This window comes from Capricornis sumatraensis, chromosome 14, assembly GCF_032405125.1.
Source record: "Capricornis sumatraensis isolate serow.1 chromosome 14, serow.2, whole genome shotgun sequence".
NCBI classification, from domain to species: domain Eukaryota; kingdom Metazoa; phylum Chordata; class Mammalia; order Artiodactyla; family Bovidae; genus Capricornis; species Capricornis sumatraensis.
The window spans coordinates 66,221,069-66,365,247 of record NC_091082.1 but is presented as its reverse complement, the minus strand read 5'-3'; the positions used below and the strand labels follow the sequence as shown (position 1 = coordinate 66,365,247).

Below are 144,179 nucleotides of genomic sequence, written 5' to 3'. Positions count from 1 at the left end.
TGGTCCTGTGATGCAGCTGCAGGATGGAGATGGGGAGTGGGGGATGGAAGAGAATTCAGAGAAAATCATTTTTGTTTTCTCTTTTCTCACAGAGGTTTTCTCTGCCAGTCTGAGGCCTTGCATCTGATTCTTGGGAAGTGAGAGATTGCAAGCAGGAACCCAGAATGTAGATTTCATACACCCTTTGTGATGCATTGGGAATACCCTAAAGTACACTTTTAGGATGAAGAGTGTAGATCGAGGTCCCCTGGGATCTGGGAGATGAGGGAAGTCTCCCTTCTTCATGGACCAGACTGCAGTTCAGAATGATGCTGGCACAGGAAGACTTGGGGTGGGACTGTGCCCAGGAAATGGCTCTGTTACTCGGGGGAGGGTCAGATGTGGGGCATGGTGGCCAACGTTGCTGCCAGGAGTGGAGAGGGGAGGATACACAGGGCTGGCTGCAACAGGTGATGAAGGGACTTTGTGGTATCCTGGGTCCTTTCAGAAAAACCTGGGAAAGTTTTGGCAACGTATGGCCTTACAACAATAATTCAAGACATACATGTATACACACAGGCTTCTCAGGTGGCTCAGTGGTAAAGAATCCACCTGCCAATGCAGGAGACCCATGTTCAATTCCTGGGCTAGAAGAGCCCTTGGAAGAGGAAATGACAACCCACTCTAGTATTCTTGCCTGATAAATCCCACCTACAGAGAAGTCTGGCAGGCTACAGTCCATGGGGTCACAAAGAGCTGGACATGACTGAGCAACTGACATGCATGCAAATGCATGCACACACAAGCACGTGCGCGCGCGCGTGCACACACACACACACACACACACACACACCTTCCTACCTTGAGAGGAAGGAAAAAAACATGTTGGAAACATAGATGGGAAGTGAGTTCTGGGTGATAGAGGGTATTAGAAATGGACAGGAGCAACATAAGGTCAGAGAGGTGGATTGGTTCTGGAATATAAATCTCAGATGGGTAAAATTATTTTGATAGGCCATTGGCATTACTTGAAATTTTGTGAGCAGGGTAGAAGGGGGATCAGAACTCAGCTTTAGGAGAATGAATAAGGAGGTGATGTAATAGATGTTTTAGAGTGGAAAGAACCTAACATGTGACGAGCTTGGTGAGGAGCCTTTGGGTAATACTGGGATATCCCATTTAGCACAGGGCATAGGTTTCTGAAAACAGGAGTGCTAATTGGATTGGTGCTGTAAAGACTCTATATAGCAAAATAGCGATTCAAACAATGGGTCATGGAGTATGAGAACCACTGGAGAGAAGAGGGAGCTGAGGAGAAATAGGTGACCTGGGGGTCTTGGTAATGGGGAGGGGCTGGTATGATGGGAGAAACTGGGCAGCTGGAAGGAAGGAGGGACTGTGTGTGGTTATGAAGCACACTCCTGGGAGTGAAAGAGTTGCAGGTGACAATAAGGAACTGGAGAGAGAAGCGCTTTGGAGGTTAGAGAGTCAAATAACTCAAGAATCAGGGTGTTTGGGACTGATCACGATGGTGGCAGGTCCTGTCAAAGTACAGATACTGAAGATTTCAGGGAATGAAGAACAGTGTCCTTGAGGGCAATAGGTCATAAAGCTGAAGATGGTGCTGTGTGCCTCAGGGAGAGGGTGCTGGGCTTTTTTTTCCATCTTTTTAAAAAATTTTATTTTTATTGGAGCATGCTGCTGCTGCTAAGTCACTTCAGTCGTGTCCGACTTGGTGCGACCCCATAGACGGCAGCCCACCAGGCTCCCACATCCCTGGGATTCTCCAGGCAAGAACACTGGAGTGGGTTGCCATTTCCTGCTCCAATGCATGAAAGTGAAAAGTGAAAGAAGTCGCTCAGTCGTGTCTGACTCTTCACGACCCCATGGACTGCAGCCTACCAGGCTCCTCCATCCATGGGATTTTCCAGGCAAGAGTACTGGAGTGGGCTGCTATTGCCTTCTCCAAATAGTTCTTTGCAAAGTTGCATTAGTTTCTACTGTACAGCAAAGTATCAGCTATGCTTATAGATACACATCAGGTCAGTCGCTCAGTCGTGTCTGACTCTTTGCGACCCCATGGACTGCAGCACGCCAGGCCTCTCTGTCCATCACCAACTCCCGGAGTTTACTCAAATTCATGTCCATTGAGTTGGTGATGCCATTCAACCATCTCATCCTCTGTCATCCCCTCTCCTCCTTCCCTCAATCTTTCCCAGCGCTAGGGTCTTTTCCAATGAGTTGGCTCTTTGTATCAGTCGGCCAAAGTATTGGATACACATATCCCCTCTTTTTTTGAACTTCCTTCTGGTTTAGATCACCACAGAGCACTGAATAGAGTTCCCCGAGCTATATAGTAGGTTCTCATTAGTTGTTTATTTTATACACAGTAGTGTTGTTCAGTTGCCAAGTCCTGTCCGACTCTTTGCGATCCCATAGACTGCAGCAAGCCAGGATTCCATCCTTCACTGTCTCCCAGAGTTCGCTCAAATTTATGTCTACTGAGTTGGTGATGCCATCCAACCTTCTCATCCTCTGTTGCCCCATTCTCCTCCTTCCCTCAATCTTTCCCAGCGCTAAGGTCTTTTCCAATAAGTTGGCTCTTGCATCAGTTGGCCAAAGTATTTGGAGCTTCAGCTTCCAATCAGTATCAATCCTTCAATGAATATTCAGGGTTGAATATTCAGTAGTGTATGTATGTCAGTCCCAATTTCCCAATTTATCCCACCACCCCTTCCCGCCTTGATGTCCATAGTTTTTTTCTTTATGTCTGTGTCTATATTTCTGTTTTGCAAATAGTATCACCTGTACCGTTTTTCTAGATTGTACATACTTGTGTTAATATATGGTATTTGTAGAGACATGGATGGGCCTAGAGACTGTCTTATGGAGTGAAGTCAGAAAGGGCTGTTCATGTAAGAAGGTGGAATAATGTCTGAGAGGTGCAGGCAGGATGATTCTAGACCTGACTCCCACTCCTGAATGACAGGGGTGTTGGGTGATTGGGGAGCTTACACTTGTGATGTTACAGGGGAAGTAGGGTCCCTAGGGGACAGCCGTGCCAGGATAAGGGAATAAAGGGACATTCAGTGGAGAAGATAAGGATGTGAGGAATTTGTTAATCAGGGAATGGAGATTCCAGACAACAGGGGCAAGGACTGAGGAGAAATGTGAGTGTTAGAATTTGGATCAGGGTGAAGAAACACCAAGCTATTGGGGAACAGGGGAAACAAAGAGGATAAACCACTAGACAGGCCTCAGGTTAGGGAGGCAGAGTCATGAGGCTGCACGTTTGCAAGATGGAGGTCCTGAGAGTCTGCTAAGGGTGTGGTGCTGGGGGCCCCCAGGGGTCATCTGCAGCCTGATAGGGGCCTGGGCTCTGGGTGGCACTGGAAGGGAGGGGTGTCCTACAGGCTTGCATGCTCTGAGTGCAGAGACAAAGTTGGATGGGCAACATGCTTTGAGCAGTTGAGCCTGGATACCCAGCTCTGACAAGGCAATTTTGCTAAAAAACAATCTGTCACCTCCACCATAAACCCACTCACATGGCTCCACCTCCCCTTCATCCCAAAGTAAAAGTGCTGGACATAGTTTACAACCCCCTCCCCCAAACTGTGCCTTCTGGCTCCCCCTTGAGACTTCCTTTACAAATCATGCTCCAGCCATCTTGAGATGCTCATAATTTCCTCAACATATTCTGCAGCTTTTGATTAGAATTCTTTCCTTCCTATGCATCTTCCTCTGACCTCTGTAGGCCAGTGGCCTCACTGTGGCCTCCAGCTCAGGAATCTGCTCCTCCAGGAGGCCTTTCCTGACCACCTAAGTTTGGATCAGATGCCTCATCTCTCATAGAACCTCTGCTATTATCAATACCCTCTTATTACCTCATGTCGTGATCTCCTTTCTATAGAAAACCTTCACTAACAGCACTTGCCTCTAAGAACCTTTCTAGGCAGACTCATATCTTATTCACCATCACATCCTCAGCATCTTTCATGATACCTTACAATAAAAGACTGCCCATTAAGTATTCAGAGAGTGATTGAGATAACAGGAGCTGAATTAGGTCAGTGCTGGAGGGAAGAAAATGAAGGCATGGATTCTAGAGTCATAGAATTAGAGAACTGGCAAGAATTGGCAAATTTATAATGTGTGTGCATGTGTATACATACACTTGTGAGTTTAGTGGGGAAGAAAGGAAGGTCTCAAAGTCTGACTTGGGGTTTTGAACCTAGGTCAGAGGTAAGATTGGAGTATCATTAACAGAAACAGAGGGGAGAAGTGGAGACGCAATGTTGGAAACAAAACTGTCACCTTCAGGATTGAGGCTCAGGTAAGATACACAGATATACAGAGACAACTGAAAGTGGCCACCTTGGGTGGAAGGTGATAAATTCAAATTAATGAAAATCAAGAGAGGAGAGAGAGAGAAGTAAGTGACTGGCTAGGTTGTAATGGAAGAACAGTCACTGGAGATTCATGCTCTTCTCTTCAGGCATTTAGTAGAAAGGACAACAGCAACAATAACATCATCATCATACTATTATCACCCTCCTCACTACATGAATACTACAGATTGAGGCTTATTTAAAAAAAAAATTACTTATTTGGTCACGCTGGCTCTTAGTTGTGGCATGTGTGATCTAGTTCCCTGACCAGGGATTGAACCCAGGGCCCCTGCATTGAAAGCATGAAGTCTTAGTCACTGGACCACCAGGGAAGCCACCCTAGGCATATATATATATAACATGGAATCTAAAAAAAAGATACAAATAAACTTACTTATGAAACAGAAAGAGACTCAGAGACATAGAAAACAGACTTATTGTTACCCAAATGGGGAAAATTTAGCAGTTTGGGATTAATATATACACACTCAGTTCAGTTCAGTTCAGTCGCTCAGTCATGTCCGACTCTTTGCGACCCCATGAATTGCAGCACGCCAGGCCTCCCTGTCCATCACCCACTCCCGGAGTTCACTCAGATTCACATCCATCGAGTCAGTGATGCCATCCAGCCATCTCATCCTGTCGTCCCCTTCTTCTCCTGCCCCTAATCCCTTCCAGCATCAAAGTCTTTTCCAATGAGTCAACTCTTCGCATGAGGTGGCCAAAGTACTGGAGTTTCAGCTTTAGCATTATTCCTTCCAAAGGAATCCCAGGGTTGATCTCCTTCAGAATGGACTGGTTGGAATTCCTTGCAGTCCAAGGGACTCTCAAGAGTCTTCTCCAACACCACAGTTCAAAAGCATCTATAAAATGCTTCCCTGGTGGTGCAGTGGTAAAGAATCTGCTGTCAATACAGGAGAAGTGGATTCAGTCCCTGGGTTGGGAAGCTCCCCTGGAGGGGGAAATGGCAACTCACTGCAATATTCTTGCCTGGGAAATCCCATGAACAAAGGAGCCTGGTGGGCTATCGTTCATGGGGTTGCAAAGAGTCATACATGACTTAGCAACTAAACAATATCATGTATGAAATAGTCGACAAGGACCTACTTATAGCACAGGGAGCTATGTTCAATATTTTGCGATAACCTAGAAGGGGAAAGAATCTGGAAAATAAACAAATATATAAAACTAGGACTTACTTGGTGGCTCAGATGGTAGAGAGTCTGCCTGCCAATGCAGGAGACTCAGGTTTGATCCCTGGATTGGAAAGATCTCCTGGAGAAGAGAATGGCAATCCACTCCAGCATCCTTGCCTGGAGAATCTGATTGGACAGAGGAGCCTGGGCAGGCTACTATGGTCCACGGGGTTGCATAGATTCAGACATAACTGAGCGACTAACACTTTATGTATATAACTGAATCACTGTGCTGTATACCTGAAACTAATTTGACATTGTTAATCGTCTATAACGCAATTAAAAAAAAATTAGTAATCTTTGTTACCTCTTCTCAACCTCCTCAAAATTTTATGAAGTATGTAGGGTAGATATTATTTTCATTTTGTGTGTGAGAATGAGACATGGTGATTATGCTGTCAAGAGGGGCAAAATAGACTTCAGAGTGGGGCTCTTAGTTTCCAGCTATTCATTCCCCTGACTACCCTGCTTCCCTCGGAGATGGAGGGATTAGATTTCTCAAGGGTGTAGTAGACCTCCACTTTATTCTAGTTTTTAGCACACTGGTGTTGGAAGTAACACCCGTGTGTCTGTGGCTCTCAGGTCTCCTCTGCAGCCCATGTCAGAGAGAGAAGTCACTCTGGCAGTCTGCCACTCTGATGGCACGTGGCCATTTGTAACTGCAAGGTTGCAACTTGGCCAGCAGCCTCACAATTTCATCCTTGAGTTCCTTCAGACCCTTGGGTGGGTGCCATCTACTCCTGGTGATTTATTTGTTTCTAAATTTGTCAATTAGATCTAAAGCATCTACTGCTTTACCACTGCATTTTCTTTCCCCTCAATCCCTATGTTCTGAAAGATAATTTGTGACCAAGAATTTCTTTAGCATATTTCTCAGTAAGTACTTTATAAGTATAGTTGGAGTTTAAGTAGGACCAAGACTGAATTTATATTGGCTAAAGACTCAGAATATTTATCTGTTGAAATTTATATCCGATAGAAAGTAGGGAGAAATATTCCTCTTCTCTCATCAAGAGTTGTGGTTGAGGTTGGGATTGCATAGAAAAACAGTGATCTCTTACTCATGGTTGATATTTACCACCTTTCCCTCCCCTCCCCCTAGCATCTCCTTATCCCTGTTATTCTCATCCTCCTAAAGAAACTGTTATTGAAAATGTCTACAAATGGTCTCCTGAATATCAAACCTAAATAGCTGGCATCTCTTTTGTTCTACTTGGATTTTTGGAAATGTTGAACGCATATTTCCAGGCCCAGATCCTAGGATTAATTCTTGATTCTTTTTTAACTCTTGTTTTCCTTATATTGTTGATGATCACATGTATATTTTCTTTTTTAATTTGTTAATATGGTTAGTTGCATCGACTGATTTCTTTTTTTGAATGTTGAATCAACATCGCATTACAGGGATAAATTCTTCTTGGCCATAGTTTACTATCCTTTGTATATACTGTTGAGTTGTTAAAATTTTGTTTAGAAATCTCAGGAGAAATATCATCTGTTTTCATGAGAGATTTTGTTTGGTCATTTTATATGTGGGCTTTCTTTGTTTTGGGTATCAGGATAACATTGGTCTCATAGCCTCAGTTGAGAAGTATTTCCTCTGAAATTTTGAGGAATTTGGTTTAGAATCAAACCAAATTATTTCTTTAGCGTTTATTAGAATTCACCAGTGGAGCCATCTGGACCCGGGTGTTTTCTCTTTGGGAAGGCTTTTAAGTACAAATTCAATTTCTTTAATAGAGATAGGTCTAGTAAAGGGTACATTTTATTGTTATTATTATTTTTAAGAGATTATACAGATTTTTTTTTTCAAAATTGATTGCAGTTGATTTACAATGTTAGTTTCTGGTATACTGTTGAGTGGTTAAGATTATATATAGATAGGTATATAGACATGTGCTTGTGCTTAGTCACTTCAGTCTTGTCTGACTTTGCGACCTTATGGACTGCAGCCCATCAGGCTCCTCTGTCCATGGGATTCTCTAGGCAAGAATACTGGAGTGGGTTGCCATGCCCTCTTGCAGGGGATCTTCTCGACTCAGGGACTGAACTTATGTCTCCTGCATTGCAGGTGGATTCTTTACCACTGAGACACCAGAGAAGCCGTGTATACATATATGTATATATTTCCAGATTCTTTCCCATGATAGGTTATTGTAAGATATTGAATATAGTTCTCTGTTCTATACTGTAGGTCCTTGTTGGCTATTTAATATATAGTAATGGTGATTGCAGCCATGAAATTAAAAGATGCTTACTCCTTGGAAGAAAAGTTATGACCAACCTAGATAGCATATTCAAAAGCAGAGACATTACTTTGCCAACAAAGATCCATCTAGTCAAGGCTATGATTTTACCAGTGGTCATGTATGGACATAAGAGTTGGACTGTGAAGAAAGCTGAGTGCCAAAGAATTGATGCTTTTGAACTGTGGTGTTGGAGAAGACTCTTGAGAGTCCCTTGGACTGCAAGGAGAGCCAACCAGTCCATTCTGAAGGAGATCAGCCCTGGGATTTCTTTGGAAGGAATGATGCTAAAGCTGAAACTGCAGTACTTTGGCCACCTCATGTGAAGAGTTGACTCATTTGGAAAGACCCTGATGCTGGAAGGGATTGGGGGCAGGAGGAGAAGGGGATGACAGAGGATGAGATGGCTGGATGGCATCACGGACTCGATGGATGTGAGTCTGGGTGAACTCCAGGAGTTGGTGATGAACAGGGAGGCCTGGCGTGCTGCGATTCATGGGGTCACAAAGAGTCGGACATGACTGAGCGATTGAACTGAACTGAACTGAATGTGTATATATTTATCCCAAACTCCTAATTTATCCCTTCTCCACCCCTTTGCTTTTTGGTAACTGTAAGTTTGTTTTCTATGTCTCTGCATCTGTTTCACAAATAAGTTCATATGCATCATATTTTAGGTTCCACATATAAGTGATGTAATATGGAATTTGCCTTTCTCTGGCTTACTTCACTTAGTGTGATGATCTCTAGGTTCATCCATGCTATTGCAAATAGCATTCCTTCATTCCTTTTTATGACTGAAACAGTTCCGCATCTTCTTTATCCACTCATCTGTCGATGGACATTTAGGTTGTTTCCATGTCTTGGCTAGGGCTTCCTTGGTGGCTCAGTAGTAAAGAATCTGCCTACCAGTGCAAGAGACATGGGTTCCATCCCAGGGTCAAGAAGATCTCTTGGAGAAGGAAGTGGTAACCTACTCCGGTATTCTTGCCTGGGAAATCCCATGGGCAGAGGAGCCTGGGGGGCTACAGTCCATGGGGTCACAAAAGAGTCAGACATGACTTCATGACTGAACAATACCAGCTACAACAACATATCTTGGCTATTATAAATAGTGTTGCTGTGAACATTGGGGTGCATTTTTCTTTTGAATTAGAGTTTTTGTCTTTTCCAGATATGTACCTAGGAGTGGAATTGCTGGATCTTATGGCTGGATCATAAGGAGCCTCCATACTGTACTCCATAGTGCCTGTACCTATTTACATTCCCACCAACAGTGTAGGAGAATTCCCCTTTCTTTACACTCTCTCCAGGATTTATTTGCAGACTTTATTATGATGGCCATTCTGACTGGTATGAGGTGACCCTTCATTGTAGCTTTGATTTGCATTTCTCTGATAATTACCGATGTTGAGGGTCTTTTTTTATGCCTGTTGGTCATCAAGGCTGCATATTTATTGTTGAGTAAGGTTGATAGTTTGTGTCTTTCAAGATGTTTGTCTATTTCTTCTATGTTGTTGATTTTCTATGTATAAAATTATGCTTATTATCCTTTTATTACCTATAGAACCTGTAATAATGTCTCCTCTTAGACCTGATATTGGTATTCATGTTTTTGGTTTTTTTCATTCCCTCTGCTCAGTGTTACTGGAGGGTTATCAATTTTATTACTTTTTTCAAAGAACCAGCTTCTGGTTTCATATTTTTTATATTTTCTATTTCCTTGATTCCTATTTTGACCTTCATTATTCCTTGCTTGTGCTTATTTTGGGCTTAACTTGTTCTTCTCTTTCTAGTTTACTAAGTTTAAAACTGATGTAATTGATTTTTGACTTTTCTTCCCTTCTAACATAGGTCTTTAGTGCTATAGATATCCCCTTAAGTACTATGTTAGCAGTATCCCATGATTCTGGTTTGCTGTGTTTTCATTTTAATTCAGCTCAAAATTCTTTCTAATTTTCCTTTTGACTTCTTATTTGGCACATGTGTTTTTTTTTAGAACTGTGTTATATAGTGTAGAAATATTCGGGGGGATATTTTCCATATAACTTTCTATTATTGATTTGTTACTCCATTGTGGCCACAGACATACTTTGTATAATTTGAATCCTTTAAAATTTATTGAGATGTATTTTGTAGCACAGAATGCTTTTTTAAAATCAGAGGGATTAAACTTTTGGGGATCACATTTATGATGGTCAGCCAGCAATGCCGTGGTTAGCAATTTACCACTTTTCAGCAGCGACATCCAAGCAGCCCTCAGCTTATAAAACTCCCTTACTTCCTCTCTTCATCCTCCCAACCCTTTATATGCCTCAACTCAGAGAGGTTTTTCCCAGGGCCAGCCTGAAATTCACTTGCTTTATTTGATAGAATGGAAGGGAGGAGTGTGGAGTTAGGCTGAATAAAGTTAGAAGAAAGGACACAAGGGCAAATAAAGAAGTAGCCCAAGGAAAACTGAACTGTGACTGTAAGAGGCATTTCATTCTATAGCTCACAAACTGACTCAAGGCAATTCCAAAAAATATTTTGAGCAATGGCAGCATTACTGGTTGAAGAGTTGTAGCCTTGGAGATCTCTTTGAATGACAGTACTCATTTGGATGTGTGAGGTCCCCGAGTGCTTTAGAAAAACATTAATCATTATTTTTTGCTAAACATGTAATTATTTTAGTGAACATTCCACACTGAATGCAGTACAAGCATGAAACAATTTTCCTCTCTGATTATTGCTTTCCACCGAATTTCGTCCAACCTTCCTTCCTTAGAATGTATCATAGATGTTTCCTCAGAGCTTTGTGGTCATTTTCAATTATTAAAAGTCCAGTACAAAGAATCCACCGGCCAATGCAAGAGATACTGATTCGATCCCTGTGTTGGGAAGCTCCTCTGGAGAAGGAAATGGCAACCCACTCTAGTATTCTTGTCTGGGAAATCCCATGGACAGAGGAGCCTGGTGGGCTACACAGTTCAGCGGTTGCAAAGAGTCAGGCACGACTGAGCAAGTAAACAACAACAGACTTATTTAAATTCCTGTCCCATTTCCTAGACTGACCATGGTGGAGGGATCTACTGTGAGGATGAGACCGAGACCCTCCTTTGTAGTCTTTCTATCCTCAAGCCTCTTGGAAAGAGGGACTGAGATGAACAAACAGACACATAGCACATATTCAACTATTGCTTATCATCCTGCTCAGTCAAGTGAGGTGTGTGTGGGTGGTGACAGTGAAGCGGGGGGAACCCAGAGAATCCTGTAGAGGAACTGGAATAGCCTGCCTACAGGGAAGCTTGGCAACCTGCTTCCCAGGTGAACATCTGCTTCTCCAGTGGTGTTGATGATCTGCATGTGGTAGAATTAACCAAGGTGACCTGCAAGGTTTTTCCTTTTGACCTGCAGGGATCTCTCATATTCTTAAATACAACAGTGGATGTTTAGTCAGCTGAACTTGTATTTGTTTCTGTGCCTTGCAGTCTCCCTCTCATTCATTTTTTGCTTGCTCAAAATAGTCATCAGTAAGCAGACATTCAACAGGGGAAGAAAGGGCACTTTCTTTTTTTTTTTTTTACTGAGTAGTTTAAAAAAATTATTTAATTTTTGGCTGCACAGTTTCTTTGTTGCTGTGTGAAGGCATTCTCTCATTGCAGAGAGCAGGGGCTACTCTTTGTTGCAGTGTGTGGGCTGCTCATTGCAGAGCACAGGCTCTAGGGTACGGGCTCAGAAATTGCAGCAGCCGGGCTTAGTTGCTCCCAGGTATGTGCGATCTTCCCTGACCAGGGATCGAACCCATGTCCCCTACATTGGCAGGGAGATTCTCAACCATGGGACCAGCAGGGAAGTCCCTACTTTTCCTTTTTTGCTGGTATCCTCAGTCTCTAAAAATACTTCCCTTTGAGTCCCTATATTTGTCATGGAAGATGATAAGGGAAAGGGGAGACCATGTACTCTCTCCTTTAATGTAACAGTCTGTATGGGCTGAGTTCTGTCATGGCAACAAACTCCCCCAAGTCTTAGGAGTTAAACACAACCAAGAAAAATCTCTCAAGTTACTAGTCCATCCTAGTTGGTAGGGAGGCTCTGATCATCACTGCCAACACAGAAGGTACCATTTGAATGGTGTCAGGGAGAGAGAGAGCTCTGGAAGGTCTCACACTGGCTGTTTGCTATTCTGGCTGAGAATGACTCGCGGTCTATAACCAGTCATATGGTCCTATCTTAACAAAAGGGTCAGGATGTGCAGCTCTACTGTGTGCCCGAAAGGGAAAAGAACCAGGAAATTCCGCTGACAGCGCTAGTCACCACCATGTTGGTCTCCATGGAATGTCATCCAGTGCTTCTCTCTCTCCACTCACATATCCCCAGTCTCCGCTCTCATAGACAGCGGGGAAGCAGGGGTGGCACACAGGTGGATGAGGCTTTGGCTAAGGCAGGAAGATTCTTATTCCGCCTCTTGTCATATACACATATATGGACATATGAATGACACCTGCTGTAGCAAGTAAAGTTCAAGACTACTTGTAGGGATGGAAAACCTGAGGTTTGTAGATTCACCCCAACACAGGGCTATTTGAATACAGCCTCCATTATACATTATAGTTATTTAAGAACATTGTATGAAAAACAATGTGGCAGAGACTAAATGGATAAGCTTCAATGTAGACAAGATCTGGTTTATACATGTTAAGACCCAGGTACATTCCATATGCTTCCCTGGTGGCTCAGTGGTAAAGAATCTGCCTGCCAATGCAGGAGACACAGGTTCAGTCCCTGGGTCAGGAAGATCCTCTGGAGAAGGAAATGGCAACCCACTTCAGTGTTCTTGCCTGGGAAATCCCGTGGACAAAAGAACCTGGCAATTTCAGTCCATGGAGTTGCAAAGAGTCAGACATGATTTAGTGACATGTTATTTAGTCGGGCGTGACTAAATAACAACAAAATGTTCCATATAAGCTAAGAGTCAATGTGAATCCAAGGGCTATGTTGGAACTATAAAACGTGGTGAAATGGTAGTTTAAGAAAGCTGAAATTCTTTATACTTTACAAATACCTGGCTGGTAAATACGATGATTGCAGTGTCTAGACTTGTGACAGGGATTTCTATCGAGAAAAGTGGATAAGAGCAAAAGTTAGCAAGCAACGGCTGAAAAATCCTTAAGCCTTTCAATTTTTTACCACCTAAATATGGTGCTTTTGCAGCTTTTAATCTGTTGTTGTTAACATGGAGCCATTATGTCATTTCTCCCTGCCAGGCATCTCCTTATCTTTTGATATCTTTGTTCCAGGATGTTTTCTATGTGAAAAATGGGCCCATTTCTTGAATCTCCCCAGACCAGTGTAGCCCACAGTCATTTCTCCCCTGTCTGAACCACTGCCATCAGCATCACTGCCACATAGCTGTTCCTTCTCTGAGCCCCAGTGGCTGAACTGGGTGGTAATTCGAGAGCAGGGGCCCACATTGTGGTTGAAACCCTACCTTGTAAGGACCTTACTGATGTTAGAACAAGTGAAGGACAAAAGAGGCTCTGTTAGAGGTGTTTGGGAGCTAACAGGATTGTGTGAAAGACCATTGTTCTGCTCTCTTAGGCGTATTTTTACTATAAATGAGACATTTCAGTAACATTTTCATTTTTGGTTGTAGAGGGAGAATGATATGTTGATTTTGGAATCTGGGTCTTAGACACACAGATTTCAGCTTCTGGGCTGCACAAGTCAGCTCAGGAAAGATAGGTGTGGGGGAGAAGAAACCGAACAAGCCTTAATCCCTTCCAATTCCTACATTACAGTGTTTCAGCAAATATTTTGCAAAAGGATTTTCTGGATGAACTTCAAACTGAAAGAGGTTCACTTTTGTGGCTCAAAGAGCCGTGCAAATGATTCTTTTTTCTTTAAAGGAAATGAACATTGTTTCGAGCTGACATTTAAACCTCTATTCTCTTACTAGTGTGTCACATTGCTTCATATGTTTTGGTCAGACACACTTCCCAGAAGAAAAGGATATTTATAGGATTGTAGGAATGTGGAGTCCTGGTATCTGTCATTTTCTGCTTGTATAAAAATTCTAATAATAGGGCTCAGAACCCTGACCAGCTTCTGCCTCTCTTATGGATTTGCTAGCTCCCATGGAAAGAGCAATTTAAAAGATGAATAGAGTTTCAATAAGAATAACTCTACCTAGAGATCTTTTCAACTCTGTCTCCTCTTTTTGCCTGGAGTCTGAGACACTAAACCCAAGGGTTGTTTGAGACAGTTTGGGATTTTTATTCCATTTTATTGCTCACAAAAATACATTGGCTTTTTTCAGACTACATTCAGAAAATTTCAGGCTACCTAGCCAGATTTATAAAAAGTGCTTTATTATTCTTATTGTTGTTTAAAAAATATTTTTGGCTGTGTCATGTGGCATGTGGAATCTTAATTCCCTGACCAGGGATTGAACCAGTGGCCCCTGCATTGGAAGTGCAAAAGTCTTAACCCCTGGACCACCAGGCAAGTCCCATAACCAGACGTTTGGATCTGTAAGTGCAGTCTTCATAGCAAGGAGTCCTTTAGTCCACCTGTTATAATCTCAGGAGTCTAAATCAGCAGTCAGCAGACCACAGACTGTGGACGACACCAGCCCACCAACTTTTGGTGACTAAACCAGGAACATAGCCCTACTTGTTCTTTACATACTGCTTTCAGTCGCCTTCTTGCTATAATGGCAGAGTTGGATAGTTGCAACAGAAAATATTTTGGCTCAGAATCTTCAGGAGGAGACTGCTGAATTAATTATTCTCCTGACTTCGTGAGTGTTATTACATGAGTCTGAGAAGGGCTGTCTTAGGTTTTATTTTATCCCCATCTCCAACCTCCATTCCCTGCTTTCCCAGAGGCAATTATCTCCTTTTAAAATGTGTATCATTTTGTTTAAGCATGTTCGTAGAAACTGTTTGTTTTTGTTTTGTGTGCATGTACTTTTGGTTTTTGAAAAGCATGTATATTTTGTACTCTCATTATATTTATGACTTTTCCACTATGCTGTAAGATCTCTTCTTGTTGGTGTGTGTATATGTATCGTTGCCTCTAGCACACAGTGAGTATCCTCCACATTTAACTTACTCCCTGACCCAGTGATGGATGACCAAGTTCAGGCCACTGTGCACAGCCTACTAGGTTGTCACCTGCACAACTCCACAAGCTGCCACTGACATAGCCTGCAAATAATTTACAGTGAACATCTTGAACACATCCTTTGGACCTGTGTTAAAATTCTTTTTGGCTATATAATCTAGGAACAGATTTGTCAGGTCATAAGATACGTGCATTTAGTTTTGTACGTAATGCAAGACTGTTTCCTCTGAAAATACCACTGGTCTCTATTCCCCCCAGCAATATAAAGGAATTCCAATATACATGTATTCTCTGCCCCAATACTTGGCATCATCCAGTTTTCTAATGTTTGCCAGTCTAATTGCTAGAGTGAAACCTCAGTGTTGTTTTAATTTGCATGCTTCTGACTACTGATGAGTTTGAGTATCTCTTGATATGCTTCTCAGGTTTTTGATTTCCTCTTTTACAAATTGTCTATTTATATTAGTTGCCCATTTTTCTAATGGAGATGCTCTCTTCTTGAATTTACTTTGCAGTTCTACTTTCTAGACATTAATTCCTTAGAGTTTTAAGTATTGAGGATGTCTGTCTTCTAGCTTAGTTCCTGATGTCATTCAGTGCATGTGTTGACATACGGCAGAAACAAACACAATATTGTAAAGCAATTATCCTTCAATTAAAAATAAATGAATTTTAAAAAGAAATAATTTTGTTGCCATATAATTCACTGAGTTATTGTTTTAGGATTTAAACTTGGAAAATTTATTTAGACAGTTCTATACGCTTACAGACCACCTGACCTGCCTCTTGAGAAACCTATATGCAGGTCATTAAGCAACAGTTAGAACTGGACATGGAACAACAGACTGGTCCCAAATAGGAAAAGGAGCACGTCAAGGCTGTATATTGTCACTCTGCTTATTTAACTTATAGGCAGAGTACATCATGAGAAACGCTGGGCTGGAAGAAGCATAAGCTGGAATCAAGATTGCCAGGAGCAATATCAATAACCTCAGATATACAGATGACACCACCCTTATGGCAGAAAGTGAAGAGGAACTAAAAAGTCTCTTGATGAAAGTGAAAGTGGAGAGTGAAAAAGTTGGCTTAAAGCTCAACATTCAGAAAACGAAGATCATGGCATCTGGTTCCATCACTTCATGGGAAATAGAAGGGGAAACAGTGTCAGACTTTATCTTTTTGGGCTCCAAAATCACTGCAGATGGTGATTGCAGCCATGAAACTAAAAGACGCTTACTCCTTGGAAGAAAAGTTATGACCAACCTAGATAGCATATTCAAAAGCAGAGACATTTTTTTGCCAACAAAAGTCCGTCTAGTCAAGGCTATGGTTTTTCTTGTGGTCATGTATGGATGTGAGAGTTGGACTGTGAAGAAAGCTGAATGCCAAAGAATTGATGCTTTTGAACTGTGGTGTTGGAGAAGACTGTTGAGAGTCCCCTGGACTGCAAGGAGTTCCAACCAGTCCATCCTAAAGGAGACCAGTCCTGGGTGTTCATTGGAAGGAATGATGCTAAAGCTGAAACTGCAGTACTTTGGCCACCTCATGTGAAGAGTTGACTCATTGGAAAAGACCCTGATGCTGGGAGGGATTGGGGGTAGGAGGATAAGGGGACGACAGAGGATGAGATGGCTGGATGGCATCACCGACTCAATGCACATGAGTTTGCGTGAACTCCAGGTGTTGGTGATGGACAGGGAGGCCTGGCATGCTGTGATTCATGGGGTTGCAAAGAGTCGGACATGACTGAGTGACTGAACTGAACTGATACTCGTACATCAAGAAAACATTCTTCTGTATTTCTCGTATGTGATATTAATTAGGGATTCCATTTTATTTCTCTCTAGCAAATCAATTTCAGCCAAATGACTAATTCTTTCTTCACTGATTTATAGAACTATTTTAGTGTGTATTATAGTCCTATAAGGACTTCCCCGATGGCTCAGCAGTAAAGAATCTGCCTGCATGCAGGACACATGGGTTTGATTCCTGGGTCAGGGAGATCCCTTGGAGAAGGAAATGGCAACCCACTTCAGTATTCTTGCCTGGGAAATCCCATGCACAGAGAAGGCTGGTGGGCTACAGTCCATGGGGTCACAAAAGAGTTGGATACAACTTAGAGACTAAACAACAAAACATGGTCCTATAATGTCACAGATCTCTGAGGTTTCTCTTCAGTTCCTTGATCTATTTACCTGTTTTTATTTTAATGCCAGAATTACTAAAAAAATCTGTCATCTTATAATGATATTTTGCAGGATAAGTCCTTTCTATTTAGTCTTCTCTTTTAACAACGATTTGTACATTAATATAGATAGTTTTCCTTATACATGTTGTTGTTCAGTTGCCAAGTTGTGTCTGACTCTTCATAACCCCATGGACTGCAGCATGCCAGGCTTCCCTGTCCCTCACCATCTCCAGGAGTTTGCCCAAGTTCATGTCCATTCAATCGATGATGCCATACAACACCTAATCCTTTGTCTCCCTATTCTTCTTCTACCTTCAACATTTTCCAGCATCAGGGTCTTTTCTAGTGATTCAGCTGTTCACATCAGGTGGCTAGTGTATTGGAACTTCAGCATCAGTCCTTCCAAAGAGTATTCCAGGTTGATTTCCTTTAAGATTAACTGGTTTGATCTTGATTTCCAAGGCATTCTCAGTGTCTTCTCCAGCACCACAGTTCAAAAGCATCAATTCTGCATCACACAGTCAAAGGCTTTAGTGTAGTCAATGAAACAGAGGTGGATGTTTTTCGGGCATTCCCCTGCTTTCTCTATGATCCAGTGAATTTTGGCAGTTATCTCTGGTTCCTCTGCTATTTTCTAAACCCAGCTTGAACATCTGAGTTCTCAGTTCATGTAGTGCTGAAGCCTAGCTTGGAGAGTTTTGAGCATAACCTTACTGGCATGGGAGATTAGTGCAGTTATTTGGTGGTTTGAACATTCTTTAGTACTGCCCTTCTTAGGAATTAGGGTATGTTTATTATATTTCATGGAAATTTGAGTTAAGGTTTTATTTTGATTGCTTTAATTTAAATATTAATTTGGAAGTAATCCACATTTTAGACTATTAAATCATTCTATCCAAGAGCATGGGATCTCTTCATTTATTTATTACATGCACATTATCCTCCTCTATGTCTTTTATTTGTGTTTTATGTTATTTTTATAGAGGTCTTGTATATTTTCAGTGATGTTGACTTTTAGTTACTTTGTAGCTGTTGATATTGCAATCGGTATTTTTCACTGTTTAAAATGACATTTTCAGTTGGGTTTTACTAGTCTAGGGACATTTCTTTGACTTTTGTAGGTTGATCTAAGATCTGGCAGCTGTTTATTGTGCTGATTTTTCTAGGTAGATTATCACATTTACATAGAAGACAATTTATCATTTTCCAATCCTTATTCCTCTCATTTTCTTTCACTTTCTTTGCAACACTGACCTCTTATACTAAGCTAAATTAGTAGAGATGATAGAATACATCACCATAGGAGTAACACCTTATCAACTGCTTTTTCTGAATCAATGGATATTATTATACAATTATTGTTTGTTGATATTTTATAATTTATATATAGCTATATATATTTAATTACAATATAGTGGATTTACAATGTTAGTTTCAGGTATACAGCAGAGTGATTCAGTTATACATATCTATGTATTTTTAGATTCTTTTCATTATAAGTTATTATAGGATATTGAATGTAGTTCCTTGTGCTAATCAGTAGGTTCTTGTTATTTATCGATTTTTGATATAGTAGTGCGGATCTGTTAACCCAAACTCCTAATTTATTTACCCCTTTCCCCTTTGAAAACCAAGTTTATTTTCTATGTCTGTGAGTCTATATTATAAATAAGATCATTTGCATCATTTTTAAAGATTCCACAAATAAGTAATACCATGTGATAATTGTATTTCTCAGTCTGGCTTACTTTGCTTAGTATGATAATCTCTGGGTCCACCCATGTTGCTGTACCTGTCATTATTTCATTCTTTTTTGTGGCTGAGTAGTATTCTATTGTGTGTGTGTATATAATACACACACACACACACACACATATATATATATATATATATATATACACACACACACACACAAACACCACATCTTCCATGTCTTGGCTATTGTAAATAGTGCTGCTATGAACATTGGGGTGCATGTATCTTTTTGAATTAGAGCTTTCCAGATATATGCCCTGGAGTGAGATTGCAAGATCATATGGTAACTCTATTTCTACTTTATTGACTATGCCAAAGCCTTTGACTGTGTGGATCACAATAAACTGTGGGAAATTCTGAAAGAGATGGGAATACCAGACCACCTAACCTGCCTCTTGAGAAATTTGTATGCAGGTCAGGAAGCAACAGTTAGAACTGGACATGGAACAACAGACTGGTCCCAAATAGGAAAAGGAGTACGTCAAGGCTGTATATTGTCACTCTGCTTATTTAACTTCTATGCAGAGTACATCATGAGAAATGCTGCACTAGAAGAAACACAAGCTGGAATCAAGATTGCCAGGAGAAATATCAATAACCTCAGAGATGCAGATGACACCACCCTTATGGCAGAAAGTGAAGAGGAACTAAAAAGCCTCTTGATGAAAGTGAAAGAGGAGAGCGAAGAAGTTGGCTTAAAGCTCAACATTCAGAAAACGAAGATCATGGCATCCGGTCCCATCATTTCATGGGAAATAGATGGAGAAACAGTGGTAATAGTGTCAGACTTTATTTTTTGGGCTCCAGAATCACTGGAGATGGTGACTGCAGCCATGAAATTAAAAGACTCTTACTCCTTGGAAGAAAAGTTATGACCAACCTAGATAGTATATTCAAAAGCAGAGACATTACTTTGTCGACTAAGGTCTGTCTAGTCAAGGCTATGGTTTTTCTTGTGGTCATGTATGGATGTGAGAGTTGGACTGTGAAGAAGGCTGAGCACCAAAGAATTGATGCTTTTGAACTGTGGTGTTGGAGAAGACTCTTGAGAGTCCCTTGGATTGCAAGGAGAGCCAACCAGTCCATTCTGAAGGAGATCAACCCTGGGATTTCTTTGGAAGGAATGATGCTAAAGCTGAAGCTCCAGTACTTTGGCCACCTCATGCGAAGAGCTGACTCATTGGAAAAGACTCTGATGCTGGGAGGGATTGGGGGCAGGAGGAGAAGGGGACGACAGAGGATGAGATGGCTGGATGGCATCACGGACTCGATGGATGTGAGTCTGAGTGAACTCCGGGAGCTGGTGATGGACAGGGAGGCCTGGCGTGCTGCGATTCATGGGGTCGCAAAGAGTCGGACACGACTGAGCGACGGAACTGAACTGATGGTAACTCTATGTTTAGTTTTTAAAGGAACCTCCTTCTGTTGCTCTGTATTTTTCTTCATTCTGATCATGATAAATTATGTTGTTAGATTTTTGATGCATCCCTGGTTAATTTCACTTGAGCTTGATACACATATATCATTGTTGATTCTGCTAGCTTCTATTTTGTATCTTTGTATTGAAATTTATAGGTGAAATGACTCTAGAATTGTCTTTGCTTATGTTTATATAGTTTCAGAATCAAAATTACGTTTTTCCATAAGATGAACTAGGTGAAGTTTCCCTCTTTTTTTATTTTTTTCAGAAGCAGTGCTTAAAACTGGAATTCATTATCCCTTGAGAATTTTATAGAACTCTTCCATAAACTATCATGCTAGTTTTGGGATAGGAAAGTCATTGAATTTCTTTTATAGCTCTTAACTGGTTTCTTTAAGGTCCCCAAATCTTGTTGCTATAATTTTGACAGTTACAAATTTTTAGTCTTCTATTCATTTCATCAGTGTTTTCAAATATACTCACCAACAGCTGTTTCTTAATGTCTTCCTTCCTTACTCCCATCCATCCATCCTAATTTCATGAGCAGGGCATGCAACTTTCCTCTTTTTTTCCCTTGATCAGTATTGCAAGAGATTTATATTTTATTTTCATTATGAGACAAGCAAATTGTCATTTGAATTTGTTAATCTTTTGTTGTGTGTGTCCTCTATTTCTCTGATTTTTGCCCTATTATTATTTCCTTAGTTTTCATTTCCTTGGGCTTGCTCTAAGGCTCTTTCTCCAACTTATTTAGTTACATGTGTAGCTAATTTACTTCTAACTTTTATTATTTCCTGATCACTTATTTAAATGTATAAATTTTTCTCTAAGCATGACCTTACTAGCGTCCTGAAGAATTTGACAAGTGGTATTTTAATTATCATTCAGTCGTGAATATTTCTGTTTCCTTTACCACTTCCTGTTTAACCCAAGAATTATTTGATAAAATGTGATTTCATTTATATAAAAATGTAAGTTATCCTTTTGCAGATAATTTCTGTTTCCTTGTTGTTGAAGTCTGATATTGTTCTTCAGTAATATATTGAGATTACTTTAATGATCTGATATGTGGCCTATTTTTGTAACTAGGGTGTGATAAAAGCTATATTCTTTATTTATTGTTCCCATATATATTCTATATACACTTAGTGTGTGTGTGCTCAGTTGCTAAGTTGTGTCTGACTCTTTGTGATCCCAGAGGCTGTAGCCCTCCAGGCTTCTCTGTGCATGGGATTTCCCAGGCAAGAATTTTTCTATCCCTGACTCTTCCCTCTAATAACACACAGTACATCAGCATGCACTTTTGTTCGTATCTTTGTCTCCCTACCTTCTTGGCTGTTAATTAGAATTGACAACAGGTTTCTGTGATGTGTAAATATTCATCACAATTCAGGACACAAGCATCTGATGACATTGTTCCTTTTTCTCCTTTAAAGGAAGTTTGTTTCCTTTAAAACAAAAAGTTTGTCTACTGTCATCCCCAAACTAATGTCATTAACGGAAAGTTTTTCTGCTAAGATAATCAGTATCAATTGATTCATTTATTGAACTCCTATAAGGCGTGATAGCACATAAAAAAGAAAATGACGCATGTACATCTGAAGAACGGTACCTCTATGCTGTTATTTAACTGTGACAGATAAAGAAGTTTGTGGCAGTCTATATGACTTGGCTTGGGGCTTCCCAGGTGGTAACAGTGGTTAAAGAACCCACCTGCCAAGGCAGGAGAGGTAAGAGACACAGGTTCGATCCCTGTGTTGGGGAGATCCCCTGGAGGAGGGCATGTCAACACACTCCAGTATTCTTGCCTGGGAAATCCCATGGGCAGAGGAAACTGGTGGGCTACAGTCCATAGGGTCTCAAAGAGTCGAACACAACTAAGTGACTTAGCATGCAGATGTCTCGACATATGTAAAGCATGGGTATGAAGACATAGAAAACACAGACCGAGCTTTTAATTCCTCTTTCTCTTGTCCATAGGGTCTTCCTTTGCTTACTCAATAACGGTCAGATAGAAATCTTTAAAATTCCTCATCATGACATCTAATTATGGTTGAGATTTAAAATCAAGTGACTGCTATCTATTTTAATAAATACAGTGTCTGTGAAAGATGTCTAAGATAAGTTTATTCTTGTAGCCTCAGGATCCTGATAGATACAGGGATTCTACACCACATATTGGGTTTTATAGCTCAGACTTTTCTGGGATTTCTAACACAGGTTGGAACTCTCACTCATACTCAGTGGAGTAGCTCCCTGGAGTTTTTTTTAGTAACAAGGTGCTAATTTAGTAATAGCCCTGAGCATTTGTGCATATCCTGTTATAGATGTTTTATAAGCATTAACCATTTAATCCTTTACAACTGGAAAGGTCAATGTATAATCCCAATAATTCACTTGGGGAAACTGAGGATCTTCAATAACTCACCAAAGTCAGGTAACTAGCACAGGACAGAGCTGGCGTTTGAACTTGTCTGTGCTGACTCTGGTGCTTTTCTTCCTTCCACTGTACTGCAGCTGCTCCAATACGACTTAAAACTGGAAAACTCCTACACACCTCTGAATCTCTTTCTTTTATTTCAACCTTTTGTAAGGGGCTCACTTACACACCTTACCAAGCGCACGCATACATGGCTATAAAGGGTCAGCACCCATCAAAATCATTTCACTTGTGATCTGAAATCCTATTGAAACACCGATCTCCTGAGAGAGGTAACACTGGAGGGTTATGGCATTTCTTGGTTTCTTGATTACAATAATTTGGCCTGTATTTCCTTATTTGTTTTTCTTTCCCTAGTGCTGAGGTAGAGGGCAGGGCTGGGGGTAGGAGCTAGGCAGGGGAGGCAGGTCTGGCTTTACTTTTATTGGCTGTGAGGACCATGAAGAGCTTAAGGGGAGAAGGCTTCCTTGCTAACGTTTGTTACCAGCACTGCCGCTTGGGAGGGGGTGGGTGGGATGCAGGGAGGCCTGGGTTTGGACAGCCTTGATGGGCGAGGAGAAGATGCTGGGGCAAATGATGAGAAGAGGCCTCTCTGTTTCTGTTTATTATGAATAATTTCAAAAAGATAAAGGCAAGAGACGGAGACTGTAATGGTGAAAAGGAGACAGCACAGCCCGGAGCCCAGGCTCAGCTTCCCAGGGTGTCTCCATCTGTCCCAGGGAGGCTGGTGCCTGCTGCCACTGACTCTTGCTCCTGAAGCCAATCTCTCTCTTAAGAGGCTCCGAATCTCCCAAGAACCAAGGAGCGCAGTACATATTCCTGAAAGTCACAGTGACAGGTGGGAATGTAGCCAAAGCCCCACACCATCCATTTATCATTCCATGTAACGGGCTGCTGTTTTGCAAGGTTCCTGTGGGCCATCTCTCCCAGCCAGTTCCTTAGTATCCCCACCTTCTTCAGGAAGCTGACAGTTTTACCTTGACCGACCTTGGGGTGGGGTTGTGAACAGTTTCCAAGAAGTGGATCAACTGTGTCAGAGACTCTGCCTAGTGTTTTATTTTGTGCTACACATACAGAGTAAACTGATTTCATTTCCACGATAACTCTACTGAACGTTAGATATAATTTTCCCTATTTTACAGGATCTGAGGTCTAGGAAGTTGAGTTCCCTAAGACTCCTCAGGATGAGTAAGTGGTAAGAGTGGGATTCAAACTCATCTTTGGCTCCTTGTCTTCTCTCTGGTGACATGGATCTCTCTCAGCTGTGCTGTTCACCCCATTGAGAGGACAGCGCCTCCCTAGCCCTTTAGAAATGTGAACAATAATGATAATGATGAACAAGGATGGTGATCATCCCAGCAAGAATGAATAAACCTTCCATTGAAAGCTCTTGGAATTTGTTTGAATTTCCTCTTGTCTGAGCTACAGAAATTAATGAGCTGCTAGATCTGGACCTGGTGTGCCTTGATAAAAGGACTTATTTTTAGTGCTTTAGCATTTAAAAGGATCTGTTATAATTTCATGCTTATAATAACACTAAATAAGGGCCTGTATTTGTCTAGCATAATTGGAAGAAGCAAAGGAAAGGGAAACAGTTACTTCCAAACAAACGGCATGACTGCTTCTTGCGAGAAATTGGAAGATAGAGAAATCCCTCAATGAAACAAACACCAGCGCTTTAATTATCCTCCATGGAGAGCATTTCCCACAGACCAGAGATGGCCTTTAGGAACACAAAGTCCCACCCAGCTAGGCTGGGAGTGTGTGGGTGGCTATGGGGGTTAGAAGGCGGGGCAGGGCTGTTTCAGTTAAGGAGTGATGCTGTCCGTGAACAGCTTACTTGAGTTGCCTTAGGACCGGAGAGGAGGCACAGGAGTGCGGGTCCTTCCCTTTTTTGACTGTCTCGGGGGTGATTTATTGACCTGTCCTCTTGTTGTTAACCTCACAGTCTTCGAGGCCTCTGAGAACACGGTGGCTGAAATACAGGAGGACGGGAGAGGGTTAAAGCCTAGGATGTAGCAGATGGACTACTCTCCCAGACTTCCAGATCAGCCCAGGGTCACTAAGTCCCATCCCTCCCTTGCTCTCTCTGCCCGGAGCCCTTTTGTTGAGCACCCTCCTTACACGCAGTACCTGGGGCCCCGCCCCTCTCGTGGCCACACCCCTTTCGTGGCCACACCTCTCCCCATAATCTGCACCCAGTCCTTCATCTGCCAGTCTCTTTCTCCCACAGTAAAATTTTTTGCTCTCTTTGTGCATTTGCATTTCTGCTGACTGCTAAGATCAGTTTAATTTCATGGGTGTCATTTCCTTCAAGAAATCCCTCTCTGAGCAGCAGCCCATCGAATCCCCGATAAAACATATTTTCCTACGGTAATGATTTTATGGGCCCATAAGTCATGAATTTATTATGATCTCAGCTCCTGCTGCTGATTGCTGTAAAATGCAAAGTAATTAACAGCGAGCGGTAGCAGTTATTCCCACCTGGTAACGTGTTCCTTCGTTCGCTGATGGGTTTGATTAAAGTAATGACTAAAGAGTAAAGCCCCGCTGTAAAATATTAGCATGATTAATATTGTATCCTAAATAAGAAACAAAACTAACGGGCACGGTCGGAGAAATTAAAAAAAAAAAAAGTATACACACAGTCCTTCCTCTTACACCCTCTCCCCCTCCCTTAAGCAATTGTTCTGGCTCATTTAGGGTAAGTCTTGCTTCCATTAAATAATGTATGGCTTCCAAGGCTAGGGGCTGGGTAACAGAGCATGTTACACACTTTCCATAACATCTTAAGTGCTGGTGTTCATTTTTTCCCCTTTCCTCTTTGATGTGCAGAATGGAGATTAGATGGCAATGTACTTCGGACTACAGCCTAGATATCAGTGACAGGGTCCCCTTCATTTCTGCGTGAGGCATGGGTCTTCATGGGCCATTTGGGACAAGAGCAAAAGGAGCTTTGGTGACTTTGCTTCTCTCCTTGACTAGCTGGAGCCTGGAGGAAGCTCTGTGGGAGTTGAGGGAAAGGATTACTCTGGCGATCCCCAACCAGAGAGCTACAACTGAAGCTGATGACTTTCAACTTTACTTTTCATAATGTTAGAGAAAACCTCCAGTGTTGGACTGTTCTGTGGAGAAACATATATACCTCCTCGGGGCCTGAACACTTCATTATCCTTATTCATGGTGCTATAAAGAGGTACAACTTTCTTGAAGCCTCACTTTTCCTGAAGATCGAATTGGAGGTTCTCTTGACTGTGTGGTTGGAGGCAGTTCTGTGTGTGGAACTCCAGAGCATCTATACCTCTCAACTCTGAGGAGAATTGAGGGACTGTCAACAAGGCACAGCCCTCCTGAAATAGCTGTGGGCAGGTAGAGGTTGACCGTGGGCTGAGGGTGAGCTGGAGGAGATGGCCTGCTGAGGGAAGTCTTAAAGAAAGGGGAGAGATATGCCCTTGCCTTCCTCCAGTTGCTCTGAGATTAATTTCACACCTACCTCTGTGGGCTGGGGGAGAGAGAGACAGAGAAATATAGGAATATGTGTGCAGTAGGAGGACTCTCAAGCATTTGACTCAGGAAAAATTTAGGAGCATCTTTCTTATGAGAGAATTGCTTGGTCAAGTGTTGAAAGATGGTCTATGAGGAGACAAGAGCCCATTTTTTAAAAGTCATTGTGTGTGCATGCTAAGTCTCTTCAGTTGTGTCCAACTCTTTGCCTCCCCTATGGACTGTAGCCTGCCAGGCTCCTCTGTCCTTGGGGGTTCTCCAGGCAAGGATACTGGAGTGGGTTGCCATGTCCTCCTCCAGGGGATCTTCCCAACCCAGGGATCGAACCTGTGTCTCTTATGTCTCCTCCATTGGCAGGTGGATTCTTTACCACCTGAGAAGTCCCTGGATGCCTGTTATATGCCAGGCATGGGACTATAGTCTCTGTCATTAAGAAACTCCCAGGTTAAAAACCCAACTAAGAAGATGATAAAGAAAACCTCATGGGCAAAACATGAGTAAAAGAAGAAATGGGGACTTTGGGACTCGTGGTCCTCATAGCCTTGTATGTCTGAGGGGCTGGAGAGAGAAAGCCACACTGTTACACAGGAGACAGAGGCAGATGACATAGGTGGTCCCCTTTGTGAATTTGGAAGGGAAGAGACTGTCTCTTATGGGAGCAGCAGACATATTTTTTCTCACCCATAGCCACAGAGAGCGTGGAGAATAGTGCCATCAGTTCACACCTCTCCTTGATTTAGGGAATTTCCTTGGTGGCTCAGATGGTAAAGAATCTGACAGAAGAGCCTGGAGGGCTACAGTCCATGGGGTCGCATAGAGTCGGACACAACTAAGTGACTTTCACTTCACTTCTTGGTTTAGAAGAGCTCAAAGCACTTCAAAGTACAAGATCCTTGTTGGGAGAGAAGTGAAGGACAGATGTATGTAGAGGCTTCTTAACGATTTGGGGCCCTAATTCTGAAGAAGGAAATGATTTGTTCAAAGCTGCTCTTAGTAAGGGGCTGGTGTGAGGTCAGACCCCATGTCTTCCCCATTAACCAGTCATGCCCATTTGCTTAATGGATTATGCTTCAGATGCCAGGTTTCCGGAGGCCATGCTGACAGGCCACCCAACTGGGTTTGAGCAGACTACAAACAATGACACTTTTCACAGCTCTGTTGGGAGTCCCTGGAATAATATCACATGGGCTGCCTGGGAAAGAATCTGACAGAAAGGCATCAGGTGTGTGTGTGTGTGTGTGTGTGTGTGTGTGTGTGTGTGTGTGTGTTTTCCTACACTAAAAATGACAGCTGCTTCCAAAGTGCAAGGTATTTTCCTAATCAAGGATGAAGCCGCGATGAGGTGAGGTTGGGGGTTAGGTGAGAGTAAATCGATCTCTAAAAATACTTTTTCCTCTTCTCTTCCCTTCTTAATAAATTAAGGAGAAACCCCTTGTTGCATGATATTTCAGAAATAATACAATAGACATGTGCCTTTCTGCCTTTACTCCTGGAGCCCTTGCTTCTCAGGGGTAGAGGAAGGAAGAGTTATGGGGATCGAGGTGCTGGCAACTAGGAAGATAAATGCAAAGCCCTCCCTCTCTCCACCGCTGAGCAGGTCAGAAAATGATTGCGTTGGGTGTGAAGGATTTATGCCTGCCGTGAGTCAGTCAGAGTGTCGGGGTAAATCAAGGCTGACATTTTTAGCATCTGGGAAAAAAAAGCAATTGCATTTTATGTCTACATTTTGCTCGGCTAATCAAGGTGCGGAAGAGACAGTCTGCCTGGGGAAACTTTTCCCCTTTTTATTATTTAGGTAGGGTTTGGTTCGCCCCATAGAAACACGGAGCAAATCTATAAAGGCCTCAGTTTAGAGTCAGGAAGAAAGGAAAAGGCCCTCCCTGTCACATTTGATTTGGAGAGAGAAGTTGGCAAAATGTATCAACAGCTGAGGAAGGGGATTTGGGGAGGAGCTGGACATGGGGGGTTTCTGAGCAATCTTACGAACAAAGAAGTGAAGAGTCATCTTTGCAAAGTTTTTCTCTCGCTGAGTCTCCAACAGGACCTAGGATATACTAGAACATTAGAAAACAACTAGCTTCATGTTTTTAACTAAATTAGCCAGCTGCTAATTGACCATTTGTTAGTCCTTGAACTGAAGCAACCAGCAAAATAACTAAGTCGATGAGATGGAGCTGTTGAAGCAGTTGATGTGCATTGACATAGTTCAAAATCAAGCAACAGTTAATGTGTGCAAGGGGAAAAGAAAAACGAACAAATTCACTAGTCATATTTCTTTTTAGCTTTCTGTTTTCAAGGCTAATTATCGGTTTATCTAAGTGCTTTGCCTTCATAAATGAGAATGTATTTGGATTTCAAAAGTCTTCTATTTTGCACCAGGGACTAGATTCAGTAAATATACTTTCATATGTTAGTGGATAGTAATCATGATAGCTAACTTTTCTTGAGAGGGAGGGGATTTCTTATTAAATCTCCAACGCCTCAGGAGAGGGTTACAATCTCTGTTTTACAGAAGGGGAAACTGAAGCTTGGAGAGGTTGACTCCTATATTTGAGGTTGTATCTGGCTCTTCCTAGCTGGTAATAGCTAAAACGTTCTTTGCACAGAGGCCATTCTGCCTCCACAACCCTCATCCCTAACTTCTATGTGTGCTGCATCAGAGTTGATCTCAGCAGAGATGCACAGTTTTACTAACAATGTTGGGATCAAGAGCTTTTATGAAAACACACTTCATTAATAACTAGATTTTCCTTTTCATGGCCCTGAAAAAACTTGGAAACCAGCCACAGGTCCTGAAAGTGTGAGATGATGATGATGGTAATAGCTAAAATGTGTTACTTACCTGGGCTTCCCTGGTAGATCACTTGTAAAGAATTTGCCTGCCAATGCAGGGGATGTGGGTTCAATCCTTGGGTTGGGAAAATCCAACCCAAGGGAGAAGGAAATGGCAAACCATCCCAGTATTCTTGCCTGGAAATCCTTATGGACAGAGGGGCCTGGTGGGCTACAGTCCATAGGGTCGCAAAGAATCAAACATGACTTAGCAACTGAACAACAACAAATTGCTTACTTGTCATATGCCAGACACCATGTTAAGCTCCTTATACTTACTTACTCACAGTATCCATAGTCTTAAAAAGTGAGCCAGTTATGAACCCAAGCTTCAGATGAAGAAATGGAGGGCCCAAGAAGTTCAGAAGTTCAGAAAATTTCCATGTTTTTAACTAAGAAGCCACGATAGAAAGTCAAGAAAATGAGATGTTGTCAGAGCCCAGTATTGCTAGTAATGGCTTGACCAGGCCAGGACATGTTTGGGTGGGACAAGAGTATTGCAATAGTTTGTTCATTACCTTCTTCTTGTGTATGTGTGTCCTCAAATAATTACTTTGTGGTGTCTGATTTAAGAGACTTCCAAGTTTTCTTACAAGCAATTAGTACTCTTGGGACTTCTCTTGTGGCTCAGATGGTAAAGAATCTGCCTGCAATGTGAGAGACCAGGGTTTGATCACTGGGTCAGGAAGATCATCTGGAGAAGGGAATGGCTACTCGCTCCAGTAGTCTGAGTTTTCTTGCAAACAATTAAAACTCTTCCTCTATTAGCACATATTTAGTTTAAAAAGAAAGGGTCAATAAAACTGGAAGATAAAAAAAAAAAAAAAAGACAAAGAAGAAAATACTTGTCCGTCTTAAAGGAAATCAGTCCTGAATATTCATTGGAAGGACTGATGCTGAAGCTGAAACTCCAGTACTTTGGCCACCTGATTTGAAGAGCTGACTCATTTGAAAAGACCCGGATGCTGGGAAAGATCAAATATGGAAGGAGAAGTGGACGACAAAGGATGAGATGATTTGATGGCATCACCGACTCAATGGACATGAGTTTGAGGAAGCTCTGGGAGTTGGTGATGGACAGGGGGACCTGGCATGCTGCAGTCCATGGGATCGCAAAGAGTAGGACATGACTGAGTGACTGAACTGAACTGAAGAATCTTTTATCTGAGATTTCAATCACTGCTTCCCTTCTTAGGGCCCTAGGGCCCCTCCCTAGATGTCCTAGAAGAGGGTATAGGGACCTTAAAGTTATCTTCAGTGTATAAAAAAGTCAAACTAAAATTGATTTACAGATAATAAGGCATCTTAGTGTAAGTCAAACAGCATGCTCATGGAGTTATATTTGCTCAGTGAGGTAATGCTGATTACTGCATACTGATTGTTCTTTGATGAATAAAGATAGGGGAATATTCTTTAATAAAGGTTGTCAATTAGACAAAAAATATATTAAAAAATAAGAAACCTCATAAGGAAAAGAATAAAAGGTCCTTGGTGACAGAAAGCCTAGAAGCCCCTGATATGAAGAAGGTTATTTTTTCTTTTTGTTCTTTGTGGCTCAACTATTTGTGGGAAATGTTAGCAAAATAGCTTTCAAAGCCCAATGAGATAATTTATGTAAAGTGTTATGCAAATACTAGCTTTTTTGTTATTAATATTAACAGTAATAGTCATGATAATGATCTTGCTGTGGAGCAGGTGAAATTGCATCAAGAACCTTAATTTTAAAACTTTTCCTGAGTAGAGATTTGTTCTCTTCTACACCAGATCTTGTGGTAGTGTAGGTGTACCCTGTATGGTGTGTGCTGTGTGCTCCCGTGTGTGTCCACTGCGTGTGTCACACTGTAGGTGCATGTGCAGTGTGTACACACACATGCCATGGTTTTGTGAAAATACTGTAGCCCCCACCTCCTGCGTCTTGTTGTGCAGCTGCACATTACAAAATTCCTTGCTCAGAAAACTTGTTTGAAAGGGTGATGAAGCATTTGGGTTGTGCTGTGGGTTTTCACTCCCCAATTTTTGCCATTAATTAGACAAACCTCCCCACCAAATCCTCCTAAGGAGACTGAAGGGTCTGGGAGAAGCTGGACCTGAGAATCTGGCCGTCTTTATCTTGGGCCTGTGCCTCTGAACACAAGGTGGTTTGAATGTCACAATGAAGCTGTGAAATTCGTGTCTCAGGTACGCCTCCAACACATACCAGTATGGACTTGACTTAATGCTTCCTTTTTAACTAGTTGTGTTGATGCGCTGTGGAGACAGTCTGAGTCACACTATTAATTGGGCAGAGATTAGCACATAATCAAATCACATCTGCTTAAAAAAATAGTCAGAGCCATCTTTATTAAACTAGAATAGAGTGTAAATTGATCTATAGCAATTTGACTCTGCACTCCCAGTTAAGAAAAGGAGTCTGTCTCTGCACTTCCTTCATCTTATTTCAGAGAAAGCCGTGGTGGTCCCCACATGGCTCTCTGAGGTTTAGTCTGCCCACACCTTCTCTGCCTGCCTCATCAGCTCCTTCTACGGCTGCCTCGCTCTGGCTCCAATTCAGGCTCATATTTACCATCAGCAGGCAAAGGGGCTTCCTGAACACCCCGGTTTACTCTGTGTGTCCACTTCTTACTCTAGATCTCTCCTCCGCTTCTCTCTTTTAAAATTTAATTGTTAATTCTTGGCCACGCTGTGTGGGATCTTCATTCCCAGACCAGGGATCAGGCCTGCATTGGAAGCAGGAAGTCTTGACTACTGGACCACCAGGGAGGTCCTTGCTTGTCTCCTTTGCATGAAGTTAGCTGTCTTCTCTTGATCTGGCGTGGGCACTACTGGTCTCTTTCCAGTATCTAAAGCCATAGGTCATCCCTCCCCATCACCTGCATGCACACACGAGCAGGTGTGTTCTAACCTGTGAGGGCCCACTTACCAATCATTGTTGTTTATTTTTTGTTCTGAAGCTCATTATTTATTACTCACTTTTACATACACTAGGCCTCTTCAATGTCATTTTTCACAGTGTACCAAAGATTTTTCCAGGGACTTAAAATAATTCCACCCCCCATCTTATTATTTCTATTATTTAGATTGACCAATGTGGCTGGCAATGGCACCCCACTCCAGTACTCTTGCCTGGAAAATCCCATGGATGCAGGAGCCTGGTAGGCTGCAGTCCGTGGGGTTGCAAAGAGTCGGACATGACTGAGCAACTTCACTTTCACTTTTCACTTCCATGCACTGGAGAAGGAAATGGCAACCCACTCCAGTGTTCTTGCCTGGAGAATCCCAGGGATGGGGGAGCCCGGTGGGCTGCCATCTATGGGTTGTGGGAGCTGGAATAAAATGGTGGCTGAAAAGACATTCCAAGTGACCACTGCTATCCACTTCACAGCATGGCAAAAGTGGAAAGGTTTTAGGCTTTTGAGTGTGACATGTATGCAAATTCCAACTCCTGATATTTTACCTAAGTGACCTCTAAGTCTCAGTTTCCTAACCCATAAATTAGGAATGATGATGCCTACCTCACAGGTGGTTGTTAGGGAAAAAATTAGATGATATATTTAAAGCAGATCACAGAACACACTGTGGGTCCACAGATGTCATGGGCTAAAGTAGATTATCAGTGAGGTGATATCCTTGAAGTGAAAGTGTTACTTTCAGTCTCAGTCATGTCCAACTCTTTTTGACTCCATGAACTATAGCCTACCAATTTCCTCTGTCCATGGAATTCTCCAGGCAAGAATATTGGAGTGGATAGCCATTCCTTTCTCCAGGGGATCTTCCCAACCCAGGGATCAAACCTGGGTCTCCCACATTGCAGGCAGATTCTTTACTGTCTGAACTACCAGGGAAGCCCCTGGGGTCAGTGTAAAACTTAAATTATTAACACAGCCATTCCTCAAATGAATTCTGAACACTGAAAATAAATGAGCATAGAACTGCCAGAAATAAAGTTCCTAAGGAAAGCATATCATTTACTGCAAGCTGAGCCCTGCACTTCCTGGGATGCTTGGGGTTTGTTGCTTCTTTGGTGGCAGGGAGGCAGAAGACAATGAGCTGTCCCAGCTCAGTTCTCAGCCTTAGGGCAGTGCCTTGGGTGGTAAAAAGATACAACTCAAATCTTTAGAAATGGAGAGAAGGAACAGGAGAGAAGTCTCTACAAAGAACTGAGAGTCAGAAAGAGACTTAGGAGAGCCCCAGCAGGGTAACTTAAGAGAAAATCAGGTGCCAAGGTCTGAAGGTTGAAACATGGGGGGAAAAGGATGCAGGCTTTGAGATACTAGAAGAAAGATTCAAAATACCTGTACCTGTTAGAATTCTGTTTGGATTTTGGTCTTAATCAATAAGACAATACAGATACATGAAGAGTCTTGAACTTCTGATGCCAGTTACAGAGGTATAGTGTTGTGTGTGTGTGTGTTTATATACATGCAAAGGATGAAAATCTTCCTCGTAACAAACACTGGTTCCTCCAAGTGTGCCCTGGGTCCCATTTCTTTCTTGCTTCCATCTTCAGGTTTTTGGTTTTTTTCCTCTCTCTAGCATCATCAGTTTTTCCTTTTCTTACTGCTTCGTACGTATTTTCCAAGTTAAATCAAAATGAAGTCCTCTTTTGATTGCTTATTTTCTCTAACCAAAGCCTCAATTATCTGCTACCCTTTAAGATCAAATTTCTTCTAAAGGTTGTTAAATTGTGCTTTAATTACGTCCATTCATTTTTCAGTTCCCTCCTCTATCCTGAGGGTGGCTCAAGGTCACTGCCAAGTTTCTCATTGTGCCATCCAAGTGTCAGCTTTTCAGTCTTCATCTTCATCAGTCTCCAGGCCACCTTCTCCAGGGCTGGTCACACTCTTCTTGGCATAGTTCTCTCTTTCCTTCCATGACATCACATGTTTCCTGGTTGTCCTTTCCCCCTCTAGTTCCTCCCTTCAGTATAGGCTCTCTGAGTGTGGCTTTGCTCTAGGGCTTGGTTTTTCCTCTTCTCTCCATGTACTTACTTCCTATGTGATCTCTTCTATCCTTATAGCCCTAAATTCCCTCTATATGCTAATGATATGTATATTTATGTCTCCAGTCCAAAAATCTCTTCTGAGACTCAGACTCATCTACCCGGCTACCTGACATCTCTACCTGGATATCTCAGTTTAGTTCAGTCCCTCAATTGTGTCCAGTTCTTTGCAACTCCATGGACTGCAGTACACCAGGCCTTCCTGTCCATCACCAACTCCCAGAGTTTACTCAAACTCATGTCCATTGAGTGGGTGATGCCATCCAACCATCTCATCCTCTGTTGTCTCCTTCTCCTCCTGCCCTCAATCTTTCTCAGCATCAGTGTCTTTTCCAATGAGTCAGTTCTTCGCATCAGGTGGCAAAAGTGTTGGAGTTTTAGCTTCAACATCAAACATTCCAATGAATATTTAAGACTGATTTCCTTTAGGATGGACTGGTTGGATCTCCTTGTAGTCCAAGGGACTCTCAAGAGTCTCCTCCAACACCACAGTTCAAAAGCATCAATTCTTCAGCACTCAGCTTTCTTTATAGTCCAACTCTCACATCCATACATGACTACTGGAAAAACCATAGACTTGAATAGATGGACTTTCATGGCAAAGTAATGTCTCTGCTTTTTAATATACTGTCTAGGTTGGTCATAGCTTTTATTCCAAGTAGCCAGCGTCTTTTAATTTCATGGCTGCAATCACCATCTGCAGTGATTTTGGAGCCCCCCCCCCCAAAATAAAGTCCGATACTATTACCACTGTTTCCCCATCTATTTCCCATGAAATGATGGGACCGGATGCCATGATCTTCGTTTACTGAATGTTGAGCTTTAGGCCAACTTTTTCACTCTCCACTTTCACTTTCATCAAGAGGCTTTTTAGTTCCTCTTCACTTTCTGCCGTAAGGGTGGTGTCATCTGCATCTCTGAGGTTATTGATATTTCTCCCAGCAATCTTGATTCCAGCTTGTGTTTCTTCCAGTCCAGCGTTTCTCATGATGTACTCTACATAGAAGTTAAATAAGCAAAGTGACAATATACAGCCTTGACGTACTCCTTTCCCTATTTAGAACCAGTCTGTTGTTCCATGTCCAGTTCTAACTGCTGCTTCCTGACCTGCATACAGATTTCTCAAGAGGCAGGTTAGGTGGTTTGGTATTCCCATCTCTTTCAGAATTTTCCACAGTTTGTGGTGATCCACACAGTCAAAGGCTTTGGCATAGTCAATGAAGCAGAAATAGATGTTTTTCTGGAACTCTCTTGCTTTTTCAATGATCCAGTGGATGTTGGCAATTTGATCTCTGGTTCCTCTGCTTTTTCTAAAACCAGCTTGAACATCAGGAATTTCACGGTTCATGTGTTGCTGAAGCCTGGCTTGGAGAATTTTGAGCATTACTTTACTAGCATGTGAGATGAGTACAATTGTGCGGTAGTTTGAGCATTCTTTAGCATTGCCTTTCTTTGGGATTGGAATGAAAACTGACCTTTTCCAGTCCTGTGGCCACTGCTGAGTTTTCCAAATTTGCTGGCATATTGAGTGTAGCACTTTGACAGCATCATCTTTCAGGATTTGAAACAGCTCAACTGGAATTCCATCACCTCCACTAGCTTTGTTTGTAGCAATGCTTTCCAAGGCCCACTTGACTTCACATTCCAGGATGTCTGGCTCTAGATTAGTGATCACACCATCGTGATTATCTGGGTTGTGAAGATCTTTTTTGTACAGTTCTTCCATGTATTCTTGCCACCTCTTCTTAATATCGTCTGCTTCTGTTAGGTCCATACCATTTCTGTCCTTTATCGAGCCCATCTTTGCATGAAATGTTCCCTTCGTGTTTCTAATTTTCTTGAAGAGATCTCTAGTATTTCCCATTCTGTTGTTTTCCTCTATTTCTTTGCATTGATTGCTGAGGAAGGCTTTCTTATCTCTTCTTGCTATTCTTTGGGACTCTGCACTCAGATGCTTATATCTTTCCTTTTCTCCTTTGCTTTTCACCTCTCTTCTTTTCACAGCTATTTGTAAGACCTCCCCAGACAGCCATTTTGCTTTTTTGCATTTCTTTTCCATGGGGATGGTCTTGATCCCTGTCTCCTGTACAATGTCACAAACCTCATTCCATAGTTCATCAAGCACTCTATCTATCAGATCTAGGCCCTTAAATCTATTTCTCACTTCCACTGTATAATCATAAGGGATTTGATTTAGGTCATAGCTGAATGGTCTAGCGGTTTTCCCTACTTTCTTCAATTTGAGTCTGAATTTGGTAATAAGGAGTTCATGATCTGAGCCACAGTCAGCTCCTGGTCTTGTTTTTGTTGACTGTATAGAGCTTCTCCATCTTTGGCTGCATAGAATATAATCAATCTGATTTTGGTGTTCACCATTTGGTGATGTCCATGTGTATGAAGCAGGGCAAAGACTAATAGAGTTTTGCCAAGAAAATGCACTCATCATAGCAAACACCCTCTTCCAATAACACAAGAGAAGACTCTACACATGGACATCACCAGATGGTCAACACCAAAATCAGATTGATTATATTCTTTGCATCAGTGATTTTGGAGCCCCCCAAAATAAATTCTGTCACTGTTTCCATTGTTTCCCCATATCTCACAGTTCAGTCCAGTCGCTCAGTCGTGTCCAACTCTTGGCAACCCCATGAGTCACAGCACGCCAGGCCTCCCTGTCCATCACCAAATCCCAGAGTTCACTCAGACTCGTGTCCATCGAGTCAGTGATGCCATCCAGCCATCTTATCCTCAGTCGTCCCCTTCTCCTCCTGCCCCCAATCCCTCCCAGCATCGAAGTCTTTTCCAATGAGTCAACTCTTCACAAGAGGTGGCCAAAGTACTGAAGTTTCAGCTTTAGCATCATTCCTTCCAAAGAAATCCCAGGGTTGATCTCCTTCAGAATGGACTGGTTGGATCTCCTTGGAGTCCAAGGGACTCTCAAGAGTCTTCTCCAACACCACAGTTCAAAAGCATCAATTCTTCGGTGCTCAGCCTTCTTCACAGTCCAACTCTCACATCCATACACAGACATCTCAAAAGAAAGATGTGAAAATGGAATTTTGCAGTTTCCTTGCACACTTGTTCCCTTTTCAGAATATCATCTCCCCATAAATGATGTCACCATCAGTGTAATTGTTCAAGCCTACAGCCCTCAAATTATGAACAGGTACTGCCATATCTATTGCATTCATTTGTTCAGTTGGCATTTACAGTTGATTCTCATTATTTGAGGCAGTTATATGCCATGAAGTTGCTGAGAATACCAGTATAGTGAATACTGAAGCATTGCTCCTAGGGAGATTATGGGTTTAGGTTCCTCTGAGCATCTGGTCAAACATTCTTGCCAACTGCTGAATACATTCCACGTGTGTTTCTGTTCAAAGACAACTTCTTTTATGTATATTGTTGATTTATCAACAGCACTATCATTCTTGCCTGAATGAAGTGTATCTAACACATGTATTTTCTCTGTAAGGTATACGACAGCCTTCTTGCACTGAGGAACACTAGAAAGCATTTGAGCAGTATACTTGGGGACCATATTAAGCTCAAAAGTACCAATGAAAAGCACACAAATGCAAGAAAGTGGCACAGAGTAGACAAGGAAAAAGATACCTCTATACAGCGTGAGAGCTGAAACAAGAATGTGGAACATTTTTTATGGGCCATCAGCTAGGAACACACGTGTCAGGCAAGTCAAAATTTTCTCCTGTCTGTGAATATCTGTGAATGAGGGCAAAAGTGCCACAAGTATCAATTTGGGGGGTTCATTTAGAGAGTAGATGAATTTGCACATGTGGAATCTGCAAATAATGGAGTCCAGTATATTCATATTTATGTATTACATGCTATATTATTGAAGATAGACTGCTAAGACCAAAACACACATGGTCTCTTCCATGGAAGGTATTCATTCTGACTCTGGAGTATGTGTTTTGAACCCATCTGCTTTTCTCCACTTCCTCCCTCAACTACTCTAGTTCTTACCACCGATATTTCTCAGTTGGGCCACTACTTATTAAGTAACCTCCTTCAGTTTTGCCTCTTCCAATCCCTTCTCCCAGCATGACCAGAGTCATCCTTTCAAACATGAATTACGCCACTGTTTGCATTTTACCCATTAATGACTTCCTACTCACCTATCTACTGTGGCAGCAGTCTAGCTTACCTCTACAGTGTTATCTCAAACCACAGCCTCCCTTTACTCATGTTCCCACCACAATGACATCCTTTCAGATACTGTGTGGCCAGGTTCTTTCCTGCCTCTGAGACTCTGCCCATATCTTTCTCTGTCTGTGCCCAGATCACTCAGTGCACTTTGGTTCATCCTCAGGTTGAATACAAACTCTGTCCTCGCAGAAAAACCTTCTTTGAACATAAGGTCTGCCTTGTTATTCTTCATACAGATATACCTTGTTTTTTTTTTTTTAAACTCCTTATAACATACTTATAGTTTTCTTTCTTACTAGTTTACTGTGTCATCCCTACTAAACCAATTCCATGAGGACATATACCATGTTTGCTCTGCTTAGTACTCATTCCTTGTATCTAGCACAGTGCCTGATTCTATTAATCACATAATCAATATTATGAATGAATGAATTTAGTGAATTACTAAATGAATAGCTTAGAATGTCAAAGGACCACTGTATATAGGCTTGTACCAGCTGAGGTAGAGAAGTCCTGGTATTGTCTTCATCCAAATTTCTCTTGCTATTTCCAGTCCTCCTAGGCAGCTATATTCTATATTCTAATTCCTTACTTTGGATTTATAATTTAGCATTTTTGTTAGCTCCAGTAGTCCATCCTTGAATAAGCAGAACCAGATATTTGCCATAGCAGCCTACCTTCTTGGAGCAGGTTCCCAGTGCTAACTGCACCACCATGGTCCTAGAGAGTATTCCTGATGCTCTCCTAGCCAATCAGTGCCCCTGTGGTCCTTGCATACTCACCAATATATCTGGTTTACATTAGGTACTCTCTCAAGGTGACCAAATCTTCTGAACCATCACCTGAATCTAAACTTCCCTGTTGATCATCTGTGACCTTAAAATACTGTGAACTGCACAAAGGAGAACTGATCCCAAAGGTCAGAAATTTCAGAAAGTCCTTTTTGGACCCAATATAAGGAAGAACTTCAAAAGCTGGCTGATTGAGTAGGTAGTGAGCACTCGGTCCTTTGAGTTGTATCTGATGAGTCAATAATCTTAGAGACTTCAGATTCGGGTCTGTGGACCACCCATGTCAGAATCATCTGTGGGTGGTTGCAGGGCAGTGGGGTTGAGTAGTGTGTGGGACAAGTTGCACATCCACACCTGGTGGCCCTGGCCTGTTTGTTAATAATCATTTTCTGGATCCAACTCCAAACTTTGACACAGGTGCTCTGGAGGAGGCAACTTGGAGAGATCTCTGAAGCTTGAGCATTCTGGCCTAGATAGTCTCCAAGGCTATCTTCAGGTTGTGGCCTTGTAATCTCATCTATTCAACATCCATTCAACAACTGCTGATGGAAAGCTTCTGAGTGTCAGTCACGGTTCTTGGCTCTAGATATTTGGATGATTAATTTTATGTGTCAGCCTAGTTAGGCTATGGTACCTAGTTATTTGCTGAAATACTTATCTAGATATTCCTGTGGATGTATTTTGCAGATGTGGTTAACATCTATAATCAGTTTAAGTAAAGATAATGTGGGTGGGCCTCATCTAGTAAGTTAAAATCTTTAATTGCAAAATAGCCTTTTTGCAGAAGAAATTCTGCTTCAAGGCTAAAGACAAGAGACCAAAGACATCAAGACAAAACCCTTGCTTGAGCTTCCAGTCTGCTGGTCTGCCTTACAGATTGTGGACTTGTCAGGCCTCACAACTGCATTGGCCAGTACCTTAAAATAAATCTCAAATATATGTAGGGTTGGCCAAAATGTTTATTCGTTTTGTTCCATAAGATGGCTCCAGTAGCACTTAGTTGTCTTTAACTTCATTCAAAACCATTTTGTTAGACTGTATTGTGACAGCTGTCCTATCAGCTTGCATTTTAAAAATGTTATCAAAATTGGTGAAGTTTTGTGTAACATATTAATGAAGATGGAAGAAAAAAGTAACATTTTTAGCATATTCTGCTTTATTACTTCAAGAAAGGTAAAATGCAACTGAAATGCCAAAAAAAAGTGTAGTATGTGGAGAAATGTGTTGTGACTGATAAAATGTATCAAAAAGTGGTTTGCAAAGTTTTGTGCTAGAGATTTCTTGCTGGATGTTGCTACCAATGCTTGGGTAGACCAGTTGAAGTTGATAGTGATCAAACTGAGACATTAAGTGAGAACAATAAATCATTATACCTCTCGGGAGATAGCTGACATACTCAAAATGTCCAAGTCAAGCATTGAAAATCATTTGTCCCAGCTTGGTTATGTTCCTCACTTCGATGTTTGGGTTCCACATCAGTTCAGTCACTCAGTTGTGTCTGACTCTGTGACCCCATGGACTGCAGCATGCGAGGCCTCCCTGTCCATCACCAACTCCCAGGTTCCACATAAGTTAAGCTAAAAAAACCTTCTTGACCTTATTTCTACATATGATTATCTACTTAAATATAGTGAAAATGTTCCATTTAAAACAAATTATGATGGGGAATGAAAAGTGAATACTGTACAGTAATGTGGAATGGAAGAGATTGTGGGGCAAGAAACATAAAGCACCACCAACTATGCCAAAGCTGTTCTTCATCCAAAGAAACTGATATTGTGTATATGATGGATTGGAAGGGAGTCCTCTATTATGAGCTCCTTTTGGAAAACCAAATGATTAATTCCAACAAGTACTGCTCCCAGTTAGACCAACTAAAAGCAGCACTTGATAAACATTCAGAATTAGTCAACAGAAAATGCATAATCTTCTATCAGAATACTGCAAGACCACATTTTTCTTTGACCAGGCAAAAACTGTTACAGTTTAAAAAAACAAAAAACAAAAAACTGTTACAACTTGACTGGAAAGTTCTGATTCATACTATGTATTCACCAGATGCTGCACCTTCAAATTTCCATTTATTTCAATATTTATAAAATTCTCTTAATGGAAAAATATTTCCGTTCCCTAAAAGACTATAAAAAGCACCAGTAAGAGACTGCAAAAGGCATCTTTTGCTCAAAAAGATAAACTTAGGGGAAGATGGAGTTATGCAGTTGCCTGAAAGATGGCAGAAGGCAGTGGAACAAAATGGTAAATATGTTGTTCAATAAAGTTCTTGGTGAAAATGAAAAATATATCTTTTAATTTTTACTTAAGAACCAAAGGAACTTTTTGGCTAACCAAAAACTTCACAATAAAAATATATCTTCTTTCTTTCTTTCTCTCTTTCTCTCTCTCTACTTGATCCAGACTAGAACAAAGAATGAAACAAAGTCTCTTATCTCATCAAGCTTAAATATTAGGTTACCTAGAACAAAGAATGCAACAAAGTCTCTTATCTCATCAAGCTTAAATATTAGGTTACCTAGAACAAAGAATGCAACAAAGTCTCTTATCTCATCAAGCTTAAATATTAGGTTCCACAGAGGACTATTATGTTTTCAGCGGTTTAAAATTTATTTAAACTTCTTTATGACTCAGCATTTATGGAGAAAGAAATGGCAACCCATTCCAGTACTCTTGCCTGGAAAATCCCATGGATGGAGGAGCCTGGTAGGCTGCAGTCCATGAGATGGCGAAGAGTGGGACACAACTGAGCGACTTCACTTTCACTTTTCACTTTCATGCATTGGAGAAGGAAATGGCAACCCACTCCAGTGTTCTTGCCTGGAGAATCCCAGGCACGGGGGAGCCTGGTGGGCTGCCGTCTATGGGGTCGCACAGAGTCGGACACGACTGAAGCGACTTAGCAGCAGCAGCAGCGTAACTCAGCATGTAGTCTATTTTGATAAACTTACCCCATGCTTGGAAAGACTGTATTGTGATGTATTATGCAGCTGTAGAGCTTCCCTGGTGGTTCAGATGGTAAAGCGTCTGCCTGCAATGCGGGAGTCCCGGTTCGATCCCTGGGCTGGGAAGATTTCCTGGAAAAGGAAATGGCAACCTGCTCCAGTATTCTTGCCTGGAGAATCCCACAGACAGAGGAGCATGGTAGGCTACAGTCCATGGGGTCACAAAGAGTTGGACACGACTGAGTGGCTTCACTTATGCACCTGTAAGGTCAAGGGGGTTGAATGTCTGGTTTACATCATCTATGTCTCTCCTAATTTTTTGTCTAAGAGTTTTATTAATTGTTGAGAGATGTGTGTTAACATCTCCTCTATGTGGTGGAATTGTCTATTTCTCCTTTAATTCTATACACTTTTGGTTTTTGTGTTATGTAGCCCTGCTATTAGGCACAGGCCACACTGATGATTATTAAATCTTTTTGATGATACAGACAAATTGCTCCATTTGTTATTTTGAAATGTCCTGTATCTTTAATGTTACATTTTTGTCTTGAAATCTATTTTATCAGATACCAAAATAGCCACTCTGGACTTCTTTTTACTATTTGCTTGTATATTTTTTCCTTCCATTTACCTTCAACCTATCTATAAGATTTATTTCTATTTCATGTGGAATCTCTTATAGACAGCATGTAGTTGAGTGTTGATTATTTTAATTATTCTTTCAATTTCTGATTAATATTGAAAGATTTAGTCCATTAAATTTAATGTAATCATTAATATTGTTTGGATTTGGGGCTGCCTTTTATTATTTTTCTTTTTCTACACTGTTTTTTGTTCCTTTGTTTCTCCTTTCATTCTTTCTTTTGAGTTAAATAAGTTTTAGAACTCCACATTAACTTATCTACTAAAGTCAATGTTAAAAACATTTTTTTGTGGTGGTTCTAGGAACTATAATGAAAATTCTTAACTTTTCGCAATTAAGTAAGAATTATTATTGTACCAATTCAAGTAAAGAGAGGAAAACTTGCAACAGTATGGGTGCATTTACCTCCCACTACCATGCCTTTATGCTATGGTTGCTCGTATGTATTAAATCTATATAAACCCTAAAAGGCTATGTTATAGTTATATAAGTCTGTATATTATTTTTTAGTTAAAAGGAAAATAATATTATATATATACATATATATTTGCTATTTCCAGTGTTGTTTATTCCTTCCTAAGGATCTATCTGTTATTATTTTAGACCAAAGAGTTTCCTTTACAATGTGTTATAGTGTAAAATTGCTGGTGATGAGTCCTCATTTAAAAAAAAAAATTCAGAAAATGCCTTAATTTTGCCTCATTCTTGAAGTATAATTTTGCTCACCATGGAAATCTGGTTAACAGGCTTTCTTTTGGCCCTTTAAAAATATTGTTTCATTATCTTTTGACTTTAAAGTTTTCAATAGGAAGGCTATGTAATTCTTATTTTTTGTTCTTTATATAATATATTGTTTCTCTCTGTCTGCTTGCAAGGTTTTGCATCGGTTTTTACAATGTGATTTTGATATACATAGACATGGTTTTCTTTATAATTATTTTACTTAGGGTCTTGAGATTCTTAAATCTGTTTGTCATCACATCTGGGGAAAATTCGGTCAGTATTTCTTCAGGCATCATCTTTTGCCGCATTATCTTACCCTTCTTACTCTGGCAATCCAGTTATGTCCAGTCATACATTAGATGTGCTGACACTTTCCTCAGCTCTGATTTTTTATTGTTTCCCCATACTCTTCAGATTAGATAATTTCTATTGCTCTATCTTCATCTTTCCTTTCCTCTGTAATCTCATTCTGCTATTAAAGCCATCCTGTGAATTTTTAGATTTGAGAATCTGTTTTTAACCTGGTCCAAAATTTAAAATTAAAAAAAAAATTTCTCTGCTGAGATTTCCCTTCTCTTGTTCTTTGTGAGCAGATTTTACTTTATAACATTGAACATAATTATAAAACTCCTTAAAAATCCTTCTCTGAAATGGACTCCTTCTATTCTGTTGATGGTAAAGTGAATTGGTGCAGCCACTATGGAAAACAGTATGGACTTTCATTAAAAAAACTAAAAGTAGAATTACTGTATGATCCAGGAATCCCATTCCTGGACGTATATATGGAAAAGATGAAAATTCTGATTTGAAGAGACAGGTACTCCAATGTTCATAGCAGCACTATTTCTAATAGCCAAGGCACAGAAGTAACATAAATGTCCACTGAAGATGAATGGATAAAGATGTGCAATCAAGGTGTGTGTGTGTGTGTGTGTGTGTGTGTGTGTGTGTGTGTGTGTGTACATATGATGAACTATTACTCAGCCATTAACAAGTGAATGACGCCATTGCAGCGGCATAGATGAACCTAGAAATTATCATATTAAGTGAACTAATCAGAGAAAATATATACTATACTGTATGTGGAATCTAAAAACAATGATACAGATGACTTCATTTACCAAAAAGAAACAGACAAACAGACTCACAAACTTAGAAAATGAATTTATGGTTACCAAAGGGGAACGGGGGTGAGGAAAGATAAATTAGGAGTTTGGGATTAGCAGAAACAAACTACTGTTAGAAAATGAATAAATAAAAAGGACCTATCATTTGAAATGGAAAAGAATCAAAAAAATAATATATATATATGTTTGAATATGAAAAAGAATTCATGATACACACACACACATATGTATTTGAGTCACTTGCTGTACACCAGAACACAATATTGTAAATAAAATGGACATCACCAAAAATAAATCCTTCTCTGCCAATGCCAACATCTGTGCCAATGTGTTAGTCTCTGATTTAACTTCTTTTCCTGCTTTTCAAATTTTCATGGTCCTGAGAACATCAAATAATTTTTATTTTACCCTCAACATTGTGGCCTTTTTGTTGTGGACACTCCAGATTCAGTTATATACCTCTGAAGAATGTTGACTTTCTGTTTTGCCAGGCAATTAATTTGGCTGGATTTAAACTGAAAATTCTGTCTGTTGGCCAATAGTCAAGTCTGGTTTTTATCCTTAGCTGAACTGCTTTTGAGTCTGTCTGGCACTGCATAATTCTTTGGTGAGCCAGAGATCTTGGTAAGGTAGAGTTGATGTACAAGATTTGGCACTCCATCTTTCTGGCCATTTTCTTTCTGAGATTCCCTCTTTCCAGTGGCTTTAGTTGCACCAAACTCTGTCTTCTGTGTCTTCCGGCCAGAAACATTGTTCTTATGTTTTGATTGGTTTAAACTACCTTATTTAATTCTGGCTTTTTTAAAAAATTTAATTGGAGTATAGTTGATTTGCAGTGTTGTGTTAGTTTCAGTCATATAGCACGGTGGTTTATATATATATATATTTGGTTTTATATGTGTATATATATATGCGTGTGTGTGTATAGACACACACATATACATATATATTCTTTTTCAGATTCTTTTCCTTTATAGTTTATTACAAGATATTAAGTATGATTCCCTGTGCTGTACAGTAGGCCCTTTTTGGTTATCTGGTTTATAATAGTAGTGTGTATATGTTAATCCCAAACTCCTAATTTATCCCTCCCTCTGCCCTTTTTCCTTTGGTAACCATGTTTGTTTTCTGTGTCTGTGGGTCTATTTTTGTTTCATAAATAAGTCATGTGTATAATTTTGCTTAGATTACACATATAAGTAATATCATATGTTGCCTTTGTCTGGCTTACTTCACTCAGTATGATAATCTCTAGGTTCATCATGTTGCTGCAAATATTTCACTCTTTTTTATGTCTGAGTAATAGCATATTCAAAAGCAGAGACATTACTTTGCCGACTAAGGTCGATCTAATCAAGGCTATGGTTTTTCCAGTAGTCATGTATGGATGTGAGAGTTGGACTGTGAAGAAGGCTGAGCGCCAAAGAATTGATGTTTTTGAACTGTGGTGTTGGAGAAGACTCTTGAGAGTCCCTTGGACTGCAAGGAGATCCAACCAGTCCATTCTGAAGGAGATCAGCCCTGGGATTTCTTTGGAGGGAATGATGCTAAAGCTGAAACTCCAGTACTTTGGCCACCTCATGCAAAGAGTTGACTCATTGGAAAAGACTCTGATGCTGGGAGGGATTGAGGGCAGGAGGAGAAGGGGATGACAGAGGATGAGATGGCTGGATGGGATCACTGACTAGATGGACGTGAGTCTGAGTGAACTCCGGGAGCTGGTGATGGACAGGGAGGCCTGGCGTGCTGCGATTCATGGGGTCACAAAGAGTTGGACACGACTGAGCGACTGAACTGAACTGAACTGAATATTCCATTATATGTATGTACCACACCTTCTTTGTCCATTCATCCGTTGATGGACATTTAGATTGCTTCCATGTTGTGACTATTATAAATATGTGTTGTAATGAATATTGGGATGCAAGTATTTTTCTGAATTATATTTTCTCTAGCTATATCTAGTTCATTCTTAAAGTTGTAAAAATGGGAAACTCACTTCATGTAACTTCCTTCTTCAAAGTCTTGTTGTCCCTCTGAGTCTGACTGCTTTGCTTTTTCACTATCTAGTCTTCAGGTTATTTCTTTTTTCTTTTTGGATTTTATCCAGAGTTTATAGTTGTTATTTGAGGGAAACTTGGTATGAATGGCACATAGTGTTACCTGGCCATAGTGGAAGTAACACTCTGAAAATTACCTTGACTTTTGGACAGACATAGCTGCAGGCCCTTGTGAAGTGTGTGCCCCTTAGAACAGATGGAAACAAAAGGATGGAGCCAAAGCTGTGGTGGGTCCATCTCAGAGGCATTGTCTAGTAACATGTTGCTGACCTTGGTGTCAGGTATTTAATATAAATTAATCAAGAGGGAAGCCTCTCTGCCATCTCTGTGTGGTAGTAGTCGAGGTTAGAAGAAAGAAAATGCTTGGGCTTGGTAGACAGAATGACAAGGATCAACTCTGCGTACAACTCACATGGTCTGTGACAGTGGGTACAAATTACCTAAAATTCCTCATTGGAAAAATAGATGTAATGATTCCTCTCCTGCCCGGCTGGTTGTGTAGGTTCAACAGGATAAAGTACTTAGGGGCCCACTCACAAGGTCCTCAAACCGTTTCCTCCTCTTCGAACTTTGGGAAATGGTCTGCCTTTGCCTTGAAGTATACATCTCCTCATGTGATCTTGGGGAGAATTGAAGTTAGGTCTGCCTCCCAGGTATATATATATAAGGGATAGCAGGATTTCACTGGGTTCCAGAGTGAATTTTTATTAAAATTGTGCTGCTTTTAACTGTGTCTGACTCTTTGAGACCCCATGGACTATAGCCCACCAGGCTCCCTTGTTGCTGGGGTTTTGCAGGTAAGAATACTAGAATGGTTGCTACTTCCTCCTCCAGGGGATCTTCTTGATCCAGAGATCAAACCCACATCTCCTGGATCTCCTGGATCTCCTGCACTGGCAGGCAGATTCTTTACTACATTAAAGAGAACCAGACAGTAGATGAGCATTGTCTTGGAAGTCAGTGATCTGGTTTGAATCCCAGCTTTGTCAATTCCACACAATGTAACTTGGGCCAATTGATCTCTCTGAGCTTCAGTTGTTTAAAACATTCTTCATAGAGTTTTATGAAGGTTATATGAGACCACATACATAAGGCTCCTATATCATCCATCAGGGCCTTGTGCAGAAGAAGTATTCAGTAGATGCTAGTTATTGCCATTATCACTGTTGTTTGTTTTCTAAAAATGGGGGCCAATGTAAAACCATTGGGTTATTTATGTATTTGTCTTCGGCTGCACTGGGTCTTCATTGCTGTGTGTGGGCTTTCTCTAGCTATGGGGAGTAGGGCCTACTCTCTAGCTGTGGTGTGTAGAATTCTCATTGCAGTAGATTTTCTTGTTGCAGAGCTTGGGCTCTCAGGAGTGCTGGCTTCCATAGTTGTGGCACACGGGCTTAATTGCTCTACGGCGTGTGGAATCTTCCTGGACTAGGGATTGAACTCTGCTGCACTGGCGGGTGGATTCTTAACCACTGGAACACCAGGGAAATCCAATCACTGGTTTTTAAAACTGGGAAAGAGTCACTGGGAAGATGGAGGAGCCAAAGGGGGTAGTGGGTAAGTGTTTGAGCAAGTCTATTAAATATTTTTTATAAGCGGGAAGTGTGTTTTGACAGTAAGGCTAAACTTCCCATGGGGAAAAATTAACATGGGAAAACTGTGGAGTTTTGCCCTTGGAACAAGTCAGGCCCACTGTGGGCCTCTGCCTTGAGGGCTAAAGATGAGATTAAATATTTAATGTTCATTTGTAATTAGGTCCTTAGGGGTCCTATGGAGCGTTTCACTGACACAGACATTTTTATCTCTCTATTTACATTTCCAGTTCTATGGGTAAAAGCATTTGATCCTACAGTCCAATGTACCTGTGTGGAATGACAGTTTATGAGCAAAAGCATAGCTCAGTTATCCAGCATTTGCAGATTTAAGGGGTGGAGGGTGGCCATAGTGTCCTAGAGGACCGGATTGTAGACCTCAGCCAGGACTGGGATTGAAGGACACACAGCATATTTTCAGGTTGTTGAGGAAGTGGATAGCACGTGGAAGCAGAAATCTCTACCTTATCTTGAACTGCTATAAAACTCTCATTTGGATGAGCATCCCTCTAACTGCTTAATTACTATTTATCATAGATCTCCTGTTTGCCTTCCAATAATGCAACTTCACATCATTCTCCACAATGTTCCTTAAATCTGCACCTAAATGCATATTCAGATTTACTGTTTCCTGAATTGTTTTGGTAAGAGAAACAGGAGAGGGGTCAGAAGAGTAAGACCACATCTAGAGGAGGAGCCAACCCTGACAGCTGGAGGAGACATTCAGAGGGCCAGGAGGGGTCTGCATCCACAGCAGGAGGAGCAAGGGACAGAGGCCGTGGCGGGTGAGCCCAGCGCAGCCTCCAGGGCCTGTGAGTGGGAGGGACCAGCTTTCAGCTGCCCCACCTTCCTAAGCAAGGGGTGTCACTGGCAAATATCAAGCCTGAAGGCAACAAGCTGGCCTCAGTAGCCTCAGTCCATTCATGATTTACTGATTCATTTGACTTATTGAAAACATGTCTCCAGCTCTAGGGCCTCTGGATCTACTCCAAACCACTACCTGACATTTAATGGAAATCAGAGATTCTCTTTTCAAGGATGCCAGGTCAGAAGGTTGGTCCTTAGGGGTCCCAGGGAGGAGAGGTCCTATGGTCCTTCAGACTGGAAATTGGGGACAAAACCATGGACTTACTCTGAGTCCTTGGGGAAAATTCCCTTTTCATGTCATGCCTCAGCTTTTCCATTTTGTAATATTCTTCTCGGCACCCACCTGCTTGCAGGTGAGGATGGGTGCATTGTTTCTGGGAGATGCCTGGCTCCACTACCTCCCTCCCTTTCCCCAGGTAACCAAGTTGGTAATAGAAAAATTTGGTCCCCACTCTGGGCTTTTGTCCCCTCTGATGTTTCCTGTCGTATAAAAGGGCCTCACCATTCCCTTAGTGAAAGCATCTTCTGAGGTCCCATCTCTTCCTTCCGAACCTCTGCCCTCAGTCACTCATTTACTCTTTGTTAAGTCTATCTCATATATATTTATAAAATATATCTACTTCTCCAAAACTCTACAGCCACTCACTTGGTTCATACTAGAGTCATTTCTTGCTTCGGTGACAATAATATTAATTCTTCCTCTTATTTCCAACCTTGCTCCCTGTACCCCTTACTCTCTCAACCCGAATGATCTTCTGAAATGTGAACTGCATCCTGTTGGTTCCTGCTTAAAACCCTTCAGTGGTACCCTGCTGTTGGCAGGTTAAGATCCAAACACTTTGGATTTTTAAAAAATTCTATCTTACATTGGAGAATACACGCTTTATTGTGTTGGTTTCTGTCATACATCGGCATGAATTGGGCATAGGTATACGTGTGTCCCCTCCCTCTTGAACCTCTTTCCTACCTCCTACCCCAACCCACCCCTCTAGGTTGTCACCGAGCACCAGGTTGAGCTTCCTGTGTTATACACCAACTTTCCTCTGTTTACATATGGCAAGGCACATGTTTCAATGCTCTTCTCTCAATTTGTCCCATCCTCTCCTCTCTCATTGCAAACACTTTGGATTTTAAAATCCTGAAGCCTTGGATCAGTCTCTGTTGACGCCCCTTTCTTGTTTCTTGATGTTCCCTCTGCCTCTGGGCACTCTTCTCCTCTGTCTCTCCCACTCCATTTTCCTTACTCTGCAGTTTCCCTTATCTTACAGGTTTTCCTGTTGATATGACCTCCTTAGGGATGTCTTCCTTGAACTTTCAAAGCCTGGACACAGTGCCCCTCTTATATGTGTTTATATCCTATGCTCCTCCTCTCATATAGCCCTTCATCATTACAGCAAGTGCTTCAGACTCATCTGAATTCTTCAACAAACCATGAGCCCTGTGAAGGCTGGGCCACACCAGCCTGGATTCTTTCCATATGTCCACCTCCTAACACCTGCCTGCCTCAGAACATATTTGTTAAATGAATAAATAGAAAGAGTTACTCAAATGTAAGTTCTGGTTTTTCTGAGTGGAGGAAATTTGTTATTAATTTAAAGAAAAACCATGTAAGGACATTTTTATTCCAAAAGATCACTGACCTCTCTCCAACACCTTGTGTACTTTTACAGGGATAGGAAGGAGATGAGACTGGTCATTTACCCTTGCAAATGTTGTCTGGAAGGTCTTCCTTATAAGATTGGCTGCTAATTTGTGGGGGGTCCAAACTTGCGGGCAGAAAATGGCTTTCAAGAAAATTCAGTCTTACAACTCCTCACTTGCTTATCTGGTAGGCCCAAGAGGAGAGGGTCTAGAAGAAGTGGGCCCTCAGCGGGCAAGGTGACCTTTTAATGTCTCTGGGCCACTGAGTTCAGAAAGAGTCTGGCTGATCCTGCTTGCCCTGACAATAATGCACAGGGAGTGAGTGTTGAGCCTCAGAAGAAGCCAGCAGCTTGGTTCCCTCTGTTTCTGGATGATGAGGCTAGGCCCTCAGGCTCCTGACAGGCTGCCAGCATGGGTCTCATCCACAGTGTTTGATTGCTGCCCTGCTGCTGGGAGAACAGGAAAGAGTGGCATGTCAGCATGGAGGAGAGGCCCACTGGGAAGACAGGATTGGAACAGAAAACTTTTTATTCTGTCACCTGATTTAAAATCAAGGGGACATGGTGAGATCACAGGAACTAGATTAAAGGAAATATCTCTGCCTCTGTTGTGTAGCAGAGAGCTGGTATAACTGTGGCAACAATATTTTGGGTTTTTAATAGATCTTTCTTCTCTAGGGTGTGGGGTGCTTTATTGTCTATCAACAGACTTTGAGTTGAATGGGTTCTCCTAGGACCTCAATTCTGATAACTGTAGCACTCATTTTTTTAAAAAAATTATTACTATGGTGCCTGAAATATGAACTGGGAAGTCATCTGCATTGATATCTATGGTGCCTGAAATATGAACTGGGAAGTCATCTGCATTGATATGAACAGAGGGCTAGATAGGGGTGTGTGTGTGTGCGTGTTTTAAGCTACACCATTAACTATTAAATGAAATAGGAGGGTGTACAATGAATAGATGGCAGCTAAAGAAGAAGCAGTTTTGCACCGCTACTGCTGCTAAGTCACTTCAGTCGTGTCCGACTCTGTGCGACCCCATAGATGGCAGCCTACCAGGCTCCCTCGTCCTTGGGATTCTCCAGGCAAGAACACTGGAGTGGGTTGCCATTTCCTTCTCCAATGCGTGAAAGTGAAGTCGCTCAGTCACAAATCATTGCAATTCAGTTGTGGCATTGCTTGCAAATCAAGGCCAGATCAGGCTTCGAAGAAAGGGAATAATTAGGAGAGGACGTTTCTCTCTTATGCACAAAGACACATTTCTTTTTAGAAGAAAATCTTCCCTTGTTCTTGAAATCCATCACCAATGAGTAAACATGAAACATGTAAGACAGTTTCATATGAGGCCATCAAAATGACTGAACCTTTGTTTCTGGGTTCTTGGCACTGATGAAATTGTCTCTCCTTTGTTGTTGTTCACTTGCTAAGTCAGATCTGACTGTTTGCAACTCCACAAACTGCAGCACGACAGGCTTCCCTGTCCTTCACTATCTCCCAGAGTCTGCTCAAACTCATGTCCATTGAGTCCATGTTGTTATCCAACCATCTCATCCTCTGTTGTCCCCTTCTTCCCCTTCCCTCAATCTTTCTCAGCATCAGGGTCTTTACCAATGGGTCTGTATTCCCATCAGGTGACCAAAGTATCGGAGCTTCAGCATCAGTTCTTCCAATGAATATTCTGGATTGATTTCCTTTAGGATTGACCGGTTGTTCTCCTTGCAGTCCAAGAGACTCAAGAGTCTTCTTCAGCACCACAGTTAGAAAACATTAGTTTTTGGCACTCAGCCTTCTTTGTGGTCCAACTCTCATATCCATATATGACTGCTCAAAAAAACCATAGCTTTGACCATATGGAACTCTGTCAGCAAAGTGAGGTCTCTGCTTTTTAATACACTGTCTAGGTTTGTCATAGCTTTCCTTCCAAGGAGCAAATGTCTTTTAATTTCATGGCTACAGTCACTGCCTGCAGTGATTTTGGAGCCCAAGAAAAATTCTATCATTGTTTCCACTTTTCCCCCATATATTTGCCATGAAGTGATGGGACCAGATGCCATGATCTTCATTTTCTGAATGTTGAGTTTTAAGCCAGCTTTTTCACTCTTCTCTTTCACCCTCATCAAGAGGCTGTTTAGTTCCTCTTTGCTTTCTGCCAAAAGGGCGGTGTTATCAGCATCCTGAGGCTGCCCATATTTCTCCTGGCAATCTTGATTCCAGCTTGTGATTCATCCAGCCTGGCATTTCATATGATATATTCTGCATATAAGTTAAATAAGCAGGGTGACAATATATAGCTTTGACATATTGCTTTCCCAATTTTGAACCAGTCTGTTGTTCCATGTCTGGTTCTAACTATTGCCTCTTGACCTGTATATAGGTTTCTCAGGAGACAGGTAAGGTGGTCTGGCATTCCCATACCTTTAAGAATTTTCCACAGTTTATTGCTATGCACACCAACAAAGGTCCGTCTAGTCAAGGCTATGGTTTTTCCAGTGGTCATGTATGGATTTGAGAGTTGGACTATAAAGAAAGCTGAGCGCCAAAGAATTGATCCAACCAGTCCATCCTAAAGGAGATCAGTCCTGGCTGTTCATTGGAGGGACTGATGTTGAAGATGAAACTTCAATACTTTGGCCACCTGATGCGGAGAGCTGACTCATTTGAAAAGACCCTGATGCTGGGAAAGATTGAGGGCAGGAGGAGAAGGGGACGACAGAGGATGAGATGGTTGGATGGCATCACCAACACAATAGACATGGGTTTGTGTAGACTCCGGGAGTTGGTGAGGGACAGGGAGGCCTGGCATACTGCGATTCATGGGATTGCAAAGAGTCAGACACGACTGAGCGACTGAACTGAACTGAACACAGTCAAAGGTTTTTGCGTATTCAGTGAAGGAGAAGTAAACATTTTTCTGAAATTTTCTTGCTTTTTCTATGATTCAACAGATGTTGACAATTTGATATCTGTTTCCTCTGCCTTTTCTAAATCCAGCCTGTACATCTGAAAGCTCTCTGTTCTCATATTGTTGAAGCCTAGCTTGAAGGGTTTTGAGCATTACCTTGCTAGCATGTGAAATGAACACAACTGTACAGTAGTTTGAAAGTTCTTTGGCATTTTTCTTGTTTGGGCTTAGAATGAAAACTGATCTTTTGATGAGTTTTTTTTTTTTTTTTTAAAATAACTGACATGTTCAGTGCAGCATTTTAACAGCATCATCTTTTAGGATTTGAAATAGCTCAACTGGGTTTCCATCATCTCCACTAGCTTTATTCATAGAAATGCTTCCTAAGGCCCACTTGACTTCACACTCCAGGATGTCTGGCTCTAGGTGAGTGACAACACCATAGTGGTTATCCGGGTCATTAGGACATTTTTGTACAGCTCTTTTGTGTATTCTTGCCACTGCTGCTTAATCTCTTGTGCTTCTGTTAGGTCCTCACCACTTCTGTCCTTTATTCACCAGGGAAGTCCTTGTCTCTACTTAAACTTCTGTATCTAGTATGATTACAAATAGTGGGACCAAGGTAGAAAAAAAGGCAATAAGAATTCATAATGTTTCAGTGAAGCTGTTAACTGTAGAAAACAATTAACGAAACAGTAAACCTAAATATATATTTAGGTGCAGAGCTAAGGAACATTCTTGAGAATGACTAAGTTATAATACTGGAAGACACATGGGTGATCTCCTTGATTGAAGAGAGAGAGCTGGGATTATGGGGAGGCCAATGTGATTAGATTTTGCAGGACAGAGTGTTCTAAGGAGGGACTTACACAGAGCACTTTGGAGATCTACTGAGAATCTCTTTGTGTCTTCAGGTATTAATAGATACTGGTCAGCATATACTTTTAAGGAAACTGCCTGAAGCTGAGAGAGGAATAACTTGAGAGGATTAGAGGGAACAGTATCCCAAACTCACACAAACTGGAAATATATTCAGCTCCCACCTGGGTGGAAAATCTCATAACTCATGGGATATCACTAAGAGAAGTCTGAAGGGTCCTGCCCCAATAGTGGGCTGAAATTAGCACTAAACTAAGCACTGCTCTGGTTCTACATATATATATAAAAGACAGAAAGAATCAAACTGTTTCCAAGTAAATCAGTGGTGAAGCAGAACAAAACTCAAGAATATCAATAGAAGTACAACAATATCTAGCACCCAATAAGACAAAAATCATAATTCTAGTACTCAATAAGAAATTAAATAGGTCTAAAAAGAAGAAAAGGTGATTTACAATCAGAAAAATCAATCAAAACCAACTGAAAAATGGTATAGATGACAAAATTATTAGATAAATACATTCTATATGCTCAAGCTAGAGAAAATATTGAGTGTATTAAGGATTGTATAATGGAAAATATAAAAACAACTTCTAGAGATAAAAACCACAATTTCTGAGATTAAAAATACACTAATGGCAAATTAGATAATGCAGAAGAAAAGTTTACTGAACATGAAAAGACACAGTAGAAACTATCCAAAATGAAACAGAAAAAAAAGACTGGAAAAAGTAATGGACAGAGCATCCATTAATGTGGTATACTTCCAATATCCTAGGATACATGCAATTGGAGTCCTTAAAAAGAGAACAAATCACCAAAATAATCTGAAGGCTTAATGGCCAAAGTCTGTCCAAATTTGATGAAAACTATACACCTGTAATTCCAAGGCTCAACAAAAGCCCAATAAATGTGAGGAAAAATACACCAAAGCAGATTATAATCAAATTGTTTATAAATAAGTGATAAAAAAAATCCTATAAGCAGCCAGAGAAAAACATATCTTATGTGTAGAGGAACAAAGTTAAAAATGATAATAGATTTCTTATTAAGTAATACAAGAGGAAAGTCAAGCAGCATTTAAAGAACTGATGGAAAACAACTGTCAACTTATAATTTTATACCCAGAAAAAATGTTTCAAAAGCCAATGTTAAATAAAGATTGGTCAGATATACTTAAACTGAAAAAACTGGTTACCAACATATTCTTATTACATAGAATAAATTCTTCAGGCACACGGGAAATGATACGATGGAAATGTGGATTTACACATAGGACTAAGGATTATTGGACAAGGTCAATATGTGAATAAATGTAAGACTTTGAAAATTGTTTTAATTTATTTAGAAGAAAATGATCATTTAGAGCAAAAATAACAATGTTTGTTGGACTTTATAACATAAAGCAAAATGTATGACAACAATATTATAAAGACTAAGAGAAAAATGAAATGTGGTTGTTAGGTTCCTTTACTGTAGATGAAGTGGTATAACATTACTTGAAGATAAATGGCGATAAGTTAGAGATATATTTTACATGAACCTTAGAGTCACCACTGAAATAATACTGCAAATAATCCTAGCTATTATAGAAATCCAACAAGGCAGATAATATGAAATCATAAGGGATGCTCAACTAATCTCAAAGTAGGGGTGATGGATATTGTCTTGTTTGTACTATATACATAGGACAAAAGATATCAAATTATAGATTTTAATAAGTGCATTTTATGGTGTGTTAGTTTTACCCTAATAAAACTGTTAAAAAAGATAAGATGAATTTAATTACTTAATATATCTATAAATATTTACTTTTAAGTAATAGAGTATTCCATAGTTCAGATTAAAGTTCTAGAAACACCTACACCTACATGATTTGGTGAGAGTAAGTTTGAATTATAGAAGTTGTGGCATTTACAAGAGTGAGAAGGTATCTTTGTTGTTCAGTTGCTCAGTTGTATCCTACTGTTGTGACCCCATGGACTATAGCACTCAGGTTCCTTTGTCCATGGGATTTCCCAGGCAAGAATACTGGAGTGGGTTGCCCTTTCCTTCTCCAGGTGATGGATCCAAACCCAACCCAGGGATTGAACTGGGTCAATCTCCCTGCATTGCAGATGCGTTCTTTACCACTGTGCCACCAGAGAAGGGCTTCTAATTCTAACTGTGGTTTTTAGGTTCTTTAACTAATATGAAGTGGTATAATATTACTTGAAGATAGATGGTGATAAGTTAGAGATATATATTACATTAACCATAGAAACCATCTAATTCTCCTTTCCTATTTCACTTATATAGAAATGAAGGTTGAGATACATAATATGAATTACTCCAACATATCACCAGTCATCCAGGATGAGAGTGAACAATAATAATAATAATAAAGAAGCCAGTCCTTCTCAATTTGTTTTCCTTTGACACTCTCCAGGTGTAGATCTCCATGGATTATAGGCAAAAGTGTATCCATCATCGTGTCCCAAGAGAGGGAGGAGACAGTGTTTTGACTAAGATGTTAGCAACTCAAGCTAAGAGTGGAACAGGACTAGAGCTCCTGGGACTAGCAACTGCTGCATTATACAGTTAAAGCCAGAAAGCTGCCTTGTTAGTGGTAATCATGATCTTCTGGAATTCTTTAAGTAAGCAGTGGCTTCAAAGACCTAGGGTATTAAACTTAAAAAAAAAAAAAAAAGCACATTTAGAGAATTAATCTAATAAGTATGATGCAGAGGGAAGAGGGAAGGAGTATTAAAGTATAACTAGATGGAATTTTGAACATCTGAATAGACACTGTAATTAAAGCATAGTGGATTACAATTGCTTTGGAAAAGAAGATTGGAGATTGCTTGCTCTTTGCAAAGTGGATTTACAAAGGGTGGCTTAAGAACCTGTGAGCAAAGAAAAATCTGACTTGGAAAGGAAAGGGACAGGAGGGAATCAAATGAGGGTGTGCAACTCCAGTTAGGGCAGCCAAAGAGCAGGGTGAATTAATGTGAGCAAATGAGAATCAGAAAGGCTTTTTTGAATAACCAAGAAAAAAATGGAGGCAAGGGAAAAGAGAGGCTGGCTGATGGATGAAGATGATTATAAAATTAAAGAGGACTTTGAAGGTTGCTGAGGTACCCCTATATTCCCCCTCAGACCCTCTGCCAACTCCGCTTTAGTAAGAGGAATGAAAATAAACTTGGACAATTAAAAGGCAATGAAGACTCCCCCAAGGAAGCATTTGATAAAAAGCAGGGAAGGAAACATGTTACAACTTTAGCCTTCCATTTGGAAAGCGCCCTGCTAATTAAAACTGGAAGGCAATTCAGGATGGAGCTCACCTTTAGAGAGTTTCTGGTGTTTGTGTAGAATTGAAATAAACTGAGAAAAATACCAACCTTTGGAAAAACTAGAAACATCTTTGTAATGTCTGCCAAACCTGATGTCAGTGTTTTGCAGAATAGTGGAATCGATTTGGACAGTAAAAAAATTTCTGAAGTATAAATGTTACTGTAGTTGTTAAATGGGGCTTCCCTGGTGGCTCAGAGGGTAAAGTGTCTGCCTGCAATGCAGGAGACCTGGGTTTGATCCCTGGGTCAGGAAGATCCCCTGGAGAAAGAAATGGCTACCTACTCCAGTACTCTTGGCCTGGAAAATCCCGTGGACAGAGAAGCCTGGTAGACTACAGTAAATAGCCCAAGTGTTTAGGTATTTAAATTAAACAGGTCTTATAAGAAGCATCCTCTGACTTTCCCACACTTTGGTTGATATCTTTATGCTCCCATTTTATGGTTAGATTGTGTATACCCCAAATTCCGTGATTCTATAGGTGGCTCAGAGGTTAAAGTGTCTGCCTTCAATGCGGGAGACCTGGGTTCGATCCCTGGGTTGGGAAGATCCCCTGGAGAAGGAAATGGTAACCCACTCCAGTATTCTTGCCTGGAGAATCCCATGGACGGAGGAGCCTGGTAGTCCACGGGGTTGCAAAGAGTTGGACACGACTGAGCGACTTCACTCACTCACTCACTCACAGTTATATTACAGAGTAGGGTTCTAGGAGAAAAAATTAAGGATGTGTGAATATTGATGGGAGATGGGGAGGAGATTGAGAAAGCAATACAAGAGGGAGTGCAAGTGAAACAATAGGAATAACTGCCAAGTTCAGAGCAGCTCAAGGGCTTCTCTTGGTGGCCTCACTTCCTTACCCATTCCGGCAGTGAATTTTCTACTGCTAAGTGAAATCCTTTCTCAGAAACACAGGAAAGATCTTGTTATCACACACATTTGCCTGAACCACACTAATGTATCATCTCCAAATCTCTATGCGTTTGTAAACATTTTACCTTGCTGGGGCTCAGGGAGGAAGCAGATTGTGGATATTTGTGAAGTGAAGTCGCTCAGTCGTGTCAGACTCTTTGCGACCCCATGGACTGTAGCCTACCAGGCTCCTCTGTCCATGGGGTTTTCCAGGCAATAGTACTGGAGTGGATTGCCATTTCCTTCTCCAGGGGATCTTCCCAACCCAGGGATCGAACCCGGGTCTCCCACAGTGTAGACAAGATGCTTTATCGTCTGAGCCACCAGGGAAGGGAAGCTGTGGATATCTGTGTGAGGGCTGCAAATAGGTTATGTGACCAAGACTGGCGACTAAGGTTAGGGATGGGGGCTATCAGTGAGTCAGGCATGAAGAGGAGGCTTGAAGGGTAGCCTGGAGGCTCATGTCCTCACCATTTTTAGTAGCTTAGCCAGAAGCTGATTAGCTGAATTAGTCCCCTGGAAGGACTGATTGATAGCAGCAGCTGATCCCTTTAGTCCTAAAGTTCTTGTCAGGCAGTCAGCTAGATGTTCCTCAGCACCCCTGCCTCTTCCACTTCATATACAGTTTTTAATAGTTTGACTTTTTTAATTTAAATTTTAAAATTTGGATCCCCCTTAAAAGTGTTTAAAAATTTTTTTGCATTGTATTTTATTTTATTTTTTTATTTTTTATTATTTATTTATTTATTTTTTTAGTTACAAAATGCTATGTCAGTTTTTAATGCTAAAAACCTATTTTAGACATTACTTTCTATGCATATTTGAGGACCAGAAAAGGTGAGCAGACTGTACCTCAAAAGTATTTAGTGTTTTTTTAATGTTGTATTAACACTGTTTAAATTAAAAGTAGACAGTTCAACTAAGATCCTCTATTGTCCTTTACCGAGGAAGTGAACTGGCATTTTAAAATAATTTTAAATCAACATATTGCTCCCTTTTCCTATAAGATTTTCCCGCAAGGGATCATGGTTTCTAATCAATTTATAAGGAAATAGAAATTATCTCTGAACAATTTTAACTGTTCTCAGAGTATAGCAAAAACATGCCAACATACCCTGGCAAGGTGGAATATTCATATATGTTTTAAGCTCAAAAAAACCTCTATAAATCAACAGGATTTCATTTTCTCATAGGATTTAAACTTCAGCATTTTTTAAGACATAAGACAATAGTGATTAAATGGTTAACTCATTATTGGTTAGTTAACAACTTTCTATTCCTGAGGTATGATGACCCTAACATGCTAAGCATGGAATCAAAGATGTTATTATTGAACTAAGGAAAAACAATAAAGTCATGGACCAGGAGGGAAAATAACTGAAACAAAACAAACAAAAAAAACCCCAAAACTCCAGGCAAGTAGAAAAGTCATGGCTTGCAAAAAGACTTTCCTATAAGGGCATTAAAAAACCACAAATGGATCCTTGTACAAAGTATTTGATCAAATTATTTTTGAGACTTTTGAGGTACAGCTTTAGTGTTATAATAATTTTTGTAAAATATAGACTGTTTTATCAAAAATATTTATACATTCTGTTATAATATATTGCTTCTGCCCTCAGTAACTGCCAATATAAAATCTGGATCCAGTGGCCTAAAATGTACAAATGCACTTAATGTAAATGCTGGAGTCTGAGGTGTCTGCTTGGCCACTGTACAAAAGTGATGAAGTGGAATTAAATAATAAACCTGCAACATAGAATACATTACAACTTGCACATATACATGTTCACAGCATGTATACAAGGATAATCCATATGTTTTAACAAAGATATAGTTCCCTTCTACAGTAGACACAAGAACAAGATGAACTAGGTTGATAAATGTACAATGCGTATCAAAAAAAAGGAGCCATCAGTTCACTGATTCTGGAAGAAAGCACGACTGAATGTACTAAGCATCTAGACTTTGGGAATGCATACAGGTAAAAACAGTATCTTGGTTCAGGATGATCATTAAGTCCTCATTCTTAAATTTCTAAGTAAATGCAGATGTTTAGTTGTTCCTGTTTGTTTCAGCATGGTTGATTTAATAAAATCGTTTGGCAAGTAGCTCAGTCAGAAAGCTATGAGGCTCTGTTACATGGTTGGTAAAGATAAGGCAATAAAAATTTTCTAATAAATATAGAAAATGTATAATACAAGACATCAATTCATTTCATTTTTAAAAAGCCCCAAAATGTGCACAAACTATTACTACATTTTTTTGGATATTACAGTAATTTCTTTAAAAAAATAAGAGCATTTGCCTTATTCAAACAGAATCATACTACGTGTGAACAGTAATAACATCCTAAGCCCTCTTTTCCTGTTTTTGTAAAACACACCTAAGGAAAATTAACTAATTAACTTTCCTTCCATTTAAGGCAGGCATACGGCAAAGCTAGGGACTGTAGAAGAGTGTTTTTTTTCCCCTCTGATTTAAAAAAATAAGACTATTGATCCAAAAGTATTCGTGATAGATTTTCATGGCCAATGTTCATTCAGCTTAAACTCCATGAAACTGTTTCCAGTGTTCAGAATTTTGTTTAAAATACATTGAAAAGCCACTTTTCAAGAAGGTATTAGAATAGTACTTTTAAACACATCTTCATATGTTTAAAAAAAACTCAGAAGCTTTTGTTGGCACAGAGAGCAAATGAAGGGCTGCTATTTTTAAGAGGTCTTCTTGTGAGTCAGTCTGCTTGGTTTCACAGTGTGTAGGAACTTAACACCAATCAGCAATATAGTCAAAATCTCTGAACATTTCTTGCTCCTCTTCTGAAAGTATCCTTGGTTCTCGAGGTGGAGTCAGAATAGGTGCTTCTGAGGTAAATTCATCATCAAAATTACTAACATCTTCTCGTCCTCTAATTGTAGGTACAAATGGTGGCTTAACTTTTTTGTCCATCAGAGCGCTCCAATCAATTAGTCGGAAAAATGGGTGTTTTTTCACGTCCTCTGCATCTTTTTCACCAGCTCCAAGGTGTTGCTTAGGATTTCTTCTTAATAACCTTCTCATTATTGAAATGGCTTCTGTAGATAAGAACCTTGGATAGCTTACTTCATCATTTACAATACTGTCAAAGACCTCCTCTTCATCATCACCAGGAAAGGGAGACTCACCAACGAGCATTTCATATATAAGGACACCAAGGCCCCACCAATCTACAGCCCTTGTATAGGATGTTTCTGTTAAAACTTCTGGGGCAAGAAATTCAGGAGTGCCACAAAATGTGCTTGTTCTGTCTCCATATCCCATTCCTTCTTTGCAAAGACCAAAATCAGCAATTTTCACAAAGCCCTCTGTATCTAGCAATGTTATCCAATTTCAAATCTCTATAAACAATTTTGTGTTCATGTAAATACTGCAACCCAAGAACTACACATGCAGCATAAAATACAGCTCTTGGTTCAGAAAAGACATCAGTGTGAATGTGCATCATTAGGTCCCCACCGGCAGCATATTCCATTACAAAGCAAACATGCTCTTTGGTTTGGAAACATGCAAAAAGGTTCACCAAAAAGGGATGCCTTACACTGTTCACAGTTTCAAAAATTCTTTTTTCACACATCAGGCTGTCTACTTCATCTGGTGCCACAATGTCTCCTTTCTTTAAGGCTTTTATTGCAAACATTTCATTGGTGTGTTTATATTCAGCCAAAAGCACCTTTCCAAAATGTCCTCTACCCAAGACAGCACAACACCTGAAGTCTTGTAGATTGAATTGAAACATCTGTTGAGATCTTCTGTCCTCAAGTTCATGAATACCACTATACTCTAGGCCTGACTGAGGGATATCAGGCTCATATTCAGATTGAGATTTTGGAAGTATTCTATTTCTGTCATTCTCAGTATCAAAAACAGTTTCTGAATCCTGTCCTGGTGTATCCAAATCTCTTGCAGATTCATCTATTTCACCAAGGGAAGAATCACGTGGTGGGGCTCGAGGAGGCTCAGGTTCAAGATCAAAGTCCAACTTGGTTACTGTGGAATCACTAGCTGGAGGTGCTAATTCAGGGTTGCGTACATCAACCACTGGCACCGTAGCAGGCACAGGGGCTTGAGGGCTGAAGGTGCCAGAATGATTTACTGTAGGAATAGCTCTTCTCACAAGTCTTCCCCAAGTGGCGATATTAATATTCATTTGAGGAGCTCTGAGAAAGGTTTTGCCTTGTTGTTTGGAAAAAATTTTCTTTTGTCTTTGGAGTTTTGGTCTTCTTTCAATAACTATTTTTTAAATTTTTTACTTTGTACACCTGTGGTGAATTCATGTCAAGGTATGGCAAAACCAATACAGTATTGTAAAGTAAAAATTTTTTTGAATTAGAGTATAGTTTATTTACAATGATGTGTTAGTTTCAGATGTACAACAAAGTGAATCAATTATATATATACATATATATTATATATATAATAAATATATAATATATATATTCCCTGGTGACTCAGATGGTAAAGGGTCTGCATGCAATGTGGGAGACCCAGGTTCAAGCCCTGGGGTTGGGAATATCCTCTGTAGAAGGAAATGGCAACCCACTCTGGTATGGTTTCCTGGAAACCTCCATGGATGGAGGAATAACGTAGGCTATGGTCCCTATTAATAACCTCAGATATGCAGATGACACCACCCTTATGGTAGAAAGTGAAGAGGAGCTAAAAAGCCTCTTGATGAAAGTGAAAGAGGAGAGCAAAAAAGTTGGCTTAAAGCTCAACATTCAGAAAACGAAGATCATGGCATCTAGTCCCATCACTTCATGGGAAATAGATGGGGAAACAGTAGAAACAGTGTCAGACTTTATTTTTTTGGGCTCCAAAAATCACTGCAGATGGTGACTGCAGCCATGAAATTAAAAGACGCTTACTCCTTGGAAGAAAAGTTATGACCAACCTAGATAGCATATTAAAAAGCAGAGACATTACTTTGCTGACTAAGGTCCGTCTAGTCAAGGCTATGGTTTTTCCTGTGGTCATGTATGGATGTGAGAATTGGACTGTGAAGAAGGCTGAGCACCGAAGAATTATGCTTTTGAACTGTGGTGTTGGAGAAGACTCTTGAGAGTCCCTTGGACTTCAAGGAGATCCAACCAGTCCATTCTGAAGGAGATCAGCCCTGGGATTTCTTTGGAAGGAATGATGCTAAAGCTGAAGCTCCAGTACTTTGGCCACCTCATGCAAAGAGTTGACTCATTGGAAAAGACTCTGATGCTGGGAGGGATTGTGGGCAGGAGGAGAAGGGGACGACCGAGGATGAGATGGCTGGATGGCATCACGGACTCGATGGATGTGAGTCTGAGTGAACTCCGGGAGATGGTGATGGACAGGGAGGCCTGGCGTGCTGCGATTCATGGGGTCGCAAAGAGTCATGTCATGTCGCTCAGTCGTGTCTGAGCTGAACTGAACTGATGGTCCATGAGGGTGCAAAGAGTCAGATGTGACTGAGCGACTTCACTTTCTTCGTTTTACATTCTTTCCCATATAGGCCATTATGTAGTATAGAGTGGAGGTCCCTGTGCTGTACAGCATGTTCTTCTTGTGTGCCAAGTTGTTTCAGTCATGTCTGACTCTTTGCGACCCTGTGGACTGCAGCCTGTCAGGCTCTTCTGTCCATGGAATTCTCCAGGCAAGAATACTGGAGTGGGTTGCTGTGCCCTTCTCCAGGGGATCTTCCTTACCCAGGGATGGAACTTGCATTGGTTATGTCTAACCTCCATTGACAGGGGGGTTCTTTACCACTAGCACTGCCTTGGAAGCCCATGTTCTTATTAGTTACCTATTTTTTTTTTTTTTTTGGCTGTGATACGTGGCAAGTGGGTTCTAAGTTCTCTGATCAGAGATGGCACCCATGCTCCCTGCAGTGGAAGTTCAGAGTCTTAGCCACTGGACCACCAGGGACATCCCTATTTTATATTTAGTTTTATATATATATATATATATATATAATGTATGTATGTATGTCAATCCCAATCTCCAAATTTATCCCTCCCCACTTATCCTTGGTAATCATATTTGTTTTCTACATTTATGACTATACCTCTTTTATATTATGTAAATAAATTCATTTATACATTTTTTAGATTACACATGTAAGTGATATCATCTATTTGTCTTTCTGTGTCTGACTTCCTTCACTCAGTATGACAATCTCTAAGTCCATCCATGTTGCTGCAAATGGCATTATTTTGCTCTTTTTTATGAGTAGGTAATATTCCATTGCATATATGTACTGCATCTTCTTTATCCATTCCTCTTTTGAAGAACATTTAGGCTGCCGACATGTCCCAGCTATTGTAAATAGTGTTGCCATGAACATTGGGGAGCATTTATCTTTTTATTAACTTTTCTTTTTTATTGGTGTATATTGCTTTACAATGTTGTGTTAGTTTCTGCTATTTAACGAAGTGAGTCAGATATATGTATACATATCTGAGCTGTCTGTTCTACACAGCAACTTCCCATTAGCTATCTATTTTACACATGGTAGTGCAGCAGCAGCAGCAGTGTATATATGTCAGTCTTACTCAATGGAAGGACTGATGCTGAAGTTCCAGTACTTTGGCCACCTGACGTAAACAGCCAACTCATTAGGAAGGGCCCTGATGCTGGGAAAGATTGAAGGCAAAAGGAGAAGGCGGCAGAGGATGAGATGGTTAGATAGCACCACCAACTCAGTAAACATGAATCTGAACAAATTCTGGGAGATAGTGAAGGACTGGAAAGCCTGGTGTCCTGCAGTCCATGGAATCACAAAGAGTCAGACATGGCTTAGTGACTGAACAACAACAAATATTTAATCTTACTTTCCCAGTTTTCCCCACTCCCCCCTCCCCTGCTGTGCCCACGTGTCCATTCTCTACATCTGCATCTCTATTCCTGCCCTGCAGTTAGGTTCATCTGTACCATTTCTCTAGATTTCACATTTATGCATTAATATACCGTATTTGTTTTTCTCTTTATGACGTCACTCTGTATGATAGACTCTAGTTCCATCCACATCACTGCAAATGATCCAGTTTAGCTCCTTTTATGTCTGAGTAATATTTCCCTGTTTATATGTATCACATCTTTATCCATTAACCTGTTGATGGACACTCAGGTTTCTGCCATATCTTCGTAATTGTAAATAGCACTGCAATGAACATTGAGGTACATGTGTCTTTTTGAATTATGGCTTTCTCAGGGTATATGCCCAGTAGTGAGATTTCTGGGTCATATGGTGTTCTATTTTTAGTTTTTTAAGGGATCTCCATAATGTTCATGCCTGCTCAGTCATGTCTGACTCCTTGTGACCCCATGGACTGTAGCCTGCTAGGCTCTTCTATCCATGGGATTATCTGGGCAAGAATACTTTCATTTCAGTTCAGTTCAGTCCAGTCGCTCAGTCGTGTCTGACTCTTTGCAACCCCATGAACTGCAGCATGCCAGGCCTCCCTGTCCATCACCAACTCCCAGAGTCCACCCAAACCCATGTCCATTGAGTTGGTGATGCCATCCAACCATCTCATCCTCTGTCATCCCCTTCTCCTCCTGTCCTCAATCCTGCTTTAGTTGGTTGCTATTCCCTTGTCCAGGGAATCTTTCTGACCCAGGGATTGAACCCATATTTCCTGAATTGGCAGGCGAATTCTTTACCACTTAGCCATCTGGGATGCCCACTGTTCTCCATAAAGGCTGTATCAATTTGCATTCCCACCAAAACTGTAAAATGGTTCATTTTTCTCCAAACCCTCTCCAGTATTTATTGTTTGTGGATTTTTTGATGGACATTCTGACTGGTGTGAGGTGATACCTCATTGTAGTTTTGATTTGCATTTCTCTTATACATAATGATGTTGAGTATCTTTTCATGTGCCTTTTGGCCATTTGTATGTCTTGGGAGAAATGTCTATTTAGATCTCCCCATTTTATGATTGGGTTGTTTGTTTGATATTGAGCTGCATGAGCTGTTTGTATATTTTGGAGGTGAATCTCTCTTGGTTGCTTCGTTTGCAACTATTTTCTCCCATTCTGAGAATTGTCTTTTCATCTTGTTTATGGTTTCCTTTGCTGTGCAAAAACTTTTCAGTTTAGTTAGGTCCCATTTGTTTATTTTTGTTTTTATTTTCATGACTCCAGTTCAGTTCAGTTCAGTCACTCAGTCATGTCCAACTCTTTGCAACCACATGGACTGCAGCACACCAGGCCTCCCTGTCCATCACCAACTCCCGAAGTTTACTCAGACTCATGTCTATTGAGTTGGTGATGCCATCCAACCATCTCATCCTCTATCATCTCCTTCTCCTCCTGCCTTCAGTCTTACCCAGCATCAGGGTCTTTTTATTACTCTAGGAGGTGGGTCAAAAAAGATCTTGCTGTGATTTATGTTGAAGAGTGTTCTGCCTATGTTGTCCTCTAAGAGTTTTATAGTATCTGGCTTACATGTAGGCCTTTAATCCATTATGAGCGTATTTTTGTGTATGGTGTTAGGGAGTGTTCTAATTTCATTCTTTTATTTGTAGCTATCCAGTTTTCCCAACACCACATAATGAAGAGACTGACCTTTCTCCATTGTATGTTCTTGCCTCCTTTGTCATAGATTGGGTGACCATGGGTTTATCTCTGGGCTTCCTATCCTGTTTCATTTATCTGCATTTCTGTTTTTGTGTCAGTACAACACTGTTTTGATTACTTTGTAGCTTTGTAATATAGTCTGAATTTAAGGAGCCTGATTCCTGCACTTCTAATTCTCTTTTTAAAGATTGCTCTGGCTATTTGAGGTCTCTTGTGTTTTCATATAAATTATAAATTTTTAAATTTTAATTCTGTGAGAAGATACCATTGGTAATTTAATAGGAATTGCATTGAATCTGTAGATTGCTCTGAATAGTATGTTCATTTTCATAATAATCAATAATATTGATTTTTCCAATCCAAGAACATGGTATATCTTTTCATCTGTTTGTGTTATTTTTGATTTTTATCAGTGTCTTATAGTTTTCTGAGTATAGATATTTTGCCTCCTTAGGTAGGTTTATTCCTAGATATTATACACACACACACACACACACACACACACACATATATTTATATATTTTTTTCCCAATGGTTAATGGGGTTGTTCCTTAATTTCTTTTTTTTAAATTTAAATTTATTTATTTTAATTGGAGGCTAATTACTTTACAATATTGTATTGGTTTTGCCACACTTTATTAGTATATGGGAATGCAAGAGATTTCTGTGTGTTAATTTTGTACCCTGAAACTTTGAGCTCTCATAGTTTTCTGGTAGCATCTTTAGTGTTTTCTACATATCATATTATGTCATCTGCAATCCATGACAGTTTTCTTTTCCAGTTTGTATTCTTTTTATTTCATTTTCTTCTCTGATTGGTATGGCTAGGGCTTCCAAAACTATGTTGAATAATAATGGCAACTGTGAGCATTTGTGTCATGTTCCCGATCTCAGAGGAAACGCTTTCAGTTTTCACTATTGAGAATGATGTTTCCTATGAGTTTGTCTTATATGGCCTTTACTATGTTGAGGTAGGTTCCTTTTATGCCCTCTTTCTGAAGAACTTTTATCATACACTTGATCATGGTGTATGATCTTTTAAATGTGTTGTTGGATTTTGTTTTCTAGTATTTTGTGTAGGATTTTTGCCTCTATGTTGATATTGGCTTGTGATTTTCTTTTTAAAAATATCTTTGCTTTTGGTATCTGGGTGATAGTTGCCTAAAGAATGAGCTTGGGAGTGTTCCTTCCTCTTCAAGTTTTTGGAAGGATAGGTGTTAGTTCTGTAAATATTTATAGAATGTGCCTATGAAGCCATCTGGTCCTAGATTTTTGTTTGTTGGAAGATTCTTAATCACAGTTTCAATTTCATTACTTGTGATTGGTCTATTCATATTTTCTGTTTCTTTTTTGCTCAGTCTTGGAAGTTTGTACCTTTCTAAGAATTTGTCCATTTTATTGTCATATAATTGCTTTTAGCAGTCTCTTATGATCCTTTGTTGGAGAAGGCAATGGCACCTCACTCCAGTACTCTTGCCTGGGAAATCCCATGGACGGAGGAGCCTGGTGGGCTGCAGTCCATGGGGTCACTAAGAGTCGGACACGACTGAAGTGACAGCAGTAGCATGATCCTTTGTACTTCTGTGGTATCAGTCGTAACTTCTCCTTTTTCATTTCTAATTTCCTTGGTTTGAGTTCTCCCTCTTTTTATTTTCTGGATGAGTCTGGATAGATTTTTATCAATTTTGTTTAACTTCTCAAAGAACCATCTTTTAGTTCCATTGATCTTTGCCATTGTTTTCTTCATTTCTATTTCACTTACTTCTGATCTTTAAAATTTCTCTCCTTCTACTAACTTTGAGTTTTGTTTGTTCTTCTTTCTGTAGTTGCTTTAGCCATTTTCTACACAGTTTTAGAACCTTATGGGAATGAGTTCTTCATATTGGAGCCCTTTCTATGGTGTACTAAGTTGTATTCCACTCAGAAAACACTTCCTATTATGGGAAAAAGATGGAAATCTGTGCACTTAGCTGCTTTCCCAATGAGCTTCTTGAAAGAAATATTTTGTGTGGCACAAGTGGTGGTGGTTCTTCTATGCCCTTTTCATGTCAGGACAATGATGAATCAGGTGAGCAGTGCTGGGAGGGTGCCCATGGAAATCAAAGAGTGGACTGTGCAGTGAAGAGGGTGCTCCGGCATGATTTGAGGGTGCCTCCAGTCATATCTATAAGCAGAGGGCTCAGTCCTGATTTCTGAGAGGTAGCTGGATGATTTCTAGGAGAAATGATCACTGAGTAACCAGGAAGTACAACCCAAGCCAACGCTAGGACAATAGGAGTCTAGAAACCCAAGTTAAAGCACAGGGCAACAGGAATCTGCAAACAGAAGTAAGCAGGTGGGGATGCACACAGTGCTTGAGTCAAGAAGAAACTCGAATAGCAAACAATCCCTAGTGTGTGATACTTGTGCACAGACCTGGCCAAAAAGAGCTGACAGTGTACAGGGCAGTTTCCAACATGGGAAGCCGAGGATCTTTGGTCAGGGCTTGAGTCTATTTACGAAATGTGGGGCAAGGGATGAGGAAATGCATGTTTGCACAAGGTATCAAAATAGCGTGAACCCAGGACCAGGCTGAACTTGCCAAGAAGGCCAGAAAAGAGGTCAGCACTTGTGGTGGTCTGGGCAGGGCCTACATCATCTAGACAGGACTCAGACCCACAGGACAGGGTCCCGGGATCAGAGAGCAGGATGTGGTGTTATCTGAGGTCAGCTAAAGGAGGACTGACAGCTCAGCAAACTTTCAAGAAGATAAAGAGGTTCTAGCGAGATGAATCATAAAATACCCAGGAGAGCATTAGAAGCACTTGGCTCAGACAGAGTCCCCTACCCCATGAGATCTTTTCTTCTGAACAGTGTCTAGAAACTCAATTGCCCCTTCCTCAGGGTTTAGCCCACAGGCACTAGAGGATCTCTTCTGGCTTGGGAAGCTCTGTGTCTCTTGGGGAGGAGAAGAGAGGCATTCTTCCCCTTCGCCTTGGTATATTGGAATCTGAACTTGGAGGGAAATCATGGTCTTTGAGTGAAATTCTGTTGGGGTGTTTATTTCTGGACCTTTTGGGGTTGGATGCTGCAAGAGTGATGATCACCCTGTAGCAGCTTATCTTCCCAGTTTGAATCTTCTCTTTTAATATTCAGTCCCTTTCACTTTTCTGTGAAGAGGTAGGGATCCAGTCATGTAAGCCCCGAGGAAAAGAATAACATTAGTTTACTGATTTATTGACTCCTTTGCTCATTCATCCAGTGAAGGCTTATTAAAAACCTATGAAGCATGGTGCTTTGGATACAATGGCAAACTTGTTACATGTAACCTCTGCCCTCCAAGCTCCCAAGCCCTTTCTTGGAGGACTTTCTTGCCCTCCAAGAAGGCAAGACAAAGAAGTAAACAGCAACCATGACTATGTGATCCGTGGGATATAACACATGAGTGCTGTGGCACTGCAGGCAAGAGGCGTCTAACTTTGAACTGGAAGGTCAGGGAAGGTTCTAGGAGCTGGTTAGTCTTGGTTTCTGAAACTCTCCTTAGTGACTGTGCTTCCTCACACATCCTGGTACTGAATTCTCTACCCCTTTTTACATGAAACTCACACCATAAGCAGGCAAGACTGTTGTCATTATACACATTTACCTGAAACACACTAATGTATTATTTCTAAGGCCCTGTACATTTGTAAACCTTTTATCTCTATTTGTGGAATGAAAGATTACTTTCTGTTCAAAGGAATTTCAGGCTTCGGCAAATGGATATAATGGGTACTATTTCTATATTTTTAAAAAATTGTAAGCAGGCCAGTATACTGCTAAGAAAGTAAGCACATGGATTTAATCAGACCAATTTCTTCTACGTTCTCTAGTATGCCATCGAAATTAAAATTCCAAACTGGAAAAAATATTTGCAGCACATATGATAGATAAAAGAATTCTCTCCTCAATGCATAAAGACTATTTAAAAACCATTAAGGAAAAAGACAAACAGCCGTCTAGAAATATGAGCAGAGGACTTGAAAAGACAATGTAGTTCTGTTAATTTACAGTCCTTTTACTTGCAGAACTCTAGTACATGAAGAAAGCTCAGAATTGTTCCGGTAAATTTACAAGAAAGTTAATCTGACACATTAGAGTGATAGACATATTATTATTGTGTTGCATGATAATTAGACTTAATTTGCATAAAGGCTGTAATTAGTGTTACTCTTAGCTAGCCAAAGCTTCAGTTCTTTCTCTCACTTTTAAAGTTTCTTGGTAACTATAATTATTGTCAAAGATGTCGATTTTCCCTCAACACACTCATGTTCTCTCGCTCTCTCTCACATATGCACACACAAGGACTTGCACAGGCAGGGAGAGTAGTAAATATCCTAGATCATGTTATATGTCTACCTGCCCTTCCATGGCTGAAGCTCCCTCTGTGATTCCCTTAGGCACTCCTCTGTCTCCAGAGCCGATATATGTTGGGCAATAACAAATTTTGAGCTCATTCTCCCCTCCCACATTCACAGGGTCCCTTTCCAAGGCAGAGAACTCTGCACTGAGGAAGTGGCCTGTCTTCTAGAGGGAAAGGGGCAGCAGCGTGTAGGGCTGGGAGATGAACTTGGGGAGGGAGCACTAACAGGTCAGTGATGGTGGCTCAGGGGAAGTAAGAGGAAAGAGACTGAAAGACCAGGCAGTCCCAGGCCCTGGAAAGGAGCTGAGAAGACCAATGGAAGGAAGATGGCTCAAATATCTCTGGCTCCAGGCCCAGGGGCCACAGTGCAAGAAACCAGCTATTTCAAGACCTTTCCCTTCACAACCACTGCAGAAAATAGCATTTTAGGGAGCAGCCTAGATATGTGCCATGAGGACAGCCAAGTGAGCAGAACAGAGAAGTCACGGAGTGACTGCTCCTTGACTCGGGCCATCTTCTCTGAGTTCTCTCTGTCCTTCTGTTCTTGATGCAGCATCTGTTCTGGCCCCTCCCCAAGACTGGGCATGGTTTTTAGGAGCCTGGGGAGGCTCCCTTTCATCTCTACCCTGCACACTGCTTAGTTGGTGCATGAAAATCCTTGCATGGGAGATAAAACCCTTCATTCCCACAATTAAAGATAAGAGTCTTAAAATTACCTAGGGATACTAGTGCATTATCATGAAGATGTTTTTGTCAAATTGTAAAAGACTTAAAAGGTCATATATCCTGTTCTGTTTTGATGGGAGCAATGAGAAAGCAGAAGAACCAAGAGATCAAGACTGGGCTGACTATGTTGGAAAGAACCACTTCAGCTTGACTGATACCTGGAATCTTGATGACTTTTCATGAAATGTCTTCTAGAAATGGAACTGCACAAAGCCTAGTGTTCCTCTGGCTCATATTATAGAAATGATGCAATGAGCCCGAGCCAGAGCACTAGGTAAGGAGAGGTGGAGAAGGCAGGTGTCAGACAGACTATACTTTCTAACAACAAGCATTTGTCCCCACCTGGTTCTCCCAGTTTTCTCAGGATCCATTTGCTCTTTCCAGGGCAACTGGAAACTCTGAAGGTCAGAAGTTTGCAAGGTTGTGAGACCTGGTTCTCCTGTACTGTTCTCCAGTACAGTTCTTCGCTTTCTCTAAAAATGGCCAGGAGGGAGTAAACAAAGAGGTCTTGGAGTGAGCAACCAGCTGCCAGATACAACGACCAAGATGAGTTTTGCTCAGACTTGTGTTTTCATCCGTAGAGCCTCTCTTTATTTTATGGTCCACTCTGGATGTTTCATAGTTCTAGAACTACTCAGGGACTGACCGGCTGCTTGTGTATGTGTGAGGACATGTCATTCTATTATTTCAGTCTATACAATAGTTTGTACCAACATTATTAGGTAGAAGTGATCAGTCCCAAGAAACAGGAATTGGAAGGTTAAAGAGGTTAATGAGAGAGTCATAAAGAAGCTGGTGGACTCTGGGCAAACATTGCTTCACACTGAGGTTGTTTAGAAATTTGGGACTTATGTGAGTCCCCGGAGGGAAAAGGGGATATTACATACACAGATATTTTATTTATTGTCTTCTCCCCAAACAGCAAGTAATAAACAGATGAAACCACAGGGTTATAGAACTGTATTACCTTTTGGCTTTGACCAAGTAGAACTTTAATTTTCCAGCTGGAGATAACAGACAGCTCCTATTACTCTGAGGCAGGGGAAGGGCTACTGCAAGAGCTTTCCATAGGGGATTTGTTCTGGGCTTTAGTGGCTCCTGGGGGGAAGTGCACAGGGGGCTGGATGATCCCGGGAAGAGTGTCATGGATTAGGGTAATCTCTCTTCACAGCAGGCCAGTCAGATTTACGGTGATTCATGAACTGAATTTTCTGAATCCCGGCAGTAGATCATTGTTTATATTCCCTGCCCAGCTGCTCTTCACGCCAGTCCCTAACTTCACATTAAAAGCTCAAAAGGCCAGTAGGTCAGTGCTGGAACCTTCCTAGCATTCATTTTCTTCAGGATCTGGGGTCAACCATTCCTAGCTGTTTGAGAAAGGACACTGATGATTAGTACATATGAATAAATCAGTTAGATTAAACTATGCTACAGTTATAGACAACCTCAAATCTCATTAGCAACAGAAGTTTATTTTTGCTTCTGTAAAATCTGTGAGTCTAAGCAACTATCCAGGAAACTATTCCCATCTGTCCATCCATCCATCCATTCATCCAGGCTGTTCCAGTCTTTAGGCCCCTATCATGTCAACCCATGATCTCTAAACTGTCCACCAAAAGGAAAGAGGGAAGCTGGAGGATTTGAGACTTTTTTTTTATTCTGCTTAAGTCACTTACCATATGATAGGATCTTGTAAACTTAAACTTGGCTGAAATGTATAATCTTCCGTGTGCCTAGGAAGGGAAAAATAACTGCATATTGGCAAGAATTGGTGCCATCTACCCTAACCTGCTTTCCATGTGTCATACTTTTGAAAATGAATGATGTGGTTGTCTATGTTATTATCGGTGTTTCAGAGCAAACATTGGGTTTCCGAAAAGTTAAGGACTTGCCAACATTCAAGACAGGTCTGCTCGACTGTCATAGAGAGGTTATATGTTTGTTTGATTTTTACCTTGGGTGCAAAGGGTTGTTTTCATTATATACATTATTATCATCAATCCAAACCAAGTTTTAATGGTTTCATTTATGTATTTATTCCCTTTTATTTCCCTTACTCAGGCTCAACTATTCCCTTAGGGAATTATTCAAATCTATTCATATATATGTATTTATATATTTATATACTTTCTGTGTTCTTGTAAAATGTGTGTTCCTTTGAATGGTCTATGTGCTTTCAACCCTGGCATGCCATCTCTCAAAAAGTGCATTAATGATCTCTGGCAAAGCCTTATAAGCATAGTGACAGGGAGAGGGAAATAATTATTGGGTATATGTAGTCAGTTCATACAGTCCTGGCAGAAATCCTTCATTTTCCCTGCAGTAGTCTCTGTTATGTGTGTGTGTTTGTTTCCCTTTTAATAATGTACTCAATTGCCCCTATGTTTTGTCTCTGCTAGTATATTTAACCTTAGATAAGGTAGTTAGTGGGGCTTCTCAGGTGGCGCTAGTAGTAAAGAATCCACCTGTCAATGCAGGAGACATAAGAGACATGGGTTCGATCCCTGGGTTGGGAAAATCCCTTGGAGGAGGGCATTGCAACCCACTACAGTATTCTTGACTGGAAAGTACCATGCACAGAGGAGCCTGGAAAGCTGTAATCCATGGGGCTGCAAAGAGTCAGACATAACTGAGTACAAGGCAGTTAATGAGTGTCTCAAGGTCTCAGTTGTACCATCTATGATTTGAAGCCAAGGAGAGTTTCCCTGTACACCCAAAGGATGTCTTAATGTTTAATTCAGAAAGCAATCTGAAAAGGAAGTCACCAGGGTTTCCTTGGAGGCTAGAGCTTTGCAGATAAAGGTATCCCCCACTTTTTCAAAGTTCTTTTTATGTCATTCTTTGCTTTTATGAAGGAGCTCCATTAGTACCAGTTTTCATTAACAGAAATCCAAAGAGGATTTTCATTTTTATGAAAAAAGACGAAAAAGCAAAAATAGTTTTCAAGGCTTGTTTTTCAGCAAGCTGTAATAGGCAAGGTGCACCCCAAGCATAGAGAGTGGCACCACCAAGCTCCTTTGCCAGGAACTACATTCAGCATGTCAGCATCAAGATGTCAAGCTTTTTAAATCTTATTTATTTATTTATATGGAAATATAGCTAATTTACAAGGTTGGTTCCTGTTGTACATCAAATGATTTGGTTATATATATATATATATATATATATATATACACACACACACACACATACACACACATACATATACACACAATTCTTTTTAAAATATTCTTTTCATTGCAATGGTGAATGGAATTGTTTCCTTAATTTCTTTGTCTACTTTCTCATTATTAGTGTATAGGAATGCAAGGGATTTCTGTGTGTTGATTTTATATCCTGCAACTTTACTATATTCATTGATTAGCTCTAGTAATTTTCTGGTGGAGTCTTTAGGGTTTTCTATGTAGAGGATCATGTCATCTGCAAACAGTGAGAGTTTTACTTCTTCTTTTCCAATTTGGATTCCTTTTATTTCTTTTTCTGCTCTGATTGCTGTGGCCAAAACTTCCAGAACTATGTTGAATAGTAGCAGTGAAAGTGGGCACCCTTGTCTTGTTCCTGACTTTAGGGGAAATGCTTTCAATTTTTCACCATTGAGGATAATGTTTGCTGTGGGTTTGTCATAGATAGCTTTTATTATGTTGAGGTATGTTCCTTCTATTCCTGCTTTCTGGAGAGGTTTTATCATAAATGGATGTTGAATTTTGTCAAAGGCCTTCTCTGCATCTATTGAGATAATCATATGGCTTTGTTTGTTAATGTGGTGAATTACATTGATTGATTTGCAGATATTGAAGAATCCTTGCATCCCTGGGATAGAGCCCACTTGGTCATGATGTATGATCTTTTTAATGTGTTGTTGGATTCTGATTGCTAGAATTTTGTTAAGGATTTTTGCATCTATGTTCATCAGTGATATTCGCCTGTAGTTTTCTTTTTTTGTGGCACCTTTGTCAGGTTTTGGTATTAGGGTGATGGTGGCCTCATAGAATGAGTTTGGAAGTTTACCTTCCTCTGCAATTTTCTGGAAGAGTTTGAGTAGAATAGGTGTTAGCTCTTCTCGAAATTTTTGGTAGAATTCAGCTGTGAAGCCGTCTGGACCTGGGCTTTTGTTTGCTGGAAGATTTCTGATAACAGTTTCAATTTCCGTGCTTGTGATGGGTCTGTTAAGATTTTCTATTTCCTAAAGAAACTAAAGACCTAAATATAGAAAACTATAAAACACTGTTGAAAGAAATCAAAGAAGACACTAATAGATGGAGAAATATACCATGTCCTTGGATCGGAAGAATCAATATAGTGAAAATGAGTATACTACCCAAAGCAATCTACAGATTCAATGCAATCCCTATCAAGCTACCAGCGGTATTTTTCACAGAACTAGAACAAATAATTTCACAATTTGTATGGAAATACAAAAAACCTCGAATAGCCAAAGCAATCTTGAGAAAGAAGAATGGAACTGGAGGAATCAACTTGCCTGACTTCAGGCTCTACTACAAAGCCACAGTCATCAAGACAGTATGGTACTGGCACAAAGACAGAAATATAGATCAATGGAACAAAATAGAAAGCCCAAAGATAAATCCACCCACCTATGGACACCTTATCTTTGACAAAGGAGTCAAGAATATACAATGGAGTAAAGACAATCTCTTTAACAAGTGGTGCTGGGAAAACTGGTCAACCACTTGTAAAAGAATGAAACTAGATCACTTTCTAACACCACACACAAAAATAAACTCAAAATGGATTAAAGATCTAAACTAAGACCAGAAACTATAAAACTCCTAGAGGAAAACATAGGCAAAACACTCTCCAACATAAATCACAGCAGGATCCTCTATGACCCACCTCCCAGAATACTAGAAATAAAAACAAAAATAAACAAATGGGATCTAATTAAAATTAAAAGCTCCTGCACAACAAAGGAATCTATAAGCAAGGTGAAAAGACAGCCTTCTGAATGGGAGAAAATAATAGCAAAAGAAGCAACTGACAAACAACTAATCTCAAAAATATATAAGCAACTTATGCAGCTCAATACCAGAAAAATAAACGACCCAATCAAAAAATGGGCCAAAGAACTCAATAGACATATCTCCAAAGAAGACATACGGATGGCTAACAAACACATGAAAAGATGTTTAACATCACTCATTATCAGAGAAATGCAAATCAAGACCACAATGAGGTACCATTTCACACCAGTCAGAATGGCTGCGATCCAAAAGTCTGCAAGCAATAAATGCTGGAGAGGGTGTGGAGAAAAGGGAACCCTCTTACACTGTTGGTGGGAATACAAACTAGCAGAGCCACTATGGAGAACAGTGTGGAGATTCCTTAAAAAATTGCAAATAGAACTGCCTTATGACCCAGCAATCCCACTGCTTGGCATACACACTGAGGAAACCAGAATTGAAAGAGACACATGTACCCCAATGTTCACTGCAGCACTGTTTATAATAGCCAGGACATGGAAACAATCTAGATGTCCATCAGCAGATGAATGGATAAGAAAGCTGTGGTACATATACACAGTGGAGTATTACTCAGCCATTAAAAAGAATACATTTGAATCAGTTCTAATGAGATGGATGAAACTGGAGCCTATTATATAGAGTGAAGTAAGCCAGAAAGAAAAACACCAATACAGTATACTGACACATATATATGGAATTTAGAAAGATGGTAATGATAACCCTGTATGCGAGACAGCAAAAGAGACACAGATGTATAGAATGGACTTTTGGACTGTGAGGGAGAGGGTGAGGGTGGGATGATGTGGGAGATTGGCATTGAAACATGTATACTATCATGTAAGAAATGAAGCACCAGTCTATGTTTGATGCAGGATACAGGATGCTTGGGGCTGGTGCACTGGGATGATCCAGAGAGATGATATGGGGTGGGAGGTGGGAGGGGCGTTCAGGATTGGAAACTCATGTACACCCGTGGTGGATTCATGTCAATGTATGGCAAAACCAATACAGTATTGTAAAGTAAAATAAAGCAAAAATAAAAATTAAAAAAAAAATTCTTTTCCATTATGTTTTTTTTATTATTTTTTTAAATTTAAATTTATTTATTTTAATTAGAGTTTAATTGCTTTACAATATTGAATTGGTTTTGCCATACACCAACATGAATCCACCACGGGTGTAATCATAGGATTTCTTTTAATTGGAGGATAGTTGCTTTACATTGTTGTGTTAGTTTCTCTGGGCAACAACATGAATCAGCTATAAGTATACACGTATTGCCAAATGTTAAACTGTGTCTGTGAGCATCTGTGCTTCATCCCTTAATAAGATGTGTCCTAAGGTAATTACTTTGTTTTACACCATTTTGACTTAACAAAAACTTTCACAGGAATACTCTACTTTTGGATAGTGGGGATAAGTTTGTAAACTCTTACCATCCTTAACTTCCTTGTGACAGGTTTTAGCCTGTTGGACTCACTTGGTACCTGTCACTTACTTTCCTCTTGATTCCTTACAGAGCTTTATCTGTTGTGCATCTCAGGATCAAAAGAATATATAGAAAATTGAGCTCATGGGGGATGGTGTTGACAACACACTGTTTTCTCTAAGGCACAATAGATGCTAGGCTGCCTTCTGCAGTAACAGGAGGTATTTTAAGTAAGAGAGGTTGAAATCTGGTCTACTTGTGGTTACTCCGTCTACACTAATTAGCTCCAACTATATTAAGAAATGTGAATACTTTCCTTGGGAGAGGGGACCATGTCTTGATTTATCTGTCTTTTCTAACTACTGGCTTTCTTGTCCAAATTTTCTACAATGACATCTTCCATTATTACAAATTGGCTTATTTTTTTCCCTTAACCCTTTGTGCTACCTCACATGTTGTATATTTGTTTATTATTTACTGTCTCCACCTCACTCAACAACATAGACAACTGGAATATAAGCTTCATGAGAGCAGGAACTCGGTTGCATTTACTGTTCCTTTCTCAGCGCCCAGGTGGTTCCAGGAATGTCGCAGGACACATTTGTTGAATGAATGGCCCGCATGTGCTCTTGAACACTGCCTTTTCTGTGTATCTGTACCACAAACGTGTGTCTCTGAGCTGTGTATTCAGTGATAAGAGTGTATATTTAAAAGTAACACCCAGTACTTTGCCTTAAGTTATAGTGTAGTTAGGAGACAAGGTTAAGTTGTGTGAGATGAAGCGCCACAACTCTCTTGAGTGATTCTAATTGTACTCATTGTACTGCACCTTCTAAGCTCCTCTTGGGTAGGACTTGTGGGCAGGCAGTTTTTCTTTATTCTCTTTCTTAAGTTGAGACTCTTTGCTCTAACAGTTAGCAGCTGTGGTATTTCACCTCCGAGTTGTCTGGCGCTCAGTCATGTGTTAGCTTATCCATATCCATTTGGTACATCTGTCTTGGAGACTAGCTCCTTCTCAGCCTGCCCCAACTACTCTTTAACCCTGTGAAGTCATTTTAATCTGAGATGCTCTGCAGATGAAAGTTATGTTGCACATGCCATATAAATTAATATTATGATGCTGAGACCATTTCATTTGGCTAGAGATTTTCAATGATTTACTTTTTATGGGTAAAGTTTTAGTCAACTCTTAACAATGAAACATAAAACTGTTACAATTGCAATGAAACTTATAAAAGCACAGAGGGTGAAGTAAAGTCACTCAGTCGTGTCCGACTCTTTGTGACCTCATGGACTGTAGCCTACCAAGCTCCTCCATGGGATTTTCCAGGCAAGAATACTGGAGTGGGTTGCCATTGCCTTCTCCAGGGGATCTTTCCAACCCAGGGATCGAACCCGGGTCTCCTGCATTACAGGCAGACGCTTTACCCTCTGAGCCAATAAAAGCACAGAGGGTAGTCTCAGGTAAAATGTCCCTTAGGGGAATGATGATACCTCTGAGGACAAATTGAGCAAAGCTTTGGTTACTCATTCACAAAGGTTCCCTCAGTATATTTAGGATGATCCCAGACCAGGGCCCTGAACCAGTCTTGTTTATAACTGGCTCAAAGCCTCTAATCAATATCAAAATTAGAAACTCCAAGTGTTTACAGAATCTGAAAAGTGTCCTCAAAGAAAGGTGAACTTATTTTTAACTCTTCTGGAGCAGGTTGGCTATAGTAAGGAATCGATGGCAGGATTATATTAGACTCCTTTTAGGAGATTTTTATAAAAGAAACCATTTTTGAAGGGATAGCGCTAGGAAAATCACATGTGATGATGCAGTACCTTGAAGCTAGCAGCAGAGGGGCTTCAGTACCACCCCTCTGTCTGCAGGAGCTGGGGGAACAAGTGGTTCTTGGAGCCCTGGGACAAACAGGGTTTCTGGAGGGCTTCCAACTATAGCTGAGATCTCTGGAAACAGAGCCTATAGCAGTCTATAGCAGCACAGTCTGTAGCAACACTTCAGGAGGGAAACTGGGGGACTTTTTTCCTCCCTCTTTTCTTTTGTCATTGCTCCTGTTTGGCCAGACTCAACTGGAAGCCACAGGACAAGGGGACTAAGGTAATCTATGCAGGTTAGACTTGTGGGGAACAGAGCTGTGTGGTACATAATCAAGATTGGATCAACATGGGAACAGCAAGGGTGGAAAGGCTTCCTTTATGTGAAGGAAAATAGCCATGGGCAAAAGGTCAATGCCAGGATTTCAGCCATCATAGCAGTGGAGATGATAGCTCTCAGCTCAAGTACAGTGAAAATCCTGGCAATGCACAAGTCCGCTGGAAGCTCTTCTTAGGTTAAAACCAATTACATGGTTTTTGCTTCCTTCTCAGTTTTCTGAAAGTGTCAGGATATGGCAGAAGGGAAAGGGAAAGAGAAGCAGGAGTCCTGGAAAGTTGGGCTCCAAACCTAAGGAGAAGGCTTTTGATATTATAATAATTATTGGTGTACAAATTTCACCATTAAAGATTTTACCTCTTTTACTTTCCCTTTAGACTTTAGGATTTCAAAGCTTTATTTTGTAATTAGGGTGAAAGTGGGAAATGTTTCAGGATCATGGCAGGTATTTATAATGCTACCAACATGAAGCACCATTTGCGTGTGTAGTCTTCATCAGCCTCTCCTGAAAAGCTGTGCTCATTTTGCTAGTCTCTCAGAAAGGATTTACAGTGATGAGAATAAGCAGAAGTGGCTGAGACTAGCTTTGACAAAGAAAGTGATTTGGGACCAGAGAACTGATGCTGAGGCTGAAACTTCAACACTTTGGCCACCTGATGCGAGAAACTGACTCATTTGAAAAGACCCTGATGCTGGGAAAGAATGAGGGCAGGAGGAGAAGCGGACCACAGAGGATGAGATGGTTGAATGGCATCACTGACTTGAGGGACATGAATTTGGGTAACTCCTGGAGTTGGCGATGGACAGGGAAGCCTGGCGTGTTGCAGTCCATGGGATCGCAAAGAGTTGGACACAGTCGTTTGAACTGAAGTTTGAACAATAAATCAAAACTATAGTTTTTCAACCTTTCTTCTTCTTCTTTTTTTTGCCACACACAGTTGATTTTGCTTTGTATGCTTAACTGCCCAGCTTTGTCTCTTCACTGTTTTTCTATCTTAAGAATGCTGTCTGAAAAAGGTACTTAAGGATTCTTAATTAAGAAATTTGTTGATGAATATTAAGCTAATCATACCCTTCCATTCATGGTAAGTTTTTATTGGTCCACATAAGGTCATTTATTTATTCATTCATTCCCTCCTACCCTATTTCCTTCTCCATGTCCATAGGTAGCCATTCTAATGTGCATCTTTTTGTTGGATGTCTCTTAAAATGTTAATTATTACTTTGTACACATATATTTTAAACTTACATAAATGATATTATGTTGTATATGTAGCTGCACTGCATTTTCAGATCCATCCATGTTATTATATGTATATAAACACTATTGCTTCTAACTTATTGCATGAAATGCATTCATCTGGGCAAAAATATCATACTAATGATACTTAGTTCAGTTCAGTTGCTCAGTTGTGTCTGACTCTTTACGACCCCATGAATCGCAGCACGCCAGGCCTCCCTGTCCATCACCAACTCCCGGAGTTCACTCAGACTCACGTCCATCGAGTCCATGATGCCATCCAGCCATCTCATCCTTGGTCATCCCCTTCTCCTGCCCCCAATCCCTCCCAACATTAGAGTCTTTTCCAATGAGTCAACTCTTTGCATGAGGTGGCCAAAGTACTGGAGTTTCAGCTTCAGCATCATTCCTTCCAAAGAAATCCCAGGGTTGATCTCCTTCAGAATGGACTGGTTGGATCTCCTTGCAGTCCCAGGGACTCTCAAGAGTCTTCTCCAACACCACAATTCAAAAGCATCAATTCTTCGGCACTCAGCTTTCTTCACAGTCCAACTCTCACATCCATACATGACCACTGGTAAAACCATAGCTTTGACTAGATGGATCTTTGTTGGCAAAGTAATGTCTCTGCTTTTGAATATGCTATCTAGGTTGATCATAACTTTCCTTCCAAGGAGTGTCTTTTAATTTCATGGCTGCAATCACCATCTGCAGTGATTCTGGAGCCCCCCAAAATAAAGTCTGACACTGTTTTCACTGGTTCCCCATCTATTTGCCATGAAGTGACGGGACCAGATGCCATGATCTTCATTTTCTGAAGGTTGAACTTTAAGCCAACTTTTTCACTCTCTGCTTTCACTTTCATCAAGAGGCTTTTTAGTTCCTCTTCACTTTCTGCCATAAGGGTAGTGTCATCTGCATATGTGAGGTGATTGATATTTCTCCCGGCAATCTTGATTCCAGCTTATGCTTCTTCCAGCCCAGGGTTTCTCATGATGTACTTTGCATATAAGTTAAATAAGCAGAGTGACAATGTACAGCCTTGATGTACTCCATTTCCTATTTGGGACCAGTCTGTTGTTCCATGTCCATTTCTAACTGTTCATTCCTGACCTGCATATAGGTGTCTCAAGAGGCAGGTCAGGTGGTCTGGTATTTCCATCTCTTTCAGAATTTTCCACAGTTTATGGTGATCCACACAGTCAAAGGCTTTGGCATAGTCAATAAAGCAGAAATAGATGTTTTTCTGGATTTCTCTTGCTTTTTTGATGATCCAGTGGATGTTGGCAATTTGATCTCTGGTTCCCCTGCCTTTTCTAAAACTAGCTTGAACATCTGGAAGCTCATGGTTCACATATTGCTGAAGCCTGGCTTGGAGAATTTTGAGCATTACTTTACTAGCGGGTGAGATGAGTGCAATTGTGTGGTAGTTTGAGCATTCTTTGGCATTGCCTTTCTTTGGGATTGGAATGAAAACTGACCTTTTAAAGAAAGTAGGGAAAACCACTAGACCATTCAGGTATGACCTGAATCAAATCCCTTATGATTATACAGTGGAAGTGAGAAATAGGTTTAAAGAACTAGATCTGATATAGAGAGTGCCTGATGAACTGTGGACAGAGGTTCATGACATTCTAGAGGAGACAGGGATCAAGACCATCCCCATGGAAAAGAAATGCAAAAAAGCAAAATAGCTGTCTGGGGAGGCCTTACAAATAGCTGTGAAAAGAAGAGAAGCAGAAAGCAAAGGAGAAAAGGAAAGATATAAGCATCTGAATGCAGAATTCCAAAGAAGAGCAAGAAGAGATAAGAAACCCTTTCACAGTGATCAATGCAAAGAAATAGAGGAAAACAACAGAATGGGAAAGACTAGAGATCTCTTCAAGAAAATTAGAGATACCAAGGAAACATTTCATGCAAAGATGGGCTCAATAAAGGACAGAAATGGTATGGACCTAACAGAAGCAGAAGATATTAAGAAGAGGTGGCAAGAACACACAGAAGAACTGTACAAAAAAGGTCACAGCTAAGATAATCACGATGGTATGGTCACTCACCTAGAGCCAGACATCCTGGAATGTGAAGTCAAGTGGGCCTTAGAAAGCATCACTACGAACAAATCTAGTGGAGGTGATGGAATTCCAGTTGAGCTATTTCAAATTCTGAAAGATGATGCTGTGAAAGTGCTGCACTCAATATGCCAGCAAATTTGGAAAACTCAGCAGTGGCCACAGGACTGGAAAAGGTCAGTTTTCATTCCAATCCCAAAGAAAGGCAATGATATTAGCCCCTTAGTAAATAAATATCATACTACAGTTTCCCTATCCACTGTCCCATCGATGGGCACTTGGATGACTTTCAATTGCTTACCATCTCAAGCCATGCTTTCCTGAATGATCTTGCACAGGGATCATTCTACTATTCTATAATTAAATGATTATAACCATTAATTTATGGCTTTCTGATTGCTACAATTTTGAGCATGTCTTCATATATTTGGTGGTCACTTAGGTTTTGCTCTTTGAGAATTGTGATTCATATCCTTTGCCATTTGCAAATTGATCTTCCTGTGTTGTGTGTATGTTTGTGTGAGTTTAATGCTGAGTTGCAGAGGTTCCTTATCTATTCCAGATAGAATTTTTTGGAGGGGTTTGAATTGTTGTATATGTATTCTCCTAATTGTTTTATCATTATTACCCTTTGTTGAATAGAAAAATATTTAATTTCATGTCAGACTTTTTTTGGTCATGATTTGTGCTTTGTAAGTTTTAAGAAATCTTTCTTTATACTTAGTCTACATAGATATTCTCCTACCGTTTTTTAAGTTTTATAAAAATATGGTTTATATTAAAATCTTTAATCCATCTACTTTCCAGTTCTGTATGAGATATTAATTAGAGATCCAGTCCTGGTTTTCTCTATGTAATGAGTTAGTTGCCCAAATCTCCTTCAATAAGAAAGCATTCTTTCTACTTGTGTTTGGCTTGTCATCTTGATCACACATTAAGTTCTCACACATGCATGGCCCCTGTCTCTCAACTACGATTGTTCTTTATGGCATGATGCTGTTCCATTGTCCATATTTTGTTCTTGTGCCAGTATCATCTTATTTTTATTGTTATGGTTTTATGACTATTTTACTATCTGATAGAATAACTTTCTCCTTCTTGTCTTCTTTTTTTCAGGGTTGCTTTAAGTATTTGTGCACCTTTAACTTTTCATATGAGATTTCAAATGTTTATAGAGTTTCTCAAAATTCCAGCTGATATTTTGAATGAGATTATATTGAATTTATAGATTAATATGGGGGAGAACTGACATCTTTATGAGTTAAAATTCTATGGATTTTTATTATTGATCTTGTAACCTCCAAACTTGCTGAATTCTTTTTTGTCTGTCTGCAAATTGTGAGTTTTAATCTCCTTTTCAGAATATCTTATTTCTCTTATTTCATTTTATTCCTTATTGTGTTGGCTAGGACTTCTAGTATTATGTTAAAAAGTTGTAGTGCTAATGGTGACTTCCTTTTTTTGCTCCCAATTTTATAGCAAAAATACTTAAAATTCTCTATGAAATGGAATGTTACTCTAGGTTATTATATTACTGTTAAAAAGTTGAAATTGGCTAGATTCCTTTTTGATAAGAATATTTTAAGGAATATATCATAACGGATATCAAATACTATTTCTACATCAATTGAGAGAATCATATATTTATGTTTATTACTGCTGTGAATTACATTTATAGACTTCTATGGTTATTTTTTTCTTTCCAGTTTTATCAAGATATAATTGACATACAGCACTATGTAAGTTTCAGGTAAATGCATAATGATTTGATTTACATGTGTTCTTGGAAGTAAAATCATTACCCATTATTGTGTGAAGTCATTAGCATAATACTAGGTACCTAAGGAGCATCTATCATCTCATGTAGACACAAAATAAAGAAAAGGAAAACATACTTTTTTCTTGTGAAGAGAAATCTTAAGGTTTGCTCTCTTACTTTCTTATGTAACACAGCAGTGTTACATCTAACATGTTGTACATTATATCCCTGACACTTATTTATCTAACTGAAATTTTGTACCTTTTGACCACCTTTATCAAGTCTCCCTCCCTGACTTATGGCAATGCAATTTGATATTTCTATATGTTACATTTTTCTGATTATATACATTTCTCTGATTTTTGAAACCACTGTTTAAATACTGAAATGACCGACATATAATCATTTTCTTTATTTTTTATGCAAAATTAAAAGTAACAGTTGAGAGAATAGTATAACCACCAAACTTCAGTAATTATTAACTCATAGTCTATGCCCTGTCTTCACATCCCTCAAACTGATCATTTAAAGAAAATTCCAGACATTTTATTATTTCATTAAAATATACTTCATTAAAATATTTTTCAAAGAAAAGATCTTTAAAACTGCATAATCACTGTCATCATGATGGATTTATGTTTAATCATTTTGCTAAAATTTTAGATTTTTCTTCTACATTTCATATTAACTTTAATTTCTTACTATCTTAATTTAGTTTTAAATAAAATATTATTATTGCCTCATGAAATTATCCTGGTGATTTTTGCTTTTCCTCTTCCTCTTGAAAAATTGGTACAATTTAGAAAATAGCTAATTCTTATAATTTTGGAAGAATTCATCTCTAAAACAATCTGAATATGGGAGTATAATCTTTATTTAAAGGGAGGTTTTTAGCTTCAACTTTGCCTTTTAAAAGTATTTATTTGCCTATTTCTATTTTTCTTTTTCTTCTTGAACTAATTTTGGCATGTCACATTTTCTATTTCTTCTAGGTCTCAAAGTTATTAATATTATATTATACAATATATTATATTATATTATTATTATATTATATTATATTATATTATAATATTATTTTATTATATTATACAATATATTATATTATTAATTTTATTAACTTTATTAATTTGTAGGTGCTCACAATATCATTTAAATCTTTTATATTTGTAGTTATTTGCTATTTCCCCCTGTATTTATTTGTATAGTTCCTTTTTCTCTTTAATCTGTTTTACTGTTCTCTTTCTTGTGATCTTTTCAAAGAACCAGTTTGAACAATGAACACTATACATTACCAAGATATTAAAAAATTTTTGAAGTATAGTTGATGTACAGTATTACATTAGGTTCAGGTATACAATATATTGGTTTGACACTCAAATACAATGCAAAATGATCACCTTAAGTCTAGTAAACATTTGTCACCATGCAAAGTTCTTGCAGTATTATTTATATGTTCCTTATGCTGTTTATTACCTGCCCATGTACCTCTTAATTCTCTCCACCTATTTCACCCAATTCTTGCCCCTACTCCCACCCCTTTACAAGTACCAGCCTGTTCTCTACATCTATGAGTATGTTTTGCTTTATTTGCTTATTTGATTTGGTTTTTTAGATTCCACATATAAGTGAAATCATATGGTATTTGTCTTCTCTATCTGACTTATTTCACTGAGCATAATACTGTTTAGATTGGTCCAAGATGTCCCAAATGAGAAGCTTTCATTTTTAATGGGTGAGTGGTATTCCATTCTGTTTAGATACATACATTTTCTTTATCCATTTGTCTATTGATGGGCATTTTCCACAATGTGGATATTGTAAATTCTTCAATAAACATAGGGGTGCATATGTATGGATTATTTTTGTTTTCTTTGGGTAAATACTCAGAAGTGGAATTTCTGGATTGTATGGTAGTTCTTGTTTTAATTTTTTGAGGAACCTCCTTAGGGTTTTCCATAGTGGCTCTACCAAGTTGCATTACCATTAGCAATGCATGATGGCTCCCTTTCCTCCACATCTTCACCAACACCTGTTATTTATTGTTTTTGATGATAGTCATTCTAAGAGGTTTTAGGCACTATATCATTGTGGTTTTGATTTGTGTTTTCCTGATGATTAGCACTAGGGAGCATCTTTTCATTTGCCTCTGTTGGCCCTCCTTATCTTTTCATAAGAGGGATGGGATGGGGAGGGAGGTGGAAGCGGGGTTCAGAATGGGAAACACATGTACACACGTGGTGGATTCATGTCAATGTATGGCAAAACCAACACAAGATTGTAAAGTAATTAGCCTCCAATTAAAATAAATAAATTTCTATTAAAAAATAAAATAGAAGAAATGAAGAGCATGAAAAAAAATACAAGTTCTCAAGTCTTTTTCTTTTGATTGGATTCCTTTTTTATATTGAGTTGTTTGAGTTCTTTATTTTGCACGTTAACCTCTTAATCTGATATGCCATTGGCAAATATCTTCTCCTGTTCAGTAGGTTGTCTTTTCATTTTGTTGATGGTTTCTTTTCACTGTGCAAAAGGCTTTTAGGTTGTCCCATTTGTTTATTTTTGTTTTGTTGTCCTTGCCTGAAAAGACAAATCCAAAAAAATATATTGATGAGATTGATAAAAAGTTTACTGCCCTTTTCTTCTAGAAGTTCTATGGAGTCAAGGCTAATATATAATACGTTTTGAGTTTATTTTTGTATATGGTATAAGAAAGTTTCCAGTTTCCTTCTTTTGCATGCAGCTATTCAGTTTTCTTTACACTATTTATTGAACAGGCTGTCTTTTATCCATAGTATATTGTTGCTTCTGTGTCAGATTAATTGACCATATGTGCTAGGGTTTATTTCTGGATTCTCTATTCTGTTACATTGATCTGTTTTTGTGCCAGTAATATATTGCTTTGAAAATTATAGCTTTGTAGTATGGTTTGAAATCAGGAATGTGATATTGTCAGCTTCGTTCTTTCTCAAGATTGGTTTGCCTATTTGGTCTTTTGTGATTTCCTTGAAAACTATAGGAATATTTCTTCTAGTTCTTGGTATGCTTGTGTTACTTTCTCTCTTTCTTTCTTTTTTTTGTATATCTATTACAGATTTTTGATTTGTGGTTACTATGGAGTTCATATAAGCTTCCCAGGTGGTGCTAGTGGTAAAGAGTCTGCCTGCCAATTCAGGAGATATAAGAGATGCTGGTTTGTTCCTTGGGTCAGGAAGATCCCCTGGAGGAGGAAATGGCAACCCACTCCAGTATTCTTGCCTGGAGAATCCTGTGGACAGAGGAGCCTGGAGGGCCACAGTCCATGAGGTTGCAGGGAGTTGGACAAGACTGAAGTAACTAAGAACACATGGGATTTATATATGTTGATCTATAACAATATTTATTTATTTTAGGCCATGCTGCTAAGTCACTTCAGTCGTGTCCGACTCTGTGCGACCCCATAGATGGCAGCCCACCAGGCTCCCCCGTCCCTGGGATTCTCCAGGCAAGAACACGGGAGTGGGTTGCCATTTCCTTCTCCAATGCATGAAGGTGAAACGTGAAAGTGAAGTCGCTCAGTCGTATCTGACTCTTAGCGACCCCATGGACTGCAGGCTACCAGGTTCCTCCATCCTTGGGGCTTCCCAGGCAAGAGTACTTCAAGCACATTCTAAAAGACCTATTTCTGTTTAAGCTCCCATTCTGTTCCTCCATTCTTTGAGTTTGGTGAGTACTTTTACGAACATTGTTTTGAAGGCTTCATCTGGAAGATCGCTTATCTCTGTTTCATTTCATTCTTTTTCTGAACTTTTGTCTTGTGTGAGAAACAGATTTAAGTGACTAGATCTGATAGACAGAGTGCCTGATGACCTATGGATAGAGGTTTGTGACATTGTACAGGAGACAGGGATCAACACCATCCCCATGGAAAAGAAATGCAAAAACAAAATGGCTGTCTGAGGAGGCCTTACAAATAGCTGTGAAAAGAAGAGAAGTGAAAAGCAAAGGAGTAAAGGGAAGATATAAGCATCTGAATGCAGAGTTCCAAAGAATAGCACGGAGAGATAAGAAAGCCTTCTGCAGTGATCAGTGCAAAGAAATAGAGGAAAAGAACAGAATGGGAAAGACTAGAGATCTCTTCAAGAAAGTTAGAGATACCAACGGAACATTTCATGCAAAGACGGGCTCAATAAAGGCCAGAAAGTGTATGAACCTAACAGAAGCAGAAGATATTAAGAGGTGGCAAAATACACAGAAGAACTGTACAAAAAAGATCTTCATGACCCAGATAATCATGATGGTGTGATCACTCACCTAGAGCCAGACATCCTGGAATGTGAAGTCAAGTGTGTCTTAGGAAGCATCACTATGAACAAAGCTACTGGAGGTAATGGAATTCCCATTGAGCTATTTCAAATCCTGAAAGATGATGCTGGGAAAGTGCTGCACTCACTATGCCAGCAAGTTTGGAAAACTCAGCAGTGGCCACAGTACTGGAAAAGGTCAGTTTTCATTCCAATCCCAAAGAAAGGCAATGCCAAAGAATGCTCAAACTACCACACAATTGCACTCATCTCACACACTGGTAAAGTAATGCTCAAAATTCTCCAAGCCAGGCTTCAACAATATGTGAACCATGAACTTCCAGATGTTCAAACTGGATTTAGAAAAGGCAGAGGAACCAGAGATCAAATTACTAACATCCGCTGGATCATCATGGAGAAGACAATGGCACCCCACTCCAGTACTCTTGCCTGGAAAATCCCATGGATGGAGGAGCCTGGTGGGCTGCAGTCCATGGGGTCACTAAGAGTTGGACATGACTGAGGGACTTCACTTTCACTATTCACCTTCATGCATTGGAGAAGGAAATGGCAACCCACTCCAGTGATCTTGCCTGGAGAATCCCAGGGATGGGGGAGCCTGGTGGGCTGCTGTCTATGGGGTCTCACAGAGTCGGACACGACTGAAGTGACTTAGCAGCAGCAGCAGCAGATGGATCATTGAAAAAGCAAGAGAGTTCCAGAAAAACATCTATTTCTGCTTTATTGACTATGCCAAAGCCTTTGACTGTGTGGATCACAATAAACTGTGGAAAATTCTTCAAGAGATGGGAATACCAGACCGCCTGACCTGCTTCTTGAGAAATCTGTATGAAGGTCAAAAAGTAACAGTTAGAACTGGGCATGGAACAGACTGATTCCAAATAGGAAAAGGAGTACGTCAAGGCTGTATATTTTCACCCTGCTTATTTAAGTTATATGCAGAGTATATCATGCAAAGTGCTGGGCTAGATGAAGCACAAGTGGAATCAAGATTGCTGGGAGAAATATTAATAATCTCAGATGATACCACCCTTATGGAAGAAAGTAAAGAAGACCCAATGAGCCTCTTGATGAAAGTGAAAGAGAAGAGTGAAAAAGTTGGCTTAAAGCTCAACATTCAGAAAACGAAGATCATGGCATCAGGGCCCATCACTTCATGGCAAATAGGTGGGGAAACAGTGGAAACAGTGTCAGACTTTATTTTTTGGGGCTCCAGAATCACTGCAGATGGTGACTGCAGCCATGAAATTAAAAGATGCTTGCTCCTTGGAAGGAAAGTTATGACCAACCTAGACAACATCAAAAAGCAGAGACATTACTTTGCCAACAAAGGTCCATCTAATCAAGGCTGTGGTTTTTCCAGTAGTCATGTATGAATGTGAGAGTTGTACTATAAAGAAAGCTGAGCACTGAATAATTGATGCTTTTGAACTGTGGTGTTGGAGAAGACTCTTGAGAGTCCCTTGGACTGCAAGGAGATCCAACCAGTCCATCCTAAAGGAAATCAGTCCTGAGTGTCCATTGGAGGGACTGATGTTGAAGATGAAACTCCAATACTTTGGCCATCTGATGTGAAGAACTGCCTCATTTAAAAAGAACCTGATGTTGGGACAATTGAAGGCAGGAGAAGGGGACAACAGCAGATGAGATAGTTGGATGGCATCACCGACTCAATGGACATGAGTTTGGGTAAACTCCAGAAGTTGGTAATGGACAGGGAGGCCTGGCATGCTGCAGTCCATGGGGTTGTAAAGAGTTGGACGTGACTGAGCAACTGAACTGAACTGTTCTGCTCTTTTACTTTGAACATTTTCTTTTGTCTCCATATTTGCCTAACTTTCTGTGTTGTGTTTATGTATCAGGTAGGTCAGCTACATTTCCTGGTCTTATAGGAGTAGCTGTATGTAGAAGGTATGCTATGGAGCCCAGCAGTGTAGTCTCCCCTGGCCATTGGAGACAAGTGTTCCAGAAATGTCCCCTATGTGGGCTTCCACCTGTTACTGCTGAGCTGCAGTTGCTGTAGGCATGTCAGCATGCTAGGCCTGGACCTTGTGCTGCTGGCCGTAAGTCCTGGTTCTGACTATTTGGGGTGCTGGTACACTAGTTCAATCACTGGGATAGGAGCTGCTTTGGAGTGAGTATGGTGCCAGCTGAGGGCACTTGCCTGAGTGATGAGTGGGGCATTGCTTTGGAGAAGCCCTGGTTTCAACTGAGTGCGGTGGAGTGGAAGACCTCTTTGGAGGAGCGCCAACTAGGGCAGGTCCTCAGATAAATCCAAGGTGGGGTTTATTGTGGTAGTTAGGTAGATGGGGAGAGTGAAAAATGGCACCTGCCATTGCTGGGTCAGCTAGGTAGAAGGTGAGCAAACATAACTGGTCCCTGCCAGTGCCTCTGTACCTGAAGAAAGTTCCAGCAGGTCTGCCTTGCTGGCACATGCCCTAAAATTATTAATTTTCTTCACATATAACATAGGCACTTTTCAAACTGATGCCTCTGTGATGAGACTTGAAGTGAGTGACGTTTTGTGTGTGCCCTTTAAGAAAAGAGTCTCAATTTCCTACAGCCCTCTCCCAGACATAAGCCTGGTTAGTATCCAAAGCTAGATGTTATGGGGGCTCATGTCCCTGGTGCAGGTCCTCTGGGCTGGGAGCCTGATGTAGGGTTTGGAACCTTTGTGGCTGTGATACTCCTCCCACCTGTGGACTGCTGAGTTGAGGGTATGAAACTAGCCAGACTGCAACTGCCCTCCCTTCTGTTTCAATGTGGACTTTTCTTCTTACTTTTAGATGTGGAAATCTTTTCTTCTAGTCTGTAGGTCATTTTCAGAGATGGGTGCTCCATGTGCAGCGGTTTTGGTGTGTCCCCGAGAATAGAGAAGCCAAGACCTTTCTGCTCTGGCCTTTTGTACTCCTCCCTGATTTATTGAGCTATGTTTATTTTGTCTAGCTCCTGCAGCATGTCTATTTTTTTTTTTCATATTTGAAAATCCTGAAAGAGTGTTTAAGCGGGGGAGTTTTGCATGTGAAACCTCCCGAAGTTTTATATAGTCATAAAGGGTTTTGCTGTGCCCTCATATTTGAATGATAACTTTCTAGATTTGAAAGTGTTTTCCTTTCAGTGCTTGAAAATTATGCTTTGTCTTCATAAAGTATTCCATTTTCATCTGTTTTCAGTGTTCTTGAAAATTCTAGTTTTAGCCTGATTTGGGGTATTTAGAATGATTTTTTACCTTCCATTTAATATATTTTTGCTTTAATATTCTTTAATATAAAGTGACTAGGTATGGGTTTTTTTTTTCTTTATCTGTTCATGAAACCTGGAATATTTATCTTCATTATTTCTTTAAGTAGTTTCTCCTTTCCATTTCTCTACCCTGTTCCTCTGAGATACTGTTATCCTTCATATTTCTCAGCTTTAAATTTTTTCTCTATATTTTCTGTCTGTTCTTAAAGAATATTTATATGGACCCTTTAAAAGTCTATATTGAGCTTGTTACAATATTATTTCTGTTTTATGTATTGATTTTTTGACTGTGAGCCATGTGGGATCTTAGTTCTCTGACCAGGGATCAAACCTGCACCCTCTGCATTGAAAGGCAAAGTCTTAACTTCTGGATCTCCAGGGAAGTCCCACTACTCTTCCCTATTGCTTTTAGGAAATATTTCTCATTTTGATCCTCCAACTCAGTATTTCTTTCTTTAGCTCGATTCCATCCTGTTATTAATTTCATTTCAGCTATATGTTTTGCATCATATCTTTCTTGGTTGCTTTTAAGATTTCCTACTCTTGCTTTATTGATATCTGCCCACATCTCTGTAAGCATAGTTATAGTAATGTTATGGTCTTCTATTTGTTCAGAAGATTCTGCTTCAGATAGTGTATACTGTCTGTTTTTGTCTTTCTTTACTGGATCTTAGATATTCAGCTTTGTAAGCTCATGCTCTACTGTGGATGTCAGCTATGTTTGTTGGGAAAGGCCAAATATTAGATTCTAGTCTCCATCTAGTTAGACATGTTTAAAATAATGAGATATGTTGAGCCCCAGGGCATAATACCATAGGAGCCACTGACGCACTTTGTGTCGTTCCCTTTCACTGACTCTCCCCTGGGCAGAGTTTCTCCTCTAAAATGAATAACTGGGAGAAGCAGCACCGAGCTGTCAGTCTCCACTCCACAGTTTATAATTCTCCCAGGCATGGGGGTTTGAAGGAGGAGTGGGGATCAGGACACTGAAGGGCAGGGCTGCTGCTCATAATTAAGCATGTGGCCTCCACTATAGGAGGCTTCCCTGGTGGCTCAGATGGTAAAGTGTCTGCCTGCAATTTGGCAGACCCAGGTTTGATCCCTGGGTCGGGAAGAGCCTCTGGAGAAGGGAAATGGCAACCCACCCCAATACCCTTGCCTGGAAAATTCCATGGACAGACGAGCCTTGTATGCTACAGTCCACGGGGTTGCAAAGAGTTGGACACAACCGAGCAACTTCACTTTCCTACTTTCCTTTTTCCCCACTGTAGGAGAGAGGGGACAGGCACTGCCATACACCTTCTCCCCCAAGCTGTTTACCCTGCTATGAGGCCTGCCCATCTGGAGGCAGGAGTGCCTTTTCCTAATGCACACGGTTTTAGCACATGTTCTATCAGTGGCCTTTCAAGAGTTCCTGGTCAGCTGCCCCTGCTTTCAGCATCTCCTCACCCCAGGATCCACCTGCACTTCCTTGGCTTTACTGCCAGCACCAGTGATCTGGAATGTAAAAGGATTTATGCAGGGAAGTAGTTGGTGAAAACTGTCTCTAAACAATGAAGGGTGGAAGTTAAGAGCGATAGTAAAAAGCTTTTCCCCAATATACCTTCTCACTGCTACCTCTCATAGCCTTTTGTCTTTAATTGTAATATACTCCCCACGTATAGTTCAAATGAGCTTCCCAGGTGGTTCTGGTGGTAAAGAACCCGCCTGCTAATGCAGGAGACATAAGAGATGTAGGTTCGATCCCTGAGCTGGGAAGATCCCCTGGAGGAGGACATGGCAACCACTCCAGTATTCTTGCTTGGAGAATCCCATGGACAGAGGAGCCTGGCAGGCTACAGTTCACAGGGTTGCAAAGACATGATTGAGGTGACTTAGCACGTGCACACACACCAGTTCAAACATCCTTCAGTCTCCTATGAGAGTTGCATGCTTTTTATTAGCTCCAAAGATTCATATTTCCCTCCTACTTCTTCATATACTCCAGGGCTGAATTTGAAGGAGGAGTCAGCAGGTACAAACTCTTCATTTTCATTAGATCTGGAAGCTTAAATGTATATCTTTAAAAATATTACTTTACTTGACTTTTATTTTGGAAATAATTGTTTTGACCTATTTCTTAAAGACCTTTAAGGCAAATGAAAGAGAACTTGACTGTCTCCAAATGAGGGTTGGTTGCTACATTATCAGAGTTCTCCAAAGAAATAGAAGTAGATATTTATAGAAAAAGGTTTATTGTGAGGAATTGGCTCATGCAATTATGGAGGCTGAGAAGTCCTACCATCTGCTGTTTGTAAGCTAGAGACCCAGGAAACGGGGTGAAATTGCTACCTAAGCCTGATAACCTGACTACTGAGGGAACCACTGTGCAAACCCCAGTGCAAGGACAGGAAAAGACTGATGTCTCAGCTTAAGCAAGCAAACAGGAAGGAAAAGAAGTAAACGTCTCTTCCTTTCCCTTTTTTTTTTTTTAATCCAGACCCTGAACAAGTTGCGTAAAGCCCACCTTCAACAGGGAGGGCCATTTATTTTACTGAGCCCATCAACTCAAATCCTAATTTCATCCAGAGTCACACTCACAGACACACGCACCCAGAAATAATGTTCAATAATGGTGCCCCTTGGTTCAATCGAATTTACACATAAAATGAATCACGATAGTGGGGAATCATAGACGAAAGTCAAGTAAAGAAGAAAAGACAGGACTGCCCAGAAGACAAGACTCAGAAGACCATGACTGCATCCTTATTCAATCAGTTACCCTCTCTAACCTCAGGTTTCCTTGCCTGTAAATTGGGAATAAGAATAAATGTCCCGTTTTCATCCCAGGGTTATTGTGCTGCTCAGTAGGATAATATCTGTGGAAGGCATTCTACACGGCACTACCGAGGGAAAGCAGCACTATTTAGCATGAACCAAAGAGCATTTGAAATGATATTAACTCTCAGGGGACAGGATGTTCTTTGGCTGGGAAGGTGGTAATCCCTCCCCTCTGCGACCTCAGTGAATTTCAGACAGATCTTCAAAGCAGATCAGGTCTCTGCAGCCCAGAGTGGTGAAAATAGTCCAAGTTCTCTGACCTCTTTAAGCTGGGGAAGGTTGGCATCAAGGACAAAAGCTTTCAATTGCATTGAACATGGCCTGGACAGGTTCCAAGTAGGTAATTACTTTATGCTTACTTACAATTTCCCCTTCAGCTTCTAAGGGCTAGAGCATCCCTCATTTCCGAGACTAGCAGGGCTGTTCAGTGTTGCTAGGCATATGTTGAACAGCTGCCCCAGTCACCCACCTCAGCAGCCACCGTATTTTAGTAATGAAGTCAGGGCTCAAATTGGGCAAGATGGTAACACATTTCTTTGATTAGTGTGTAGGACAAATGTGGCCTCTCTTTGAACAGAAGGGGAGGGCATTTGACCATGTTTTTTTCCTCACTTGCATCAGAAGCATGAATAAACTGAGCAAGTTCTCTATGAGCCAGCTTTGAGAGGTTCTCTGACATGAATCTTATTAAGAAAAATAGATTAATTTTATCATCATCAATAACTACATCAGTTACTCTTCAATTATGAAAAATACATGCTCCTGAAAAGTAGGATGGCAGCAAAATTTCATCTAAGGAACTGTGTCCTCTGAACATCTTGTTATATAACTGAGTATGTTTGTGGGCAAAGAAATACCTCCAGTCTATAGGGTGAAGGCAGGATCTAGGCACTGAGGGATTTCATGTAACTGCAGATCAGAAACTTGAGTATTCTTTGATGTGCTGATCCGTTCGTCTCTCTCCCACCCTTCATTTTTCCTATTGGCTAAGTAGCATAGTGATTTGGGTCTAGGCACTTAACTTTTCTGAGCAGCAGGTACTTTTATCCACAAAATAGGGGTAATAGTGGTGTCTGTCTCCTCGAACTCTTGTAAGGAACAAAGGAGGTAATATACTTGGCATATGGAAAGAGCTCAATAATTGTTAGTCATTATCACTATTGTTGTTATTATCTCTCAGGTTTTAGTTTAAATATCCCCCCCTTTTTTGTTGTTACCAATAGTTTCCATCCCTATTTTAAGACTAGGTTAGGTGAATGACTTTGTGCTTCCATAGAACAGCTTACAACAATATTGTAAAGTAATTAGCCTCCAATTAAAATAAATAAATTAATTAAAAAAAAGAAATTCCAGTTTTTGAGTACATACCAGGTTTTCTACACTATTTGAGTTGTTTTCCATGTATGTATTATTACCTCACTTTATAAATAAAGAAATTTAGAGAATGCATGTAGCTCACAAGGGTGAGATTTGAACGTAGATATTTAAACTCCAAAGTTCATATTCTTAATGATGACACATCATGCTTTATGGTAATTATTCATGTAATTTTCCTTGCTAGACAATAAACTCTGTATGTTCCCAGACCCTCAATGTTTCTGAAGCTCCCCAAATTTATACATGGTCTCACCCTCTCCAAAACCCATTGATACCGGAAGCTTTCTTAGCTTGTGACTCCTTGGCTTCACCTCAGCTAGAAACATCCTTCTCTGTGTTCTTGACTTTGAGTCTAACGTTTACTATTTCAGGATCAGTTACATCAGTATTGCCCTTGCTCTCATCCTTCTGACCACCACACTATGTTTCAGTTAGGGGTTTTGGTTGCAAGTGAGAGCAACTGTCTCTGGTAGTTATAAGCAGAAAGGACTTACATTGGAAGAACATAAAGTGCTCAGAGCATTGATGAGGTCAGGACTAGGCTTAGAAAATTCAAAGGAATCAAGGCCCTTATCAGAGCCTCTACCCATCCTAGCTCCTTGTCTTATTTGTTCAGGATTCAAAGTCCTGGAGTCTGGATGGCTGAGCACAAGGTCAGTGCCCACTTTCTAGAATGGTATGGGAGGAAGCAGGATCCGGCTCCTTTCAGCTTCTGTAATAGCAGATGTAGGGAGGCACTGTGAATCGCCTGCGCTTGACCCAAACCCACAGGTGGAAGGATACTTCCTCACTACGAAAGATAATGAACATTTTATAACAAAAAAAATTACATTTGTCTACTGCACATTTGAATGGTTTGCTCCGGTCATCCCACCAAACTATTTCCCAATGCCTATTTCAAAATTCAAAAAGTCTCTCCAGAATATAGCCCAGGTCCACTAATACACCACATGACCTCACTTAAGAAACTTCTTGTGCTGAATCCTTTATGTCCTCCTGATTCCTATACCATATACCCCTATGGAGGTATCTTCAGGCTTGGCACAGGCTTTAAAAACTGGGGACAGACCAAGACTGCTTCATGGATAGTCACAGTCATCCCATCTTATTTACAGCATAATGTCCTGGCTCTGGGCAAGCATGTCTCCCCAGATCACTCCTTTGAAATATCTTTCCAGGCCTGATCTTGTGTTTCAGACCCTTGGCCATATAAATGCATGTACCTCCCTTTCAACTCCTGCTCAGTATTTCAATCTTAAAATGGACTGATTTTCATGTCTCTCATTGCTATAGCCTATAGTTCCTATAGGCTATATATAGGATGCCTGCCTAATTTTGGCCAGCGGCTTTCAGTTGTGCATGGCTTGTGCTGGTTACGTCCACTCCCCTGGCTTTGTGGTTCTAGGTCTAGTTCATGAATCTGTGTGCGGCCTCACCCTGGCCAACAGGTCTCCTGGGATGCTGTATCCAAACCCATCTGCACCGTATCGTGAGCTTTTACATGGGCACCTCTGGTTCAATCCTTCTGTGTCCAGAACTCATGTAATCTGACCTTTGTGACTACTTAGAAGAGAGGCCCAAGATTTGTCACATTTTAAAAAATTCTAGTCCTTCACCTCTCAGTCTCATATTCCAATAAATGGCCACTCTACCTTTTCCTCATGAACTAATCGTCAAAGCGAATCTCAATTCTAGTGTAAAGCCTTCGACTTCTTCCCTTTGTGGGCTTCCCTGGTATCTCAGCTGGTAAAGAATCTGCCTGCAATGCAGGAGACCACGGTTTGATTTCTGGGTCTGGAAGATTCCCTGGGGAAGGGATAGGCTATCCACTCCATTATTCTTGGGCTTCCCTGGTGGCTCAGCTGGTAAAGAGTCCACCTGCAGTGTGGGAGACCTGGGTTCAATCTCTGGGTTGGGAAGAGCCCCTGGAGAAGGGAAAGGCTACCCACTCCAGTTGTCTGGCCTGGAGAATTCCATGGACTATACAGGACTGTAGTCTTTCCTCTTACCAGTCCTGCTTTGGTAATACCTCAGTGCTCTAGTCTGTTGCAGGATTGTAAATGTGTCTTATGCTAGAGTCCTGACACTGACTTTTAACCCTGCTGGTTGTGACACTTTTCTCTGGTGCCACCTGCTTGTTTATTGATGCTAAGGGCCCAGGACACCTTTCAAACACTCTAAAAAGAAAGTGACTACAGTTGTGGACAGCCTGATAGAATCTAGCCAAACAGCCTTGGATGTTGTGAAATAGTAGAGTTTCCTGAACTGTGCTGGTTGTGCAGTGTCTTTCCTCTGTTTGCTTCTGGGCTCTTGTGTCAGTCTTCACTACTCAGTTTGGTCTTTATCTTTTTGAATAGGTATGTGATCTCTCTTTTTTGATCTCCTGTGTCCTAGGATCTGATGCAACCCTTCTCTGGGTTTCATTTCCCTTCCTTTCTCCACTACTCTGCTCTAGGATGCACTTGAGCATGACTTTGCCTTTCCTGAAAGTGCTCTACATCAGCCTGTCTGGAAGAAAGCAGCTTCATCACAGTGGAAGGTCTTACGTCAGGTGTCCCTCGTACATCTGCTGTCTGCTGAGTATAAGACATCTGACAGAGACCATGTTCTCAGAAAGGCTGCTTCTGCGTATTAGCTCTTCTACACTCTCTTCAGCTTCCCTGGGAGCTCAGTAGTTAAGAATCCACCTGCAATGTAGGAGATACAGGTTTGATCCCAGGGTCAGGAAGACCCCCTGGAGAAGAGTGTGGCAACTCACTCCAGTATTCTTGCCTGGAAAATCGCATGGAGAGAGGAGTCTGGTGGGCTACAGCCCATAGGGTTGCAAAGAAGTTGGACATGACTGAAGCAACTGAGCATGCGTGCATGCACACCCCGTCTACTCTCCTTAAATTTCCCACATTAGCAGTCCTCTTGCCCTTTCATCAAATGGTCTTGCTTTGTGCATTTCTGAGGCCATGGAAACCATCTGGCATGTTCTTCTTCTCCACCTGCTTCCTCAGAGTCTCTGCCCTCCTTCTCCTATCTTGGAGAAGATGTCTCTCTTTCCTAGGCTTACCCCTGGCCCCAAGAAGTAGTGTTGGTCCCTATTTCCTCTTTCAGAATGATGTTCTATCAGGTGTTCTGCCTTTCCTGGGTATTTGAAAACTCTGTTCCTCTCTGTGGGATCCTTCCCATCTGCCTTTAAAGCAGCTTGATCGATTGCCTCCAAAGAATGGTCCTCTGTTCTCTTCTTGCCAAACTTCTTGAATATGTGAATGCCACCCACGGACTGGGCTTCTTCACTATTTCACTCCAAATGCCCTGCAATCTGGCTTCTATTGTCACTAAATTCTGAAGATCCTCTCTCAAAGTTTACTGTTAACCTCTTAATTGCCAAACATAAAGGCTCATTCTCAGATTTTGTGTCCTTTGTTCTATCAGCCACTTTGGAGTCTTAAAATAATTGATCTTACCTTTCATGATTGAAATTTTCTTTTCTATATGACTATCTTTTTTATTGACTATTTGAATGTTATTTAGCTTTTCCTATGTGTTTCTCTGTTCTTACCAGCTCGATGTAAATTCCTTGAGGCTGGGAGCTGTACATGTATAAACATTGTTTCACAATGCTATGTACCTAATAGGTGTTATGACAAATACTTTTTAAGTGAAGAAATAGAACTATTCAGAGTGAATTATTCCTTCAGTCATTTATTCATTTATGAACAAATGCTTCTTATGTGCCCCAATATACGACTATTATAGTCTGTGAAACAGTGATTCGTAAGACATGCTTGGGCTTCCCCGGTGGCTCAGCAGTAAACAGTCTGCTTGCAATGCAGGAGATGAGAAGAAGTGGGTTTGACCCCTGGGTCAGAAAGATCTCCTGGAGGAGGAAATGGAAACCCACTCCAGTATTCTTGCCTGGGTAATCCCATGGACAGAGGAGTCTGGTGGGCTACAGTCCATAGGGTTATCAAGAGACTTGATGGAAGCGACTGAGTGAGTGGAGACACACTTAGTTCCTGCTCTCAGAGACCTTATAGTCCAGTGAGGAATGTATACATGATGATATACAATCATAATACAGAATGATACATACCACGATGAGGAAACATTTAACTGGGGGAGGGGGCTAATGAGGGAAGGTTTTCTGGGAGAAATGATATTTAAACAAAGTGGTAGCAAGGTAAAAAGAGGAAAGAGGAAGCTTGAGTTCCTAGCAAAGGGAACAGTGTCTTCAGAGGCTAGACAGTGTCACACTTTTGAGGAACTGACTGAAAAAATGTCAGAGACGTGAATATGGTGACAAAGGGAGATGGAGCAGACAAGCACATGGGCTGTGCCTAACGCAAAACAGGCATTTCACCCCTTCCCATTTCTAAGCATTTCCCTGTTGTCTACTGTGTAACCCTCACAGCCTTTGAGTGGTAGGTGGCAGCTGTCTTACAGATGGAGAAAGTGCGTTTTGTAAAACTGAAACTCACTAAGTCAATAGTAAGTCTGAAAATATCATCACTTCTGGATGCAGCTTCCTTTTTGAAAACATTGTAATTTTATTGGAGCATAGTTGATTTGCAAAGTGTTTGTTTTAAGCATACACCGAAGTGATTCAGTTACACATATACATATATTCATTCTTTTTAAGATTCTTTTCTCACATAGATTATCACAGAATATTGGGTAGAGTTTCCTGTGCTATACAGTAGGTTCTTGTTGGTCATCTATTTTATAAAAAGTAGTGTATGTGTTCGGGCTTCCCTGATGGCTCAGACAGTAAAGCATCTGCCTGCAATGCGGGAGACCTTGGTTTTATCCCTGGGTCAGGAAGATCCCCTGGAGAAGAAAATGGCAACCCACTCCAATATTCTTGCCTGGAAAATCCCATGGATGGAGGAGCCTGGTGGGCTTAGGCCATGGGGTCATAGACAGTCGGACATGCCTGAGTGAATTCACTTCACTTCACTTCTTCAGTGTATGTGTTCATCCCTAGTTCCTGATTTATCCCTCTCTGTGATATTTCCCCGTTCATAATCATAAGTTTGTTTTCAGAACCTGGAAGTCTGCTTCTGTTTTGTAAATAAGTTCATTTGTAGATTCCACATATGAGTGATATCATGCTATATTTGTCTTTCTCTGTCTGACTTACTTTACTTAGTACCATAATCTCTAGTTCCATCCATGTTCAAATACAGCTTCCTTTTTCATTGACTATCTAAGCATCCAGAACAGACTGAGGAAAATATAAACTGTAATTAAAAAAAAAAAACCCATCAGACAGCTGAAGATGAAAAGAAACCTCAAGGAGTTATATTTGAGGAGAAAGGAGACACATGGCTGTGTTCATCACTGGAAGAACAGTGGGAAAGGGAAGACTCCACCATAGACAAGGGTAAAGAAAAATCAAGCGAACTGTTAATGAATTTGAATGACTGCATGGGTGCTGGTGTGATGGTATCCTTAATCACAGAGCATGTTGGTACCCACCTTCCAACTCTGTTCTGAGTCTTCACCTAATACACAGGGAAAGGATGTCAAAGGTGGGGGATCGGGCAAAGGTGCTGAGAGAAAGTCCCCTGAGAAAGATAGGATCTGCCTAAATGAAAGGCAGGGATATTCTCAAATGCAATATAGTTGCTGATGAGGGTTGGTGGGAAGCAAATAAACTGAACAAATCCTGTACCCACGTTGGGCCTTTCCTGAGTGCAAGGCAGTGTCTCACTGAAGGCTGGCATTAGGGCAGGAGAATTTGTGAAAATTCTTCTAAGGCCCACTAAGTCTCTCATGGCTCTTTGCCAAATGCATGGAAGGCTGGGGAAAGGGAAGCAAAATTGGAAAAAACCTCTCCTAGACACTTCAGGTCTTTACTGAATCCATTGCTACAACGCTCCAAAAACTGGGGACAGAGCGTCAGTACAGGGAGTTGTCCTGAGCTAAGACAGTCAGAACTAGGGCTGAAAAGTCAGAACTGATCGCTCCCCAGTGACCCCTAAAGCTCACAGTCAGGCTGCAGGGCAGAGATCTTTCATGGTTCAGAAAGTTAGGAACTGGGAGACAAAACATAATTTTTTTGTTTTGAAGCCTCGCTGGTGCTCAGATCCTATGTTATGCTAAAGGAAAATTCTAATCCTATCCTCAAAATATTTAAATACAGTTGTAAACTGAATATAATTAAAGTTACAACATAGGCCAGTTTAATACAGATTAGATGGAAACACATCTTTACAATAGTGGACTGACAGAAAAAGGGATGTACTATTTTTTGAGTAATATTTACTTTTCAGTCAATTTTTAAAAAATACACAATGTCTGACATAGGAACAATTATGACAATGAAAGAAGCAAAAATGTAATACATAATAAAGAATAAATAAAAATAGACCCTCAGATCGCCAGAATGTTGAAATGGTCAGATGAGGAACCTTAGAATGACTATAAGAAATACATTAAAGGACACTGAGAAAGTGAACAACATGCATGACTATGTGGGGAATTCAAGGAGCAATGGTACTTGTTTTTTAAAAAAAGAAAAAGTGGACATGCTAGGAAAAATATATACAATGATGAGCTTATTCAATCTGCATTTTAGTTATTTGCAGTTAACTATCTGTTAGTTACCTATTGCTGCTTAGTAAGGTTCACAAGCAGAGGGTTTAAAGAGTTACAACTTATTTTTCCTCATTCTGTATCTGGGCTGGGCTTAGTTGAATAGTTCTTCTGTTTCAAGTGGAGTCTGCTGGGCTTCGAATGTTCAAAATGGCTTCCTTACTCCTATATTTGGTGCTCAAAATTACAGTGCTTTCACCAGTGTGGTTTGCCAGAAAAGTTGGAGGTTGACTGATCTTTCTTTTATTCTATAGGCCCTCTCCAAATTGCTAACCTAGGCTTCTTCACAGAGGAATGATCTTAGGGTAGTTGGGTTTTTATCCTATGGTGTCTGATTTCCAACAGAGATGTGGAAACGAAAAGTTCTCTAAACATATGGACTCATAAATCCTAGACCATAATTTCTCTTTTCCTTTTCTTCTTTTCTTTGGCCATGACGTGCGACTTGAGGGGTATTAGTTCCCCAACCAGGGATTGAATCTCTTGACAGTGAAAGCATGAAGTCCTAACCATTGAAATGCCTGAGAATTCCCTAGACCATAATTTCCGATGCATTGTATTTTACAAAGTAAGTCACAAGTTCAGCCTAGATATCACCACTGAGTATGTGGAATAGCATATATGTACAAGAGAAGAAGAATTGATGGTGGCAGTCTTGGAGACTACATCACTCTTCCCTCTGACCACCACAATTCACATCCATCCTATGTGAAAACTACACCACACACCCCTACCAAGGTCACCAAAGTCTTTTCCAATTATGGCATCATGAGCAACTCCTGTGTCTCGGGACCTGCATCAAGTCGAGATGTGGATGAAGCTTCTCAAGCACATCTCTTCTCAATCTGGAGAGAAGCATACTCCCCCACCCCACAGCCATCCAGTGTAAAACAATGAGACAGTAATAGAATAGCTACAGCAGTTACTCCCATTTAAAAAGAGGAAAATGGAAAGAACATAGCAGTCAATGGTCCATAGTCATTCTAAAATACAGTTGGCCATATATCCAAGTACTACCTACTCTGAGGAAGTATGGAACATTCCATGATTTATCCCAGTTCTCCTTTTTGAGATTACTTCTTTGGAGATTTTGACTATGTTGTTTGGGATCTGGGCTATGATCTCTGAGGTATTCTTAGTAAATGGTCTTATTTTTCAACTGAATTTTTTTTTCTTAGCCTTCTTTATGCCCATGGAAGTTTTATGTGCTCTCTCTCTGCATTTCAGTTAAAACTTGTGGTGCTTTTATTAGGAAAGTTATCTTAAAAATTTTATAAGTTTTCTATGAAGCGTACTGGGGGATACATTTTACAAAGCCACACCGGCAAATCTCTTTGAGATAGACCTCTTTCCACTTTTAGCTGCTTTTGTACAATGCCTGAAAGATCCTTAGAAGATTTTATGTTTAGCTAAAGGTGTCTATGGGACACCATCATAAATCTTTCTGAAGTCTTGAAGTCTTATAACCATGTTCTTAATTTGATCTTTAACTTGAGCCTACATTGTACTGTCAGTGCCCTGGATTTCGTCTTTGCTATAACTCTAATATTCTTTTTTTTTTTAAATTTAAGTATAGTTTCTGTACAATATTATATGTTACAGTTGTACAATATCAGTTCAGTTCAGTTCAGTCACTCAGTCATGTCTGACTCTTTGCGACCCCATGAATCGCTGCACGCCAGGCCTCCCCGTCCATCACCAACTCCTGGAGTTCACTCAGACTCAGGTCCATCGAGTCCGTGATGCCATCCAGCCATCTCATCCTCTGTCGTCCCCTTCTCCTCCTGCCCCCAGTCCCTCCCAGCATCAGAGTCTTTTCCAATGAGTCAACTCTTCGCATGAGGCGGCCAAAGTACTGGAGTTTCAACTTTAGAATCATTCCTTCCAAAGAAATCCCAGGGCTAATCTCCTTCAGAATGGACTGGTTGAATCTTCTTGCAGTCCAAGGGACTCTCAAAAGTCTTCTCCAACACCACAGTTCAAAAGCATCAGTTCTTGGCGCTCAGCCTTCTTCACAGTCCAACTCTCACATCCATACATGACCACTGGAAAAACCATAGCCTTGACTAGATGGACCTTAATCGGCAAAGTAATGTCTCTGCTTTTCAATATGCTATCTAGGTTGGTCATAACTTTTCTTCCAAGGAGTAAGCATCTTTTAATTTCATGGCTGCAGTCACCATCTGCAATGATTTTGGAGCCCAAAAAGATAAAGTCTGACACTGTTTCCACTGGTTCCCCATCTATTTCCCATGAAGTGATGGGACCAGATGCCATGATCTTCGTTTTCTGAATGTTGAGCTTTAAGCCAACTTTTTCACTCTCCTCTTTCACTTTCATCAAGAGGCTTTTTAGTTCCTCTTCACTTTCTGCCATAAGGGTGGTGTCATCTGCATATCTGAGGTGATTGATATTTCTCCTGGCAATCTTGATTCCAGCTTGTGCTTCTTCCAGTCCAGCGTTTCTCATGATGTACTCTGCATAGAAGTTAAATAAGCAGGGTAACAATATACAGCCTTGATGTATTCCTTTTCCTATTTGGAACCAGTCTGTTGTTCCATGTCCAGTTCTAACTGTTGCTTCCTGACCTGCATACAGATTTCTCAAGAGGCAGGTTAGGTGGTCTGGTATTTCCATCTCTTTCAGAATTTTCCACCGTTTATTGTGATCCACACAGTCAAAGGCTTTGTGTTAGTATCAGTGTTTTTCTTTCTGACTTACTTCCCTTTTAGGCTCCAGTTTCATCCACCTCATTAGAACTGATTCAAATGTATTCTTTTTAATGGCTGGGTAATATTCCATTGTGTATATGTACCACAGCTTTCTTATCCATTCGTCTGCTGATGGACATCTAGGTTGCTTCCATGTCCTGGCTATTATAAACAGTGCTGCGATGAACATTGGGGTACACGTGTCTCTTTCAATTCTAGTGTCCTTTGTGTGTATGTTCAACAGTGGGATTGCTGTGTCATATGGCTGTTCTATTTCCAGTTTTTTTAAAGAATCTCTACATTGTTCTCCATAGTGGCTGTACTAGTTTGCATTCTGTGGATGGACATTTAGATTACTTTCACTTCTTGGCAATTGTAAATAAGGCTGCTATGAACATTGCGTAACATGTATATTTTCAAATTAGTTTTTTTTTTTTTTTTCAGAAAAGACCTGCTGGATCATGTGGTAGTTCTCTGTTTAATTTTTTGAGAATCTATACCATTTTCCATAGTGGCTGCATTAATTTACATTTCCACCAACAGTGGAAAAGTTTCCCTTTTCTCCACATCTTTGCCAATACTTGTTATTTCTGTTTTTTTTCTGATCATAGCTATTCTGACAGGTGTGAGATGATATTTCATTTTGATTCTGATTTGCATTTCCCTGATGATTAATGATGTTAAACATCTTTTCATGTGTCTGTTGGCCACTTGTATGTCTTTAGAGAAATGTCTATTCACTTCTTATGCCCATTTTTTTAAACTTGTTTGTTTGTTTTTTGTTGTTGAACTGTGTGAGCTGTTCCTATATTTTTTGCATTAATCCCTATTGGTCATACCATTTGCAAATATTTTTCTCCCATTCAGTAGTTTATCTTTTCATTTTTTAAAAAATTATATACACAAGATATATTTATACCATAAATATTTCAACACATTCCACTTTCTGTGATGAATTCAATCTTCACAAAAGTAGGATGAACAGCACCTGTTTCCACTAGGATCCATATCATTGGACAAAGTGACAGTGAGCGTAAAAATCTTAATGATGACCACCAGAAAGAAGGTCAGCATGGTTGATATCACAGATTTTTCAGTGTTCCAATACAAGTTCTACCCAAATCCATAAAGAAAGACATACACATAGGAAACTACACATTGAAAGCAAGTCTATTGAGATAAATATTGGACATCAATTGTATGAATCTTTAAGGCATAACTGCAGACATTCTTCAGACATTCTTCAAATTCATAGAATGACAACAAAGTATGGCTACATACAATCCATTCGGTTTTATAAACCACTCATGAATAACCTCACAAGCCATTGAAAACCAGATGACAATTTCAAATAGCTTTGATCTACAAACAAGGCTGTAAGACAGAAAGTTAAAATCGAAATACATGAAGTAAATCCTCAATAGATAGGAAAACATCCCATGGTAGTGAAGTCAATTAACATTAGTTATTAGGGCTTTCATGCACAGACTCATCTCCGATCGATGTGATCTCAATTCATATTTGGCAAAATATACGAAAGCTGATCTTAACAGTCATATTATTTTTCTTTGTACCCCTAAAAAGAAAAATGAACATGAAAAACTAAATTAAACTTGGAGAATCACATTTCCCAATCGGTATACAAAGCAACGGCATGTCAAACTTTCTAATTCACATATGCATTTAAATGAAATTGGATGAAATACCCCTAAATAAACACATACTTCTATGCCCAATGTTTCACAAGGCAGAAAACACTCAATGAATGAAACTGAGAGGGTAACAGCCAGGAAGGCCAGGGGTCTCCAAAGGGAGGAAACGGGGTGCAAGTGTCAGACAGTTATCTGTCACTTCCGAGGCAGGAGGAAACAAGCTGTTCTCTTTCTTCCCCTTCTCGATACAAATTTAAAAAGAGGTTTTCTCTTACAATTCTGTGTTTCTATAATGACACCTGGTTCCACCTGAACTTCACTTTTCTTATACTTTGAGCTGACCAAGGCATTTTTCTTATGGAAAGGTTTGCCTTAAGCTATGTGAATGTACTATGTATTTACCCTAGACTCTATCTTCAAGTAGGTTCTGCCTAAAGGCTCAGAACTGACTTGACAAACCAATATGCTTTACTCATACATGGTTCTCCTGATCTATGTGAATGAAGCTATCTATTTGCTCATATCAATCGTTTTATGGCCCAGGATGACTGACCTGGTGCCACGGTCATCTCCATATATCTTGTGGGTGAGGGGTCTGCTGCCATTCCTTTCTCTAATGAGTAGACTGCTAGTAGCTAGATAACATCCAGCTAAAGATGAGTAGGGGGGCACTCTTTCTGCCCCCTTCTGATGTCTATGTCAGAAGCTTTCTCTCTTTTATACTTTAATAAAACGTTGCGACACAAAAGCTCTGAGTGATCAAGCCTCATCAATGGCCCCGGGTTGAATTCTTCCTCTAAGGAGCCCAAGAATTCAAGCATCTTTCCTGGTTAGACAACAACCTTTAAAAACAATGGTCTTTTCAAAAAAAAATGATGATAAGTGATGAGTATGCAGATGTCTACGAATGAAATGGGACCCATATGTCAAACCACATAAAAATATATCTTCCCTCAACATGCATATAACACAATCAGGCCTTCATATGCATCGATTCGCCAACTATCAAGTCATACAAATATGGACCTAAAATATCACAATACATTCCAAAGTTGAAAAGTGATGGATATTGACTTTTGCCCACTGGTGCTTCTTTTTATGTCATCTCCATTATATTAGCTATGACAATGAAGCATGTGCTGTGCTAAGTCACTTACATCGTGTCCAACTCTTTGGGATCATATGGACTAGGCCGCACCAGGCTCCTCTCTCCATGAGATTCTCTAGGCAAGGATACTGGAGTGGGTTGCCATGCTCACCCTCAGGAGATCTTCCTGCCCCAGGGATCGAATCCATATCTCCTATGTCTCCTGCGTGGGTATGTTCCGCATGTTCTTTACCACTAGAACCACCTGGGAAGCCCCAAGACACATGAACATCAGTGGATTTGGGGATCCATGGGGCATATACAGAACCATTCCTCCAACAAAACTGAAGAATGACTTTAAAATCTCAAACAAAACATGAGTATATGTGTTCACAAACTTCACGGAGCAAGGGTTTCTTCGATCTGAAAACTGGCATCGATGAAGGACTGTGTGAAGAATGCTTCAAAGTCTATTTGGCAAACACAGCCTAAGTTGGCTATATTTAGTCCTCAGACGAATGGAATGTCATGAGTACTGGTCGTTTCAAATAAGTAGCATGTGAAGCTGTTTACACTTACTGGGACGCGTGGTATACCACATTCACACATTTCAGTAGCATTGGTGCAAAAATGATACATTTCTCAGGGGAAGCTTCTACATGGACTCTTGGGATCAGAGCTCTAACTCATACACACATACTTTTCCTTTTAAAATAATCCTGCATGATAAGCAAACAAAACACTGGATGAACACCTAGATGGTAAGCTCTGTACTAAATGATTTTAAAGCCAGTAGATGGAATGAGCTCATGAGGAAGACTACAAACGAGTCATCTTCTTCAACTTGGTCAAACTGCTCATAGTCATACAAGTGAATGAAAAGTTGAGCCTGTTGTCATTCAATCCAGACGAAGTTCAAGGGAAGCTGCAATGCTCACTGCCCTTGAAGGAGTCCACGTGGAATGAAGAAGTACTGTGGGAAGTCTATTAGTAACCACCATGTCTTGGGTCCTCTGGATGACCTACTCCCAGGATCCACTTCGCTGGAATCCATCTTGGCTGAGTGATGTGTGTGCCCCCAAGAAGGATCCCAATTCAGAATGTCGATGCAGGGAACACGGGTTCAATCCCTGTGTAGAAGATTCCACACGCCCAGGGACAACGAACCCTTTGAACAACTCTTGAAGTTTGCATGCTCCAGAGCCCAAGTTCTGTGGTCCACAGCCCTCCACTCTGCTCACTGGATGCTGATCGACGGGGACCCAGGAGCCCACGAAACGAGCATTCCCAGCTGCAATGGCGACCCCTGAGAGCACAACCAGGAACCCCTGGCCCCGACGCGCCATGTTCCTTCATTTTGTTTTATGGTTACCTTTGCTGTGCAAAAGTTTTTAAGTTTAATTAGGTACCATTTGTTTATCTTCCGGTTTTATTTACTTTAGGAGATGATCCAAGAAAAGTTGCTGTGATTTATGTCAAAGAGTGTTCTGCCTATGTTTTCCTCTAGGAATATTATAACATCTGGCCTTATATTTAGGACTTTAATACATTTTGAGCTTATTTTTGCATACAGTGTTAGAGCATGTTCTAATGTCATTCTTTTACATGTAGCTGTTCAGCTATCCCAGCACCATGTATTGAAGAGACTTTCTTCTTTCCACTGCATATCATAGACTCATTTGTCATAAATGAATTGACCACAAGTGCTTGGGTTTATTTATGGGCTTTCTATCCTGTTTCGTTGGTATTTGTATCAGTTTTTGTGCCAGTACCATACAATTTTGATGACTGTAGCTTTGTAATGTAGCCTAAAGCTGATGCGTATAATCCTTCCAGCTCTGTTTTTCTATCTCAAGACTGTTTGGCTACTTGGGCAGTAATAAAGGACTTATATGTCAAACTCACAGTTAACATCATACTCAACAATGAAAAGCTGAAAGCATTTTCTCTAGGATTGAGAATAGGACAAAGATCCTACTGTTACTACTATTTTTTTCAGCATAATTTTGGAAGTCCTAGCCACAACAATTAGAGAAGAAAAAAAATTCAAATTGGAAAAGTAAAACTGTCACTGTTTACAGATGACATGATACTATGCATAGAAAATCCTAAAGATGCTACCATGAAACTGCTAGAGCTCATCAATGAATTTGGTAAAGTTGCAGGATACAAAATTATTACACAGAAATCTCTTGCATTCCTATACTCCAGCAAAAGAAGAACAGAAAGAAATTAAAAAAACAATTCCACCTATCATCACATCAAAAAGAATACCTAGGAATAAAGTTACCTAAGGAGGCAAAAGACTTGTACTTGGATAAATATAAGACACCAATGAAAGAAACTGAAAACAACACAAACAGAAAGATATACTGTGTTCTTGGATTGGAAAAATCAATATTGTTAAACATGACCATACTACCCAAGGCAATCTACAAATTCAGTTCAATCTCTGTCAAAATACCAATGACATTTTTCACAGAACTAGAACAAATAATTTAAAAATTTTTATGGAAACAGAAAACAAAAAGTCAACCCCAAATAGTTATTATCCTATTCTTGCTTTAAAAACAAACAAACAAACAAAAAATACTTTGCCAGTTGGAAAACCTCAAAATTAAAGGAGCACCAGAGGGTAGATATCAGGCTTCCCTGGCTGCTCAGTGGTAAAGAATCTGCTTGCCAGAGCAGGAGATGTGGGTTTGATCCCTGGGTTGGAAGGATCACCCTGAGAAGGAAATGGCAGCCCACTTCAGGATTCTTGCCTGGGAAATCCCATGGGCAGAGGAGTCTGGTGGGCTACAGTCCGTGGAATCATGAAAGAGTCGAACATGACTTAGCACCTAAACAATATCTCTGTTAATTGAATAATCTCTGTTAATAATGTAAATATCTCTGTTAATTGAAATGACCCAGGAGCAACAATAATATAGCATCTCTGAGCACCCCACTATCCAGTCTATGTTCTTTAAATATATTCTCAACTTAAAGGGAGGAGAACTTCATAGTGAAACGGCTGGTTCAAAGTTTAGGGTAATAAATGTACAAGATGATTTTGAGCATTATGTGTGCCAGATAGCTGGCAAGCTATTGAAGACTGATGAGTCGTGTTGAGAATATGGAGAAATTGGAGCCCTTATATATTGCTGGTGGGCATATAAAAATGGCTCAACTGCTGTGAAAAACAATTTGGCAGCTCCTCAAAAAGTTAAACACAGAATCACCATGTAACCCAGGCATTCCACTCCTTGTTATATATGTTCGAAAGAATTGAAACAAGGGACTCAAACAGATATGTGTATGTCAGTGTTCATTGCAACACTATTCACAATAGTCAATAGGTGGAAACTATGAAGTGTACATTGACAGATGAATGGATAAACTGTGGTGTATATATACAGTAAAATATTATTCAGCCATAAAAAGGAGTGAACATAGGTGAAACATGCCATACTATAGCATAGATCAATATTGAAAACATTATGTTAAGTGAATTAAACCAAACATAAAAGGACAAATGTTTTTTATTTCATTTATATGAAATATCTAGAATTGGCAAATTCATACCGACATAAATAGATTTTAGTCCAGAGGCTGGGAGTGGAGATAGGGAATTATTCTTTACTGTTAATCAATGTTTAATTCTGTTTAGAGTAGTGAAAATGTTTTGGAAATAGTGGTGATGGTTGCACAATATTGAAATACAATTAATACTACTGATTTGTACACTTAAAATGATTCAAGTGACAAATTTTATGCACACACTTTATCACAATAAAAAATATATTTAAAAAAACCTAATGGTCATGTCAAAAGAACAAAGAAGCCAACTCAAGGGTACTCCCAATTGGCTTATTCTTTACTGTCTGAGCCACCAAGGAAGCCTAAAAATACTGGAGTGGGTAGCCTATGTCTTCTTCACTGGATCTTCCCAACCCAGGAATTGAACCAGCATTGCAGGAAGATTCTTTACCAGCTGAGCTACCAGGGAAGCCCAATTAATTGGGACAAGTTTATCACTTAAAAAAAAAATGCTACATTTTAGTTGAAACACATGAAACATATAAAAACTCATGACTTTAATATTTAAAAAAATAAAATTGGTCACTACTAGGTCTTTCTAAGACATAACTTATTACTCTGAAGATTATCAAAGAATGGGAAAGAATTAAACAATTATCTTGTCTTTCCTAAAGGAACTGTATTTAGGGATATCACTGGCTAGGACAGGTTCTTCTTTGCAAAATTCTCATTAATAGATGCAAGGAGTAATGGGATTGAAAATTCCCATTCTCAACTGCTAATGATACAACAGATCATCAGCTGATCAAGTGGTACATAATTTTTAGGTGAAAAAGAAGGGTGATATAATGGAGGGATTCTCTGTTCCCACTGGAAGTCTTATCATCACTAAAGATAATACTCCAAACATCATGTACCTTATGACATGATGTAGGAAGAACTATATAGCACATTCTATAAATGATTTTCACTTAAAGAAAATCTGAACTTGAGTCTAATCAAATCTCCAGCTTTAACCTTTAGTTTATGGTGTGTGAAGTCACTCAGTCGTGTCTGACTCTTTGCGACCCCTATGGACTATAGCCTAGCCTACCAGGCTCCTCCCTCCATGGGATTCTCCAGGCAAGAGTACTGGAGTGGGTTGCCATTTCCTTCTCCAGGGGATCTTCCCGACCCAGGGATCGAACCCGGATCTCCTGCATTCCAGGCAGATGCTTTAACCTCTAAGCCACCAGGGAAGCCCTTTTAGTGTATGGGAAACTTGAGAATAGAAGAACAAGTTCAATAACACTATGAGGAAATAATCAGCCAAATTTGGAATATAGGATGTTTTAGCAAACAGAGCGCTCAGTTTTACTAACTTTTCTGGGAAAAAGGATTAGAGTGAGGAAAGGAAAGGAGCAGTTTATGGAATAAAATCTAACAATCAAGAGCACTGTGTGGACCTTGTATAGATCCTGAATAGAAAAACCGATTATAATCTGACATCTTTGAGATAAACAGGGACATTTGAATATGTTCTCATTATTTGATGGTAACAATAAACACTTGTTAGTTTCTGTTAGGCTTGATAATTCCATAGTGGTAATACAGGCATAGATAAATGGGTAATGGCAACCCTAGGGACTGTAGCCTTTCAGGCTCCACTGTCCATGGAATTTTCCAGGCCAGAATACTGGAGTGGGTTGCTGTGCCCTGCTCCAGGGACCTAGGGATTGAACCTGTGTCTCTTATGTCTCCTGCATTGGCAGGTGGGTTCTTTACCACTAGTGCCACCTGGGAAGCTCCTTATCAGAGATCCATAATAAATAATTTTTAAATAGAGTGAGGTGATATTTAGGTTTTGCTTTAAAAAATTCCAGGAAAAACAAAAGCAACATATTTGGGGAGGTGAATGAGGCAAGACTGGTAAAAGGTCGATGATGATTGAAGAATGGTTTGTTCATCAAGGTTCATTGGTTATTCTACTTTTGTGTGTGTTTATACGTAATAAAAAGTTTCATTTGCTTTTCCTGAAGAGGAAAATTACAATCCAAAAATAAAGAGTAGGACTTTACTCTCACTTTGCCTAGATTTAAAGACATAGTAAAAGTAATTTGGAGAGGCATCAACACGTGCCATGGCAGGAAGGAACTGTGACACGTGGAGGCTGCTTGGGAACACAGAAATATTTTGAGCGGCAGCTTTGAGGAGCTGAGATCGAATTGAATTAAAAGACATGGCCTACATACAGTTGGATCATATCAGTGAGGGACTTTCTGTTCCTTTTGTACTTCTGGCCTGCCAGTCCCCTCTTTGTGCCAGCAGCTCTGTCTCTCACAAGCTGGGGGCCGATTCTTCATTCAGTGAGTTAATTTTAAATGAAATGAAAACCCAAGTCATAATGTTTGGTTCACTACACAGGCAACAGGCACTGTCTGCCTCATTAATGATTAACACGGCAGCTGGTAATGTCTTGCAGCTGGTTGACCAGTTTAATGATGCCATATTTGGCTACATCCTCCTTCTGCTCTGACCAATGCAAGGATCAGCTTTGCTCACAGTGGATCAAGGTTGGTGCTTGGTAGACACCTTGTCCATCACTCCACATGGATTATCAAGAAGAAGGAAAAGTGTTTCCCCTACTGTGGCCAATGCAGGAGCAAAGGCTCCAGTGCTTTTTGCTGAGTTAGACACAAAGAATGAAGGACCTAGAGTACATTGATCTCATGTGGAAAGCCACAGAATGTTAGCTATCCTGAGAGGCAAGGCTGCATCTCAGAAAGGATTAAGGGGCTACTGTTACTAGAGACTAGCTCAAGGAGGTGGTCTTGGAGGTCCCAGATAACTAAGAAAAGCATTAAGGACTTATTCTACCAAGAGGTACATATAGGGTCCAGAATTGAAGGTTAAAGAGCAGTTCAGGGCAGGTAAAAGTTTTGAAATCTAGGCTCAAGTAACCTGCCAAAAGATATAACCTTCACAGCTTTGTGATATGAATATCAAACTTACTCCACTTATATTTATGCAAAGACATGGATCTGAGAAAACCTCACCCCAGAAATTTGAGTGAGGAAATGCCTGCTTTTGACTGTTGTGGCCAACATGGGGAGGCAGGCAGAATGGGATGAAATGAACATTCAGGCTTTGAAGTCAACAGCCTGAACTGAAGTTTTAGTTATTCTATTTATAATAATATGACTTTGGAAAATATTCTTAACCTCCTCATGTATATTGTATAAATATGAGAAGTAGTAGTTATTATCAATAGTGGAATATCAGATACTTTATTTCTTCTTTGTCAGGTATAGTTTTATGCATACCTCGTCTCTTATTTACTTGGGAAAAAAATCCCTGTGGCATGGATGATGTTATCTGGATATATTATGGGTGAGGAAACTGAGGCTCAGGATCCACTCTGATCATTGGCCCAAAGTAGCAGAGTTGAAACTAAGCCAGTTCTGCCTTCTAAACTTCTTGCTGCCTACTCTGCCACAGTTTAACAATTCCTTAGCCTCTGCTAGTCACAACTTACTATTTGCTCTAGAATCTTTGACGATCTTGAACAGACTCCCCCTGCCACCAACCCCACCACATTTAGACTGCTTTGCAGAGCAATTCATAATATACAACAACATAAACTGACTTATTAGAGAAGGTACCGCACCACTGAGAACAGAACTCCAACTCTGAGGCCATCTCTGTTTCGGCTGCTTAACTTTCTTAAGGCTGTTGAGTAAGATGCTGTTGATATTCTGGGCTGTGAAGGCTGATTCTGAGTTAAGTCCTTGGACACTTAGTTTGCTTTTCCCTGATGCGTGTTGTGACTGTTTTCTGTGCCCATTCTGTGACTTATGCTTTTTATTTTTCAGCATTAGAGGTTGAAGGACACCACAGGAGTGTAGAGGTTTAGGAATTACACCATCTCCCAGCCTTCTGTTCACACAGGCACTCCGGCACATGCACACAGGCATATGCAAGCCTCTGAGTGCTCGTGTTGGAATGAAGCCTCCACGGTGCCAGAATAGACACTATTTCACTTGGAAGAAGTGTTTTATTTCTACCCTTCTCAAACCTTGTCAGGGTAAGAAAAACGGAAGCTGTGACTTTTCAATGCCATCTGGTAAGTTAGATTGAGCATCAGCGTCGGGGTGCATGTCTGTTGTGCTGAAACAGGCTTCTCTAGGATTGAATAGCTGACGTTCTCTAAGAGATCTCGAGGGAAAGAGGCATTTCTGAGGCCTGCCTCACTGAGAGGAGTGTAAGGAATTAGACACCCTCCCCCTCAACCATCACTCTCACCTTTTGGTTGTGCTCCTCCTAGGGGAGTCACGCACGTGCTCAGTCCCAGAACACCTGCCCGAGGTCCTGGCAATGCCCCGGCTCAGTTAATGAGGAGTTTAATGATCTCTGTGCATGCCAACCTGGAGCCATAACATATAACTCTTTTCTATCCAACCCCAGGCAGTTTTCCTCCATTTTCATCATTGCATTAGTAGAAGACAGCTAATTGTAAGTCCCTGCAATGAAAGTCATTATCAAAGTGAAAATTGAGGATGAGGAGAGCCTTCCTGTTGGCTTCCTCTGGCAGAGCTGAAGCCTCCGTCTATAGCAGTCAGTGCTGAATGATGGAATGACCAAGTCCCCAGCACAGGCGGAGACAGGAGTATCTGCCAGTGGGCTTGGAGACATGGCAGTGCGTGGTCACTTGACTAGTCCAAATGGGGCTGGAAAAGAAGGCAGAGGCTGTGTCAGGCCAGGCCTCCCTCTCCATCACTGTTCCTTGGCATGTTTTGTTACTCTGGAAACTTTTACTCAGCTGTTCTTCTGTGTCCTTCCTCTAGTCCTGGGATGGGCCAGTGCCACAAGCCTAGAAATTCTGCTTGTGATGCCCTGACACTCAGCCTACTGGCAGAGGCTGAGCCCGGGACCTAATCCATCCCTGTTGAGAGACAGACTTTCGAGAGCATGGTGCTTTTGTGATAAGTGGTAGGCTGAACTGCATTCCCCAGACTTCCCTTTCCTCTACGTTTCCTGTTGGATAAGCCACAAGAGAGATTCCTGTATGGAAAGTGGAGGGTGTAAGTGGAGGAGCAGCCATTTGTGGCTCACAAGCCTTGTCACTGGTCTACTGATTCACCTCATCAGCATCAAACAGCATTTTGGCCTTCAGTTGTCCTGCCTTCTTCTAGATCTACAGGTTTTACTGTTAGGCAAGATTCACGTTTTTAGCTCCATGACAAAGGGCCTTGGCTTCTGCAGTACAGTCACACCACCAAGGCCAGAGGGAAGAACTGATGTGCATTTCACTCCATCTTGGTGAGCTTGTGGGCTCCTCTTTGTTCTTCCTTGCCCTCTCTTTCTGCCTGTCTGCCCCATGGACTCCTAGCTCCCACAGCAGCTATATAGATACTTAGAAGAAACCTGCTTAACCAGGTTTCACAGCTGCATGAAGTCAAATCCCCATAAGTCTGTTTATCTGCCTGACTGTCTATTAGTGATCCTAGTGGTTCTGCTACTTTGTTTGAAATAGAGATGAGAGCCCTATGAATCTCCTAAAACTGAATTCCCTTAAGAATGGTGCCTGCAGACTTGAAGAGTACCCTCATGGCTGCTGCTGCTGCTAAGTCACTTCAGTCGTGTCCAACTCTGCATGACCCAGAGACGGCAGGCCACCAGGCTCCCCTGTCCCTGGGATTCTCCAGGCAAGAACACTGGAGTGGGTTGCCGTTTCCTTCTCCAATGCATGAAAGTGAAAGTGAAGTCACTCAGGCATGTCCGACTCAGCGACCTCATGGACTGCAGCCTACCAAGCTCCTCCGTCCATGGGATTTTCCAGGCAAGAGTACTGGAGTGGGGTGCCATTGTCTTCTCCGACATTCATGGCTAGGCACACTCAAACATATTTTTCCATTTTCAGTTCTGGGAAATGGCCCCCTTCCCTTACAGATGCCACATGTATAGGAAGTCATATTGGCCACATGGGTAAATGTATTCATGTTGCTAAGGCCTCTTCTAGCTACCTTTAAGTGTCTCTTCTACTGCATATGTTTTCCTCCTTCAAATTCTCATCTACACTTGAATTTTTGGAAAATTTGAGACTGTCTCATCCTGAGTCATCCTAAGCCTAATAGACCAACCTCTCTGCAGGAGCCAGGAGGGTGGGAGACTTCAAGGAAAGGGCCCCGCTGGGAAGTCAGGTCAGCAGTCCCTGATTACAACCCCTCTAGTGAGGGCAGACAGATGAAGGAAGAAGCATAATTTGTTTTTTCTGACTGTAGTGTGGGAGCATCATCTTCTTGTCGCTCAGTCAAAGATCAGAGAATATTCCAAACAGGAAGCCAGTTTGGCCAGCTGTTCCTCCTGCCCCCTGCTGACTGCTGGTAGCTGGCTGGGAGCTGAAACCTGACACTCCCTCCTGTAATCCCAGGCAGCAGAAACCTGGCTCTTCCTATTCCCACTGCAAAAGACAGAGCCTGGAAACCCTGGTACCTCTGACTAATCTACCCTGTCTCTTGCCATAGGATGCTTAGTGTGTATTACATTTTGAGGTTTGATGGGTAGGTCAATGCGTCTTGATAATTTCTCAGTACAAAATAATGAAGGCTTGAATGAAATCCAAACATTACTATTTATTTTGCATATAATATTTCCCCTAGTATATGACTTATTTATTGTTTTACACCTGCTCGTTACTTCCCCTAGTTGAAACTGGTAGCAAAAGCAGAAGGGGTGAAATACCACCAAGGGGGCTATTCCTTCCATGTTCATAGCAGGTGGCTCCATTAGGCTTTTCCTCAGAGCCACACCAGGTGTATAAAATTAGTTAAAAGGACCATGGGTTCATTTGCTTGTGATCTGCATATGGTTTCTGAGAACATAGATGAACAGTGTCTGCCTGGCATGTTCCAGGCAATTTCAGATTTAAATTGTGTTGCTACTTCTTCAGTGTTTCCTTTTTTGTCCTTTTCTTCTGTTTCCTACCTGTTTGTTGCATATAATCAGAGTTGTGTCTGACTCTTTGTGACCTCATGGACTGCAGCACACCATGCTCCTCTCTCGTCCACTGTCTCCAGGAGTTTGCTCAAATTCATGTCCATTGAGCCTGTGATGCTATTTAACCATCTCATCCTCTGCTGCCCTCTTTTCTTTTTGCCCTCAGGGTATTTTCCAATGGGTCAGCTCCCTGTATCAAGTGTTCAAAGTATAAGAACTTCAGCATTGGTCCTTCTGATATGTATTCAGGGTTGATCTCTTTTAGGGTGACTGATTTGATCTCCTTGCAGTCAAGGGACTATCAAGAGTCTTCTCCAACACCAGTTCAATAGCATTAATTCTTTGGCACTCTGAAGAATTAAATTGTTTAATTAAATTATTCTTTATGGTCCAACTCCCACATCTGTACATGACTACTGGAAAAACCATAGCTTTGACTATATGCCTTTTGTCAACAAAGTGATGTCTCTGCTTTTTAATATGCTGACTAGTTTTGTCATAGCTCTCCTTCCAAGGGGCAAGTGTTCTTTTAATTTCATGGCTATAGCCACCATCCGCAGGGATTTTGGAGCCAAAGAAAATCAAATCTGTCACTGCTTCCATGTTTTCCCCTCCTATTTGCTGTGAAGTGATGGGACTAGATGCTATGATCTTAGTTTATTTTTTAATGTTGAGTTTCAAGCCAGCTTTTCTATGATATAGGGCTTCATACCAGAATGCATATAATCATATACATGGAAGAATGTTTAAGTGGTGGAGGAAAGAGGAGAGAGCTATGTGGGAAGAATTTCTGTGCTGCTGGGCCAAGGGGTCTGTTAATTAGATGTCTTAGGGTGAGAAGGGAATTTTGAGATACAAGGAGCCTATTCTTGAAGGGTTTTCCCATCTAAAAGATCAAAATGGTAAAAGTGGTATTGCTGCTGCTGCTGATACTGGTGACAGAAGTAACTAATCATTTAAGTCTAACATGCCATGATGTTCCCCTATGGTTTCTCCAGGCTCAAAAGCCACCCATTCAAGAGCCACCCATTTGATTTCTACATTAGTGTAAATGCTGGTATTAGTCACTGATCCAAAACCTTTGTGGCAAGATCAGTGAAGTCTATTGGTGCTGAGTATCGCTAAGTGAACCAACATTCCGCATCCAGAGGACTCCTCTCCTAGTATCCTTTAAGGAAAAGCCAGCCACCTCCCCCACCTCCGCCCATCCCCACTCACCTGTCCTTACTTTTCCATCCATTCCTCCTTGCTGTCATTGGATTCAGGGTCTATTAGGAGGTTTATTTTCCTTGCCAACAGCCTGCAGGCTTAAAAATATAAGCTCAATCTTTCCTTTGGCTGAGTTAAAAGAACATCTGATTTCCTTAGGGACTTGATACCATTTTCTCTAACTTTTCCCTGTCTTTTCCCGCTCTCTACCTCTGTCTTTTCTACATCTGTCTTTCCACTCCCTGTCTGTACTCTGCAGAGAATCACACAAAGCTTAGTCCTAGCAGAAAGGCGGTGGTGGCAGCTGGAGCCATGTAATGACGGGCACAGAATCCTGCGATGACACACTCGGTAAAACCTGCCCTGCTGTAGCTGGATTCCATGCCAGGAGGTATAAGCGGGTTTTGTTAAGACCCTTAAAGAAGCAGTGAGTGGCAGCCGTTACTGGGGCTGTAGGAGATTTGTCAGAGTAAAGTGGAACTAGGCAGCTGCCCTGGTCGGAAGGAGAAGGCCTTTATCCAGATCTGTCGTAAGGCCCAGAGCATGGAGGGACATGAAAGCCAGGATGCCAGGGTACAATGGGATCCACTGACCTGCCTTTCAGCACCAGAGTGAAGCAGGCCTTATAGCAGACCCCAGCGAGTATGCAAAACAGCCTTTTTATTTTTCTCCTCTCCGATGTGTGTTTCCTCGTTTTCACTTCAAGGAGCTCAAAGGGCTTTTTACCTCCCATGGTTTCAATTGATCTGGTATTTTATCCCACACCTTGTGCTGAGAATGAGTGTGGTAGATACCAGACATTCTGGATCATGATCAAAAAGTCAGTGTTTAGTCCCCGTGAATTCATTGCTCATCCAGGCCAAGCCTATGGCCTCTTAGAGGAGTAGACGTGACTGGCAATCTCAGTTTACTGATGGGCAAAATCACCAATGGGCAAAAGGGCCATTTGCAGAGTTTCTCACTAGGTGGCTCAGGTGGTAAAGAATCTGCCTACCTGGGTTCAATCCCTAGATCGGGGAGATTCCCTGGAGAAGGGAATGGCTTCCCGCTTCAGTATTCTTGCCTGGAGAATTCCATGGACAGAGGAGCCTGGCAGGCTACAGTGTATGGTCGCAAAGAGTCAGACGTGACTGAGTAACTAACACTTTCACTAGTAGAGGCTTATTCTATGGCATGGGGAGAGACCTGTTATACAGTCCCATGATTATGCATTTTGCATAGTAAATTTTTTTTAAACTACAGTTGGTTAAGATCACTCTCTTTTATCTTCAGGTTCCACAGTATCTCACTTCCCTTTGTATTGGGAGATGTTGAAATGCCTTGGGCAATTTGGAATCCAGTTAAGGAGAAGAAATGAGACATGTAGTCTGGGTATAGTGACTTTGTTAATATAGGTCACTGTCATTTCCATGCACAGTTAAGTTATTGCCAGCTGCCCCAGGGTAGGAATGGCTTCTGGGAATATTTCTACACCTTAGTGTGCCCCCAAATCAGCATCCAAAGTTGTAGGGCTGGAAGTTATAACAGGAAGGTGTGCTGTGATGTCTGCTACTGGATGGATGTGGCTAGTAGGGGAGAAACAAGATTTGAGATATACAGAGTTACAAGCTTTCCAATAAAAAATTCTTAAATCATACAGCTCACATGAAAGAAACTTGACAGGAACTCTCCCAGATTTGTCAACAACTCTAAAAATTTACATGTCATTGCTAATTACAAGTTATGAAGTCAAAAGAAACTTCTCTAAATTATCAATAATAAAAAACAAATGCTCATCAATTATGTAGAGGAATGACTAAATTATGTTTCTATTCTCTCTATTGAAACTGTTATAACTGCTGTCTGAGGAGGTGGGTATGCATTTAATAATGTATGGGAAATAAAGCAATGGAGAGATTTGTCAGACAATTAATAAAAGTACTAGGTTATTTTTAAAAGTTAAAAAAAATGGGTGTTTGTGATACGTGTCAGCTTTTTAAAAATATGTAATTTATTGTGATGCATGTTCTCATTCTAAACAAACATTCACTTTTCCACTTAACTTTGAATTTGTCAACTTGTATTCTTTTCTGAGAGAGCGATTCCTAAATTATATAAGCTTCAGGCTATAAATCCTGAATCTACCCCTGGGTGTTTGACTTGCCTCTGGGAATCCAGGTTCCTGGTAGCTCTTGCTTTTCTGCTATCTGCCTGACTATTAAGTCTGGAGCTTAAGCTACAGGCAGATCCAATGAATGAATCCTCCCAATCACTTGTTAAACTCGCATGCATAGAACTAACATGCCCTGGACTGCCCTGCCTTTCTTAAGACTATGTTTTTCTCCAGGATTACAACCTGTGAGACTCAATGGAAAGATCCCTGATTGTAGTTGAAAGTTGGACATGATCTAATTGTGTGAATTTGGTCAAACCAGCACATCTTTTTGGACCCCCAATTTCCTCATGTCTCATCTGAGCATAACTATGATGGCCTATTCTCTGCCACAGGGTTATGGCAGGTACTATTGGGATAAAAGGAGAAGTGAAAGTTGTCTGAAAAGTACAGAGTGCTTTCCAAACAAAAGGGGTTATGTTTTATTTATAAAGCCAAAGCAACCATCTTTCAAACCTGAGCCTTTGGGTACTTACACTTGCTTTCCGTGTGAGTCAGTATTTTCTACATTTGTCTTTCTGACAATCACAACCACTTTGTGTTTTATAGGTCTGGTGCAAAAACCCTTGGCACTTTGACTGTAGCACATGTGATGAGGCAGGCAACCATATCTCTTAGATGTCAGAGGTTATTAGAGGATTTGGAATATAAGAGGGGCTTAAGTCAACCCACATTCTCAGGAGCTGCTCCTTTGAGGTGAGTTCCTCCTCTGTGCACAGAATCTTCTGATGCTTCTAATTTACTTGAAAGTATCTTGTCTCTCCTTAGAAATGTCACCTAGCCCTTTTCCAAGTGCATTTCCAGGCAATCAGGATCAATATATTATTTAGGTTAAGCATATGAGATAGCAATTGACAGCACAAATGAGCTTACACTTTGACCCTCAGCATCAGTTCTGATATTAAGAGCTGCTAAAACCCATTCATATCTATAAGCAGAGATCAATGACCTAGAAAGACAATGTCTTGAGAACAGGTATAGCCTAGAGTAGAGTTTATCACAGCTGGCCTCTGGGTTCAAGCTGGTCAGAGGCCTCAGAATTCAAAGTCAATTCCAATTAAATAGTTACTTGCTGGGTCCTGTTTTGTTCCAGACATTGTGTTGCCATGAGATATAAGGAAGATCAAGCTTGTGCCTTCCCATAATGAGCTTACAGTATAGTAGGGGGTTAACACGCATACACAATGTGCTTGTGTCTGTTGGACTAGGGCTGTAACAGCAGCAGAAAAAAAAAAAACCTTCCAAGATCCAACGAAGGAGAGATAATATCCTATCTATTTGGCCTTCATTTTTCTTTATTTGAACAGTGGGACAAGCCTGAGTAAAAATAGACTTAGCTTGAGAAATTGCAAAGTTAACCCTTTCACCAGCTTAGTCCAGAAACAACACTTATCAAGTACTTCTTCCCCATAATATTATTAATCACGACACTGAGTCCTGTTTAGATTAAAGAATATCCACTCTGTTATGAATAGAAAGAGCCCTGTTTTTCTAAGGTTGTGCACAAGAATTTGACTGAACTATAAAAGGGCACAAGGGAACTTTTTTGGATGATGGGAATGTTCTAAAACTAGATTGTAGAGATGGTTGCCTAAGTCTCTAATTTTAATAAAATCATGGAAATGTACAAGTGAAAAAAGAATATTCACTCTCTGACTTCAAGAAGAACATGGTCTGACACTATGATCTTTCATTCACGAAGACAGTACTGGGGGCTGTCAGGAGTAGGATGTGTGTTGTAGCAGGGAGCATTTATACTCATCAGTGGCCACTTTCCCACCCATTTCTTGGTGGCCCCTTACTCTTGGTTGCAGGACAGTGAAACAGCATTATGGGGTGTGTCTGTGGACGTAGACCACTGTGACTTGGCTCCAGTGGAGACTAAATGCACAACTTTGGCTTCATTTGTTGTGGGCCAGCCACCTGTCAAACCACAGCTTCCTGTAGTATTCTGCCATTTTGGGGGCTTTTGTCCTTACAAGTTGAGGGGTGACAGGATGTACAAACACTGATAAGATGTAGAGGGAAGAATCATGGACTTGGAGTTCAGAGACCTGGGTTCTAATCCCATCTCAGCCTGTCCCTGCCCTCCCTTGACTCTGCCTACATACTTTCAGTCCAGTTGGTATGTGTGTTTCTAGATGTTATTACCTTTACCTGCAGATTGAAGGCTGAGCACTCTCTCTTTGAATGAGTCAATCTCAAGAGTTCTTGTGAACCTAGGACAGGTGGTCTCACTAGTGGTTCTTTCCGTGTTCCGAGGGCTGAGCCTCCTCTATTCTCCTTCCTGTTTGGCTCTGCTCCCTCAGCGTTTATTCTTGTAAATCTCCTGTTAGATGCCTGATCATCTGGCCCTCTGGCAGCTCCAGTGTCTCTCATTATTATTTATGTGGACATTGTGCCCTGCTAGGATCCTGATTTCCCTGATGCCTGGATTTTCTGTGAGTTTATACTTTCAGGCAACTCCATGTGAAGCATGGAATGAGATAAACATCCTGAGAGAGAAAATCCTGAAATTTTCTGAGACCAAGGGGCACTAGATTTGTTGTTCAGTCAGTAAGTTGTGTCTGACTCCGTAGCACCATGGACTGTAGCACGCCAGACTCCTCTGTCTTCCAGTATCTCCCGGAGTTTGCTCTAATTCATGTCCATTGAGTTGGTGATACTATCTAGCCATCTCATTCTCTGTCATCCCCTTTTCCTTTTGTCTTCATTCTTTTGAACATCAGGGTCTTTTCCAGTGAGTCAGCTCTTTGTATCAGGTAGCCGAAGTATTGGAGCTACAACTTCAGCATCAGTCCTTCCAATGGATATTTAGAGTTGATTTCCTTTAGAATTGACTGGTTTGATCTCCTTGCTGTCCAAGGGACTCTGAAGAGTCTTCTCCAGCACCACAATTCGAAAGCATCAATTTTTCAGCGCCTGGTCTTCTTTATGGTCCAGCTCTCACATCTGTACATAACTACAGGAAAAACCATAGCTTTGACTATATGGACCTTTGTCAGTAAAGTGATGCCTCCATTTTTGAATATGCTGTCTAAGCTGGTCATAGCTTTCCTTCCAAGGAGCAAGCGTCTTTTAATTTCACGGCTGCAGTCACCATCTGCAGTGATATTGGAGCCCAAGAAAATAAGATCTGTCACTGCTCCCACTTTCCCCCTTCTATTTGCTATGAAGTGATGCGACTAGATGCCATGATCTTAGTTTTTTGAATGCTGGGTTTTAAGCCATCTTTTTAACTCTCCTCTTTCACCTTCATCAAGAGGTTCTTTAGTTCCTCTTCACTTTCTGCCATTAGAGTGGTATCATCTGCATATCTGAGGTTGTTGATATTTCTCCCAGTAATCTTGATTCCAGCTTGGGATTCATCCAGCCTGGCATTTCACATGATGTACTCTCCAGGAAGGTTAAATAAGGAGGGTGACAATACATAACCTTGATGTACTCCTTTCCCTATTTGAGCCAGTCTGTTGTTCAGTGCTCAGTTCTAATGGTGGCTTCATTACTTGCATTCAGATTTCTCAGGAGACAGGTAAGGTGGTCTGGTACTCTCATCTCTTTAAGAATTTTTCACAGTTTTTTTGTGATTCACACAGTCAAAGGCTTTAGCACAGTCAATGAAGCAGAAGTAGATGTTTTTCTGGAACTCCTTTGCTTTCTCCACGATCCAACAAATGTTGGCAATTTGATCTCTGGTTCTTTGCCTCTTTGAAATCTGACTTGTACATGTGGAAGTTCTTGACTCAAGCTAGCTAAAGCCTAGCTTGAAGGATTTTGAGCATAACCTTGCTAGCATGTGAAATGAGCACAATTCTATGGTAGTTTGAACATTCTTTGGCATTGCCCTTTTTTGGGATGGGAATGAAAACTGACCTTTTCCAGTCCTGTGGCCACTGTTGAATTTTCCAAATTTTCTGGCATATTGAGTGCAGCACTTTCACAGCATCATGTTCTAGAATTTTAAATAGCTCGGCTGGAATTCAGTCATATCCAGTAGTTTTATTGATAAATACTAGGACAGGTACTAGTTAAAGGATCTAAGGAGTGGAAAGCCCTTAGCATATTCTTTCAAGTAGTATAATCTCAATAAATCCTGTTATTATTTTCATAATTATTTTTGGTTGCACTGTGTCTCGTTGCTGTGCGTGGGCTTTCTTTAGTTGTGAAGAGCTGGGGCTGCTCTTTCTTATGGTGCACATGCTTCTTATTGTGGTGGCTTCTCTTGTTGCAGAGCGTAGACACATAGGATTCTATAGTGCAGCATTCAGGTTAAGTAGTTGCAGCTCATGTGTTTAGTTGCTCCAAAGCATACAAAATCTTCCCAGATCAGGGATCGAACCTGTGTCCCCTGCTTTGGCAGGCAGACTCCAGTCTATTGCACCACCAGGGAGGTCTCTATTATTATTATTACTAGTAGCAATAATCATTCTGTTATTTGATTATTATTATCATTAGCTAACATTTACTATCCTGTCTTCACTCTGAAAGAGAAAGGGACCCCCGGCAGTGCTCTTTGAATTTCAACATGCAAACAAATCTCCTATCTTGTTAAAATAAAGATTTTCATTCAGAAGTTCTGAATAAATAACCAGTCTTCAGATGATGCTGGTGTTCCTGGTCCATGGACCACAGTTTCAAAACCCTTGGGGCAGGAGAAAAGGGCAGGAGACTGAAGGTGGGGGTTGGAGGAAATAATAGAATTAGGGGTGTTTGATCTCTGAGTACCTCTGAAGTCAAGGGGCATCGGTGCGAGGCAGGGCTGCTGGAGGCTTTGTAATTCCCCATTTTCATAATTTTTATAATTATGGTTAGATGATTGCTTTCCTGTGGAGATAGCAGAACAACTTATTAAATGAAAAAGGTGTGAGAACTTGTTTTTGCATCATATCCTGAGATGGGTCAAGAAGAGACTACCTTCTCCCTAGCAGTCAGCACTAGGGAAGAGGTCCCTTCGTCTTGCTTTGGTTGGGTCATGGCAGGTTTATGGAAAGAGAAAGGGGAAGGCTGTGGGAAGCCTAGGACAGCAGTGACCCTCTACAGGTCACATTTTGTGTGACTTGTAGTTCATTCCTCTGAACTGCTGTTTCCCCTAATTTAGTAGGTTAGAAACTTATTAGGGAAGGTGAACTCCAAGCAGAAATAGTTTCTGTTTCCTATCAGTACTTTCTTAATAGTAGGGTCGCAAAGAGTCGGGCACGACTGAGCGACTGAACTGAACTGAACTGAATAGTAGTGCCAACTGCAATATTAGAGCTTGGTTAGGCCCAGGTATTATTTAATCTGCACAACAATTTTAAGAAATAGGTGCTGCTTTATTCTAAGACCCTTTTGACCCTCTAACATCTTTTATTTTATTCATTGTCTCTTCCAAATAGGCTGCACTTTTCATGCAATTTTGTTCATTTCTCCCTCACCCCTAGAATAGCATCTCACACATAGAAGTTGCTCAGTGTAGGCATTGTGCTAGTGGTAAACAGCCCACCTGCCAATACAGGAGACATAAGAGACGTGGGTTAGATCCCTGGTTTGGGAAAATGCCCTGGAGGAGGGCATGGCAACCCACTCCAGTATTCTTGCCTGGAGAAGCCCAAGGACAGAGGAGCCTGGCAGGCTTGCAGTCCATAGGGTTGCATGACTGAAGCGACTTAGCATGCATGCACACATACATTTGCCAAACAAATGAGTACATAGACGAGAAGATCAAGAATTAGTAAGGTCAAATAATTTGCCATGGGTTACCTGGATGGTAACTTATTTTTCTGGGCTCCAAAATCACTGCGGATGGTGACTGCAGCCATGAAATTAAAAGATGCTTGCTCCTTGGAAGAAAAGTTATGACCAACCTAGATAGCATATTCAAAAGCAGAGACATTACTTTGCCAACAAAGGTCCGTCTAGTCAAGGCTATGGTTTTTCCAGTGGTCATGTATGGATGTGAGAGTTGGACCGTGAAGAAAGCTGAGCACTGAAGAATTGATGCTTTTGAAGTGTGGTGTTGGAGAAGACTCTTGGGAGTCCCTTGGACTGCAAGGAGATCCAACCAGTCCATTCTGAAGGAGATCAACCCTGGGATTTCTTTGGAAGGAATGGTGCTAAAGCTGAAACTGCAGTACTTTGGCCACCTCATGAGAAGAGTTGACTCATTGGAAAAGACTCTGATGCTGGGAGGGATTGGGGGGCAGGAGGAGAAGGGGATGACAGAGGATGAGATGGCTGGATGGCATCACTGACTCGATGGATGTGAGTCTGAGTGAACTCCGGGAGTTGGTGGTGGACAGGGAGGCCTGGCGTGCTGCGATTCATGGGGTCACAGAGTCAGACATGACCGAGCGACTGAACTGACTGACTTGGATGGTAAGCACTATAATCAAAACCCAAATTCTGTGCACCCGGCTCTAGAGCTCTTCCTCGCCTTGTACCTGCTCCCTGTTGTTTTTGCTGCTCCCTAAACCCATTGCTGGATCCCCAGGTGGCTTAGTGGTTAAGAATTCTTCTGCAATGCAGGAGAGGCAAGAGATGTGGGTTCAATCCCTAGGTCAGGAAGATCCCCTGGAGAAGGAAACACAACCCACTCCAGTATTCTTGCCTGGAAAACCCCGTGGACAGAGGAGCCTGGTGGGCCACATCCATGGGGTCACAAAGGAGTCCTATAGGACTTAGTGACCAAACAACAAAAACAAAGCCCATCATTATAGGCTTAGGTAGAGCATGTTTCCACTCAGTTGAGTCCTTGGCTGGTGAGGGCAAAGTGCTGTGGGTACCACCTGGGTACTTGCATGTTAGTTATCTATGATCTCTGGGAGGTCACAGGAGAGCTGGCTGATGAGCCAGCCCCAAGGCATCCCATGTCATCTGCTCTCCCAGATAAGTCAGGTGGAGATGCTTCTAGAGGTCACTTACCCCAATATGCCTGGGTCAGCAGGGCAGCTCAGAGTGAAGTTTTCTGTACAACGCCCGTATCTATTTCTTTATGAGGATTGTCACCTACTGAGCCCCAGGAGAGGAATGGTTTATTTATTGTTGTTTTTGGCTCCCAAGGAAAACCTTGTAAGGTACATGTTTGAGTTGGAGGATCTGGGATCTCCAGGGGAAACAGTCAGGCAAGGCTCCCAAGCCTCAGACTCCATGGGCAGAGAACATCCTACTTTCCCTATTAGAGACAGCAGTAGGTGCTGACAGTAGTCCTTCTGATGACCAATATGCACTGCCTTAAAATACTATCAGAGACTCAGGATGGCGGCTTTGGCGAACAGAGAAAAATAAAATCAACTGGTTTTCTAAAGATAAGTTCTTGAGTCAGAATTAGCATCTCTGAATCTCCTGACATAAAGATGAGATGTACATTCAGAGCTAGGTGACCCTTATTGAGTGAGGCAGTCACATCCTGCCACACCACAACCTTGGACCAAGGGTGCAGAAGATTGACACTGATTGATCCCCACCCAACCTCATAGGTGTAAAGTGCAAGTGATTACACCTGCCACTTAACACATTCCCAAATGTCCTTGAACATAACCAGGCCCAATGGGCATGAGGCCAGAAATGAGATTCAAGTTGAAAATAAAATGTGCTTCCTTTCCTGAGATAGTTATTACCAGGAAAAGACAGAAGAAGGAGGTATTAATTTATGCCAGCAAACTGAACTTCCCAGTTCTGGTTATTTTACTTAGCTTACTCTGAGATGGAAGCCACGATTCATGCAAAGTCAACATCAGAGGATTACCTAGATTTTCATCATGTAATCCAGACAGGATCTCTTCTAATTGGTTCACTATATATGTACAGTGGCCCCAAATGAAATGCTCAATTTTTAATGGCTTTATCCAATGAAAAATAAGATCTGTTGTTCCTATTATGTCACTTAAAAGCCTTTCAAATTATCTTTGTGATAAATTTTTGTGTCTAACTGGGTTCATGAATCTCAAGGAAGGACTTCCATATTCCTGTAACCCAGTCTAAAATGGAGTTTCCTGTGGCTTAATGTATTGATGAAGGGGTTAATTTTTAGGGGCTTTCTATAATAAATTATAAATAAGGAAGCAGGAGCAAGCAAACAAATCCTCTCAGATTTAGGATGATCAGTGACTCATACCTTCCCTTCAGCTCATGAGTTCATTTTGTAACAAAGAATTGAGGAATTTTCTGCTTGAGGTACATACATCACAACAATCTCCAAACCCAAATGAGGGCCCGGCTCCATCAGGAATAACAAATGTCCAAGCTGTTTCAGACTATAATTTATTTCTGTTCCAGGAGTTCATCACATGATCTGCCACCAACGGCTCATTTTCTGAAAATAATTTCTCTAGATGTCCATGGGTTTCCAGCTCTCATCAAACAGAACAGTAAAGAATAGTCATCACCTTACATATTTTATCCCACTGTCCACAAATCTCTCCAGGTCTCCACAAACAAAGCAGAATGTAAAATGCAGAATACAATTGCTCATCAGTGCCTGGGCATGTCTCCAAGTGCATTATAGAAACTGTGGACAAAGGAGAAAATTGTCTGCTTGGGACTTTTAGCCAGTGGCCCTGATTTTACCCTTGAGTGCATGCTCTGTCCCTCATTCGTGTCCAACTCATTGTGACGCCATGGACTGTAGCCTGCCAGGCTCCTCGGTCTGTGGGATTTCCCAGGCAAGAATACTGGAGAGGGTTGCCATTTCCTCCTCCAGATTTTACCCTTGCCTCCCTCTAAACTAAACGGGCTCCTGGCTACTGAGATTCCCATTGTAGATGGTCTAATGCAGTTTGCTATAAAATCAATCTGGTATCTGTCTCCATTGTCTTAGGAAATACCACAACTGGAAACAAAGAAAGTAAGAGTCAGGTTTCAGGCCAGAAATAGGAAGTAGAGTTTAGACCTTCCAAGAAGAGCATGCCCAACACCATCTCCATATCTGTTTGCTTTAGAGCCGTTAGTATTTGTGGTCAGTGGTCATGTATGGATGTGAGAGTTGGACTGTGAAGAAGGCTGAGCGCTGAAGAATTGATGCTTTTGAACTGTGGTATTGGAGAAGACTCTTGAGAGTTCCTTGGACTGCAAGGAGATCCAACCAGTCCATTCTGAAGATCAGCCAGCCCTGGGATTTCTTTGGAAGGAATGATGCTAAAGCTGAAACTCCAGTACTTTGGCCACCTCATGAGAAGAGTTGACTCACTGGAAAAGACTTCGATGCTAGGAGGGATTAGGGGCAGAAGGAGAAGGGGACGACAGAGGATGAGATGGCTGGATGGCATCATGGACATGATGGACGTGAGTCTGAGTGAACTCTGGGAGTTGGTGATGGACAGGGAGGCCTGGTGTGCTGCGATTCATGGGGTCACAGAGAGTCGGACACGACTGAGCAACTGAACTGAACAAAGTTACAGAAAAGAGATAGAAGGCCAGGAATTCAGGGGTATCATGGCTTGAGTCAAGATGATTATATCTTTTCTTACAATTACATTTGGAGAAATACTATGTTAGGAAAAGTTAGAGGGGAAAATTACAGCGAACAATTCACTGCAAGTAGCATCAAATCAATAAAGCAGGTCCCATGAAAGATTCCAGTCTGATGCCGCTTTTACATTTTGAGGAAGTAAATACAGCCAGGAAATACTAGGGAAATAACTATAATAATTATCCAGGAATTTGTTCAGCCAGGGTAAATCACTCACCTACTTCCTGCTGTACAATTTCTTTTCCCATCTCAAGCCAATTATATATTATAAATAGAGTGACCATTGACTTTTTTGACTGCCTCCCCTCTCCTTTTAGCACCACTCCATTCTTCCACTGCACCTCTCCATCAGTGGGAGAATTTAATCATTGCCTGAATTCAGTAATTGTTTCTTAGTCTTACCATCATCCCCAAGGAGCTCACTGTTTTGTTATCATAAGCACCCATCTCTCTCCAGCATTTGACTATACAGCTGGCCCTTGAGCAGTGGAGGAGTGTCAGGGGCCCAACCCTCTGAAATCCACATATATCTTTATATTTGACCCTTGTATACACACTTTTGCATCTGTGGATTCAACCAATCAACTGCAGTTGGTATAGTGCTGTAGGATGTCTTTATTTAAAAAAAAATTCTGATATAAGTAGACCTGCATGGTTCAAACCTATTTTGTTTTAAGGGTCAACTATGTCATAATCTTGAGAGTCCCTTGGACTGCAAGGAGATCCAACCAGTCCATTCTGAAGGAGATCAACCCTGGGATTTCTTTGGAAGGAATGATGCTAAAGCTGAAACTCCAGTACTTTGGCCACTTCATGCGAAGAGTTGACTCATTGGAAAAGACTTTGATGCTGGGAGGGATTGGGGGCAGGAGAAGAAGGGGACGACAGAGGATGAGATGGCTGGATGGCATCACTGACTCAATGGACGTGAATCTGAGTGAACTCCACGAGTTGATGATGGACAGGGAGGCCTGGCGTGCTGCGATTCATGGGGTCGCAAAGAGTCGGACACGACTGAGCGACTGAACTGATGTCATAATCATCTTTGCAACCCTGTGCCCAGCACCCTACTGGTCATATAGCAGGGCTTCATTTAAGTTTATCGAATGAAAAAAGATTTGGAATAAAGAAGAAAATCCCATTTTCTAATATTTTGTGGGCTTACCTGGTGACTCAGTGGTAAGGAATCTGCCTGTCAATGCAGGAAACCTGGGTTCGATCCCTGGGTTAGGAAGATCCCCTGGAGAAGGAAATGGCAACTCACTCCAGTATTCTTGCCTGGGAAATCCCACAGACAGAGGAGTGTGATGGGCTACAATCCATGGGACTGCAAAGAGTTGGACACAACTTAGTGACTAAACAACAAGCATAATACATGTGTATATATAATATCTGAGCTATCTTTAATAAATTCAAATATATAACATAAGATAATCATTGTCTATATATCATACATAGGGCTCTTGGTTTGTTCTTGATTCTAAACTTGTTGCATTTAGACACAATTTTAAAAATTAAAAAATATTTTCTCATACTGTGTTAGAAATATGAGTCAAAATGGAATTAAAACTCAACAAAAAACAACTTTCCATCTGAAATAGTCAAACTCATGGAAACGGAGTAGAATGATGGTTGCCAGGGCTTGGGAGAAAACAGGGATATTTTAGCCCAAATTATAACAAACTTTCAGTTGCAAGATGAGTATGTTTTGAGGATCTAATGTCCAGCATGATGATGATAGTTAACAATACTGAATTACATACTTGAAAGTTGCTAAGAGAATAGATTGAAAGTGTTCTCACCACACATACACACATACACATACACCAAGGTACATATGTGAGGTGGTGGAAGTGTTAACCAACATGAGTGTGTTAATCCTTTTGCAATATATAGAATATATATATAAACAAGTCACACATTATACCCCTTAAACACACATACCGTGTTATATGTCAATTATATCTCAATAAGACTGGAAGTAAAAGAAAAAGAAAAATAGTCTTGCATCTGAAAGTTGTTTTTTTTTTTTCTCTTCGAGTTGCATTGTCTCTTTTGAAGGTATTTGAAATACCCTCTTGCATCCTGGAATGGGCCATTAGGTAAATAATGCCCTTTGTTGACAAATTCTAACTTTGCCTTTGAAAAATATCGCATTTCCTTTCTGTCAGGTGCTTCTATGAAATTCTAAAAGTTCTAAAAATGTGCGAGATTAGTCATATCTTGTAACTGTCAGTAAGTGAGGAACTGTGGAAATTATTTGAATAATTAATTTGCACAACCAGTTGAGGCAAAGGGATTTGTCTTCTGCCCAATTATCCACCAGTTTGTCCTAGTTCTTTTTGCATGAAGCCCTATCCTTGGTTGTCCAGAGGACCTCACATCTTCCATGAAGGTCAGTACATTTTCTCATCATTTCTGTCTCTTAAGTCTCCTCAGGTCTCTTTTCCTTTTTTTTTTTCCTGTTACTTTAGCTACCCTAGAATAAATGAAACAAACCCTTCCACCTTCCCTCTCTTTGACAGAGTGGATCTGTTGTCTCCTGCTGCATATCTCTGAAATTAAGAGGTTATAAATGTACCTCTAAGTGGTAACTCCTGTGTTTCTATGATGGCTGGCAAATTAATTTCTTGTCTGGTGGTATTGGACTATCCTTTTCTCCACACGCCAGATCTCAAAAAGCACCTATAATTCTCCAGATCGCCATGCTGCTAGTTACCTTTGCCTTGCCCTTTCTTCCTTTATTTCTCTTTTTCTTCCCCTGACTTTGTGGTTGACCTTGAATAGAATGCTTTCTTGAGCATCTCTGGGTACATCGTGTGGCTTGCCATTGCTCATTGGATGACTTGACATCCCTAGTTCTTTTTCCATTATTCCTGTCCCTTTCTCATCCCCAATCTATAAAATATTCTTTTGGCTTTGTTCTTGAAATGGATGAGGTAGATTGCATGTTAAGAATGGGTACTGACACATATGATTAGCTCTGGGGAGATTGCTTATAGTTATGAATAGTACTGATCCTCCTTCCTACTGTGTGACTGTGGGAGACTTTTGAACCTTACATCATTGGTCTATAAGGGTCTCTGTCGAGCTGCAGGAAGCTGTCGGTGGTGGTAGTAGTGACAGGAAGTACAAGCGTAGAGACAGGGAATGAAGCCATACCAGATGTTATCCTTCCTACAGAATAATCCAAAGCAATTTATCCCAATTATTTTTATCAACTCTTATGTCCTTTAGAATGTATCCAAATCTCCTTCCCCTCTTTTTTGCCTAAAAAATAACACAATTTTAATTAATATTGATGATGCTTTGCAGTTTTCAGTGCAGGTCCAGAGATTCTACTTCATACGATTTTCGAAACAGCTCTGTAAGGTAGGCAAGGCTGGTAATATTTATTATTACCATGTGCACACTTCCTTCATCATGCCTTTGCTTTGTATATTGATATAGAGCATGAACATCAAATGAATTCTGAGCTAGTTTTGACATCCTGCTCCACAGGTAGGAAAACTGAAGCCCAGGGAGAGAGGAAGTGAGTTGCCTAAGGTCCACGGGTAAAAGTTAAAAGAAGTCAGGTCTTCAGTCCATATTGTCTTTTTTAAATATAAATTTATTTATTTTAATTGGAGGTTAATTACTTTACAATATTGTATTGGTTTGGCCATACATCAACATGAATCCACCACAAGTATACATGTGTTCCCCATCCTGAACCCTTCTCCCTGCTCCCTCCCTGTACCATCACTCTGGGTCATCCCAGTGCACCAGCCCCAAGCATCCAGTATCATGCATCAAACCTGGACTGGCAATTCGTTTCATATATATTATACATGTTTCAATGCCATTCTCCCAAATCATCCCACCCTGTCCCTCTCCCACAGAGTCCAAAAGACTGTTCTATATATCTGTGTCTCTTTTGCTATCTCACGTACAGGGTTATTGTTACCATCTTTCTAAATTCCATATATATGCGTTAGTATACTGTATTGGTGTTTTTTTTCTGGCTTACTTCACTCTGTATAATCAGCTCCAGTTTCATCCACCTCATTAGAACTGATTCAAATGTATTCTTTTTAGTGGCTGTGTAATACTCCATTGTGTATATATACCACAGCTTTCTTATCCATTCATCTGCTGATGAACATCTAGGTTGCCTCCATGTCCTGGCTATTATAAATTATAAACAGTGCTGCAATGAACATTGGGGTACATGTGTCTCTTTCTATTCTGGTTTCCTCGGTGTGTATGCCCAGCGGTGGGATTGCTTGGTCATAAGGCAGTTCTATTTCCAGTTTTTTAAGGAATCCCCATACTGTTCTCCATAATGGCTGTACTAGTTTGCATTCCCACCAACAGTGTAAGAAGGTTCCTTTTCTCCACACCCTCTCCAGCATTTATTGCTTGTAGACTTTTGGATCGCAGCAATTCAGACTGGTGTGAAATGGTACCTCACTGTGGTTTTGATTTGCATTTCTCTGATAATGAGTGATGTTGAGCATCTTTTCATGTGTCTGTTAGCCATCCGTATGTCTTCTTTGGAGAAATGTCTATTGAGTTCTTTGGCCCATTTTTTGATTGGGTCGTTTATTTTTCTGGAATTGAGCTGCATAAGTTGCTTGTATATTTTTGAGATTAGTTGTTTGTCAGTTGCTTCATTTGCTATTATTTTCTCCCATTCAGAAGGCTGTCTTTTCACCTTGCTTATAGTTTCCTTTGTTGTGCAGAAGCTTTTAATTTTAATTAGGCCCCATTTGTTATTTTTGCTTTTATTTCCAGTATTCTGGGAGGTGGATCATAGAGGATCCTGCTGTGATGTATGTCAGAGAGTGTTTTGCCTATGTTCTCCTCTAGGAGTTTTATAGTTTCTGGTCTTACATTTAGATCTTTAATTCATTTTGAGTTTATTTTTGTGTGTGGTGTTAGAAAGTGATCTAGTTTCATTCTTTTACAAGTGGGTGACCAGTTTTCCCAGCACCACTTGTTAAAGAGATTGTCTTTAATTCATTGTATTTTCTTGCCTCCTTTGTCAAAGATAAGGTGTCCATAGGTGCGTGGTCTTAATGCTTAAAAAATAGATAATTTTGAAATAAACATAGATTCACAAGAACTTGTTAGAAATAATACAGAGAGATCTGTATTACCCTGCATTCAGTTTTTCTCAGTGGTAGCATCTTCCAAAACTGTAATACAATGTCACAACCAGGATATTGACAGTGGTTCAGTCAAGATACAGAGCATGTTCATCACCATAGGGATCAGACTTACCTTTTGCTTCTACCCTGTCTTTAACTTCTGACAACCGTTAATCAGTTCTCCACTTTTATTATTTTGTCATTTCATGAATATTATATGACAAAGTCATACAGTGTACAAGCTTTAGATATTTTTTTCATTCAGCACAATCCTCTGAAGATACATTCTGGTGGATGCACGTACGTGGATGCACATACCAGTAAGTTTTTTTCTCTTTTCATTGTTGAGTAGCATTTCATGATACACTGTACCTCCACAGTTTGTTTAACCACTGATGCACTGAAAGACAGCTGAGTTGTGTATAGTTTGGGATATCACAGAAGAAAAGCTGCTGTAAACACTCCGTAGGTTTTTGCGTGAACGTCAGTTTCCGTTTCTCTGGGATAAATGCCCAGGAGTGTAGTTTCTGGGCTGTATGGTAGTTGCATGTTTTTAGCTTTTTAAAGGAAGGGCCAAACTATTTTCCAGAGTGGATGTACCATCTTATTAACACATTCCCATCAGTAATGCATGAATGATCCAGTTTTCTCACATCTTTGCAACCTTTTGTGTTGTCACTATTCTTTGACTGTAGTCATTCTAAAAGATATGTCATGATGTCACTGTGATTTAAATATGCATTTCTCTAATGACTAATAATGTTGAACATCTTTTCATATGCTTATTTGCCATCTGTATATCTGCATTAACAAAATGTCTCTTTATGACTTTTGTCTATTACTTAACTGCATTCCTTTTTTAAATGTGTGTTTTTTCCAGTGTGCATTTTTCCCTTCCTTCCTTCATTCTTTCCTTTCTTCTATTGAGTTGAGAGTACTTTCTATATGGGATGTGTGGTTTGCACATATTTTCTTCCAGTCTGTAACTTATCTTTTCATCTTCTTAACAAGATCTTTTGCAGAGCACAGTTTTAAAATTTTGATGAAGTTCAATTTATCCATTTCCTTTTATGTATTATGTTTTTTGGTGTCAAGGTCTAAGAAATCTTTGTCTAACCCCCTAGATTCTGAAGATTTTCCTATGTTGTTTTCCAAAAACTTGATAATTATAGAAGGAGTAAGACCTATGTTGATATTCTTTTTTTTCTTTTTATTATGCCATTGGCTGTGCAATTGATTCAGTGCTATTTGTTGAAGGACTTTATTTCCTTCACTGGATTATTTTTGCATCTTTGTCAAAAATTAGTCTGGCCTATTTATGTGAGTCTGTCTATTTTGTTCTATTGATCTGTCAGTTTCTCTACCATCACACAGCATTAATTACTGTGTTATATACTAAGACTAATTACTAAGACTAAGACTAATTACTAATTACCAATACTAAGACTAATTACTAATACTAAGACTAATTACTAATATATGCTAAGTACTAATTACTGTGTTATATACAGAGGATGAGATGGCTGGATGGCATCACTGACTTGATGGACGTGAGTCTGAGTGAACTCCGGGAGTTGGTGATGGACGGGGAGGCCTGGCGTGCTGCGATTCATGGGGTCACAGAGTCAGACACGACTGAGCAACTGAACTGGACTGATAAAGTATTTTTGAAGATTTTATAGAAAATGTATTAAACTTGTTTATCAATTTGGGGAAAATCAGCATCTTTACTATATAGGTTATTACAATTCATAGGAAAAGGAGAACATCAAGGCTGTATATTGTCACCCTGTTTATTTAACTTATATGCAGAGTACATCATGAGAAACACTGGACTGGAAGAAACACAAGCTGGAATCAAGATTGCTGGGACAAATATCAATAACCTCAGACATGCAGGTGACACCACCCTTATGGCAGAAAGTGAAGAAGAACTAAAAAGCCTCTTGATGAATGTGAAAGAGGAGAGTAAAAAAGTTGGCTTAAAACTCAACATTCAGAAAACGAAGATCATGGCATCTGGTCCCATCACTCCATGGGGAATAGATGGAGAAACAGTGAAAACAGTGTCAGACTTTATTTTGGGGGGCTCCAAAATCACTGCAGATGGTGACTGCAGCCATGAAATTAAAAGACGCTTACTCCTTGGAAGAAAAGTTATGACCAATCTAGATAGCATACTCAAAAGCAGAGACATTACTTTGCTGACTAAAATCCGTCTAGTCAAGGCTATGGTTTTTCCTGTGGTCATGTATGGATGTGAGAGTTGGACTGTGAAGAAGGCTGAGTGCTGAAGAATTGATGCTTTTGAATTGTGGTGTTGGAGAAGACTCTTGAGAGTCCCTTGGACTGCAAGGAGATCCAACCAGTCCATTCTGAAGGAGATCAGCCCTGGGATTTCTTTGGAAGGACTGATGCTAAAGCTGAAACTCCAGTACTTTGGCTACCTCATGAGAAGAGTTGACTCATTGGAAAAGCCTTTGATGCTGGGAGGGATTGGGGGCAGGAGAAGAAGGGGACGACAGAGGATGAGATGGCTGGATGGCATCACCGACTCGATGAACGCGAGTCTGAGTGAACTCCGGGAGTTGAGGGGAGGCTTGGCTTGCTGCGATTCATGGGGTTGCAAAGAGTCAGACACCACTGAGTGACTGAACTGAACTGAACTGATCATGGTGTTTCTCTTTACTTATTTAGATCTTCTTTGATTTCTTTCATCAGGACTTTTTAAATTTAAATTTATTTATTTTAATTGGAGGCTAATTACTTTACAATATTGTATTGGTTTTGCCATACATCAACATGAATCCACCATGGGTGTACCTGTGTTCCCAATCCTGAACCCCCCTCCCACCTCCCTCCCCATTACATACAAATTTTGTTTGTTTTGTTAAGTTTTTTTTGTTATTGTAAATGATGTCGTTTATATTTTGGTGTCCACATTTTCATTGCTAGTACATAGAAATATAATTGATTTTTTGTGTTTATCCTTATAATCCAACCTTGATGAATCCCCTGTTTGTTCTATGAGATAAAACTTTTTTTTTAAATATATTCCTTGGGAATTTCTGTAAATAGTCACAACACCTAAAATTAGACAGTTTTATTTCTTCCTTCCAGTCAGGATGTGTTCAACTTCTTTTCTTGCCTTATTGCACTGGCTAGAATCTCTCAAAACATGTTGAATAAGAATGATGAGTGTCAAAATTTGTTGGACATAGTTAAAGCATTGCTGAGAAGGGAGATTTATAATGCTAAATGCATACATGAGAAAAAGACTCAAATCAGTCATCTAAACTCAAGAGTAAAGATAAAAGAAAGCACTGAAACTCAAAGCAAAACAGAAATGAAATAATAAAGACAAAAGCAGAAATCAGTGAAATGAAAAACAGTAAATAAACCAGAAACTTTTTATTTGAGAATATGAATAACTGGTACATTTCTAGTAATATTGTAAAGGAAAAAACCATAGAAGACACAAAATTACTAATACCAAGGACGAAATAATTCTAAACACCATCTCCAGAAAATATGAGACAGAAGCACTTTAAAATTAGCTTTTTAAACCTATTATTACACTAATAATAGGGCTGCCCTTGTGGCTTCAGCATCCCTGGGTTGGGAAGATCCAGTGGTTTCAGCTTCAGCATCAGTCCTTCCAACGAGTATTCAAGGTTGATGTCCCTTAAGTTTGTCTGGTTTGATATCCTTGCTGGCCAAGGGACTCTCAAGAGTCTTCTCCACCACCACAGTTTGAAGGCATCAATTCTTTGGTGTTCTGCCTTCTTTACCATCCAGCTCTCTCAACCATATGTGACCACAGCCTTGACTATGGAAGACCATAGCCTTGACTATACAGACCTTTGCCAATAGAGTAATGTCTCTACTTTTCAACACACTGTCTAGGTTTTTCATTGCTTTCCTGCCAAGAAGCAATCATCTAATTTAATGGCTGCAGTCACCATCTGCAGTGATTTTAGAGCCTAAGAAGAGGAAGTCTGTCACTATTTCTACCTTTTCCCCTTCTATTTGCCATGAAATAATGGGGCTGGATGCCATGATCTTTGTTTTTTTGATATTTAGTTTTACGCTGGCTCTTTCACTCTCCTCCTTCACCCTCATCAAGAGGCTTTTTAGTTCCTCTTCGCTTTCTGCCATTAGAGTGGTATCATTCACATATCTGAGATTGTTGTTTTTCAGCTGATGTTTTTCCCACCTATCTGTTTTTACTTACCCTGTATTCCTTCCTGATATTTCAAGATCCTTTTCTTATTGTTTCTTTTCTGTTTAGAGAACTGCTTTAGCTATTGCTTTTAGGATAGATGAGCTGGTGACAAAATTTTCCTGCATCTGAAAATGCTATTGTTTTTCCTTTATTCTAGATTAACGGCTCCGTTTTTTCAGCAGTTGAGAAATAGTGTGCCACTTTCTTCTTACCTCCATAGGTTTTGAAAATATATATACTATCATATATATAGGTTTTTCTACCTATAGGTGAGGTGTCATTATCCTCTGGCTGCTCTCAAGATTATTTCTTAGCCTCTGGTTTTTAAAATATGACTATGCCCTGTCATAGATTTCTTTAGGTTCATTCTTTGGGGGATCTATTCAGATTCTTTATCATTGTAGTGAACGAGATACATATAGCATAAACTGCTGTTTTAGCCATTTCTCGGTATACAATTTAGTGGCATTAATTACATTCCCAGTGCTGTACAACCATAATTGCTACCTATTTCCAAAACTTTTTATCATCCCAAACATAAACTCTGAATTCACTTAGCAATAATTTATTTTCCCTTCCTTATAGCCTTTAACGGCCTCTAATCTATTTTTGGCTACTATGAATTTGTCTATTCTAGATGCTTCATCTAAGTGGAATTATACAGTGTTTGTTCTTCTATGTCTGGTTTAGTTAACTCACCATGATGTTTTCAAGACTCTTCCATGTTGCAGAAAGTATCAGAACTTCATTCAGTTTGGAAGACTGAATAATGTTCTAAGTAAAGTCGAAGTGTTAATTGCTCAGTTATGTCCAACTCTTTGGGACTCCATGGACTATAGCCCACCAGGCTCCTCTGTCAATGGAATTCTCTGGGGAAGAATACTGGAATGCGTATTCCCACTCCAGGGGATCTTCCTGACCCAGGGATCAAATTCCAGCCTCTTGCATTACAGGGAGATTCTTTACCATCTCTGCCACTATTCTACTGTATGACTACTCTACATTTTGTTTAGCCATTTATCTGTTGATTAAACACTTGGATTATGAACAGGTCTGCTACAAACATTGGTGTACACATACCTGCTTGTGTTCCTCCTGTCAGTTCTTTTGGGTATAAACCTAGAAGTGGAATATCAGGGTCATATGATAATTCTATATTTCACTTTTTAAAGAGTCCCAAAACTGTATTCCACAATGAGTACTCCACTTTAAATTCACGTAGAGTGTATACGAGGGTTCCATTTCCCTACCTCCTCACAACACTTATTTTTCATTTTATTTATGTTATAGACATCATGGTAGGTATGAAATAGTATTATCACTGTGGTTTTGATATGCGTTTCCCTAAAAACTGATTATGTTGGACATCTTTTCAACATAAGTATTTCATGCAAATACTTATGCCCATTTAAAAAATTAGAATGTCTTTTTTTTTGTTGAGTTGTAGGAGTTCTTTATTCTGGATAGTAAACTCTTATCAGATATATGATTTGCTAATATCTTCTCCCATTATTTAATAGGATTCTTCTTAAAGATTCTAATAGGTCTTCTTTTTAGAATAGATATAGACTCACAGAAAAATTAAGAAGGTCCAGAAATTTCCCATATACCTGCTGTCCCCACATGTGGATAGGCCTCCTTCATTATCAACATCTCTCACTAGATTGGTACATTTGTTACAGTTGATTTACCTACTTTGACCCATCAATAGTTTATAGTTTACATTAAAGGTTCACTCTTGGTGTTGTACATTCTATGGA

At 40.5% G+C, this 144,179-nt stretch overlaps 1 pseudogene; it reads right to left on the bottom strand.

The window, feature by feature from the left end:
• Positions 1–61,413: 61,413 nt before the first annotated feature.
• Positions 61,414–111,105, bottom strand: LOC138090284 (serine/threonine-protein kinase N2 pseudogene; annotated as a pseudogene).
• Positions 111,106–144,179: the final 33,074 nt, after the last annotated feature.